General features: G+C 37.9%; 1 protein-coding gene across 2 annotated transcripts; it reads right to left on the bottom strand.

Annotated features, from left to right (window-relative positions):
- Positions 1-6485: 6485 nt before the first annotated feature.
- UHRF2 (ubiquitin like with PHD and ring finger domains 2) lies at positions 6486-107617 on the bottom strand. Of its 2 annotated transcripts, none has more exons than XM_047103333.1 (16): positions 107040-107617; positions 99798-100031; positions 87476-87735; positions 69620-69838; positions 51772-51881; positions 48118-48304; positions 43495-43618; positions 43097-43204; positions 39538-39642; positions 33750-33856; positions 30302-30464; positions 29475-29615; positions 27680-27776; positions 27198-27355; positions 17301-17399; positions 6486-6697 (listed from the first exon to the last, which is right to left on the bottom strand). In XM_047103333.1, exons 1-16 carry the CDS (start codon positions 107190-107192, stop codon positions 6668-6670), a joined length of 2295 nt encoding a protein of 764 aa, XP_046959289.1. In that variant the 5' UTR covers positions 107193-107617; the 3' UTR covers positions 6486-6667. The 2 variants fall into 2 exon arrangements, with proteins under 2 accessions (XP_046959289.1, XP_046959284.1); XM_047103328.1 differs by lacking the exon at positions 6486-6697 and adding an exon at positions 15292-16323 and having other exon boundaries at positions 107040-107613.
- Positions 107618-110335: the final 2718 nt, after the last annotated feature.

The following is a 110335-nucleotide window of genomic DNA, read 5'->3' as shown; positions in this document are numbered from 1 at the left end:
TTTTGTTCAGCCTTCCTTTGTAGGCAGTCTTCATCCTCATGGTCTTAAGAGGGCTGCTGCATATTGACATCACATACCCATTTTGATAGGAAAAGGGGAGAAAAACCAAAAACAAGAGGCAGATTTCACCCAGTAATTTTTGCTTGCTTTTAACTGGCCAGAAATGGTTCATATTGCTACTTCTACCTGCAAAGGAGTGTGGGGAGGTCTTTTCCCTGGGTATGTTAGTGCCCCAAAGAAAATCAGTTTATTAGCTAAATAAAAGGGGGCAAGTGGGTTTCAGATAGGCAACTAGCATGCTTGGCACAAAATAACTTTTCCCTAGAAATAGCAAATGCTTCAGATGTTCTTCCCTATTAGTGAGCACTGTTCAATTCTTGACCACTTGGTTCTTTGCATGGCAGCTTGATCACACAACTATTATTCAAACTATTATGATAGTCATCTGTAGAAAGGTCTTAGTGCTCTTTTGAATGCTCTGTAGGTGGTCCACTTATTCTCACACTTAAAACGTTTATAGAACAATTTATTTTAGCCTAACTAAGCAATAGAGAAGTGATGGGATCCATTGTTTCTTTTTTACATTATAATTAAATGGTTAATACTGAGTTCTTCTCTGGAGTCAGGTACTATTCTAAGTCTTTAAGATGTATTATCTCATTGGAACCTCAAAACAGTCCGCTTTTACACACGGGGAGGTGAGTGGGTGGGTATGGAGAGATTCCCAAAGTCATATAGTTAATGAGAGGGATAAGCCAGAATTTGAACCCAGACTGCACAACTCCAGTGGCAGCTGGTCAAAACAGGCTACCACACCACCATGGTCACTTTATACCTGGAGATTTTGCCCTTCCTGAGTTGGAAACCAGGGTCTCAACACAGACTATCCATCAGGTTACGGAGTAGCCTCTTTAAAGAAAAGACAAGCACATAAAAACAAATCATACAGGTGAACAGCAGCTCTTCATCAGACTGTAAAGTATATCAGAAGCAAATACACGTGATTAAAAGTTGAAATTGCTCTGGGGTGCCTGGGTGGCTCAGTCGGTTAAACACCCAACCCGGGTCATGATCTCACTGCTCTGAGAGCCCTGCATCAGGCTCAGCATGAAGCCAGCTAGGGATCTTGGAGCCTGCTTAGGATTCTCTCCCTCTGGCTCTGCCCCTCGTCTGCCCGTGCTAAGGAAATAAATCAAACTAAAAAAGAAGTTGAAATTGTCCTTCACTATTAAGTCACTCATGTTTACCTGATGCTTGTGCCCATCTTTCCCACCTCTGGGTCTTTGCCCAGGTGGTATCCACCTGGAGCACTCTTCCCTACTAACTTTGCTTTACTGGATTTTGTTTTAGCATCTCCTCAAGAAGGTCTTCCACTCATGTCTGTGAAATGTGCTATTGGTATTTTTTATGAAAAAAAAAATTTTTTTTTGAGGGAGGAAGAGAACGTGAGTGGTGGGTAGGGCAGAAAGGGAGAGGGAAAGAGAATCCCAAGCAGGCTCCATACTGAGCTGGACGCAGGGCTCGAACTCATGAACCAGGAGATTAAGACCTGAGATGCAATCAAGTCTGTTGCTTAACCGACTGAGCCACTCAGGTGCCCCTGTGCTATTTTGTATCTGCACCTAGCTTGTTTTCCTTTAGCCTTAGCACAATTAGTAATTATTCTGTTTACTTGGTTTTCTTCTGCCTCACCAGACTAAGTTCCCTGAGAACAGGGACCATATCTCATTCATCATTGGATTTCCAGTAATGACCCAGGGTCTTCCACATAGTATATGTTCAACAGAAAGAAATATGAACTGATGAAAGGAATGATCCTTTATCTTAAAGAGAGACACTGTCATGGAAACCAGTATTTCCAATGCCTGCTGCTAGGAGATGGTAAAGTACAAAATGCCAGGCCTTAAAGACAAGGCCTTTGGACAGGCTTTGTATATATAGGATGTCTGCCTCTTTTTTTCTATGGTATACATAAAATTTATTCAATTCAGTAGCATTAAGTACGTAGTAAATGTGCAAAATGTGCCTTTTGAGCAGTTTTGAAGACAGGATCTGAGGTAGACATGCACATACTTCATATAAATGGGGTACTCCCTCTGCCTTCTCCCAGCCCTTAGTCTGTGGCCTTGAAGCTGTGTATGATAAAGAGCAAGGGCCCTGGCCCAGTCTGGAAACCCTATGAAATCTTTAGATAAATACAGGGCCAAATTTTTCAATGACCAAACTGGTGCCTATCATCCAAATAAAGGACGTAGGCACCACTTTTGGGTGCAAGAAGCCATCTGAGACAAGTAGTTTGGAAGCTGAGATGTTAGTGCTTTTAGAGGTTTACAAGGCTATGGGACATAATGTTTTGGGTCCTTAACTGGCCAAGGTCAGGGATGTGTGCTAGGGCAGTGGTTTTCAAACTGTGGGTGTATAGATCACTAGGAGGGGTTGTTGGGCCCTGGCCTCAGAGTTTGATACAGGGCCAGAGAATTTGCATTTCTTTAAAAAAATTTTTTTTTCTTAACGTTTATTTATTTTTGAGACAGAGAGAGACAGAGCATGAACGGGGGAGGGTCAGAGAGAGAGAGGGAGACACAGAATCCGAAACAGGCTCCAGGCTCTGAGCTGTCAGCACAGAGCCCGACGCGGGGCTCGAACTCACGGACTGCAAGATCATGACCTGAGCTGAAGTCGGCCGCTTAACCCACTGAGCCACCCAGGCGCCCCGAGAATTTGCATTTCTAATGAGTTTCAGGTATTACTTTTCAGCTTCCTTTGTTCACATTTCAGCCTTTAAAGGATGGGTTTTGGGAGGCTGAAGGTGGGTGAGAGGTTGGACTTAGCTTTGTATTTTTTATGCAAATCTTAGCATTTTGAAAAAAATCCCTCTTTGCCTTGCTTTCACTGAGAATCCTATGGCTGGAGAAGGCTGTCCAGGAGTGGAAGCAATCAGCACTTTGGCCATGGTTTCTGATCTGGTAGGCTTCCTCCTACCAGCAGTGCATGAAGGAAATTTTTTTCTTTAGATCAAAATGTCAGTTTTATTGCTAATAAAGCTGATTGGAAAAAATAGTGTTTTACTTGCGATTAGGAGGGCTTCCTCTCCATTTCTGCCCCTCTCATGCTTCACCAATCTAAGCCTGGGACATCCACTCAAGGAAGAAGTTTGAGTCTGTAGAGCAGATGCACCAGTGCAGAATTGCTGCCTCATGAGGATCACAGGGGAACAAAAGATAAAAAGGGTGGTTTCCCCAGTGGTAGTGCAGTGACATGGATGAATGAATGTCATCCATCACCTTCTCTATGGAGAGTAGTGAGGAGTAGGCCAGGAGGGAGAAGTGTAACATTACCTGAGGTCATTCCATGAAGAAAACAAAGTCCAGGAAGCAGGAGTTAGTGCCCAACACAGAGTACACTACTCTTGTAAATCTGATGAATTTCTTGCTGGCAATTAGAGTACTTGCTCTGGAGTCATATGGCCTGGAGTCATATCCCAGCTCTCCTGTATGACTGTATGACTCTGGAAAAGATAACTGGCATCTCTCAGCTCTAGTCTCCTTACGTAGAAAACATTATCTATCACTCTTGGGTGAGGTTTCAATATATTAAAACATTGCCTGACACCAAGTAAGTACTTGTAAGTGTTAGCTCTTATTTTCAGAGCTTCACTTAGGGTCTTGTGTCCTGTACTGCACATCCCTGCACTCCCTGCTCTAGGAGTGGAGCCCCAACCCCAATTGGACCCATCTTGCATTCGGATCCATATCCTTTCCTTTTCTCTACATTCCTAAGTGCCCCTTTCCTATAAATGGCTCCCAGAGAATATACAAGGAACACGGGCTGTGACTTGATAAGATGTAGGTTAAATTCCTAGATATGCCAACTGTTTTGAGACATTAGGCAAATTCACTTACCCTTTCTGCACTTCAGTTAAGGTTAAATAGCAATAATAAAGTACTTACCTAAACCAGGCCTATTGTAAGGATTAAATGAAATAACACAAAGTGATCACTTAGCATAAGTCAATTTCTTAGCATAAGAAATCAGACTTATTCTGCAAATTTTGACTGAGCTCTTTACAAAAGACACCATTCTAAATGACAACCTCTTTCATGCAGCACCAATGCTAGATGAACAGAAAACACATCAATCAAGACTTCAGTGTTAAATATTATTTAGAAAACAAAAATGGTAGGTTGGGGGGGGAGGGATTTGGGAAACTTTTACATTGGGTGGGCAGGGAGGTATTCTCTGAGGTGACGTTTAGCCTGAAATCTGAACAGAAAGAAGCCAGGCATGACTAGATGTGGGGAAAGGGCAGGAGGAGTGTTCAGGAATAGAGAGAAGCATGCTTGAAGGCCTTAGGATCTCTACCGCAGCATTTCGTTATTTTCATATGTAAAGGGTTTTAAGAATCCCTAGGAAGGGGCCTGGGTGGCTCAGTTGGTTGAATGTCTGACTTTGGCTTAGGTCATGATCTTGTTTTCATGAGTTCGAGTCCCGTGTGGGGCTCTGTGCTACAGCATGGAGACCACTTTGGATCCTGCCCCCCACCCCCACCTCTTTAAAAACTGAATAAACATTAAAAAAAAAAAAAAAAAAGAGTCCCTGGGAAATATGGATGGGAGAAAGAAGATGAGGAATGAAAGTCAGGGTTGGGAAGAGGTGTGGGACTCCTAAGAGTTAAGAATGGTGAGGAGGGGTTTTAGCCTAGAGTCAAGATCACAGAAAATGAAAATAGGGTACAGAGGAGAAGAAGGGGACTCTGTCTCAGGTGAAGGGCTTTGAGAAAAAAGAAAAGGAATGGGGTGGGTGGAGGTCCTTGGGTCAGGAAGAGGGAAGGAAGGATCTGTAATGGGGACTGTAAAGCAGGGAGTAGGATTGCAAGTGGGAGAAAGATGCAGGTTACAGATAGGAAGGAAATGGGGGAGGAGGTAGATAGAGGCTTCCAGTGGAGATGGGGAGAAGGAAAGGATTAAGAAGTGGAAGGAGAAAGAACATTATCAGCTCACTGACCAGACAGATGAAAGTCAGGAAATGGTGGGGTAGGAGACATGGGAGAAGGCTGTCCAGGGTGGGAAGAGAAGGGAGTCAAGAGTTATAAGTAATAAGGCACAGGGTCAGGAGGTGCAAGAAGACTCCCTCAAATTAGGAAGAGGACAAGGAGCAAGAAGAAAATGGAGAAGAGGCATGGTTAAAAAGTACACAGAGTGCAAAAGTCTGGGCAGGGTGTGGGCGAATTTTAGGGTGGCCTCTCAGTAAAGGGGTAGAGGGTTAGAGGGTCCATGGTTAGAAGGGAAAGGTGTGTGAGAAGGGAGGACCCTCAGAAGAGGAAGAACAAGGGAAGTTTTTTTGGAAACCAACTAGGCAGGAAGACTGTTGAGCTAATGGGACCATACAGGAACCTAAACCTGAGGCCTGAGGCAGGGAAGTGAATGCCCTGGTTAGTGTCTGCAAAGTTGAAAACAGCCCAGTGTGCAGCAAAACCCTGGGGATAGGACTGGTGGACACTTCCCAGAATCACTGCAGTAACCCAGATGCTGGAGGACCCACTTGTTCATTACCAACTATAACTATGTACACAGACAAGTCCCCTGATACGCAGGATTCATGTAATGTGTATGATGTTCTCGTACTGCTGCCCTTTTCTTCCTTCCCCTATTAGCAAGTCCTTCTCACTGCTTACTTCACTGAGTACTGGGTCCCACCCACTCCTCCCTTTTGATGCCCCCCACTCCTCCCAGTTCAGGGGTGACTCTCAGTGGTGCTTTAACCACCCAGTTTTGCATACATTGTTACTTTCATCTGGAGCTTTTCCCATGTCTCCCTGCTACCTTTCATACATGCAATTCACTAGGAATAGAGATGAGCCTTTGATATTAAAGAAGATAACAATCTGTACCCTCGGATCACCCACCCCAAAGTTGGGAAAAATGTAGTAAATTTGGAATAGTGCCTGTCTCTGCTGCCTGGAACTGGCAAGGGTTGTTGGATATCTTTTCCATAAAAGCAGTGTTACTAAATTATGGTTTAATAGTCTTTTGTATGCTAACCTGGGAACCTACACCTTTTCTCTGTATCACTGCTCCTATACAAAATGTTTGTACAAATTCATACAAATGACATAATTGCATTTTCAACCTACATGAAGTCAGAAATCATTGTCATCATCTTAAAAATTAACTTCTAAAATTAAGTTAGATAAAATCTGTAATTTCTTCAAAAGTCAAAAAAATTGATGGGGGGTTGAAAAAATCAACTACAAACTATTTTTTAAATTAATCTGTATGATTCTCTGGGTATTTGGACCTCTTACAGAAGCCTAGGGTTTTCAGAACCAATGCAAGAGAAATTTTTGTGTGCTTTTGATCTGTTTGTTGCATTGTACTTTAACCTTACCAGTGTTTGTAGAGTTCAGGATGTGGCATTTTTGATTTTGTACAATAACAATTCTGAAGTTCATTTGAAAAAACAAAACACAAACCTTGGTGAGACTGTGAAGATTTAAGTGTTTTAAGTAACAGCCAAAGTCATAAATTTCCAGAAAACAGGGTGTCATCCAACAGCACCAGGAGTGATGTCAGTCATCCTAAAAATATGCAGACTTTCCCAACAGTGCTGTCACTGGGAATTTGATCTCAAACTGCTACTCACTGCAGTAGGAGCAGCCAAAGACGAATTAGATGCTAACAGATCCTTTCTTTAAAGTCTGGTATAAAGAACAGAAAGAAAAAAATAACTTGCTTATGTTCAAGACATTCTATCCTACATGAACTACAGAGGAATATTAAAGTTCCCCAAAATAGAGCTAAATGGTTTTATTGGTTAAAAGAGGTTGCTTCAAATGCATTCCACAATACAATGAGGAAAATACTTTCCACAGAAGGCGACAGTTGGGTAGGCTGTTAAATAAACTTGCAAATAGCAAAGGAGTGAGTATAGTATGTGATGCCAGCCATGTTGGGAGGGAGTGGATGGACTGTGGAGGATTAGCACTCTATTTCTGTATTTTGTCAAAAAGACAGCCTTTAGCCTGGAACGGTATCTGCCATTCAGAAAATTGTTGTTAATTTGAAGTCTAATGCTCCTAAGCATGAGGAAGTTCTGGGAGGAGAGTCTGAAAGGTGCTACAGTTAAACAGGCTCAGTACATAATTCATTATTTCCCAGAAATTAGTTGCCTTTAATTTTTTTTTTTTAAACCGTATTTATTTTGGAGAGACAGAAAGTATGAGCAGTGAGGGATAGAAAGAGGGAGAAGGAGAATCCCAAGCAGGCTCTACACCATCAGCATGGAGTCCTATGTGGGGCTTAACCCATGAACGATGAGATCAAAACCTGAGCCCAAGTCGGATGCTTCCAACTGAGCCGCCCAGGTGCTCCTAGTTGCCTTTAAGAATGAAATCCATGTTAGGGCACCCGGGTGGCTCAGTCTTTAAGTGTCTGACTTCAGCTCAGGTCATGATCTCACAGTCCGTGAGTTTGAACTCCTCGTCGGGCTCTGTGCTGACAGCTCAGAGCCTGGAGCTGGGTTAGGATTGTGCATCTCCCTCTCTCTCTGCCCCTCCCCTGCTCATCCTCTGTCTCTCTCTGTCTCAAAAGTAAATTAAAAAAAAAAAAAACATTAAAAGAAGAATGATATCCATGTTTTGAAAAAAAAAATTTTTTTAATGTTTATTTTTGTGTATGAGAGAGAGACAGAGACAGTCAGAGTGCAAGTGGGGTAGGGGCAGAGAGAGAAGGAAACACAGAACTCAAAGCAGGCTGTTCCAGGCTCTGAGATGCCAGCACAGAGCCCCACACAGGGCTGGAACCCACAAGCGGTGAGATCATGACCTGAGCCGAAGTCAGACACTTAACTGACTGAACCCCCATGGGGTCCCCATGTTTTATTTTGTTTAATTTAAATTTTAGTTAACATACAGTTCTTATGAAAATGAAAAGCTCTAAAAGAAATATGCACCATGCAACAATAATCATTCAGAATTTTTAGATGAAATTCAGTTAGGCTGCACATTTGTTCTCTTTATAATAGTGTCCAAACTTGGTTTTCAAAGAGCAAAAGGATATAGTATAAATTCAAAGTAAATACTGCAGTAAATAAACAACATAGTGAAGCAGAAAAAGTAGTAGAAAGTAACACAGAGCCTTGAGTTTAAGGCTGCTATCTAACTTATGGTAACTCTCTTGAAATCAGTAACTTATCTATAAAATGTAGATAATACCATTTACCTCACAAAGTGTGTATGAGAAGTGAAATAATAATGTATGAAAAATGCCAACAGCACTTTTCTTTTTGGACACAGACTCAAGAGATGTGGGAACTGTTGCCATCCCTGTTCCAAATGGAAAGGCTGGTAAAATGCTCTTTATCCCCCCCATTAAAAACAAACAGGAAAACAAAAACTGGTTATTAAGGAAGAAAAGGAGACCTCCAGATGGCAGAAATGAAAAGGGAACCCACAGGGCCTGAAACCATGTGGACATGAAGGAGGCTGGACAAGATATGTGTTTTATGATTGGGGCTTCCATGCCTCTACAGCAGACTTGTTATCAGAAACCATAGAGGCCAGAACGAAGTGGCAAGATATTTTCAAGTGCTAGAAGAAAAGCCAACCAGAATTCGATATCCTGTGAAAAGATCTCCCAGAGTAAAAGTGAAATAGACTTTCTTGGATGAAGGAAAACAAAGAGAAGTTGTCACCAGAAGATCTGATCTATAAGAATTGTTATAGTAAATTCTTCATACAGAAAGGAAATAACAGAGAGAAAAGCGGAAAATCAGCCTTGTAAAGAATAATGGAAAGTATCTGAGTAAAAGTAATAAATTATGTTCCTCTAGAGTTGTTTAACCCTAGAAACATGACCCATAAAATAAAAAACTGATAAATCAGATAGACTTCATCAAAATTAAAGCCTTTTTCTCCGAGAAACACTCTCTTAACGAAAATATGAGTCACAGACTGGGATAAAAATATTCTGAAATTCACATATCTGACAAAGGACTAGTGCTCATATTAAGAATTCTAGGGGTGCCTGGGTGGCTCAGTCGGTTAAGCATCCGACTTTGGCTCAGGTCATGATCTCACAGTTCATAGGTTCAAGCCCTGCATCAGGCTCTGTGTTGACAGCTCGGAGCCTGGGGCCTGCTTTGGATTCTGTTTCCCTCTCTCTTTGCCCCTCCCCGCTCATGCTCGATCTTTTTCTCTCAAAAATAAACATTAAAAAAATAAAAATTCTAAACTCAACATTAGAAACAATCCAACTAGAAAACAGACAAAAAATTTAAAGAGACACTTCATGAATATACCGGATGGTAAATAAGCACATGAAAGATTAAATCATCAGCTATTAGGGAAATGCAAAAGAAAGCCATGATGATACTCCTACACATCTATTAGAATTACTAAAAGAAAAAAATATTGACGATAACAAGTACTGGCAAGAACACTGAACAATTGGGTCTCTCAGGAATGCAAAATGGTACAGCCACTCTGGAAACCTGTGTAGCAGTTTCTTATAAAGTAAAACACACACACACAATATAACCCAGAATTGTGCTGTGTATGTATCCTAGAGAAATGAAGACTTGTGTTCACACAATAACCTGTATGATTTTTTTTTTTTTGCCTTATAGGCAAAAACTAGAGACAACCTCAAAGCCCATTATGAAACTATCAATATATGCAATGACTTAGGTGGATCTCAAGGTTATCATGCTATGGGGAAAAAAACACATCAATCTCAAAAAGTTACATACTGTATGTTTCCACTGATATAACTTTCTTGAAATGACAAAATTATGGAGAACTTATTAGCGTTTGTCAGGAGTTAGGGTTAGTGAAAGGGTGTGACTACGAAGTGGATAGCATGAAGCAATTTTTTTGTGATAGAACACTGAAATATCTTTTTTTAATGTTTATTTTTGAGAGAGAGACAGAGTGAGTGGGGGAGGGGCAGAGAGAGAGGGAGACACAGAATCTGAAGCAGGCTCTAGGCTCTGAGCTGTCAGCACCGAGCACGTTGTGGGGCTCAAACCCACCAACTGCAAGATCATGACCTAAGTGGAAGTTGGATGCTCAACCGAGCCACCCAGGTGCCCTGTGATGGAACCTTTAAATATACAGTTACACCCATCTATACATGTATAAAATTTCAGAACTAGATTTGTCTAAAATGACTTCATGTAAAAACTGATGAGATCTGAGTAAGATCTATAAATTTATATTATTGCACCAGTATCAATTTCCTGGTTTTGATTAACTTATTGTGGCTATAGAAGATGTATCTTTAAGGTAAAGGTAAGTGAAGAGTACACAAGAACTCTAGAACTTGTCAGTGTACAATAAATTTAAAATACAAAGTGAAAAAAAGTGAGTCGGGGGTATTCTCTATAAAACTGAAGTATTTTTATAAGTATTATATTTTATAAGTATTTTATAAGGACTTATAGATTTGTTAAGATGTGTTTGTGTGAATTTTTGGTAAATAAATATCTGGGACCAAAATTAAAATGTGTAGTCTATATAGTTTAGTGGTGGTTGCAAACAAGCTCAAAAACTCATGCAACTTTTACTGTGATTTCTTAACAGATAACCAATCAGGCAAATTCTAACTAAAGCATTTGAGCAATATAGTTCATGATCTTCACACAAACAGAATGAAGAACAGATATATGTGAGAAGGGAAGGGCACCTCAAAAATTTTTCCTAGTGTCTAGTAGAGTTCTAGTTAGAAGTTTTTTGGAGACCATTTCCAGGCAAAATGTTCATGGGAATGCTATGCTTTCTACCGGTATCGTTTCTCATCTATGGCAATTCACCAGAGATTTAAAAAACAAAACAGAACAAAACAAAAAAAAAAACCCTGTATTTTCTCAAGGAAAAAAAATGGTATTGAGTTAAATTCTTGGGTATGGTAGGGAAAGAATATTTTCAGAAACAAAGTGTCAGGGTTAGGTCATTAGAGATCTTAATTGAGTCTATGAATAAGGTAATCTTTCCTAAACTTGACCACTTTAAAAGAGGAAAAGTGAATGGTATTCATAATCACTCTGGAACAAACAATAAAACTTGGTTTGTCCTGACGAACTGACACTTAGGGTTACCCTATCTGTATTAGTCATCTTTTGCTGCATAACAAATTACCCCAAAGTTTAGTAATTAAAACAACATTCCTTATCATAGTTTCTGTGGGTCTGGAATCCAGAAGTAGCTTAGCTGGCACCTCTGGCTTCTAACAGGTCATGTTGTCTTGGTCATATTGTGTTAACTCAAAAATCTTAGGGTCTGAAGATTTACTTTTCACTTATGGTTACATGTTCATCATGGCTTGGCTGGGGGTGGGGTGGGCCTCTGTATTATTCTCATTCTGGGACCCAGGTTATGAGAAAAGCTGTCTTGGTGCTACTGATCCCCATGAAAGGGCAAAGAAAACTCTGGAGGGCAATGAAATGCTCTGCCTAGAAGTGACACACAGCATTTGTTACAGTTCAATGATTAACTGGTCACATGACTATAGCCAGCCACAAGGAGGCTAAGATGTACAATCCTAACATGCCTTTGAGAGTCAGAAATACCAGGAGTACAGTACCAATGACTACCGTCATTCTGGTCAGTAAATATTCAACCCACTCTTGTGTCCTACAGAAATTACATGTCCCCTAGAATGATGATAATGAAAGGGCAAAAATAAAGTGTTAGTGAGAATGTGGGGCAACTAGATTCCCATACATGACTGGCAGGAATGTAAAATGGTATAAACCACTTTCGAATATCTCTTAATTTATCTTGAGTAAATACTAATGAAATTGGTGGGTTGCATAGTAAGAACATATTTAATTTATAGGAAACTTTCAACTATTTTCCAAATACTTACACATGAAGCAGCTTTATACAGCAATATCCTGGAAACTCAAATATCCATTAGCAGATGCATTAACAAATTTTGGAATATCCATATATAATGGAATACCCAGTAATATGTTCAGATTTTGTCTATTCTGTTTTGTCTATTTTGTTTTCATTTATTTACAAGAATTTTAATCTCAAACTACTCTTCACACAGCAGCTTGTTGTTATTCTATCAATGCAATGCAATTTTATACTTGAGAATATAGTGTGACATTCTTTCATTCATTCTTTCAATAGTAGTCATTTGGTCTGCCTGTCTGGTCCCTCTAGCTAGTTCTTGGTATCTTGTGTCTAGTGTTTGTTTTTTGTGTGTGTGTGTGTAGCGTCTGATTAATCCAGGTTACTAAATAATTAGTTCCTTCAGGGATTTAAAGGTCTGATATGGGGATCAGCCAGCATACAACAGTTAAGCACAAAACACTCTTCCCAGCGTAAGCTGGTGATGAGTAGACCATCAAGCTCAGTTCCCTCAAATCAGGTAGTCATGAGCTCTATCTTTTCAGGGTGCTCTGGAGAATAGGGAAAGGTTTGATCCCTAATAAGCAAAAATAGAAATGCCACACAGTGGACAAGTCAAAACAGATCTCTATCCAATTTGTATGCAGACTCTACACTAAAATCCAAAGCTTTTAAGTTACAGGCAGGGCCCTTTTCTGTTAGCCAAACTGTCATAACAAGTTTGTGGGAGAGCTTACGGTGTTTTAGATTGCTACCTCCCCAAAGCTTACTTAATATTATTTTGTTTCATTTTGTTTTTCAATGTTTATTTAATTTGAGAGAAAGAGAGCATGTGACTGGGGAAGGGACAGAAAGAATCCCAAGCAGGATCTGTGCTGTTGGCACAGAACCTGAAGTGGGGCTCCAACTTGCAAACCGAGATCGTGACCTGAGCCAAAGTCAAGAGTCGGATGCTTAACTGAGCCACCCAGGTGCCCTTTTTTTTTTTTTTTTAATGTTTGTTTATTTTGAGAGAGGGCTTGCGAAGGGGAAGGGCAGAGAAAGAGAGGGAGAGAGAGAGAGAATCCCATGATGGCTCTGAGTTGTCTGCATAGAGCCCAACATGGCGCTCAATCTCACAAACTGAGATCATGACCTGAGCTGCAATTAAGAGTCTGATCAGCACTTAACTAAGCCACCCAGATGCCCTTACCTAACATTCTTAAACATACCTGGATGCACATATTTGTTGAGTGAGCCATATTATTTAGAAATGAGTCTATAACTAGAAGCCCTTCTTAATCTAAGAAAATTTAAGAAAAAAAAACTACCCATATGAAAGTGGCTGAGTACTTAATAGTAATCACTGTAACCTACTACATGTACCAGAATCCAGTGAAAAGCTCCTCTTTCAAATTTAAGCCTGAGAAACCAGATACTATGTAGTATCTGAAGGGATAACCACATCACCTATGAAGAAATCTTGCCAAAAAAACCCCTCACACCTAAATCTGGTCATGCTTGAATTCTAACTACCAATTTACATAAAAGAGAAACAGGTTAAACCATACCACATGGTTATTGTCAGCAAAATCTTACTCTGTCAGACTCTAGAGTAATTTAAACATACAAATCACAAAAAGTAAAGGAAAATTGATAGAGGGGATATATACAGACTAAAAGATACTTAAGTGATAGCAATTAACAACAATGTAAGGTCCTCATTTGGATCCTGATGCAAACAAACTAACCTAAAATATCTATATATGACATTTGAGACAATGGAATTTTGAATATTTACTAGATATTTGATAACATTTTTTTCTTTACATGTATGACAATGGTATTGTGGTTATTTCCTGTATCTTTTAGAGTAACTGAAATATTTATGTAAAAACAAACGAAGTCTTTTAAAAAAGTTTAAAAGCAAAATAAAATTGCTTAGTTTGGGGCCGTCCTGGACTCCTGAACATGTTAAGCTGGAATCAGCTTTCTTTCCTAGTCTATAATGTTATAGCAAAGTTAAGACAAAACATAGCGTAGGGGTGCCTGGGTGGCTCAGTCAGTTGAGTGTCTGACTTAGGCTCAGGTCATGATCTCGCAGTTCATGAGTCCAAGCCCCACGTTGGGCTCTGTGCTGACAGCTCAGAGCCTGGGGCCTGCTTCAGATTCTGTGTGTCTGTCTCTCTCTCTCTCTGCCCCTTCCCCACTCATGCTCTGTCTCTCAGAAGTGAATAAACGTTAAAAAAAAAATAATAAAAATTAAAAAAAAGACAAAACATAGCCTAACTATGGAAATCACTTATTTTGCTAATAAAAGCAGAACAATCCAGTTCAAGTAGCTGAAACTGGGAGATGTTCCCCACCCTTCATGCAGAGAGATGGCCAATGCCAAAGGGAATACACTAGATGACGCAATTTAATGATTCATTTCAATCTAAAAAGGTTCTATTTAAATTAGATCCTTCAAAATAAAAATGATTCCAATGTCTGTTAAAAACAAGCCCAGAGTGACAACCATTCCAATCACTATGCTGTAAGTGTTCCCCAGAACTTGATTTTGATGTGAGATCCTTTATAGCCCAACAGTAAAGACTGCCAGCACCTGGGCTCACATTGCCTGTTTATAGCACAGCTGTGCCACTTCTCTGAAGTATGAACTTTGGCAAGTTCCTTTTTTTTTTTTTTAAATGTTTATTTATTTTTTAGAGAGAGAGAGAGAAAGAGAGAGAGAGACAGAGAGAGAGAGAGAGTGAACAGGGGAATGGCAGATAGAAAGGGAAACACAGGATCAGAAGTAGGCTTTGGGCTCCGAGCTGTCAGCACAGAGCCCAACGTGGGGCTTGAACCCATCAACTGTGAGATCATGACCTGAGCTGAAGTCAGACGTTTAACTGACTGAGCCACCCAGAAGCCCCTGAACTTTGGCAAGTTTCTTAACCTTTCTGTACCTCTGAGGTTCATCCATAAGATGGGGATAACAGGACTGCCTCTAAGGGTTGTCAGAAGGATTAAATAAACACACATATACTCAATAAATATTGGCATTATATATGGCTCTGAATTCAGGAATAGAAAAACTGATTCAATCATATTAAAACTTTACTCTGATGAAAACAATATACTTTCAGAGACTAGAACAATGTTTTAGCATATTCTCATGTCTGTGAAATAAGAAGTAGCACTGATGCTAAAATTGAACGTAAGACAAGTTATTATAGAAAATTTTTCTAATTTAGTAAAATTAAAAAAGAAAAATCAAACATAAGGTGAAACCTGTCCTTAGTTCATACTAGTTCTTATTACCAAAAACCAAGAATAGAGAATTGTACAAATGTCTATTTTAAAATGCACAATGAAATACTCTGGAAGTGATTACTTCTGGAAGTGATTACTTCTTAAAAATACATACTTATAAGCCAGACAAATGTAGAAAAGCGAAGTAAGATGAGCTATTTTTCTGGTCATAAAATATTTATTAATGTATACTTTAGGGAATATAGTGAATATAAAATTTAGGATCACAATATGAAGCAATTTCAGTCCTCTCAAAAGTCAAGCCCAGCCCTCAATGCTCTGCAGATGTAAAACCACTGGTGAGACTCACTAAAAGCAGTTTGACTAGTACAGAAGAGGCTTTTCATGAACATTTACAACTAGAGCATCTGAATACCTCTTTTAAGTGCAAAACCACACCACATTACACTAATGCAGCAACAATGCATTCATATTGTTCTCATTAGTCATTAGTAGTCAACTTGCATAAAACACCAGAAAAAAAGCACAATGGAGCTCACAAAATGGGCTAAAAAATGAACTTGTCCTTGCAAAACACATTGTAATGGAAGAAGACATTAAAAATGTATTATGCACAATACAGAAGCTGCGTTCCAAAGATCTCGAGTGTCATTTCCTTTTCTGTAAAATCAAATTACATGAACCAGGCACAACTAATATTTGGGAGGCAGTGCGTAGCTAAAACTTCATTTAACTAATTACTCAATGATTTAAAAAATCCCCATACGTCTTTTCTGTCCTGAGGTAGTTGCAAAATAAATCATAACTTGGATATCAACTAGAGCTGAGGCTTTGACTTTTTACTCATTTAAAACTAGTTGTTACTGACAGGAACTACCTTTTGATATTTAAAAGACAGTTGAGAAATGGGCCTCTCACTACACACACAAGATAATGGCTATGTAGGAAAGAGGATTAGCTGCTTCAGAACGTGAGAGATATGGTCCACCATAGCGCTTCCACCCTCCCCGCCCCCTCCCCCCAACCATTTTAGATTCTTTATTGTCCAAAAAGCCACCAAGAGCAACACAGTAGTAGACAAATCATCGTCCTTTGCTGTAGCCAGGGAAGAAAAGGTCAAGTAGAGTCTGCAGAATCTCATTGGGAATCATGAGATAATTCTGGCCAAGATCATGCCGGCAAGCAGGGCAGGAGAAAACTTGAGCCTTAAAGGAGCGCTGTAAGCAATCCTAAGGCAAAATCAAAACAGAAACAAAAACATACCCAATTTCATCAGAGTATAGCATGTAGAAAAGTCAATGGCTTATGCTTTTAAATAGGAACTAGAAACTTAAGATGAACTGTAAAGGCCTGAATCTGCACTCTGAAAACTAGTCTATAGACATGGCTTTAAGTTCCAATTCCAGCATATATTGTGAGACTTCAGGTAAATGACCTTAATTTTGAGTGCTTTAATTTCCTCATCCAATAAAATGAGAGTGTTAGAATTTATGTATGATTTTCACTATCCTCACCTACATTGGATTTTAATCCTGTTCTTTATAACAGAACACCTAAAAGAAATTTAGGATTTCCCTGCTTAGAACTAAGTTATATATCTTATCAAATCACTTAACATAGAATGTGTCTTCCAGAAATATATGGGTCAGGCACAAACACATATGTGGAAGATTTGTTTCCATGTTACAAAAGAAATTAAGATTCAGAAGCTAGGTCAGGACACACAACCACTGAGCAGTAGAGCAGGATTCCAACCTTGGTTTGACTAAAACTCAATCTTCCCCTTTACACCACACTAATAATGCAATATTCAACTCCTCTGGAAATGCTACCAGACAGAATCTGTTTTAGGTTTCATTAAGTGGATGGAATTATTTCAGTCCGCACTATAATATATAAAACATACATAAGCTATAACCAAAATGCAATGACACCTTACTTTCTTCTCCATTTCAAATTCTCCTCAACAATTCCAAACATGATACAATACCTTTGACTATAGAATACATATTTGACTATTACTGTCTATAGTAATAAAATTAAAATAAATTAAAACATGCATTACTGCCAAAATGTAATGAAATGTTTCTTAACTGGCAAGGTTCCACAACTATTCTGCTGAAAAATGTTTCACGTGCTAAAACTATGTTTGGAGGTTAGTTGCCCTCTGTCCTAACAAGGGAAAATGAGAAAGAAACCTACTTACTTTACAGACATTATGGAGGCAATCTGTTGTCACAGGCTGGTAAACTAGCTCCTGGCAGCAGACACACATAAAAGATTGTTCCAATTTTTTCAGAAAATTCTAGAATGGCACCCAGGGGGAAGAAAAAAAAAAAAAGGTTAGCTTTGTAAAAAATTAGTAAGATTATAAGTAATTAGGGAAAAAAATGTCTTTGTCACATTTAAAACATTTTGTATTAAAAAAAAGTAACGGTAACCATAAGCAAATATGAAAATATAAAACCGAAGAAACTTCATTCCATAATATATACACATTAGTTTTAAATCTTATAATTGGTTTGGAAAAGCTGCAAAGTGAAAATATATGGCATTAAAAAGTGAATGTCTCCCCTTAAACCTCACATTCCAGAGATTACTATTTTGGCCTTTAACACAGTCATGGACATGTGTTAACAAACTAGAATTTAAATAAAAACTTAAAAGGGGGAAAAATATCAATCATGGATAGCTTGTCTCAAGGTCATTACATATAGATGTCTCTTTTCAAAAAAGCTGGGTGGGTGGTATTCCAGTAATATGAACACATTATTTATTTAATCTTTTGCTGTTAAGAAACTTCAATATTTATTTTTTAGCTACATAAATAAGTAAATAAATAAATAAATACTAGCACTAGGCAATAATACTCTGTAGTATCTAATACTCCAAAGAATCAACATATTTATTCTCCTAGGATTATCTTCTGTGATATTTTGCCTCAATCCAAAAATCCCGTATTTTCCTAATGCCAATGTTTACTCAAATTGGGACTAAATTATAAACGGTAGAGCCATCTAAAGCAAATATGATCAAATGGGTACTCTTATACTCATCAAAAGCGATTACTGGTTGAGGATTCTGGGAAGATGGCGGCGTAGGAGGACGCTGGGCTCACCGCGCGTCCTGCTGATCACTTAGATTCCACCTACACCTGCCTAAATAACCCAGAAAACCGCCAGAGGATTAGCAGAACAGAGTCACCGGACCCAAGTGCAGACGAGAGGCCCACGGAAGAGGGTAGGAAGGGCGGCGAGGCGGTGCGCGCTCCACGGACTGGCGGGAGGGAGCCGGGGCGGAGGGGCGGCTCGCCGGCCAAGCAGAGCCCCCGAGTCCGGCTTGCAAAAGCGGAGGGGCCTGACGGACTGTGTTCCGACAGCAAGCGCGACTTAGCGTCTGGGAGGTCATAAGTTAACAGCTCTGCTCGGAAAGCGGGAAGGCTGGAGGACAAAGGGAGGGTGAGCTGCGGAGCCCCCGGACGACAGAGCTCAGTTTGGCGGGGAACAAAGGCGCTAGCCAGCGCCATCTCCCCCGCCCATCCCCCAGCCAAAATCCCAATGGGAACCGGCTCCGGCCAGGGAAATTGCTCGTTCCGAGCGAACACCCAACTCTGTGCTTCTGCGGAGCCAAACCTCCGGCAGCGATCTGACTCCCTCCGGCTGCCACAGGGCCCCTCCTGAAGTGGATCACCTAAGGAGAAGCGAGCTAAGCCTGCCCCCCCTGCCGCCGTGCACCTTGCCTTCCCACCCCAGCTAATACGCCAGATCCCCAGCATCACAAGCCTGGCAGTGTGCAAGTAGCCCAGACGGGCCACGCCACCCCACAGTGAATCCCGCCCCTAGGAGAGGGGAAGAGAAGGCACACACCAGTCTGACTGTGGCCCCAGCGGTGGGCTGGGGGCAGACATCAGGTCGGACTGCGGCCCCGCCCACCAACTCCAGTTATACACCACAGCACAGGGGAAGTGCCCTGCAGGCCCTCACCACACCAGGGCCTATCCAAAATGACCAAGCGGAAGAATTCCCCTCAGAAGAATCTCCAGGAAATAACAACAGCTAATGAGCTGATCAAAAAGGATTTAAATAATATAACAGAAAGTGAATTTAGAATAATAGTCATAAAATTAATCGCTGGGCTGGAAAACAGCATACAGGACAGCAGAGAATCTCTTGCTACAGACATCAGGGGACTAAGGAACAGTCACGAGGAGCTGAAAAACGCTTTAAAGGAAATGGAAAACAAAATGCAAACCACCACGGCTCGGATGGAAGAGGCAGAGGAGAGAATAGGTGAACTAGAAGATAAAGTTATGGAAAAAGAGGAAGCTGAGAAAAAGAGAGATAAAAAAATCCAGGAGTATGAGGGGAAAATTAGAGAACTAAGTGATACACTAAAAAGAAATAATATATGCATAATTGGTATCCCAGAGGAGGAAGAGAGAGGGAAAGGTGCTGAAGGGGTACTTGAAGAAATAATAGCTGAGAACTTCCCTGAACTGGGGAAGGAAAAAGGCATTGAAATCCAAGAGGCACAGAGAACTCCCTTCAGACGTAACTTGAATCGATCTTCTGCACGACATATCATAGTGAAACTGGCAAAATACAAGGATAAAGAGAAAATTCTGAAAGCAGCAAGGGGTAAACGTGCCCTCACATATAAAGGGAGACCTATAAGACTCGTGACTGATCTCTCTTTTGAAACTTGGCAGGCCAGAAAGAATTGGCACGAGATTTTCAGGGTGCTAGACAGCAAAAATATGCAGCCGAGAATCCTTTATCCAGCAAGTCTGTCATTTAGAATAGAAGGAGAGATAAAGGTCTTGCCAAACAAACAAAAACTGAAGGAATTTGTCACCACTAAACCAGCCCTACAAGAGATCCTAAGGGGGACCCTGTGAGACAAAGTACCAGAGACATCACTACAAGCATAAAACATACAGACATCACAATGACTCTAAACCCGTATCTTTCTATAATAACACTGAATGTAAATGGATTAAATGCGCCAACCAAAAGACATAGGGTATCAGAATGGATAAAAAAACAAGACCCATCTATTTGCTGTCTACAAGAGACTCATTTTAGACCTGAGGACACCTTTAGATTCAGAGTGAGGGGATGGAGAACTATTTATCATGCTACTGGAAGCCAGAAGAAAGCTGGAGTAGCCATTGTTATATCAGACAAACTAGACTTTAAATTAAAGGCTGTAACAAGAGATGAAGAAGGACATTATATAATAGTTACAGGGTCTATCCATCAGGAAGAGCTAACAATTATAAATGTCTATGCGCCGAATACCGGAGCCCCCAAATATATAAAACAATTACTCATAAACAGAAGCACCCTTATTGATAAGAATGTGGTAATTGCAGGGGACTTTAACACCCCACTTACAGAAATGGATAGATCATCTAGACACACGGTCAATAAAGAAACAAGGGCCCTGAATGAGACACTGGATCAGATGGACTTGACAGATATATTTAGAACTCTGCATCCCAAAGCAACAGAATATACTTTCTTCTAGAGTGCACATGGAACATTCTCCAAGATAGATCACATACTGGGTCACAAAACAGCCCTTCATAAGTTTACAAGAATTGAAATTATACCATGCATTCTTTCAGACCACAATGCTATGAAGCTTGAAATCAACCACAGGAAAAAGTCTGGAAAACCTCCAAAAGCATGGAGGTTAAAGAACACCCTACTAACGAATGAGTGGGTCAACCAGGCAATTAGAGAAGAAATTTAAAAATATATGGAAACAAACGAAAATGAAAATACAACAATCCAAACGCTTTGGGATGCAGCGAAGGCAGTCCTGAGAGGAAAATACATTGCAATCCAGGCCTATCTCAAGAAACAAGAAAAATCCCAAATACAAAATCTAACAGCACACCTAAAGGAAATAGAAGCAGAACAGCAAAGTCAGCCTAAACCCAGCAGAAGAAGAGAAATAATAAAGATCAGAGCAGAAATAAACAATATAGAATCTAAAAAAACTGTAGAGCAGATCAACGAAACCAAGAGTTGGTTTTTTGAAAAAATAAACAAAATTGACAAACCTCTAGCCAGGCTTCTCAAAAAGAAAAGGGAGATGACCCAAATAGATAAAATCATGAATGAAAATGGAATTATTACAACCAATCCCTCAGAGATACAAACAATTATCAGGGAATACTATGAAAAATTATATGCCAACAAATTGGACAACCTGGAAGAAATGGACAAATTCCTGAACACCCACACTCTTCCAAAACTCAATCAGGAGGAAATAGAAAGCTTGAACAGACCCATAACCAGCGAAGAAATTGAATCGGTTATCAAAAATCTCCCAACAAATAAGAGTCCAGGACCAGATGGCTTCCCAGGGGAGTTCTACCAGACGTTTAAAGCAGAGATAATACCTATCCTTCTCAAGCTATTCCAAGAAATAGAAAGGGAAGGAAAACTTCCAGACTCATTCTATGAAGCCAGTATTACTTTGATTCCTAAACCAGACAGAGACCCAGTAAAAAAAGAGAACTACAGGCCAATATCCCTGATGAATATGGATGCAAAAATTCTCAATAAGATACTAGCAAATCGAATTCAACAGCATATAAAAAGAATTATTCACCATGATCAAGTGGGATTCATTCCTGGGATGCAGGGCTGGTTCAACATTCGCAAATCAATCAACGTGATCCATCATATTAACAAAAAAAAAGAGAAGAACCATATGATCCTGTCAATCGATGCAGAAAAGGCCTTTGACAAAATCCAGCACCCTTTCTTAATAAAAACCCTTGAGAAAGTCGGGATAGAAGGAACATACTTAAAGATCATAAAAGCCATTTATGAAAAGCCCACAGCTAACATCATCCTCAACGGGGAAAAACTGAGAGCTTTTTTCCTGAGATCAGGAACATGACAGGGATGCCCACTCTCACCGTTGTTGTTTAACATAGTGCTGGAAGTTGTAGCATCAGCAATCAGACAGCACAAGAAAATCAAAGGCATCAAAATTGGCAAAGATGAAGTCAAGCTTTTGCTTTTTGCAGATGACATGATATTATACATGGAAAATCCGATAGACTCCACCAAAAGTCTGCTAGAACTGATACATGAATTCAGCAAAGTTGCAGGATACAAAATCAATGTACAGAAATCAGTTGCATTCTTATACACTAACAATGAAGCAACAGAAAGACAAATAAAGAAACTGATCCCATTCACAATTGCACCAAGAAGCATAAAATACCTAGGAATAAATCTAACCAAAGATGTAAAGGATCTGTATGCTGAAAACTATAGAAAGTTTATGAAGGCAATTGAAGAAGATTTAAAGAAATGGAAAGACATTCCCTGCTCATGGATTGGAAAAATAAATATTGTCAAAATGTCAATACTACCCAAAGCTATCTACACATTCAATGCAATCCCAATCAAAATTGCACCAGCATTCTTCTCGAAACTAGAACAAGCAATCCTAAAATTCATATGGAACCACAAAAGGCCCCGAATAGCCAAAGGAATTTTGAAGAAGAAGACCAAAGCAGGAGGCATCACAATCCCAGACTTCAGCCTCTACTACAAAGCTGTCATCATCAAGACAGCATGGTATTGGCACAAAAACAGACACACAGACTAATGGAATAGAATAGAAACCCCAGAACTAGACCCACAAACATATGGCCAACTCATCTTTGACAAAGCAGGAAAGAACATCCAATGGAAAAAAGACAGCCTCTTTAACAAATGGTGCTGGGAGAACTGGACAGCAACATGCAGAAGGTTGAAACTAGACCACTTTCTCACACCATTTACAAAAATAAACTCAAAATGGATAAAGGACCTAAATGTGAGACAGGAAACCATCAGAACCTTAGAGGAGAAAGCAGGAAAAGACCTCTCTGACCTCAGCCGTAGCAATCTCTTACTCGACACATCCCCAAAGGCAAGGGAATTAAAAGCAAAAGTGAATTACTGGGACCTTATGAAGATAAAAAGCTTCTGCACAGCAAAGGAAACAACCAACAAAACTAAAAGGCAACCAACGGAATGGGAAAAGATATTTGCAAATGACATATCGGACAAAGGGCTAGTATCTAAAATCTATAAAGAGCTCACCAAACTCCACACACGAAAAACAAATAACCCAGTGAAGAAATGGGCAGAAGACATGAATAGACACTTCTCTAAAGAAGACATCCAGATGGCCAACAGGCACATGAAAAGATGTTCAGCGTCGCTCCTTATCAGGGAAATACAAATCAAAACCACACTCAGGTATCACCTCACGCCAGTCAGAGTGGCCAAAATGAACAAATCAGGAGACTATAGATGCTGGAGAGGATGTGGAGAAACGGGAACCCTCTTGCACTGTTGGTGGGAATGCAAATTGGTGCAGCCGCTTTGGAAAACAGTGTGGAGGTTCCTCAGAAAATTAAAAATAGACCTACCCTATGACCCAGCAATAGCACTGCTAGGAATCTACCCAAGGGATACAGGAGTACTGATGCATAGGGGCACTTGTACCCCAATGTTCATAGCAGCACTCTCAACAATAGCCAAATTATGGAAAGAGCCTAAATGTCCATCAACTGATGAATGGATAAAGAAATTGTGGTTTATATACACAATGGAATACTACGTGGCAATGAGAAAAAATGAAATATGGCCTTTTGTAGCAACGTGGATGGAACTGGAGAGTGTGATGCTAAGTGAAATAAGCCATACAGAGAAAGACAGATACCATATGGTTTCACTCTTATGTGGATCCTGAGAAACTTAACAGGAACCCATGGGGGAGGGGAAGGAAAAAAAAAAAAAAAAAAGGACGTTAGAGTGGGAGAGAGCCAAAGCATAAGAGACTGTTAAAAACTGAGAACAAACTGAGGGTTGATGGGGGGTGGGAGGGAGGGGCGGGTGGGTGATGGGTATTGAGGAGGGCACCTTTTGGGATGAGCACTGGGTGTTGTATGGAAACCAATTTGTCAATAAACTTCATATAAAAAAAAAAAAAAAAAAGCGATTACTGGTTCCATTTTACCCAACTATTTCTTTTAAACTAGAAAGGTAAGTAGAGTTTTGAATAGTCACAGGCTAATCTTCTGTTATTTCTGGTAATATGGGAAAATATTTTATGTTTTTTTCTGTCAATAAAAAAGTAGAATTTACAGGAGTTTCAAGTTAAAATTAAACCAAAGATCCCATTTCAAAGTTATATCTTGAAACTAACTTATTTATTGACATTATAAAAGTCAAGTGAATTAGTAACAAAATATTATACAATATACTGGAAGAATAAAATGGGAGGAGATACGGAAAAAACTCAAACTTTAATACCAAGTACACCCCCCAACACACAACAAACTACTTTGTTAATGACTGCTAATTTCCCTGGCATCTCCATGATGCTTGTAATATGTACTAAGATATTTCAAATTCCTACAATGGGCTAGGTACTCATCTGCATCGTGGTGACAAAAATGCAAAGTCTCTCCTTTCATGGAACTTTATAAAATCAATTTCAGATAGTAATAACTGAGCAAACAAAGCAAACTAAAGCAAGAGAGTAAAAGAGTGGCTGGTTTTAGAAAGCGTAGCCAGGGAAGACCTTTGTGAAGACCTGTACTTTGCAGAGACTTACAGGAAAGAAGGAGTGAGCGACATGAAGGTGTAAAGAATTTTCTAGTCAGAGAGATAGTATGGGTCTAAGGGCCTAGGATAAGGGACAGGCTGAGCATGTTTAAATAGCACAGAGCGTGTTTAAATATGGCTGAAGCGTTTGGGCCTGAGAGGGCCCATGCCAGATCATGGAGGGCCTTGGGAAGGTATTGGGATAAAAATATACTCACATATACATAACATATGCACTTATGTTAAAGCCACCAATGGCCAACACTTGGTTTTTCTGGCTTAATAAATGTGTTCCTGGCTTATCTGAAGAGAATGGGCATAAAAGCTGTTCACAACAATAGTACATACACATCCAGAGTAATCAATAGCAGCAAGCTCATAATCATCTCACCCAGGCATGCAAGATCCTGCCAACAGAGGATAACCTACTGGATACAATTTTGTCTTTTTTTTTTAAGTTTATTTTGAGAGAGAGAGAGAGAGAGAGAGAGAGAAAGAGCGAGAGAGAGAGGAGGGGCAGAGAGAGGAGACAGAATACCAAGCAGGCTCCATACTGTCAGTGTGAAGCCTTATGAGGGGCTGGAACCCACAAAAATGCAAGATCTTGACCTGAGTGAAACCAAGAGTCAGATGCTTAACCAACTGAGCCACCCAGGTGCTCCCACCTTTTTTAAAATTGTGGCTTGAGAACTGTCAATTATTGACTTTATTTCATATTAAAGTTACATTGAAAGAACTCACAAGTATTCTTGGTTTGCATACAATTGCCAAGTCTCACAGGACTCAATCACTTCAATAATTTTTTTTAATTGATAAACAGTATACACATATTAGCAGTCTTACACTGAAGCCCAATACACACATCCAAACCAGTCAATAGATATGCAAGAGAACTTCCATGTACACTCAGGTAGCTTTTTCCTCCACCTGTATCTGCTACTTTGTCTCCTGCCCACCCACAGCTGGAACTCACCCACGTTATCCACCTAACCACCAGCTGTACCCCTCCAACTAGAGAATATTTAGACTATGATCAATAACTGTTTGCTGCACCTTACTTTCTCTAAGTGAAAATGACCTACCAGGGTCAGACTCTCACTATGTCTGGGTCTCTTGGCTAAAAAGCAAGTAACACTTCACACAGAGCTCAATCACTTTCCTTCTGTCCTCCAAACACGTAAGCTTCATTTTACCAAGAATAACCCATTATCACATACATAAGCAAAGGAAATGATGACTCCTAAAGGGTATTTGATAAATTTCACCCATTTCTAAAACTTTAAAAATTAGGGGCATCTGGCTGCCTCAGTCTGTAGAGCATGAGCGTCTTGATCTTGGTGTCATGAGTTTGAGCCCCATTTTTGGGTATTACTCAAAAATAAGTTAAAAAATAAGTAAGGCGTCTGGCTGGCTCAATCGGTAGAGCCAGGGTAGATCTCAGGGTTCTGAGTTCAATCCTCGTGCTGGGTACAGAGATTACTTAAAAATGAAATCTGAAAAAAAATATGTATACACACACACACACACAAATAGAAATAAATATTTAAAAATTGTATCAGGGAACATTCTTCCTTAATATTGATGACTATTTCTCAAACAAAAAGCAACACAAAAATTCAGAGTTCTAAATTTAGATAGAAAGATAGATCTTAACTAACCCGATTTCAGACATATGAGAAATTCTGGCTAACACACTGACAGAAATAAAAGGAGCATTGGAAAGAAGAAAATTAGTAGAAGATGACAGGATAAAACTTCAAGAGAAGATACTAAGGTTCACTCACAATAGCTGCACAGAGGAAAAAATGCAGAGAAGTAATTATGTTACACCTGACAAGGGGTTAATATCTAATAAACAGAATATTCTAATTTTAAGCAAAATAAATTAAGACATAAATAAAAGCAAGCGAACAAAGAATAGCCAATTCACATTTGAAAACTCCAGCTTTTAGGATTTGATAAGGAAGCCTCGTTTGCAAAACACAGCTTAACACAAAATCCACACACATCAGTTGTAATTTCTTTTCACTTTAAAATTTCATGATTACCAAAAATGGGGAAAAAAATCCAAAACATATAAAGTATTTAAATAAATCAATACTGGTTTATTTTACAAACAGGTTAAACATGTGCTGCATTGCTTAAGACTTATGCCATCATCAGATAACTTTGAACTATAGCAAAAAATTTCCTGATGAGTTTTAAATTAAGTGTGTTTACACAACTGAAAATTCTTCCCATGAATAGTGCCTTCAACATAAATGATTAAGTTCAGGCACAAAGAGGTCAAAACCAACAACTAAGAGGCCTAAAATCCACCTAAGAGCATTTAAGTATTACCTTAGATTATTTCTGAAAGTGACACTGGATGAGATGATTACATAAAAACGTCAAGTTTTGACTGACTTGCAAAGGAAAATTATTTTTCATCATGTCAATAATAAAACATTATTATTTAAAAAATCTTTACATACTGGACCTTCCACAAGAGATGCAAGCACTTCATCCCATAGCTTCTGGTTTTGGTGATCTTCTCTGATTAGATGTTGTTGTTGAGGGGTTAGTTGGAAAGCCTCAACTGCTTCTGCTGAATCTGATGTTTTTAACACTTTGGAGGCACTTGGACAATCATCTAGATTTATTTAAAAATACATAAGCAGGTTTACTAGCGGTTCTAAGCACAACTATGAGACCTAAGAGTTAACTGGTACCAGTTAATGTTTAGCATGAAGATAACCTACACACAGCAGCATCTAACTTCCGATGGAGTTTAGAATACTACGTTTGCTGCTATTTTGGCTCTGACACTATTAAAATACACAGAAAGCCCCCCACCACCCCCAAAAAATCCTTCACTTTGCTTTTAATTTCTTATGAGTTTCTCAAATTTTTCTCTTAATATTTTTCTTTATTAGAAACTATGATTTTAGGACTTATGTTTGCAATCATTACCTACCATCTGTAGTTGGCCTTTTTGAGGCTCCACTAGCCTGCTTCTTTGACTGTCCTTTAGTCTTCTTCCCTTCCTTATCTGAAGGGTAACCTACTGGATACTGTTGGGGGAAAAAGTACAATATAGATTTAAGTTTCACAGAGAAAAGGGGTTCTAGATGCTGCTGAGAAATTAAAAAAGGGGAGGTGGGGTAAGAGTCTGTATTTTCCCTAAACTGAAAGACTTTATATAAAGGAAACAAACATTTAAAGGACAGAAGACTATTAAAATCCCCAATTCAGTGTAAAACCATGCAGTTTTGACTGTTAAACATTCCATTTTATAAAATAATAATCTTAGTTTCAGATCTAAAAGAGGAAAGACAAGTTTTCAGGAGGTTTGACTAGGTGGCTTGAAAAGTGTGAGGAAGAAATTAAAGAATCTAGATATGAAGGTAAGTGAGATCAACCACACAGCACAATATGGTACTCATAGAGATGGTAGTACACTCAATTGTGGAGCCAATCTTTAAAAAACAAAACAAAACAAACCCACCCACAACATTAAGGGTCAAATTTCTTATCTCCCAAAATAAGGTGGGGCACAGGGGCTTTTAGAGGACCTAAAGACACTAAATTACTGAATTCTTTATCAGCTAAAGGTTAGACTTTAAGGAATAAAATTCTACCTATTTGTGTTTTACCGGCTACCCTTATGGGGAGAACATGCTTTGTTGATAACACTGATATTTAAAGCTCAACATGTTTCAGGCCCCATCAATGATGTTTTTAACTTAATCATAGTAGATGAGCTTACATGCTTCTGCTTAGTTTCAAATCTAACCTATCTAGAGCATTGCTCTGCTGAACAATGAATCTGAAAAATTCTTTTGAAAATGGATTTAACAAGTTATTTTTTTATATTGTTATAAAAAGAATATTGGCAGTTATTTTCTCAGCTGATGGGTCTCATTTAAACAATCAATTCTACAAGTTTAAAAAGAAAACAAAAACAGACACAGACTTGCACTAGAAAACACACACTCACCTGCCTGGGTGGTCAGACACTTGCCCATAGTTCAGCCCCTACACATGCAGTGTGGGCAGAGCCAGGGGAAATGAAAAGCTGGTAGTCTTTACAGGAAGCACAACAATGGGGAATGATGGAAGATGAACTCAAACCATGCTCTGAAGTCAGTGTCAGGGACAAAGTCTAGGGTGCATAGGCAGTGGACGGGGGAATGTAGCCATACCATCCATTATGCATACAAAACCAACAAAGTCTTATATGGGTTAACAGCTGAACATGGGCAAAGGGGAAAAAAAAAGGCAAAGCACTAAAGGTGGTGACAGGACAGGGAAGCAGCTTTGAGGGGGAAGAGAAAAAAGGGGTGAGGAAAAGTGAGAAGGGTAGGAGAAGCAGACCACTCTATAAGCCACCTCCCCCTTCCCCTACCAGAGACACACCCCCTGTGCCCTCTATGATAAACTTCCCTTCTTAAGGTCTTCTCTATATTAATTTTATGTATCCCTCTCCTTCATTGTTCAAGTCATTTCCAAATTGAATTACAACTATTTTACTTTTCATTGAAGGCTTGGTTTTTCCCAAGCACAATTCTTGGTCTTAGAGCAGTTTGACACCTAGAATGCTACTACCTTTTTATTTGTTTTCCTTCTGTATACTTGAATGATTTCATTCCTCACCCCTTACAGTCCACTGATCAATTGCTGTGAGCTGTATCCAGTGTTAAGGCACAAAGATACTACAGAGGTGTGTGTTTTTATGAGCATACAGGTAGCCTAGACAAATGTAATCGAACCTGTAAACGTAGACATAGTCTCCTTGACCGTTCTATTCCTTCTGAGGTCCAAGGAGCAGGTTCAACATCATCTCTTCTTAAAAGGTAGCGCCAAACCAAGAATCCATGGCTTGATGAAATCTCTGGCCAGTATTTCACCACCTAAATCATAATTATTTCGGTACTAGTTTGAGATTTAATATTTAGACTTATTCATAATGCCACATTACTAGTTTAACTAAGTACACTTGACTTAACTGAATGCAACTTCAAAAGATACTTGCTTTAAGAATAGTAAATAAAAAATCACTAGAATACTGTTTTTACCTTGATTTTTAATTAAGGTAGTTCCTACATAAGTACCCATTGCTATAAGTTTGAAATATTAACAAGATTATGCTCAATAATAGAATCTCGCATAATAGGATATAAAAATGGTGGCAGTAAATGCCTCCATTTTTTAAAACAATACAACCTATCTGAACAATTATAATGTGCTTGGCTCTGAAAATCTATTATAATTAAAATAATTCTGAAAGATATAACAATGAGTATCTATGATGCCCATGTTATTTAAATAGTTTTATCACAGAGAATATATACTTATAAAAAACTTAACCTAAAATAGAACTCTGCCCTTATGGACTTCAAATAAGCATTAAGAGAAAAAATATCAAGGTTAGGAGCTCACTTTGTATATCTGTTACATTTCCAGAAAAAGTAGAGATACCAACTAAGGTGGTCTACTACTTCCTTTAGCCCACCCACTGTAGGGTAGTTCCCTGTGGCAACCCTGTCTTGAAAGCCCAGGAAAAATGACTAACAAGATGTCATGCCAGATAGAGCACCTTATAAATGCCATCATATCTGTTGCCTTCTTCAGGAGCATATTTGCTGATCTTCCTCCCTTTAAAACTGCGTATCACTCTGACTGGCTTACCAGCTCTCCAATTCCGAGACTCTGCTCCAATTTTATCATCCAATGGAGCATCACAGTTTAGGGCCAATGCCCTAAAAAATAAAACAAAGTCTTTATACCAAGTAATCTTTAAGTATATAATCGCATTATTAGCTCAATTAAAAGGTGAATTATGCCTTACCTGATAGTTAAGATTCTATGATTCTTTCCATATTATTCCAGATAATAGGATTATGCTTTCCCCCACCAGCAGAGAAGACAAATCAGTTTTCTGATGTCACCCCCAAGCCAGGGGATTGGTTCTCAGATAGCCTGTAGGGTTCTTCTGAAAGTAATAACATCTGTGCCACGTATAATAGAAAACAACTAGAAATACATGGAATTTTTTTTTAAATAACGAGGGAAGGGAGAAAGTTGGACACTAAAGCAAGTGATTGTTGTAGTAGTTATTTTTGATAAGGGAGGGAGTGAAGTATAATGCTGGAATAATGTAGAAAGAAATCCAGAAAAATAAATTTGTCAGCAAGGTACAAATGACCTTTCTAGGTCTACTTTCCACATTCCAGATGATAGAGATTCCTTACCGTTTAAAAGTTATTAAAGAACAATTTTAATATGAAATTATCGTTTAAAGATTTCTAGTAAAAAGGTAAGTTTAAATAAAACTGAAGCAATCAAATGCCTGCACTAAATCATGATAATAAAGATTTTTGGCTCCTCCAGATCACTATTTTTATGATGACACATGAACAAGGAGGAACAGTGAGTGAGAAGCAGCACCTGATTTACTTGAAGCTTCCTTAGTATGTGTACTCACTTAGTAGTAATTAATCAGTAAGGTTATGTTAGAAGACCTTTCTTGGGAGAACTTAGTCCTGCCAAAAAAACAAAAACAACAAAAAAAACCAAACCAAACAAAAAAACCCCAAAGTTCCCACCAAATCAGAAACTATTTAAAATTAGTATTCTTCCTCTGAGATACCTACTTCCTAACTTAAGTGACAAGACACCACTGAGAACATGTAAGGTTAAAAACACACACACCCAATTTGGTAAATTCAGATATGATACAAAATACTTTTTCAGGGCATAATTCTTTTTATGCAGCTTCAAATGAAATTCACCTAAGATGAAATGTCTAATCTACCCAAATCTCTTCATCACAGTTATATTGTTTAAGTAAATACAGTGTTTTGTTAAAAAAAAAAAAAAAAAAAAAACTTTCATAAATGTGGTCAAATAGTTGGAGTTTACCAAGTTATTTTTTTCTAATCTCAAAGGGAGATGCATTAAATCTCTGGGAGGTAGAAGAAAATGTATCCAATCTTCTAGTGTTAGTATTATATCTTATTTATGGAATGCCTATTGAGATATACATACTTCATCTTCTTAAAGAGCAAGGAAAAGAATAAGTACTATTTTCACATTAATGAACAGAATAGTTTGGTACTTACAAGGACCTTTAGTCAGAACTGCCACCACTAACTGGCATTAATAACTCACTTCTATTTTCACATTAAGTATGTAGGTTGTTCAAGTATGTGAAGAGATTCCAAGAAGATCAAACTATGCAAAACAAGGCTTTACCATTAGTCTGCAGCTCAATTGGTTGTTTCTAACTGCCCTGATAAAGGAAGGCCAGGATACCTCGCTGCCCACTTCAGTTTCATAAAGTGAAAGAGCTGAGAAGAAATAGGAACAACCTTCTCAAAGCAAGAAGCAAGGGTCAAACTCCCTCTTAGTGGAGAAGGAAAAATAAACTGGACCATACACTAGTCAGGAAAAAGTGTAATATGGGTCAGAGCTAAGGGTCTTTGACCTTGGTTTTCATGTTTATGAAACATATATGTATCTTTGCTCAAGAGGTCTTTATAATCACAATGTGTACTCAAAACTTAATGTATAAATTAACTGAATGGATGTCAGAGTCCCTATGGTAAGTCAATCCTAAATTGTTTTCAGTCAGAATTTTATTTTCACTACCTTCTCTTAAATACAAACATTTTTACAACTTGTCAATTATTTTCTGAGATTGTAACATAATGGTAAACAGGGTTATACTTAGATTCTTTACAAGCTTGAAAAATATTTACCATTTACATTACAAGTGCAGGTAGTTAGGAAACAAATCTCATTCAAGCAAAATAACTCATTATTATTAAAGGGTAAATATAATCTTCAGATGAGACAACTTAAAAAAGCACTTTTAAAAATTCAAGATATACTTTCACTGACAAAAACACATCAAAATATTTCTAACTCCTTTTAAGATCATTCCTCCTAAAGAGCTGCTTTCTCGCTAGAAAAAGACTAACTAGGGACTGGACTCCTACTTCAGGAATGTTTTCACCAGCAAATCTGACCTGTCTCCTCTGCTGGTTCAGTTAAATAATCCTACTGTCAGAAATAATAGAGAAGGAAGACATAAAAACAGACTATGTAATTTGGTATGCAACAAATTCTTGAAATCATACTGGTATATTCTTTACTTCACACGGTAATCAGAAATTAAGGGCACACTACTTAAAACCGAGTGATTCAGATTCAAAGAAAAATACTCATTTTTACTCAATAATCCATAAAACACTCGTAACAATAGGATACAAAAATTTTGACTTTATGAAATTGATCTAAAAATTATGACAAGTTATAATGTGGTTGTTGCTATCTGATGATCTGGGTCACTTTATTATTATTGCTATTAGCATGCATTTATGAACTAAAACATTTTGAAGTCGTCAAGTTTTCTGCTCCCATGGAAGCTGGCATATCATTAATACCTCTATAGAACAAAGGTCAGCACAAGGTGGCTCTTTTGTAATGCTTTATAAGCATTTAGTTAGAAAAGGTCACTCTTATAACTAAACATTCTAACACTTAAAAGACATTATAAATCCTAAAAGCACCTTGAGTATAGCTTTAAGTTTATCTGATATTTCACTTATGCCCACAAATGTGGGCTCCCAATCTTAAACCTACTTCATATTGGTGAGTTTCCTCTAAAAAGAAGTTTGTTACTTTAAAAGACAAATCTGTGTTGGGTAAAACATAACTTTGATCCATGAGGTAGTAGATAAGCCACCTTGTTCTCAATATCACTTATATTAGATTCCCTTCCTTCAAAGGTTTCAACATGTTTTAAAATGTAAAGCACATGTATTAAGACTGGGAATTATGTTATTTACAAAATATAAAGAAATAAGTTACAACACTTATAAACAATTATATAATCAGATAATGGGATTTTAAATTTAGATTTTTAACTCTCAATTTAAGATTCTGCCCTACAGAATAACTTACAAATTATATTAATATAATCAAACTTTTATACAAAGCCCAAATAAATAGACTTTACAAACTCTAACAGTAAAGAATACCTGTTCATGTTTGTTAATGTTTGATCAGCTGATGGTGCACCAATTCTTTTATTACCAGCAAGATTTTTACCACCACTCCCAGTGTATGTGAATTCATCACCTCGGTCCTACAGGAGAAAAATTTCAACATTAAGATACCTACGCCCAATATAATTTCACTAATTCTTGTTTTACAGTCAGAGCACTTGGTTAGGATGTTATGAATTTACACGTTCTCTCAAGGTATATACCAAAATCAGACAAAATTTAAATGCGGTGTATGTAGTATACCTTCAAGTTATATCAAGTTATCGAGTTGATCATTTTAAAGTTATAGCTTCCAATACTTCTAAATGTGGCTATTCTCATGCTATACATATAAGCCAATAATCTACAGAATGTTAGAAAACAGGGGCTCCTGGGTGGCTCAGTCGGGTAAGCGGCCAGCTTTGGCTCAGGTTGTGATCCTGCGGTTCGTGAGTTTGAGCCCCAGGTCAGGCTCTGTGCTGACAACTCAGAGCCTGGAGCCTGCTTCGGATTCTGTGTCTCCCTCTCTCTCTGCCCCTTCCCTGCTTTTGTTCTGTCTGTCTGTCTCTCTCAAAAACAAATAAACATTATAAACAAACAAACATTTAAAAAAATTAAAAAAAAGAATGCTAGAAAATAAGGTCTTATGGACTGGGAATATTATTTCATTTAATTCAACGGTATTAAAATAAACATCAATATTAGCTTGTAGGTTTTTACAGAGTATCATTTCAGTAAATACTCTGTATCTGATTTCCCATCAGCAATCGATGTCATACCCAAGTTTGCTGTTAAATTTCAAAATTAAAATCCTTACAGAATACTAAGTTCCCCACATTTCACGCTGTACAGGTTCACTCAAATCACACTGAGATAAAAAAAAATCACCTAGCATTAAAAAGAACATTGGAAAAGAATTTGAAAACTAAATTCTGTATAAAGTATCTAGTAAATGTGAAAAAAACATGCCAAAGTAAGTAGGTATTACATAAACTAGCTCCACAAATATCTCTGTAATAGCTATAAATTTATATTGATATTACTAAGTTTCTATCTGAATCAGTACTCAAAATCAATTGAGAAGAGTATCAGTATACAAATTAATTCTATTAGCACTATCAAAATAGTGGTTCTTTTTTTTTTTTATTATTGTTATAGTTGACACACAATGTAACATTAGTCTCAGGCATCCAACATAGTGATTCAACAAAATTACACATTACTCTATGCTAACCACAAATGTAGCTACCATCTATCACCATACAATGCTAATATAACCATTGACTATATTATTTATGCTGTCTTTTATATTCCCATGACTTAGTAATTCCATAACTAGAAGACTCTATCTCTTACTACTCTTCACTCATCTTGCCCATTCCCCCACCCATTAGTGTTACTTCTTTATTGCAAGATTTTAATTAGTTTAGACTGAACTCAAGATAATGAAGTGTTCTCTATTAAATCCTTGTCTGTAATAAAAGTCAATTATTTTGCATCTTGTTTTTCCTTTGGATAAAGTCAAAACTAAAATTTCATGTTTAAAAAAAATTTTTTTTAAATGTTTATTCACTTTTGAGAGATGGAGAGAGACAGAGTGTGAGCTGGGGAGGGGCAGAGAGAGAGGGAGACACAGAATTTGAAACAGGCTCCAGGCTCTGAGCTGTCAGCACAGAGCCCTGCACGGGCTCTAACTCATGACCCGGGGCTCTAACTCATGAACCGTGAGATCATGACCTGAGCTAAAGTCGGATGCTTAACTGACTGAGCCACCCAGGTGCCCCCAAAATCTCATGGTCTAGTAAGTGTTCTTATCTGTCTAAAAACCTTGACTTCAGTTTTTGTTGATCCAATACTGAGGACTATATCTTAAAGACTAAGGCTCATGACCTGAACCAAAATCAGGAGTTGGACACTGAACTGACTGAGCCACCCAGGCACCCCAACTCTGTCAACTTTTGAAGTTAGAATTGTGGCAGTGCTATAAAGGAAAAGGGAGTGGGGAATAGGAGAGAATAGGGACAATCTAAGCTCAGTACTGTTTAAAACAAAAGAACAAAAACATTTCTGATTATTTTTCAAGCAGCAAATAAGTAAAAATAGTTATTCTACCTCATATTGTATTCTATGTCATTAACTCATCCTTACTTTAATCGTCACACCAATAGAAACTTTAACTGTCACTGGGGAAAAAAGAATTGTCAGACTGTCAGAGCTCAGTCGGTATTAGTTCAGACTAATTTTCCTAAGGAAAAATGATCAGCCCAAATTTATTACATCTTTAAGTCCATGTACCCCTGTGAGCCAGTAGCCTAAAGACTGCTGTCTGAGAACCCCTCACATAAGAAGTCATCATTTATAGAGGGGACATACCACTGCCCCACAGTGACTCAATTTCCCAGTCTCTACTCTTTTTTCAAGTTGTAAAGCAGCTGTCTAACACAATAAGCTGGATGTTCCCATTCCTGCCATCACCTTTATCAAGCAAAAGGAGTTCATCTCAAATCTTCTCAACACCCCCCGCCAAAGACTATCAGATAAATATCCTAAAGCATAGTTAACATCATTAAACTTTTCTCAGACACCTTTGATGATTCCTTAATTCAAGGCTATTTAGATAGAATACAGTTGCAATTTCTGTGAGTTTCTCGCTTCTAATACTCCTTACATGTTTGCAAAACTGGATACTACCACTACTGCTGGTAACACTTCCACTTACTGTGTGTGTGTGTGTGTGTGTGTGTGTGTGTGTGTGTGTGGTTAGGCTAAGATTTTACATGGATTCTTTTTACCCTCACATCAACCCTGTGATGTAAAGTATCATAAAGCCTTATTTTATAGATGAGGAAGAGGTTCATTTCCACTTACTGTGTGTGTGTGTGTGTGTGTGTGTGTGTGTGGTTAGGCTAAGATTTTACATGGATTCTTTTTACCCTCACATCAACCCTGTGATGTAAAGTATCATAAAGCCTTATTTTATAGATGAGGAAGAGGTTCATTTCCACTTACTGTGTGTGTGTGTGTGTGTGGTTAGGCTAAGATTTTACATGGATTCTTTTTACCCTCACATCAACCCTGTGATGTAAAGTATCATAAAGCCTTGTTTTATAGATGAGGAAGAGGTTCATTAACTTCCCTAAAGTCACTTAGCTAGTAAGAGATGGCACCAGGACACAAACCCTAACTGTTTAGTTCCAGAATCTGTTCCTGTCACTAAGCAAACTACTTCTCAAGACAACTAAAAGGCAGACCAGCTTTGTGGATCCTCATTCCTTAAGTGAGGTCACAAAGGGCACTAAAACTAGCATTTGATTGTCAAGTTACTGGACTAAAATATTAACCAGTTTATCAACAGGTATTCAGTAGTTTCATGTCCATTCATCTGGACAGAACAAAGATCACTGGTTCCATGGATGTTATACTAAATTAAAGGTTTCAAAACAAATCATTTTCTAACCAAAAAAAAAAAAAAAAAGAGCTTATTCAGGTTTCCTCCACCTATTTCTGTACATATGATCTGCCTATGATAAAAGAGGAAAAGACTGAAAATGCTTATAAAATATATTAACATCTCCAGATACATCTTAGTTGGTGAACTAAGCCTATGTGTTTTAGCCTTAAAATATTCTTACATTATTTAACATTCTTTAACTGCTTAATACACATCATTGAGAGCTCATCAGTACTGCAAATGTTTAATGTTTGATTAGTAACTATATTCAAAAGATGGGGAAAAAGGGAAGTAATAATACCCACCTGAATTCAATTAGCACTCATTTTCAACTTTACATGTTTGTTTCATATATTTAAGATAATCTGCTATAGACAATACAATTATTTGAATTCTTGTTATGTTCCAAGATTACATAAATTACCTCATTTAACATCAATTATTTTGATATAAAATGGTGATACTATTTTCTCTATTTTACACATGGGGAAACTGAGGTTCACTGGGGTAAAATAATTAGGCAAGTCTCACACACAAATGTGAGACTCCAGATCAAACACAACTGGGTCGATGCTAAAAACATGTTAAAGAGTTTCTACTCTTGGCTTGTTTTCTTACAGAGCCTTAAAAAAAAATAATGCCTACTGTAATAAACTATACAACACCCTTTGTATTTCTGAAAAATACAACTTCAAAATATACATGTTAAAGAGTACTCAAAGACTTAACTTGAATATTTCCATTTTCAGTTTCCTTTGCCATGCTAATGCAAATGTACTGCCAAATCTGCCAGTCAGAAAAATGGCAAACTTTTCTACCTTTGTCTGAAAGCATACTACATCTTGGCTTCTCCATAGCTACTCTAATTCATCATTATAATATACCATGAAAACAAACCAATGAAACAGAATGGGAGAAAATACATGTAAAGTACACATTTAATGAACAGCAAACCAAACGTGACCCAATTAGAAAAATGGGCAAACGACCTGAAGATATACCACCAAGGAAGCTATACACACAGCAAAAAAGCAAATAAATCATGCCTAACATCATCAGCCATTTGGGAACTGTCAACTAAAATCACAATGAGATCTCACTACATACGTATCAGAATGGCTAAAGTAAAATAAAGCAACAACACTGAATGCTGGTAAGAATGCAGAGAAACTGAATCACTTACACACTGATAATAGGAATGTAAAGTAGTATAATCCCTCTGGAAAACAATTTGGCAGCTTCCTAAAAAACTAAATGTTCAACTACCATATAACCCAACAGTACATTTCTGGGCATTCATCACAGAGAAATGAAGAGTTACGTTTATAAAAAACAAAAAACAACAAAAGCCTGTACTCAAACATTTATCACAGTCATCTGTAAAGTCAAACACTATAACAACCTGAATGTTCTTCAATGAGTGAATGGTTAAACAAACTGTGTTATACCTATATCATGGAATACTACTCAGCAATAAAAAAGGAATAAAATATTAATACATGCCACAATTTGAGAATTATGCTGGGCAAAAAGTACCATTCCCAAAGGTCACATACTGTATGATTCCACTCATAAAAATTATTTATTTATTTATTTTTTTGAGAGAGAGTGAGAGTATGTAAATGGGGGAGGGGCAGAGGGAGAGTGAGAGAGAATCTTAAGCAGGCTCCATTATCAGTGTGGAGCCCAGCCTCACAACTGTGAGATCATAACCTGAGCCAAAATCAAGAGTCAAACACATAATGGGCTGAGACGCCCAGATGACCCCAATTATAAAAATCTTTGAAGCAACAAAATTATAGGAATGGAGAACAGATCAGTGGTTGTCAGGGGTTAGGGATGGGTTGAGGGAGAGCAGATACAGTATGTGTGGTTATCAAAGGGCACAAGGAGGGATACTTGTGGTTAAGGGAAATGTTCAGTGACCTGAATGTATCAATATGTCAATATCCTGGTTGTGATACTGTACTACAGTTTTGCAAGATGTTACCATTGGGAGGAAAATGCGTAAAGAGCACAGAGATCTCTGTAGTATTTCTAATGCTACATGTCAATCTGCAATATCCCAAAATAAAAAGTTTAATAAAAAAAATGAGCTCTGTAAAGTATGTTTTCATTGCAATAATCAGCAACCACATGTATACATAAATCAACACTTGTAAAGATTGAAGACTGTCAATTGACTTTTCTTATAACTTATATAGAAGTGACCACTTCAACATAAAAACTATGCTAATAAAAGATGGGGTTTTATACACCCTACACAAAACTTCTGTATTTTACTGAATGATTAAGAATGGTTCTAAAGAACAAGGTTGTATTATGACTTACTACTTCATCCGCAAATCCACCAGCAAGGACAAGAGAATAAGCCCCATCATTACTTCGACCATGAATTCCACCAACATGGGGCCTATGGACACCCGCTTCGCTCACCTATGAAATAAAGAGAGTCTCAAAATACCTTTGAATAGTTATGTTTACAAAATGCTTTCGTATGTATTATTGGATCCTAAAACCCTCCAACTAAGAACTGAATGTCACCCAGAGTTCTATCTTTCCTCCCCGACTTTACTTCTTTCTAACTACATATCCCTTAGGTACTAAGCTGATGACTCTTAAAACTGCTCAGATCTAGAATTCCAAGTTTCAAAATAATTATTAAATAATCATCATTTTATGTCTACCGGTCATTCCAGCTCAACTTGGGTCAAACAGAATTTGCTATCAGTGGCCCAGATCCCTCCCCACCTTATTTCTTGTCTTTAATTATGGCACTGCTCCCTAGCCACATGAGAAAGGCAAGAGTCATTTTTGCATCATTCTTCTCTCTTCTTAAAACACATTTGGTCACAAATACTGCTGACTCAATCTCCTAAATCTCTCAAGTCTTTACTTTTCTACTTCTGCTATAATCTTAGTTTGAGTCATGAATGTCATTAACCCCCCTTTTTCACTGCCTCCAGTTTTTTCCCTTCAAACCCCATTCTACCGATCACAAACAGAAAATACTTTTAAGAACAATTCTTTTAATATTCAACTGCTTAAAATATATTAAATGGTCTTATTGTATACCAAGCCCAAATTAAGTATTACACATTACTCTCTCTCAATCTGGCTCCTATCTGCTTTCCCAGCCTTAACTTTTTTTTTTTTTAAAGTAATTTATCGCAACGTTAGCTAACACTGTATACAGTGTAGTCTTGGCTTCAGGATTAGATTCCCGTGATTGATCACTTACATACAACACCCAGTGCTCATCCCAACAAGTGCCCTCCTCAATGCCCATCTCCCATTTTTCCTGCCCCCTCAACCCCCCACCCCATCAACCCTCAGTTTGTTCTCTGTATTGAAGAGTCTTTTATGGTTTGCCTCTATCTCTGTAACTTATTTTTCTTCCCTTCCTCTATGTTCTTCTGTTTCTCAAATTCCACATATGAGTGAAAATCATATGATATCTATTTCTGACTGACTTATTTCACTTAGCATAATACCCTCCAGTTCCATCCATATTGTTGCAAATGGCAAGATTTCATTCTTTTAAATTGCTGAGTAGTATTCTATTGTGTGTGTGTGTGTGTGTGTGTGTGTATGTGTATGTGTGTGTGTGTGCGTGTTTGTGTGTGTATATATATATACACACACACATACATACACCACATCTTCTTAATCCATTCATCAGTTGATTTGGGCTCTTTCCTAATTTGGCTATTGTTGATAGCACTGTTATAAACACTGGGGTACATGTGCCCTTATGAATCAGCACTCTTGTACCCTCAGGATAAATTGTTAGTAGAGCTACTGCTGAGTCGCAGGGTACTTCTATTTTTAATTTTTTGAGGAACCTCCACACTGTTTTCCAGAGTGACTGCACCAGTTTGCATTCCGACCAACAGAGCAAGAAAGTTCCCCTTTCTCTATATCCTTGCCAACATCTGTTGCTGTCTGAGTTGTTAAATTTAGCCACTCTAACTGGTATGAGATGGTATCTCAATGTGGTTTTGGTTTGTATTTCCCTCATGATGAGTGATGTTGAGCATCTTTCATGTGTCTGTTGGCCACCTGGATGTCTTCTTTGGAAAAGGGTCTATTCATGTCTTCTGCCCATTTCTTCACTGGACTATTTCTTTTTTGGGTGCTGAGTTTGGTAAGTTCTTTATAGATTTTGGATACTAACCCTTTAACTGATGTGTCATTTAAAAATATCTTCTCCCATTCTGTTGCTTGCCTTTTACTTTTGTTGACTGTGTCCCTTGCTGTGTAGAAGCTTTTTATCTTGATGAGGTCTCAACAGTCCATTTTTTGCTTTTATTTCCCTTGCCTCCGGAGAAATGTCAAGTAAGAAGTTGCTATGGCTGAGGTCAAAGAGGTTGCTGCCTGTTTTCTCTTCTAGGATTTTGATGGTTTCCTGTCTCACATTTAGATCTTTCATCCATTTTTAATTTATGTTTGTGTGTGGTGTAAGAAAGTGGTCCAGTTTCATTCTTCTGCATGTTCCCAGCCTTAACTCTTATCTTCTCCAGCTTCTCCTTCATAGAGCAAATGTTTGAACCAAAACTACTCAATGTTACCCAAACATGCTACCCAATTCGTTAGTTTAATCATGCTATTCTACTACTTCAATGGCCTACTGCTTCTCCCCATAGATCTTCAATTTTGGCTCACTAAAACAGCGTTACTTTGGGTTCCTCAAATTCCCTGGACGGTGCACAGTGGGGCAGGGAAAGACACACATTAGAAGCCAGTGAGAAGCTAATAAAAGCCTCAGAACCTGAGTGTAAGCCTTGAAAACACCAGGTACTTCAGAAGATGGGACCACCTGATTCTCAACCTCATCAATCCTGATGACAATAAATCTCTTCTGATTCTTCCCCACTTCCTAAATGGCAAATCCATTCTTCTAACTGCTCAGGCTAATAACTGCAAACACATCTGAGACAGTATTAACGGGGGCTTTTAAAGTTTGGGAATGAATTAGTGATAGGTATATAAAAAAAGAATGAACCAAACAAAAACCCAAGGCAATTAAAAATATGCTAAGTGTACTTTTTATTGTATTTATATTATATTGTATTTATTTGTAGTATTTTTTACTGTATTTAAAGATTTGAGTCATACTATACAACATGCATATGTATTTAGCCAAAATTGTAATATAACCATTGCAAACATGGGAAGACACACAGTGTGTTAAACTTAATGCTCATCAACCATAGAAAGAAGTTAATAAAACTAAAATACAAAGACAAAAGCAGTATAAACATGCTACTTAGAAATAAGGAGGTAAATCTAGAAGAAACAGCTAAAACTTCAAAGTGGTGGTGCCTGAGAAACAGAAAATGAGGACAAAAAACTTTTAAAATCTCTATAATGATAAAATTACCTTTATAATAAAGAAATTAGAAATGAATAAAACAGGAAAAGATGTGACAAGTGATTTTATCATTGGATCACCCGGCACTTCCTTTGACCAACAACTTAACATTCATTCCGGAGGATAAGCTACAAACAAAACACCCGGAATGAGCTTTCTTGGACTTCAATAACATTAAATGAGAACTTACCACAAATTTTAAAGAAAGAAACCCCTAATATTTCAAATATTAAATTCTCAGCAAGAAAAATTCTCTAGAAAGTTTAATAATGTTAACTATCATATCTAGAAAACAGTAAAAATGATTAAAAAAAGCACAGCTGATGCCTAATTCCATGATGTATGGACCTGTTAAACTATGTGGAAGAGTCTACCCATCCTATAGAGAATCTTTCACTGTAACAACTGAATGCCATGCGATACAACCTAGATTAGCCCACTTATAATCAATAGATACTGACACTGCTACAATTTTTTACAACTTTACCCTTTCAACAAAATCAATTTAAAACATACCTGAACTCTAAATCTCCATGTTGACCCAACAGGAATCCCAGGAATAGGTCCATAATGATTAGAAGGAACAATAGTACATTCTCTAGTGCGACCAACACAGGCCATCCCCTACAAGTTATAGAACAAGTTGTTTGACAAATTGGTTATGTCAACCCTTAAAGCCAAATCTTAAAGTCAAATAAAATGAGAACAAAACAGAAACCTAACTGCATAATTAATACATAATTTATATGATTTAATTAACACATAATTAAGTTATAGCAAATAAACAATAAAATTATTTAATATTTCTGATACGGCAAATGTAATTTATGTCACTACTACTGTTGGTATCAGTTATAACTTGCATTACAGTTAAAACATTATAGCTAAGAAGGAAAGATGACTTTCTTCCTTACCCTGCCCCAGTCTCTCCGGCTTTCAGTACTAGCTGATGGCATCTTTGCTTTCTTTTTACTCATCTTGAGTCTTTCACCAGCCTTTACAACTTCACTGGAATCAGTTTTACAGGAAGGACAATACCTTTAAAAGAGAAAGGAATTTTAATATAGCATATTAAAGCCAGTAACAGAATGGCCTTTCTAGGTCAGAAAATGTTTTAAGATGTAATACTTGGTGTATAATATAGATGTTCAGCTGGCATTTTAGTATTAAACTTTTCAAAATATTTATATGGTTAAGGTAGCAGAAAAAAAAAAACCCTTATCATTCCTTTAAAGAATGTGAAAGATTGGGGCGCCTGGGTGGCGCAGTCGGTTAAGCGTCCGACTTCAGCCAGGTCACGATCTCGCGGCCCGTGAGTTCGAGCCCCGCGTCAGGCTCTGGGCTGATGGCTCAGAGCCTGGAGCCTGTTTCGGATTCTGTGTCTCCCTCTCTCTCTGCCCCTCCCCCGTTCATGCTCTGTCTCTCTCTGTCCCAAAAAATAAATAAACGTTGGAAAAAAAAAAAAATTATAAAAAAAAAAAAAAAAAGAATGTGAAAGATTATAATATCATAGAATCTCAAATTCAGTTCAAAAGCCAGAGCTGTCCAATTCAAATGGCAGCATGCGCTCTGATCTTATCACTAACCTGGAGAATGGAATTTACTCATTTGAAGTTCCTATTATTAAAACAAAAGTAGCAAGAATAGATGATCCTAGACTGTTCAACTATACAACTGATACATCTTCCCATCTAAATTAGTTATTAGAACTCTCCAAGTCAAAACGTATAGTCTATCACAGCAAATATAGAGGATTCAAGGATGCTTGTTTATGTTAATTAGCCTTATCCCTAGCTCTTTTTAATTCCCTATACTTGTTTTTTCTTTAGCCTATTTGTAGTTGGTTACCCTACTATAACTTATATATCATTATAAGCTACCTTAAATCATTTCTAAAGAGCAAAGTATAAATAAATATGTCTATAGAATCAGATGGGGCTATTCCTATGTCAGCAAGAAATGGAAACTTGAGGAATACCCTAACAAAGATCAACTGGCCTCTCCCTGCATTAATTAATCTTAAATGTGCCTATACTTTCCATTTCATAATTATCCATATGGTCTATAGGGAAAAAAAGACACCGATGCCCACCAGTTAATTCTAATTGCCTAATTATGAGATATCTTGTTTAGTACTACAGGAAAGAAAAATGTAAGTCAGTCACTGATTCTGAGAAAATCAGTTAAGTTGTGATATACAGATGCAAAATCAAGGCAAAAATTAAAATGTAGAAGTCAACAGATAATACCAAGTAGAATCCCTTCTAACTGAGAAATCAGGAGGTTTCCCAAAATTAATTTTACCTGATGTGCTAACTTTTACAACTAATTTTATCAGAGATCTTAGGGGCAAAGCAGGTACTATTTCTGATGAGAAAATGAGTTCAGAGGTGAAATGATTTGGAGACATAGAAAAGATGGTCAAACCTTCATTCCTTCATCAGGTTTGCTCAGAACCTCCTATGTCAGGCACTATTTTGATACTGGGGATAAATGTGATCAAAATGTTTGTACAGAGTAGTTAAGGAAAACTAGTACATATAATGAAACAATTTCAGGAAGTGACAAGTTCTATAAAGGAAATACATCAGGGTTATGTGGATGTTAAGACTGATTAAACATGGCACGTATCTTTAGATAGAGTAGTTTCTGAAGTGATATTCCAGCTGAGACCAAAGGAGTCAGTTGGTCTCCTTTGAGAAGAAGCCAGGGAAGGCATTCCGGGCAAAAAGACATTAAGTATAAAAGTCCCGAGGCATAAGAAGGAGTGGTATGCCTTGAAAAACATGAAGGTTGGGAAGCTGAAGTTTAGGTCAACTCTGAACTGCACAGAGATAAGCAATGAGGTTATAGAACAGGCAGGGGTCAGGTCATTGATGGCATTGGGCTTAGTTTTATTCTAAGTGCAAAAGGAAGACACTAGGGGGCTTTGAACAGATTCAGACTTAGTAAGATCATTCTGCTGCTATGGGAGAAAGGACACCTGGTAAGCATTGTGAAAGCAAGGACACAAGTTGGGTGTTTATTATACAGTTCAGGGAAGAGATGTTGGTTTGGACTGAAGGGTGAGAGTGGAGAAAGATTATGCAGGACTGACAAGATCTGCTCATGTATAATTGGATGTGGACTATGTAAGGAGGGCAAAGAGAGAATCAAAGATGAAGTTTAGCTTTTAAGCCTGAGCAAGTAGACAGGATGACTGTAGTATTTACTGAGGACTGAGGGAGGAGGAAGGTTTTAGGGGGTATGTTTATGGAAATCAAGATCTCCAGCTGGACTACTTTTGTGATACTTGTCAAGTAAGCAATTGAATGAATACAGGAATACAGAGCCCAGGGAAGATTAGCTATGAAGATATCAAAAATTTAGAACCATTAGCTTCATATTTAAAGTCTCATGATAGGATGAGGTCATCTAGGGAGCAAGCATGAAGAACAAAAAGCAAGTGAATAGTGCTCTGGAAAACTCCAAAATCTGGTAGATATGAGAAAACCAACAAGAGATTAAGAAGGAAAGGCCAGTGGAGTAGGATGAAAATTAGGTCATATGGTATCATAAAATCTATAAAGACAGAGAGCTGATAAGTATAAGTAAGAGAGGGCTTAGACAGGACCAATGGATTTGGCAACAGGGAATGTGTCTGTGAGCCTAACTTAAACAAATATAGTGGAGTTGTGAGAAGGAAAGTCCAGTTGGAGAGCTGAAGTATGAACAGGAGGAGAGGAAATGGAAATTACCAATGCAGACAGTTCTTGAGAAGCTTTGCCATAAAAGAAGCAAAGAAATGGGATCAAGGGAAGGGTGTGTGTGTGACTGAATAGATTATAGGATACTGAGAATAACCCAGCAATGGCAATCTGGGAGAGGAATTCACCGTAGGAATGAAGTTCCTGAAAAGGCAAAGGGATACGGAACTGTGAAAGCAGACAGAAGGGTTCGCATTTTAGAGAAGCAGGAACATACTGTCCACAGAAACAAAAGGGAAGAAAAATATATGAGATTTTAGAGGAAATATGTTTACAGATGATAAAATTCAGGCTGTGACCACGCAAGGCAGAGGAAGGGGGTGAAAGGAAGAAGTTACATCCCTTCCCTCCACCCACCTTTACAGCCTCTGTGGTAATACAGTAACAACCCTCCCAACAGATGGGGATAGGCCAAAGGGAAGAAAACAATCTATTCTTTACAGTAACACCAGCTACCCAATTGTAATGTTATTACAAGCACACTTCATTTTATTGCACTTTGCAGATACTGTGTGGTTTTTTGTTTATTTTTTACAAACTGAAGCTTTGTGGCAACACCGCATCGAGCAAGTCTATTGGTGTGATTTTTCCAATAGCATTTGCTCACTTTCTGTCTCTGTGTCACATTTGGGTAATTCTCACAATATTTCAAACTTTTTCAATATTATTATGTTGTCAGGGTGATCTGTGATCAGTGATTAAGACCTGCTGAAAACTCAGATGATGGCTAGCATTTTTAGCAATAAAGTATTTTGCACACTTAATAGGCTACAGCATCATGTGTAAACATAAATTTTATATGCACTGAGAAACAAAAAAGCTCATCTGACTTGCCTTATTGTGATATTTACTTTACCAGACTGTTCTGGAACCTGTACTATCTCTGAGGAATGCCCGTACTTCTGAGTATGTCATTCCTTAACTTAACCCTCCACACCAGCAATAGTCCAAAGCTTAAGAAGAAAAAACTTATTATGACATGAAAAAGTTCATTATTACTTTGAGCATGTTCTTCCCAGTCTCTTTTCTAATGATTTTGTTTTGTAGCTAAGACTACTTAGCAGAGATTTTGGCTGGTATATTTAACCTTAGTGCCTGGTTCCACTTATTAACCTCATAGGATTAAATACAATAATCCATGTAAAACACTTTGTTAGCATCTAGCATATATTAAGCACTTAAATAACTATTAAGTACTATAACAGGCACATCTAAAATAGCTGAGGGATAGAGAGGCCACCCAAAAAGGCTTCACAGATGGAATCACAGTTAAGTGAAAACCTGAAGGATAAATATCCTAAAGTTAAGCAAAGACGAATAGGTTTCAAAGAGAAAATGTGTCAAGTATAAAAACCCAGAGGAGAGAAAGAACTGGACTTACTTAAGGAGCTGAAAGATATTTAATCTGGCTAGACTGTAGAGTATTTGGGAAAATGAAGAGGAAAATGGTAAGAAATGCACCTGGAGAAATCAACTAAAAAAATATTGTGCAAGGCCTTGCACGGCAACATAAAACCTGAGAAGCAAAGGAATTAACACAATCAGATTTGCATTTTTGAAAGAACACAGACTCCATATTAGAGGAAGGACTGCAAGGATTAAAAACAGCTAGAGACTGGTTCACAAGCTGTGATAATAATCAAAGTTATCAATGCCAATAAACCACTGGCTATAAAATTTTAAGTGCTTTAATACACATTACATATCTTAAGAAATCTTTTTGTGGTTTAAATACATATTTCACATTCAATTCTTAACACAGTAATAACAAAAAAACCCTGATAATCATACCAGTATTCCTCTTCAGGGACCTTATCCAAAGGTGGATTCAGGCAGTAAATATGATAGGCCATGTTACATTCATCACATAGAAGCTGCATGTTGGGTTCCTGTTTCCCACCACATATATGACAGGAGCAAGAACGGCACTTCTTACTTGGATCTCCACCACAAATATCACACTCAGGATCATTTTTCCCTAGTAAGAACAAAATTATAACAAGCTCAGTCTTAAAATAATTTTTATTATCTATGAATCTTATAAAGAAAAACGCATGAAAATAGATAGCATACAGCTTTTCTTAATAAACAGAAAAAAATCACAAAGAATAATCAAGTGTGGGACTTTAAGAATAAATGCCTGAGCTTCATTCTATACTTACCAAAATTACAGGGATAAAGCACTGGCACAGCAGGCATCACTACCTGCAACCATGGGGATAATGTATACTTTTGCCTTAAAAATTTGTATTGGCTAGCTGGAAGTTCCCCAAATGTCCAGGGGCAATACAGTGAACTCACCAGGGCATCATAAGGTATCTTTAACTTTCAAGGAAAAGACCATGAGGGAAGGGGAGGGGAAAAAATAGTTACAAACAGAGAGGGAGGGAGGCAAACCACAAGAGACTCTTAAATACAGAGAACAAACTGAGGGTGGATGGGGTGGGGGAGTAGGGGAGAGGGGAAAATGGGTGATGGGCATGGAGAAGGGCACTTGTTGGGATGTGCACTGGGTGTTGTATGTAAGCCAATTTGACAATGATATTCATAATAAAAAAATAAATTTCAAGGGAATACTACATTCTGTTAAAGTCGTTTGGATCTAACTACTTAATAAGTGGAACTATTAAATACCATGTACTCTGCAGACCCAAACCTTTCCTTGAATATGCTAAAGTAGGAAGGGGAGGGCTGTTAAGAGTTAGCAAGCCCATTCTGGTTCTCATTCAAGTTATGCCCCCAACATACTTTTTAACATAATAGAAATAGCATTTCTTTATTTGTCTTTAAAATTTATTTGAGAAAGAGAGCACATGCACGCATGAGCCAGGGAAGGGCAGAGGGAGAGGGAGAGAGAATCCCAAGCAGGCTCCATAGTCAGCGTAGAGCTGATGTTACAAATGTTGAGATCATGACCTGAGTCAAAATCAAGAGTTGGACGTTTAACCGACTAAAACACCCAGGCACCCCTAGAAATAGCATTTCTAACCCAGTTGATTTTTTATCTTATTTGTCAATTGGTTCAGAACTCTGGCAACCTACTAAAATCCAAACACCTTCTACCCAACTGTTCCCATGAAATTTTAAAATATACAGTATATATACTAAAAAATCTTTATGTTTACAATACCAAAAGTTAAAATGTCAAGAGAAATGGTTGGGAAGATTTTATGAAAACTAAGGTAAATTTATATAAAATTCAATAAGGACTACAGAATTTTTTTTTAATGTTTATTAATCTTTGAGAGAGAGAGAAAGAGAGAGAGAGAGAGAGAGAGAACACAAGTGAGGGCAGAAGAGAGAGGACAGAGGATCTGAAAGCAAGCTCCATGCTGAGAGCAGCCAGCTTGATGCAGGGCTTAAATTCACGAACCTGTGAGATCACGACCTGAGCCACCCAGGCACCCACTGCAGAATTTTGCAGATGAATTATGTAGATAGAGGAAGAGGTCTAGGATGATATACATAGTTTGACTGATTACTTCTTGGGAGTTCTATTTTTAAATTAATATTGTTTTATATTTTGAATTTCTGACAAATGTACACAACATATTTGTGAGGAAATTTACCATATCAGAACTGATCTAGCAATATAAGGGAAATGGGAAGCCATATCTGAAAAATAAGAGAGGGGGAAGAGAAAAGGCACTGATTTCAGCACTATCTTTCTAACTGGTGACTGCCTTATTTTATTTTATTTTATTTTATTTTATTTTATTTTATTTTATTTTTGAGAGAGAGAGAGAGAGTACAAGTGAAGGAAGTGGAGGAAGGGAGGGAGGAAGGGAGGGAGGGAGGGAGGGGGAGAGAGAGAGAGGGAAAGAGAAAGAGGGAGGGAGGGAGAGAGAATGAATCTTAAACAGGCTTCACAATATGGGGCTCAATCTCACGACCCTGAGAATCATGATCTGAGCTGAAATCAAGAGTCAATTTCGACTCTATTGTTGCTAATGAATGGCAGATTACAATTTTGTTTTACTTTCACTAAGGGAGCTATGACAACATACAAGTAATGGATGCATGACAGACCTAAAAACATGCCTTTGGCAAGCTTAGATTTTTGGTATGAAGAGTGATATGATCAGTGGCAGTCTGGCTGTGGCTCTGAAATGATTTCTTCACATACAAGTTGTAGCTATAATGTGAGTAGCATTAGGCAGAGAAGAGATATATGGAGAATGAGAGGGAACAGAATACATGCAGAGGTACTGAGAATAGAAAGATGACAAAAACCTTACCTATCTTGGTTTTGCACTGTTTTACTGAGAATGACTAAGTTATATTAAAGAGGTTTACTCAAATTACTCAAGTTACCTGTAATCCTAGGATATAACCACACAAGTACTCCTACAGAGTACACCTAAAGGTTCTTTAAAAAAAAAAAAAAAATTATGTGTATTTATTTTTGAGAGACAGACAGACAGACCAAGAGCAAGGGAGGGGCCAGAGAGGGAGAGACAGAATCTGAAGCAGCTCCAGCTGTCAGCACAGAGCCTGACAGAGTACTCCTAAAGGTTCTTAATTCAAATCTAGATACATCAACATTGCAGTCTCAAAAAATGAGAATGGCTTAGACTGGTAACATGAAAGTCTATTTACTGATCTGTTAAAGGTCTTGTCTTGCTGTAATCTTGCACAATTGTGGTAAGAAGAGGTTAGGCAGAACGTTTTGGTCTGCCTAAAAACTTTATTTTTCTAAAATATACTAGAAATTGGGGGCACCTGGCTCAGTAGATACAGCATTCAACTCTTGATCTCAGGGTTGTAAGTTTGAGCCCCACGTTAGGTGTAGAGATTACTTAAATCTTAAAAAACAAACAAAAAATACTAGACATTGACATGTGGCATAAAGCCAATAAATTGCTTCCCACAAAAAATTCAGAATTAAGAAAGTATGAAACAGTAATCTATTTGGAAAGATAGCAATTCAATCATGAATTAAAAGACCTAAAATCTTGCCCTACCTTTGTTACCAACCAGCTGTATGATATTAAGCAAATACAATATGCACAGTGAAAAGGTAGGGCTACGTCCTAATATTCTCATGATTATTTAAACCTCATTTATTACCTCCCAGAAATTCAAAGTTTAACCATCATTACTGTCAGGCTCTACTCATATGAAAATAAGTCTCATTATTAAAAATCAATCTAGGTAGCCACAAAATTACTGAAATGTTATTTGGACAGATTTATAATAAACGAAACAAGAAAATGGCAATAAAATGCCAAGGTGAGAAAAAAAATTTGTTTTTTTAAAAACAAATCTTATCATTTGAGAAAAATTCACTAAACCAGAAAGGATCTTAGATCAAAACTATGGTCACGAAAATAAATTTGTATGATCTGCAGCAGCTTTATACTTTCTCGAAAGTTATTCCCTGGGTGGTTAAAATACCAATCAAGTACAATATATGTAATCTAAATCCGTAAGAAAAATTCATACTTAAAAACTTTCCATCTGCCAGTGAGAGGGGATGTGCTCCAGGTTTCTCGATCTTAAAGATTTCATTTACGAATCTTATCTGGCAGTCATTTAATTTTCCTTCAGAACCCCTGTTTAAAAAAAGAAGAAAAGTTAACTTCTGCCAGCAAAATCTAAATCATATACAAATAATTAAGAGTCATTTAGGAAACCCACTGAACTTTGTCTATTTACAAATTGGGACTATAGCTATTCCAATCACTTTGAGCTTTCCAATGGCAGGAAAAGTCAAATAGTGACTAGTTACTATTCAAAATTAAGTGTAACTTTAGTGTAATATTAGGAAAAAAATTTATAGACTTCACCTAGATTATCTAGGAACAAGATAGTTTTCTTATAAATTAAATACTAGATAAAATGATACTCTATCAATCAAAATAAAAGATTTAAATATATTTCCAGTAAATACAGTAAGTTTCTGGGTAAAAAGTTGACCTCTTATTAAAAAGAAAAGTCCTTCAGATACCAAGCCATACTCCTCATAGACACAGTTTATACCTGTTTGCATAAGCTTCTTCAAACTTTCTGGCTGTGACTATGGATTTATATGTGGATTTCTCCTTTTAACGTGTCAACTTTGGTTTATATTTTTGAAGTTTTGTTATTGGGTACACAGAGATTTAGGATTCTTAAACTGTCATAAAATGGCTCTGTATCTCTGTAACGCATTTTATATCAAAAGTGTACTTTTTTTGGTTAGAATTTGCTTGGTAACTTTTTCTCTTCTTTCACCTTTTAAAACTTTTAATGTCAAATATTCACAAATGCAGAAAACTGCATAGACAAATGTGTAGTATAGCCAATTATAAGGTATACATTCTTGCAGTCATCAATCATGACAGGAAATAGAACTGTTTACCTCAGAAGCACTTGACATGCTCCCTCCCAATCTCATTATTCCCTTTCAAGAGTTTTATTTACCTTAATTTTCTTAGTCTTATCACCTATCTGCCTAAGCATATGATATATATAGTTCTACCTGTGCTTTAAAGATTCTAACCTATCAATTTCCATGCAATCTTTTTCTTGCTTACAATTTGTTGGAGAACTGCTATCATTTGTCCTATAGAGTTTCCCCGTAGACTTGATTTTGATATGTGCATTCCCAAAGTGTAGTTTAAATAGGTTTTTTCCCCATCATTTGTATTTCTAGTAAGTTAATAGTTGGATCCAGAGTAGAGGTAAAAAAACCCTAGTCTGCTGCCTATTTTTATAAATAAAGTTCTACTGGAAAAACTACTCATTTATGCATTCTCTATAGTTCATTTCGTACTATAGTGGCAGAATAGTTGTGACGGTGGAGACCACTTGGTCGCCAAAGGTTAAAGCTACCATCTGGCCCTTTGCACAAAACAATGGCCAACCCTTGCATTTAGAAATGCTTAATCAAATCCAGTTCATTTTTTGGTAAAACTGTTAATAGTTCTTGAAGTGGTATACCAGGAAGCAGGAATCACTGCAGGTTATTTTGAAAGATGAACACCATAACTGTTATTCTCAAAACAGCTTGAACTAGTTTTATTATTTCAGTGAGCTTGGGTTCATCACATATGCTATAGTTACCCTCTCCTACCTCTTGTATGGCTGCTGATACCACACAGGTCTCATAGCTATCAGTTATTTATCCCACCAGCTATTTTGGTGTTTGTAGGGGATACCACAATTCCCTGAATGGTTATAAATGTTGCCCACGACTTTAGGGTTAGATATTTTAGTTGTTCTATGTTTGTATAAGAATATCTAGGGAGATTAAAAATCTATGCTGTTGTCATCTTTCTAGAATTTCATCTATCCTTGTAATTTCAACTTGTGTGACTTCATATTTAAGGAGTCTTTCTTATAAGCAGCATATGGGTTTTGTTTTTATCTCCTCTGTTGATCTTTAATATTTAGCTCACATATAGTTAATATAATGGCTGACATATCTGGGTTTGTTTCTACCATTTTACTATATGTTTTCTATTTTCTCTACCTTTTTGTTTCTTTTACTCTTCTTGATTGCTTTCTTTTGAATTATTCTAATAATTATTCCATTTTACCCTATTTGTTAATATTTTAATATTTAATTATGTATTAAAATATTTCTTTAATGTGGTGGCTCTTAGAGAATATACCAGGTAAAAATCAATCTACTTTTAAGTTCTCACTACTTCTCTGATCATATAAGAATTTCATAGCTTCATTTACCAACTTCCATCTTTTGTGGTTGTCATGCATTTTATTTTACACATATTTTAAACTTCACTATTATTGTGTGTTGTGAATAGTTTATTTGAACTTACTCATACAGTTACCCTTCCTATGTTTTTTCTTTCCTGTATTTCATGTCTCTTTAGTATTTCTTTTAGTGTAGTATGTTGGTATTGGATTCTTAGGTTTGTTTTTTTTTTAATTTTTTTTTTCAACGTTTTATTTATTTTTGGGACAGAGAGAGACAGAGCATGAACGGGGGAGGGGCAGACAGAGAGGGAGACACAGAATTGGAAACAGGCTCCAGGCTCTGAGCCATCAGCCCAGAGCCTGACGCGGGGCTCGAACTCACGGACCGCGAGATCGTGACCTGGCTGAAGTCAGACGCTTAACCGACTGCGCCACTCAGGCGCCCCGGTTTTTTTTTTTTTTTTTTTTAATGTCTTTTTCTTTTCCTAGGATTTTTTTTTAAATTTATTTTAAAATTTACATTCAAGTTAGTTAGCATATAGTGCAATAATGATTTCAGAGTAGAATCCAGTGATTCATCCACTATATATAACACCCAGTACTCATCCCAACAAGTGTCTCCTTAATGTCCCTTGTCATTTAGCCCATCCCCCCACCCACAAACCCTCCAGCAACCCTCAGTTTGTTCTCTGTATTTAAGAATCTTTTATGTTTTGTCCCCCTCCCTGTTTTTATATTATTTTTGCTTCCCTTCTCCTATGTTCATCTGTTTTGTATCTTGAAGTCCTCATATGTGTAAAGTCATATGATATTTGTCTTTCTCTGACTAATTTCACTTAGGATAATATACTCTAGTTCCATCCATGTTGTTGCAAATGGCAAGATTTCATTCTTTTTGATTGCTGAGTAATATGTACCACATCTTCTTTATCCATTCATCTGTCAATGGACATTTGTACTCTTTTCATATTTTGGCTATTGTCGACAGTGCTGCTATAAACCTTGGGGTGGCATGTGCTCCTCTGAAACAGCACACCTGTATCCTTTGGATAAATACATAGTAGTGCGATTGCTGGGTTGTAGAGTAGTTCTATTTTTAATTTTTTGAAGAACCTCCATCTGTTTTCCAGAATGGCTGCACCATTTTGCATTCCCACCAGCAGTGCAAAAGGGTTTGGATTCTTAGGTTTGGTTTGATAACATCTTTATCTTGCTTCATTTTTGTAATCTATTTTCATTAGAAATGTATTTCTAACATTTTTTATCAGTGTTCTCATATGTTGTTCCATTGTGTTCTAGCTTACATCGGTTTCTGATGAAAACTCAGCTCATATTCGTTTTTATCTTTAGTTTTCAGCAGCATTATTGCAATATGCCACAGTGTGTTCTTTGTATTTATCCTGGTTAGGGTTCACAGGGCTTCAATTTGGACTATCTTCTCCCATTTCTGGAAATTCTAGTTATTAGTTTTTCAAATATTGTTTTCACCCTTCTCTTCTTTGGGAACAACAAATAGATGTAATGCATACCTTTTGCCAGGTCCCATGTGTCCGACAGTCTTTTCTGTGTTGTTTCTCATAATTTTTTTCTATGTTTCAGTTTTGATATTTTTCACTGACTTGCCTATCACTACTCCTATCTTCTGCTATTAAGCCAATCTAATGAAGTCTTAGTTTCAGATACTGTATTTTTCAGTTCTAGAGTAATTATCTTATAGATTCCCACTGATTTTTTTATAGATTCCAATTCTCAGTTGAAATTCTCCATCTTCATTTATTTTCTTGAGCATATTAATCATAATTATTCTAAAATCCTGTTTGATAACCTGAATTATCAGTATCACCTATGGGTCCATTTTTTTTTTTTTTTTTTTTATGAAGTTTATTGACAAATTGGTTTCCATACAACACTCAGTGCTCATCCCAAAAGGTGCCCTCCTCAATACCCATCACCCACCCGCCCCTCCCTCCCACCCCCCATCAACCCTCAGTTTGTTCTCAGTTTTTAACAGTCTCTTATGCTTTGGCTCTCTCCCACTCTAACGTCTTTTTTTTTTCTCCCTTCCCCTCCCCCATGGGTTCCTGTTGAGTTTCTCAGGATCCACATAAGAGTGAAACCATATGGTATCTGTCTTTCTCTGTATGGCTTATTTCACTTAGCATCACACTCTCCAGTTCCATCCACGTTGCTACAAAAGGCCATATTTCATTTTTTCTCATTGCCACGTAGTATTCCATTGTGTATATAAACCACAATTTCTTTATCCATTCATCAGTTGATGGACATTTAGGCTCTTTCCATAATTTGGCTATTGTTGAGAGTGCTGCTATGAACATTGGGGTACAAGTGCCCCTATGCATCAGTACTCCTGTATCCCTTGGGTAGATTCCTAGCAGTGCTATTGCTGGGTCATAGGGTAGGTCTATTTTTAATTTTCTGAGGAACCTCCACACTGTTTTCCAGAGCGGCTGCACCAATTTGCATTCCCACCAACAGTGCAAGAGGGTTCCCGTTTCTCCACATCCTCTCCAGCATCTATAGTCTCCTGATTTGTTCATTTTGGCCACTCTGACTGGCGTGAGGTGATACCTGAGTGTGGTTTTGATTTGTATTTCCCTGATAAGGAGCGACGCTGAACATCTTTTCATGTGCCTGTTGGCCATCTGGATGTCTTCTTTAGAAAAGTGTCTATTCATGTTTTCTGCCCATTTCTTCACTGGGTTATTTGTTTTTCGGGTGTGGAGTTTGGTGAGCTCTTTATAGATTTTAGATACTAGCCCTTTGTCCGATATGTCATTTGCAAATATCTTTTCCCATTCCGTTGGTTGTCTTTTAGTTTTGTTGGTTGTTTCCTTTGCTGTGCAGAAGCTTTTTATCTTCATAAGGTCCCAGTAATTCACTTTTGCTTTTAATTCCCTTGCCTTTGGGGATGTGTCGAGTAAGAGATTGCTACGGCTGAGGTCAGAGAGGTCTTTTCCTGCTTTCTCCTCTAAGGTTCTGATGGTTTCCTGTCTCACATTTAGGTCCTTTATCCATTTTGAGTTTATTTTTGTAAATGGTGTGAGAAAGTGGTCTAGTTTCAACCTTCTGCATGTTGCTGTCCAGTTCTCCCAGCACCATTTGTTAAAGAGGCTGTCTTTTTTCCATTGGATGTTCTTTCCTGCTTTGTCAAAGATGAGTTGGCCATATGTTTGTGGGTCTAGTTCTGGGGTTTCTATTCTATTCCATTGGTCTGTGTGTCTGTTTTTGTGCCAATACCATGCTGTCTTGATGATGACAGCTTTGTAGTAGAGGCTGAAGTCTGGGATTGTGATGCCTCCTGCTTTGGTCTTCTTCTTCAAAATTCCTTTGGCTATTCGGGGCCTTTTGTGGTTCCATATGAATTTTAGGATTGCTTGTTCTAGTTTCGAGAAGAATGCTGGTGCAATTTTGATTGGGATTGCATTGAATGTGTAGATAGCTTTGGGTAGTATTGACATTTTGACAATATTTATTTTTCCAATCCATGAGCAGGGAATGTCTTTCCATTTCTTTAAATCTTCTTCAATTACCTTCATAAGCTTTCTATAGTTTTCAGCATACAGATCCTTTACATCTTTGGTTAGATTTATTCCTAGGTATTTTATGCTTTTTGGTGCAATTGTGAATGGGATCAGTTTCTTTATTTGTCTTTCTGTTGCTTCATTGTTAGTGTATAAGAATGCAACTGATTTCTGTACATTGATTTTGTATCCTGCAACTTTGCTGAATTCATGTATCAGTTCTAGCAGACTTTTGGTGGAGTCTATCGGATTTTCCATGTATAATATCATGTCATCTGCAAAAAGCGAAAGCTTGACTTCATCTTTGCCAATTTTGATGCCTTTGATTTCCTTTTGTTGTCTGATTGCTGATGCTAGAACTTCCAGCACTATGTTAAATAACAACGGTGAGAGTGGGCATCCCTGTCGTGTTCCTGATCTCAGGGAAAAAGCTCTCAGTTTTTCCCCGTTGAGGATGATGTTAGCTGTGGGCTTTTCATAAATGGCTTTTATGATCTTTAAGTATGTTCCTTCTATCCCGACTTTCTCAAGGGTTTTTATTAAGAAAGGGTGCTGGATTTTGTCAAAGGCCTTTTCTGCATCGATTGACAGGATCATATGGTTCTTCTCTTTTTTTTTGTTAATGTGATGTATCACGTTGATTGATTTGCGAATGTTGAACCAGCCCTGCATCCCAGGAATGAATCCCACTTGATCATGGTGAATAATTCTTTTTATATGCTGTTGAATTCGATTTGCTAGTATCTTATTGAGAATTTTGGCATCCATATTCATCAGGGATATTGGCCTGTAGTTCTCTTTTTTTACTGGGTCTCTGTCTGGTTTAGGAATCAAAGTAATACTGGCTTCATAGAATGAGTCTGGAAGTTTTCCTTCCCTTTCTATTTCTTGGAATAGCTTGAGAAGGATAGGTATTATCTCTGCTTTAAACGTCTGGTAGAACTCCCCTGGGAAGCCATCTGGTCCTGGACTCTTATTTGTTGGGAGATTTTTGATAACCGATTCAATTTCTTCGCTGGTTATGGGTCTGTTCAAGCTTTCTCTTTCCTCCTGATTGAGTTTTGGAAGAGTGTGGGTGTTCAGGAATTTGTCCATTTCTTCCAGGTTGTCCAATTTGTTGGCATATAATTTTTCATAGTATTCCCTGATAATTGTTTGTATCTCTGAGGGATTGGTTGTAATAATTCCATTTTCATTCATGATTTTATCTATTTGGGTCATCTCCCTTTTCTTTTTGAGAAGCCTGGCTAGAGGTTTGTCAATTTTGTTTATTTTTTCAAAAAACCAACTCTTGGTTTCGTTGATCTGCTCTACAGTTTTTTTAGATTCTATATTGTTTATTTCTGCTCTGATCTTTATTATTTCTCTTCTTCTGCTGGGTTTAGGCTGCCTTTGCTGTTCTGCTTCTATTTCCTTTAGGTGTGCTGTTAGATTTTGTATTTGGGATTTTTCTTGTTTCTTGAGATAGGCCTGGATTGCGATGTATTTTCCTCTCAGGACTGCCTTCGCTGCGTCCCAAAGCGTTTGGATTGTTGTATTTTCATTTTCGTTTGTTTCCATATATTTTTTGATTTCTTCTCTAATTGCCTGGTTGACCCACTCATTCGTGAGTAGGGTGTTCTTTAACCTCCATGCTTTTGGAGGTTTTCCAGACTTTTTCCTGTGGTTGACTTCAAGCTTCATAGCATTGTGGTCTGAAAGTATGCATGGTATAATTTCAATTCTTGTAAACTTATGAAGGGCTGATTTGTGACCCAGTATATGATCTATCTTGGAGAATGTTCCATGTGCACTCGAGAAGAAAGTATATTCTGTTGCTTTGGGATGCAGAGTTCTAAATATATCTGTCAAGTCCATCTGATCCAGTGTCTCATTCAGGGCCCTTGTTTCTTTATTGACCGTGTGTCTAGATGATCTATCCATTTCTGTAAGTGGGGTGTTAAAGTCCCCAGCAATTACCACATTCTTATCAATAAGGTTGCTTCTGTTTATGAGTAATTGTTTTATATATTTGGGGGCTCCGGTATTCGGCGCATAGACATTTATAATTGTTAGCTCTTCCTGATGGATAGACCCTGTAACTATTATATAATGTCCTTCTTCATCTCTTGTTACAGCCTTTAATTTAAAGTCTAGTTTGTCTGATATAAGTATGGCTACTCCAGCTTTCTTCTGGCTTCCAGTAGCATGATAAATAGTTCTCCATCCCCTCACTCTCAATCTAAAGGTGTCCTCAGGTCTAAAATGAGTCTCTTGTAGACAGCAAATAGATGGGTCTTGTTTTTTTATCCATTCTGATACCCTATGTCTTTTGGTTGGCGCATTTAATCCATTTACATTCAGTGTTATTATAGAAAGATACGGGTTTAGAGTCATTGTGATGTCTGTATGTTTTATGCTTGTAGTGATGTCTCTGGTACTTTGTCTCACAGGGTCCCCCTTAGGATCTCTTGTAGGGCTGGTTTAGTGGTGACAAATTCCTTCAGTTTTTGTTTGTTTGGGAAGACCTTTATCTCTCCTTCTATTCTAAATGACAGACTTGCTGGATAAAGGATTCTTGGCTGCATATTTTTGCTGTCTAGCACCCTGAAAATCTCGTGCCAATTCTTTCTGGCCTGCCAAGTTTCAAAAGAGAGATCAGTCACGAGTCTTATAGGTCTCCCTTTATATGTGAGGGCACGTTTACCCCTTGCTGCTTTCAGAATTTTCTCTTTATCCTTGTATTTTGCCAGTTTCACTATGATATGTCGTGCAGAAGATCGATTCAAGTTACGTCTGAAGGGAGTTCTCTGTGCCTCTTGGATTTCAATGCCTTTTTCCTTCCCCAGTTCAGGGAAGTTCTCAGCTATGATTTCTTCAAGTACCCCTTCAGCACCTTTCCCTCTCTCTTCCTCCTCTGGGATACCAATTATGCGTAAATTATTTCTTTTTAGTGTATCACTTAGTTCTCTAATTTTCCCCTCATACTCCTGGATTTTTTTATCTCTCTTTTTCTCAGCTTCCTCTTTTTCCATAACTTTATCTTCTAGTTCACCTATTCTCTCCTCTGCCTCTTCCATCCGAGCTGTGGCGGTTTGCATTTTGTTTTCCATTTCCTTTAAAGCGTTTTTCAGCTCCTCGTGCCTGTTCATTAGTCCCCTGATGTCTGTAGCAAGAGATTCTCTGCTGTCCTGTATGCTGTTTTCCAGCCCAGCGATTAATTTTATGACTATTATTTTAAATTCACTTTCTGTTATATTATTTAAATCCTTTTTGATCAGCTCATTAGCTGTTGTTATTTCCTGGAGAGTCTTCTGGGGGGAATTCTTCCGCTTGGTCATTTTGGATAGTCCCTGGTGTGGTGAGGGCCTGCAGGGCACTTCCCCTGTGCTGTGGTGTATGACTGGAGTTGGTGGGCGGGGCCGCAGTCAGTCCTGATGTCTGCCCCCAGCCCACCGCTGGGGCCACAGTCAGACTGGTGTGTGCCTTCTCTTCCCCTCTCCTAGGGGCGGGATTCACTGTGGGGTGGCGTGGCCCGTCTGGGCTACTTGCACACTGCCAGGCTTGTGATGCTGGGGATCTGGCGTATTAGCTGGGGTGGGAAGGCAAGGTGCACGGCGGCAGGGGGGGCAGGCTTAGCTCGCTTCTCCTTAGGTGATCCACTTCAGGAGGGGCCCTGTGCAGCCGGAGGGAGTCAGATCGCTGCCGGAGGTTTGGCTCCGCAGAAGCACAGAGTTGGGTGTTCGCGCGGAGCGAGCAATTTCCCTGGCCGGAGCCGGTTCCCTTTGGGATTTTGGCTGGGGGATGGGCGGGGGAGATGGCGCTGGAGAGCGCCTTTGTTCCCCGCCAAACTGAGCTCTGTCGTCCGGGGGCTCCGCAGCTCACCCTCCCTTTGTCCTCCAGCCTTCCCGCTTTCTGAGCAGAGCTGTTAACTTATGACCTCCCAGACGCTAAGTCGCGCTTGCTGTCGGAACACAGTCCGTCAGGCCCCTCCGCTTTTGCAAGCCGGACTCGGGGGCTCTGCTTGGCCGGCGACCGCCCCTCCGCCCCGGCTCCCTCCCGCCAGTCCGTGGAGCGCGCACCGCCTCGCCGCCCTTCCTACCCTCTTCCGTGGGCCTCTCGTCTGCACTTGGGTCCGGTGACTCTGTTCTGCTAATCCTCTGGCGGTTTTCTGGGTTATTTAGGCAGGTGTAGGTGGAATCTAAGTGATCAGCAGGACGCGCGGTGAGCCCAGCGTCCTCCTACGCCGCCATCTTCCTAGTATCCTATGGGTCCATTTTTATTATTGATTTTTCTTCTGGTTTTTTTTTTTTTTTAAATTTTTTTTTTTTTCAACGTTTATTTATTTTTGGGACAGAGAGAGACAGAGCATGAACGGGGGAGGGGCAGAGAGAGAGGGAGACACAGAGTCGGAAACAGGCTCCAGGCTCTGAGCCATCAGCCCAGAGCCCGACGCGGGGCTCGAACTCACGGACCGCGAGATCGTGACCTGGCTGAAGTCGGACGCTTAACCGACTGCGCCACCCAGGCGCCCCTCTTCTGGTTTTTGATTATGTGGCCCTATCTTTTGGTAGCATACTTTTGGTTCCATGGCAAGATAAATATAAAGAAAATACAATCGCATATTGCAGTAACGCTGCTGAAAACTAAAGATAAAAACAAAAGGAATATGAGCCAAGTTTCATCAGAAACAATGTAAGCTAGAACATAATGGAACAGCATCTGAAAACACAGACAAAAAATTTCTCAACTTAGAAATACAGTTCTAATGAAAACATATTATAAAAAATGAAGCCGAGATAAAGATGTAATCAAACCAAACAAAAATATTCAACAATATAAGTATAAAACATTAGAGGAGGCTTCAGACCAATCTTCCTCGTGCTGGGAAGATACTGTGGTGATTTAACATTTTATTCAGCAACTATGCTGAGGCAAGGCCTGTTTACAAAATGTAGTCTACATATTTGTCTTAGCCATCCAGTTTTCAACTAAGAGCCTTTTGTATACTCTGTGGGACCATTTCACCCAGTGATCACAAAATCTGTTTGCCTTCGAAGACTACTGAAAACTCCACTGTGCTTTTTACTTACATTTTTAGCCTCCTGCCCAGCAAAACCCCAGTATTTAGCAAAAGTCATGTGAGGAAAACAGGCCATATACGTGAAACATCCCCAACATCTGCCAAAAGCTCAGTCTCTACCCTGCCCCCAGCTGCTTTCAACTAGATCTGCTCTACATCCATAATTATTAGCAAGGGTTCCCAGGGCAAAAAGCAACTACAAAAACCAACTGCTTTCTAAGGTTCTTCCCATTCCAGAGTCATAGGCTCTGGTAGTTCTCCTTACCTCTCTGCTGTCATTAACATAACAGATGATAATGTTATTTGAGCTGGCTCTTCTAGTTTTAGGTAAAAATGCTAATCTACTGCCAGCTATTCCATCCTACCTGGAAACAGAAACCTTCCATGTACTTCATTAGGTGGTACAATAAATATCACAAAAACAGATTCAAAACTAGAATCACCTTTTCATTTATCTATCATTTCAGTTGAAGGCTTACCATACCAATTTCCTCTGAACAAAACTGATGAAGCCAAAACTGAATCTAATAAACCACCAATTATAAAATACATTATTTTATGTACTACCAAAAAAGAACTGGCCTGCAATGGGGTAGTCTAAGAAGAACTCCCAAAGTTAGGACTCTAAATGGAAGACAACTATAAGGCACACTATTTTATGACATCATAAAAAAGAAAAAAATTTGAGATGAGACGTCTGAGAAACACCCTCAAATAAAGCTAGGACACCAAACGGCTCTTCTCACAGTTTAAGATAAATGGTAAATAAACCACCTAGCAGGTAGAGATAAAAAATAAACATGACTATTTCAATGTTATCAGTGGGTATAAGGAGAAAAAGTATCCCAGGAACTGAACCACAAGGTAGGATTCATGCAGGTTTGTAGATGCAAACTCAAACTCAATCTCTTAAAGAACCCAACTTTGGTCCAATAGCAAGATATTTTAATTTGAGATGGTAAAATAAAGAAAACCGTTAATCTCCAATTCTATGAAATACTCTATTTACTTAATATTCATTATAACTAATGCCTAGAACAGAGCCTGGCACACAGTAGCCAACAAAAGTCAAGGCACTAACATTTCAGTGGTATGACAGGCAGAATAATGGGTGCTAAAGATATCTATGCCCTAAGTACGGGAACACGTGAATATTATACTACATGGCAAAAGAGAATTTTGTAGACACGATGAAGTTAATTACCTTGAAATAGGATTAACCAGGTAGGCCCAAGGTAATTACAGGGGAACTTAAAAGTAGAAGAGGGAAGTGAGTCAGAGATATGCAACGTTAAAATGGGAGAAGTAGGCCATGGGCCAAGGCATTGGGAGGCCTGTAAAATCTGGAAAAGGCAAGGAAACAGATTCTCCCTTAGATTCTCCAAAAAGTGACACATCTCTGCTGACACTTTTAGTCCAGTGAAATCCATATAAGACTTCTGACTTACAGAACTATAAAATGGTAAGTTTTACTATTTAAGCCATTAAATTTATGAATTTGTTGCAGCAACAACAGGAAACTACTACAAGTAGGGCAAGAGAGAGAAATCTCAGGTGATAATCAATACCACAAAGAAAGCATAAGGAAACAATTCAATGCCCTGCATGTACATATGTAATGTTATACAACATTAAAGGCTTCTTTTGAAGTGATGTCTGAACAAACAACCAAGACAAGACACAGAACAAGCCAAATAAGGATATGCGTGGAGCAGACCAGGCAGAGGAACAGCAAATGGCAAGGGCTCTGAAGCAGAAGCATGTTTATATGATTAAGCACCACAAAGAGGCCAATATGGTTAAAATACAGTAAACTTTGATTTATAACTTGATATGGACACCAAAATTGTAGTGTGTAAGAATGGTACAATAATAAGAATATCACTAAAGAGATGTGATGATAAACGAGTTGGATAAAATTTAGTAAGTAAAAAGCCCTAGAAAAAGGACACTGAAAATAAAGTACATCCATAGCTTACTTTAGCTTTAGATAAAGGATTTTCTTCCTATAGGATTCAAATTCTACTTTTTTGTCTTTAAAGGCTAAGTTTTTGTTAAAAAAATTTGAGAGAGAGCGCACATGCGCACATGAGTGGAGGAGGGGCAGGGGAGGGGTATAGGGGTAGGGAGAGAGAGAGAATCCCAAGCAGGCTCGGTGCTGTCAGGGCACAAGCCTATCTCTGGGCTCAATCTTACAAACTCTGAGATCAGGACCTGAGCCAAAACCAAGTGTTGGACACTTAACGGTCTGAGCCACCCAGGTGCCCCTCAAATTCTACTTATAAATATCTAAACTAATATAACTTCATGTGGTATTAAATGAATATGCATCAAAATAGAAACTGAACAAAGTATTTTGAAAAATGGACTTATAACTCCTAAACTTTTGTTCTGAATTTTTTTCAAAGCTAAAATATAAACAGAAAATGATAAGCTAAAAATAGAATTTGATCGCTAGACAGTTTAAGCATATTCACTTTTTAGTAGTCACAGATTAAAAATAGAAACAAGCATGAACTTTAACTCCTAGTTCCCTTATCAAATATCCAAGGCAGATTAAAAATCATGTCCTATATTTACTACTTCCTTTGCACCTTCAATACAATAGAGAGTATCAAAGCTGAAGTTTAAATAAAATTTAGATAAAATCAAGTTCCTTAAAAAAAAAAAAATTCTATTTCAAGAAGTAGAAAATCTGGATTGCCCTATGATCATTATAGAAATTAACCAATTATAAAAATCCTTCCCACAAAGAAGGCTTTAGTGAGAAGTTATACCATTCAAGAAAAGGAAACAAAACTCCACCATAAGATAAAGAATATTCTCATTATTTTATAAAATCTGAATAATTTGTGAAGGACAGTTAAATAGGAAAACTAACATGCAAATTTTAGTCATTAACACAATGCAAAAATCCCACACAAAGTATCCACAAAATACTTATGTCAAACACTATAGATATTGGTGAGATTTTGAAAGTTTTTTTTATAGAGATAAAGGAGAAAAAAGATGCCTGCTATCATCACTTCCTTTCAACAACATACTAAATGCAGTTGGTGAATAAAAGAAATCAAAACACAAAAATGTCATAATTCACACATGATGATTATAATAATAAAGATTCCCCAAAAAATCGACATGTAAATTAAAACTAATAAATCTAGTAAGGCTACTAGATCCAAGATCAAAGGTTACTTGTATACCACTAATAAAGGAAAATGAAATAAAAATACCATTTACAGGAATAACAAGTAGTACCTGAAGTTAAATAAGGATAACAGACACCCATATAAGATCAGATCTCTGGACGGCATTAAATCAGGATCTACCATATAATTGCCAACATTCAATTATTTTGAACCTACAAAGACATTTTATGTGGTTCAACCTAATAAAAACATGAGAAAAACACATTAAAGACCTAAATAAATGGAGAACAGGCACATTCATGGATTAGAGTCAACACAATACGTATTAAATTCCCAATGGTTTTTATGTTTAAATTACCAAGATGACTTGGAAAATTCAAATAAAAGCACACAGACCTAAGAAAATAGAGAACTACTGAAGAGCAAGGTAGGAAGCCCTGTTGTATCATATCATTAAAGTGTGGAACTGCTATCAGGACACACAACATAGACCCATGGTATAGAACAGACATCAGATGGATGCATCAAATATAGTCACTTGATAAGAGGGGATACTGAAAATCAGTGAGGGAAAAGTGGGTTTTATTTTAGCCTCTCTCCCTCAAAAATGGGCTTTTTATTTTTTTTTAATTGTCAAAAAAAATTTTTTTTCATTACTGATAGAACAAGCAGAGGAGGGGCAGAGAGAGAGGGAGACACAGGATCTGAAGCAGGCTCTGGGCTGTCAGCAGAGCTCAAACTCACAAACGTGAGATCATGACCTAAGCTGAAGTCAGATGCCCAACTGACTGAGCCACCCAGACACCCCTTCATTTTTTTTTTAATGTTTATTCATTTTTTGAGAGACAGAGACAGAATGCAAGTGGGGGAGGGGCAGAGAGAGGGAGACAGAATCCAAAGCAGGTTACAGGCTCTGAGCTGTCAGCACAGAACCCCATGCAGGGCTCGAACCCACGAACTGTAAGATCATGTCCTGAGCTGAAGTCAGACACCCAACCAACTGAGCCGCCCAGGTCCCCCCCAAAATGGGTTTTTTAATAAATGATGCAAGGAAAAATGATTATCCATATATATCAAGGTAAGTCAAACCCTCACACTGTACACAAAAACCTACTTCAAATGGATTAAAGGCCTACTAAAGAAAGATAAAACCACAAAGCTGCTTAAAATAATAATGCATTCTGGGCAGAAAAAGTTTTTCCCCTGCCAATGCCATGTTTTATTGAGATGTAATTGACATATACTGTGTAACTATACACCATAATGATTTGATAGATACATATACTGACAAATGATTACCACAAAAAGTTAACTTCCATCACCTCAGATAGTTTTAAGGTTAAGAATATTATTCATAACATGAAAAAAGCTATAAAAGATATTTTCTCTACACATAACTGAAATGGCCAAGCCCCCCAATTAGAACTCCTAAAAAATTAGTAATATAAAAAAAATCAGTAATACAGACTACCTAATAACAGACTGCCTAGTAACAACAAAACATTTATGTTTGGAACAGAGTCCTCACAAAAGATATCTAAATTGACAATAAACATAAGGTTATCAATCTCCTTAGTAGTCAAGGAAATACAAATCAAAACCATAATGATATACTATTTTATTCTACACCCACCTGATTAGCAAAAATTCAAGTCTAACAAATTGTGTGGATGAGAATGCAGAGCAATGAGACCTCTAATACTGCTGTAGAAATGTAATGTGATACAGCCCCTTAAATATTTGGTCCTACCTATTAAAGATGTACAGGTTTTACAATCCAGCAATTCTACTTCTAGACAAGATGCGTCCCACAGAAATTAATGCACATAAGCACCAGAACACGGGGATAATGTCACAACAGCAAAGTTTGGAACAGGCTCCAAACTATCAACGTCAGAATACATTTATACCTTCATTCTGATTTTTTATCCACTCTTTCTAGTAATGAGAAAAGACTTTTAAACATGGGGAAAAAAAAATTCTATCCACAAGCCACATACCACACTGGCTCCTTTTTGGCTCTCATGTTCCTAACACATCTAGTAAATACTTAAATGACAGGGGCGCCTGGGTGGCTCAGTCAGTTAAGTGTCTGACTTTGGCTCAGGTCATGATCTCATGGTTCGTGGGTTTGAGCCCTGCGTCGGGTTCTGTGCTGAATGCTTCCTCAGAGCTTGGAGCCTACTTCAGATTCTGTGTCTCCCACTCTCTCTGCCCCTCCCCTGCTCATGCTCTCACTGTCTCTCAAAAATAAGTAAATGTAATAAAATAAATTTTAAATAAAAATTTTTTAAAAAAAACCTTAAATGACAGAACATAACGTGTTACAGGACAGCATGTTGCACTACTGGGAGAGGCATCACATAATTGTTCTAATTGTTTGCCTATCTATAATTTCCACTCAATTGTAGTTCTAGTCCCTAAAGCCAGGGTGCTCCACTCTAACTGTACTTCAGAATCACTAAGGGAAAACTTTTTAAATAGTGAGCTGGTTTTTTTTTTTTTTTTTTTTTACTCTATACTATGAGTACTGTTACCTCTTCCTATTACGTATACATGCTGTTTTTGTACTTCCTGTACTCAAGTACATTATAAGGCTCCCTATATAACCAATTTATATAGATGCCTTTTCTTTTTCTTCATGATTTATATCCTTATCAGAATTTCAAGCTGCTTGGAAGTCTGAGAGTTACATCTTTACCTGGAAGTGTGATTCTGTTTGTAGAAAGTTCAGAAACCATTTTCTAAAGTGTAAGTTATTATCAGCACCTCACATTATTTTTCTTTATTGTAAGAGTCAGCAAACTTTTTCATCAAGAGTCAGAAAGTAAGTACTTTAGATTTTGCAGGCCAGGGAGTCTTATATTTTCAGTACACATTACTGTAATGGTATGCATTGCAATCATTGAACAATGTTTTTCAATACAAAAACAGCCATAGATTATGTGCAAATGGATAGGCATTCCAAGAACTATTTTCCTAAAATCAGGTAGCCAGTAGGCTATAGTTTATAGACTCCTACTTTGTATTACTAATCATAAGCAGATGCTTAACCTCAGATTTGTTACAAGATAGAACACAGCCATTATATTTAACATATAAATTACTATCTATCCAATATATATTATATATAATAATTCTGTTAATCAGAATTTGACAAGCATTAGTGTGGCTGCTTCATATATAAATACATACATATTTATACACACACACACACACACACACACACACGCACAACTGCCAGGGTCATTCTAGAATCCCCACTGCTCAACAGAAATGTTCTTCTAAGAATTCATTCTACAAAAAAAGCAGAGCACAAAATACATAATCCAAGATTGTTTACTTAAACATTATAAGAACTAGAAACAGTTTAAGAGACTTTTCAAAAAGTAAATTAGTGAATTAATGATGGAAATAGCGGTTAAGTAATTTGGCATTTTGGGTGACGTTTTACATTTTGAATTCTCTTCGTTAAGCTTGTTAAATTCTGTAAACTTAAGAAAATTACTATGAAGGAAAATTTCAGCTAGTCTTACAAGTACTGCAGATAGCTGATTAGGCTGATGGTCACTGCTACTACATCAACATACATCCTCTGTGAGGTAAGCAAGGATTTCTCTAATACTCAGTTATTTCCAAGATGCTTTCAAATAGTATCTCCAGTCTTAAAGCAGTGATAGACATTTAAGGGCCATTCTTATAAAAAAAAAAAAAAAAAAAAAAAAGGAAAGAAAAAAATCTCAAGAATTTGTATAAAATAGTTCTCTTTTAGTATGTTTAAATTTTTATCTTTCATAGATTACATCTTTTTTACTGAGGAACATGTGAGTAATACCTAAGAATTACATTCCTTGATTACTTCAGTAATTATAGGGTATCAGTGTAGAGCATCTTACCCTAAGATAATATTCACACGAAGTTCTTTTTTGGTTCTTGAGATGGTCTTCAGTGCAGTAATTTCTGCATCAAACCAAAATCCTCTGTTACTAGGATTTTCTACAGAGTAATTAACCATTACCACATCACCAATATTTAGTTCATTCCATTTCAAATTCGTTCTAGCTCGTGGTCGAAGATCCTTGACATTTATTTCTACAGTACCACTTTCTGGATATCTGAGGAGAGAAAAAGAGAAGAATCACATAAGCATGTTGCTTATGGGGGGGCCTGGGTGGTTCGTCAGTTAAGCGTCAGACTTGGGCTCAGGTCATGATCTCACAGTTCGTGGGTTCAAGCTCCACGTCAGGCTCTGTGCTGAGAGCTCAGAGCCTGGAGCCTGCTACAGATTCTGTCTCCCTCTCTCTGCCCCTCCCCACTCACACTCTGTCTCTCCCTTGCTCTCAAAAATAAATAAAAAAAACATTAAAAACATTAAACAAAAAAAAAAAAAGAATGCTGCTTATGATTACTACCAAAGACGAAAACTATATGCAACATATAAAGAATCAAATCATTCTTAGTTTAACTTAAATGACATCTTTTCATGATTTTAATTGCCAGAATAAAGTTCTTGCTAAAATTTTAGTAAGACATTCTTTGCTAGCTTGAGGGGTGCGGGTAGGGGTAGGTAAAAAACACAAGTTCTTCTTATTCCATTTTTTTAACCTAAACTTAAGAATTACTTTAACAGTGGGTGCCTGGGTGGCTCAGTCAGTTAAGTGTCTGACTTTGGCTCAGGTCATGATCTCACGGTTTGTGAGTTTGAGTCCTGCCTTAGGCTCTGTGCTGAGAACTCAGAGCCTGGAGCCTGTTTCAGATTCTGTCTCTGTCTCTCTCTCTCTGTCCCTCCTCCACTCATGCTCTGTGTGTCTCTCTCTCTCAAAAATAAATAAATGTTAAAAAAAAATTACTTTAACGGGACTAGATGTGGACCTCTTCCTGAACTTGAAATCAGTTTGAGATCTGCTGTTTGCTTTACACAACTTAGCACATTTTAATAGCCTCCATTTTTCCAGGAAGAGAGAGGTAAAATTCTAGTTCTTACATGTAGCCATGTAGTCTAGTAATGGCAAAAAAAAAAAAGAAAAAGAAACTTGTATATATCAGAGAGTGGAACTGTGCGAAATAATTCTAGCAGAATCTTGATTTTGTGCTTCTAATGGTAAGCTTAACATAAAAAACAAAACTGATCTGAACCTAAAGCTTTAGAAGTTTTCTAAATTTTCAGTCCTAACTTCTGGTATCAACAAGGCCAAAGACAGCAATGTAACAGTCTGTAGTGGTTTCTATAAAATTAAGACCGGTTGCCCCTATGTATTGCTGGGGAGTAGGGGGCAAAGAAATGAGTAATGTCTGGTTCCTACTCCTGTAAAGCTCAGTCTTTTGGGTAGGCCAAACTACTGTAATATAATGGTGTTTCTCAAAGTATGATCAACAGAATCAACATCATCTGGGAATATGCTACAAATGCAAATTCTTGGGCTCTACTTTGGATCTAATGAGTCAGATAATCTAGGAATAAGGCCTAGCAATTGATTTCACAAATCCTCTTAGTAACTGAAAAGCATGCTCGAGTCTGATAACCTAGTGTGCTCTAAGAATACAAGAATAAGTAGCATGGCCTACTGTGACAATATTAAGAAGGCAGAAACTAAGAGTAAAGACCATTAACCCTTAACCAACTGAGTGGCCTGCTCAAAATGTAAGTGGGTCTGAAATTGGAAGCATCTCTAGCAGAAAGCCTTGGTTTTTCTGAAGAAACCAAGTATTATGAAAGCCTATGACTCTCACAGTATATTTAACTCATTTAGAGTAAATGGGTATTAATTCTAGGTGGGATCTTTAGTTAATCATCCAAAAATCTCAGGATTAGCAAAGGGCCTCAAAGTGGATCTCGTCTATTTACCTTCTTATTGCCTTAATTCCCTTCTACCACAAGCCTTCCAAAAAATCACGTAACCTCTGCTTGGACTGTGATGAGAGGGCAGGTTTTTTTTGTTGTTGTTTTTTCAAATTTATTTGAGAGAGTGCAAGCAGGGGAGGCACAGAAAGAGAATCCCAAGCAGGCCCTGCACCTTCAGTGTGAAGCCTGATGCAGGGCTCTAACCTGTGAATAGTGAGGTCACGGCCTGAGCTGAAACCAAGAGACCACTGCTTCACTGACCAAGCCACCCAGGTGCCCCAAGGGGGTAAATTTTAACCCTAAGAAAAGCCATTCTATCTTCACATAGCTCTGACATAAAAAGGAGAACATACTTGATACTGGATCGAACATAAGCTTTGGAACTCATTCTATGCCCAAATTCCATGAAGGAATCCATATACTCTATCCACAGAAGACTTAATATTTGATGGTCTCAATGTCCCCACCACCCTCAATCTTCTAAGTAAAAATATCTTCAACTTACAGAAAAAGGTTTTGAGTCCTTTATCATCCCGGTGTCTTCACTGGCTGAGTTTAAATTCCCATTTTAGCTTCCTGCTATTGGGACTCCCTGGGAAAATTCTGTACCCTTACTAATACTCTGTCATGTGTAAAATGTAGCTTAATGATAACTAACTGTACGTCATGTGGTTGTTTTGAGAACTAAAATGAGAAGACTTGTAAAGTGCTTAAAATAGTACATAATAGGCTAAGTAAATGTTAGTTAAGATATTGTTATTATCCCACAGAAATAATCATAAAGAAAGAAACTGACAATTACAACGTCAGGTTTATGGTTCTGCTCTTCTATTTCAATCCCATTTTTTAATGGTCAAATCTTGGGGCATCTGAGTGGCTCAGTCAGTTAAGCGTCAGACTCTGGCTCAGGTCATGATCTCATGGTTCATGAGTTCAAGCCCCGTGTTGGGCTCCATGCAAACAGCCCAGAGCCTGGAGCCTGCTTTGGATTCTGTGTGTCTCTCTCTCTGCCCTCCCCTGCTTGTGCTCTGTCTCTCTCTCTCAAAAATAAACATTTAAAAAAGTTTTAATGGTCAAATGTAAATTTAGAAGTCTCTAACACTTGGGGCTTATACACTCATGTTGTTTCACAATGGTTTGGTCACAAAAATAACCAACATTTCTCCTAACCTGTAAAATGAAGTTAAACTAGATTTTTTTAAGGACTTCTCTAATTTTGAAGTTTGTGAACTTGTTTACTGCTTCAATATTCTTAAGACCATATAAGAATAGAAAATATTCTTTTAGATGAGATTCCTTTTTCAGCTGTAATGTGAAAATTATACTTTGACATCATGACATTATCATGTATCTCTGTATGTTTAATACAGGAAGAAAGCATATTTCAATGGCAAAACAATTCTCCATTTGCCTAAGTTTGTCAAAAGTAGATACTAAGGAAATATTTTAAAGTAGAAAACTTGACCAAAGTTTCAAATTTGTATATAAAATCATGTTTATCAGAGACAAGGCAAAATAAATCATCCCATACACCACAGCAAGGGAATATAAGCTATATTTGCCAGGGAATAAATTTGTACAATTTCGTAATAGAATTATACATACATATACTCTATATGTATATACTACTAGTCTATAGAAGGTAAGTCATGAAAATTAAGTATACTTCTTCTAATTCCAGCCACAAAAAGATTCTAAGTCAATGCTGTATATAAACACAAACATGGAAGGGGCACATAAAACTACCCTTACCAAAATCAAGAGCATGCCAAACACTCAAATATTATTACTATTTACCTGAGCATCTTCATCTACAGACATCTTAGCGTAAACAGAATGGGAACACATAAACTCTACTATAATCCCAATTTTCTTCAGACTCACATATCCAACTACATTTCTAACAGATATCTCAGAAGCACTTCAAATTCAAGGCAACCAAGATGGAATTTCCCATCCTATAATCTGATGTTTGGTATTCTCTGAGCAAACTATTCATATTCCCAGAAACTCAGGAATTACCCCTGATTCCTCTTATAATGCCTTCATCCAGTTAATAAGTCCTCCTTATGCTATACCTTTGACACTACTTTAATGTAATTGTACCTCCTTAGTGAAGACCTGCATTTCTCTAAGACTATTGTCAAAGCCCAACATAGCTCCCTGTCTTTATGATCATACCTCAAAATATTTTGTGAAGTTTGATAATGGTCTGTTCACAAGTTGAGGGAAAACAAGTATCCTCAAACATTGCTGATGGGAATACAAAGTAGTATTGTCCCCTTGTAAAAAGAAATTTAGCAATAACCAGCAAAATTGCCTATGTTTACCTTTTGATCCAGAATTCTACTTCTAGGAATCCATCCCAAACATAGATAACAAAAATCCTTGTGAAACGACACATTGGTGGACGCCCTGGTGGCTCAGTCAGTTGAGCATCTGACTTTGGCTCAGGTCATGATCTCATGGTTTGTGAGTCTGAGCCCTACATCAGGCTCTCTGCAGTCAGTGCAGAGCCTGCTTTGGATCCTCTGTCCCCTCTATCTCTGCCCCTCCACCATTCCCACTCTTTCAGAAATAAACATTAAAAAGAAAAAAGGACACATACACAAGCCTATTTATATATGTACTATCTATAATAGCAAGACTAGAAACAATCAAATGTCCATAGTAGAAAACCACTTGAAATAACATGATACAATTACATAACGGAATATTATGTTCCTATAAAAAGGAACAGAATTGTCTACAGTGAAATAATATATATGGAGAGCTCTATAGTAACTTAAAAAAAAAAAAGCAAGATGCAAACAAGTTTATAGTGTACTACTTTATACCTAATAAGTGTGTGGAAATACAAACATAAAAATACACTTGTATACATATAAAAATAGATGTGAGTGTATGTATGTGTATATATATGTATATATGTTTATTTTGAAACAGAAGGATAAACCAAAACTAATAAACAGTTACTATAAAAAGAGGTAAGAAATAGAAGAAACCGGGATGGACACTTCTATTCATATATCTTGTTTTGGAGATTTACCTATAGATCATGTAATGTTTTATAAAAGCAAAATATAAAAAAAATGTAAGAAATTCCTTAAAATCAAAAGCATGGTGGCTTAAATACATAGACAGGAATCACTTTAAAAACACTAAATTAACAGTACACATCCCATACAGGGTTGTTTCCCAAGGACATAAAGTAAAAAACAAAAGCACCAACTTTCCAATAATCATATTGTTTGCAATATTACTACTGCCTATTCTGAAACTACAATGAATAGGATAAAGCAAATCAATGGTGTTATTAGGAACCATGCTTTTCAAGAGAAAAAATAATAAATGGAAGATTAAAGTGATTAAAGTATAACCCTTTAAATTTAACTAGAAATAATATCAATATAAAACTATGGTATATTTAGTATTTCCCAGCTGTGTCCAGTCAGAAAACCTAAAAATATGATTAAACAAGTATGGAGCAGCCCAGACTATGTACTCTAAATACCATCTCTAAAAAGAACTAGAACTCCACGAAGAAATGGCTGAATCCAGGCCTGTGAAGGAAATAGAAGAGCTGGGGACTCCTGCTGTACCTATTTGCAAAAAGCCCTCAAGAACTGTTGTGTGAAAATCAACCCAAAGGAGCCTCCCCAGGCCAGAGAGGGGACAATTTGGGCACCAAGAGCTTTAAATCAGGTGTTAAAATCTATTCATAATGACACTTAAGATTTTTAATCTTGTTGACCAACCTTTGGAGGATGATAAAGAACTTACTCTTAACACTCAAAAAGTTCAGGAATCAATAGTTTATCCTTTTATATATGAACCAATTGCTTGTTAAAGTTCTTTATGAAAGAATTATAGCTAGTAAATGAGGGAAAGATAGAATGAGGTATCATCCTTTTTGCAAGACAACAAAATAGTGGATACAGGTAAAGATAAATAGCTGTAGAACCATTAAAAGCTAATAGTAGGGTGCCTGGGTGGCTCAGTCGGTTAAGCATCTGACTTCGGCTCAGGTCATGATCTCACAGTTCGTGAGTTCGAGCCCCACATGGGGCTCTGTGCTGACAGCTCAGAGCCTGGAGCCTGATTCAAATTCTGCGTCTCCCTCTCTCTCTCCGCTTCCCCCGCTCATGCTGTCTCACTCTCCTCCAAAAATAAACGAAAACATTTAAAAAATTTAAAAAAAAAAGCTAATAGCAAATTTCACAATAAATGGATCAGGATGACAACACAGAAATCTTAAGATAAAAAAAGAGAAAGAAGCAGGTATTATGTGGCTCCCCGTATCTTACAAAAGGTAAGTAAACATCATCTCTCAACTAGTCTTATCAAATAAGGAATTTTAATAAGCTTTCAGGAAACTAACATTAACAGAAAAAAAAAGTTAAATACCACTACAGGGTTGTAATCAGGAAAGCCCAGACTTTGAAAACTGAATAAACTGTCACTTGCCTTGTGCAAATAAATTAGCAAGGGAGAAAAATGGGTGAAATCTGTAGGTTGAAACTTAACCTATCAATTAAATGCAATGGGTAGATTTATTTTGCTTTTGATCCCTATTTGGACAACCTAAATATATTTTTTGAAAAGACCAGCCTATTGACTGGTCATTTGATATTCATGAATCATTACAAATTTCATGTGGGATTTGTTGGCTTGCTAGGGTCCCCAAGATTCAGTGATTTACTACGGAAACTCACAGGACTCTTTTTCACAAGGTTGTTTCCATGGCTATGATTTACTGCAGTGAAAGGATACAAAGCAAAATCAGCAAAGGAAAAAAGGCACACGCGGTGAAAGCAGAAGAAATCGGGTACAAGCTCAGAATCCTCTCCCAGTGGAATCACACAAAATATGCTTAATTCCTCCAGCAACAAATTATGACAACACGTGTGAAGTATTATGTACCAGGGATGTGTAGTAAAGAATACTCAAGATTTTTATTAGGGGCTGGTCACATAAGCACTCAATTCCTAGCACGTACCAAAATTCCAGACTCCCAGAAGCAGGTGTTCAGTATAAACCATACTGTCTGCAGTTTAGACACAGTGGGTTTGTTTTTTTAAGTCAGGGAATGGTAAGAATCCTCCTGAAAGTGAATTTCTCAAACACCAGCCAAAGGTCCACCGTACAAACAGACCTTTTAAAGAATATCAGCCTGAGATCTGATATGTTAGTTCTTCTCTTATACACTTTAAAAAGAATCCTGTCAGCTATTTTGCCAGCTGAATGCCCCGAGATGTTAAGATGAAGGTGAACCTTTAAAAGCTATGGAGAAAGAGTTGGACTAGATAGCAAAAGCCCTTAGACCATGTTGATCCATCACTTTGAAAGAAGAAAGGAGAGTTGGGCAAGAAAAGCATCAGAATGTGGTACAACTCTGACAAAGCTGACCAGTCCAACAGTGAGCCCTGTACAGAAACTGACTACATGGTCCCATAGTGAGCAGAAACTGCCAGGTCACACACACTAACTCATTGGAGGATGCCTGGAGAGCGTGATCTTGGCTCAAACACTGCGGCAGCTATCTAAGTGCTGTTGCTAAAAGTTATCAGCTAACTGCATTCATTCCTTGCAGCTAGTCATCTTTTTGTTTTTGTTTTTTTTCTGAAGGGAGCAGTGCACCCACCATAGCTACTAAGGCCATCTATAAGACCATTTACTGGTTGAGATGAGGTAAGGTTTGAGACTTGCTTCAAAATAATCCAGTGGTGCCTGAGGATGCTGGTTTAGATTAAACAACACTGGCTAGGAGTTCATAATGGTTGAAGCTAGGGCATGGGTTTGTTATACTTTTCTCTCAATCTCTGAATAAATTTAAAGATTTCTATAATAAATAATACAATGCTTTGTGGTTCAGGTTAAAATCCAAACAAAAGGCTTATCCTGCTTTTTCAGTTTTCCCATATATGTACAAAATCCAAAAAGTTAACACTCATGGCTTACTGTGAGGATAAACAGCCTGCCCTAGCCCACCATATTCCTGGCTCATATTCCCCAGATGCAACCATTTTCAATTCTTAGCTATTTCTTTTATTTACATCTGTATTTTTTAATAACATGCTTGAACTTTGATTTTTTACTTTAAACTATTATTCTACCCAGTCCCCATGTATAGTTCATTTGTCTCCATTCTCCTCTTCTTTATAATTGCTAACACATAGTGCTGCTGTAAGTGTGCACATATATTTACAATCCTTGGAACAGAGGTATGCTATTCTAAGCCCCATTTTACAGATGAGGCACAGAGGTTTTCTGGACAGGAGCAGGAAGCAGAGACATGATTCCAACTCTAATGATCTAAATCCCATTCTCCTTCAACAAACTTTTTCTTGGTTTTTTTTTTTTTTTTAATGTTTGTTTGTTTTTGAGAGACAGAGAGAGAGAATGAGAGAGCAGGGGAGAGGCAGAGAGAAAGAAAGATGGGAGAATCCAAAGCAGGCTTGGAGCTGTAAGTGCAGAGCCTCACGTGGGGCTTGAACTTCCCAAATGTGAGATCATGACCTGAGCTGAAATCGAGTCAGATGCTTCACCAACTGAGCCACCCAGGGACCCCAAACTTTTTGTTGCTCTTAAGAATATTATACAAACTGGGGCGCCTGGGTGGCGCAGTCGGTTAAGCGTCCGACTTCAGCCAGGTCACGATCTCGCGGTCCGTGAGTTCGAGCCCCGGTCCGTGAGTTCGAGCCCCGCGTCGGGCTCTGGGCTGATGGCTCAGAGCCTGGAGCCTGTTTCCGACTCTGTGACTCCCTCTCTCTCTGCCCCTCCCCCGTTCATGCTCTGTCTCTCTCTGTCCCAAAAATAAATAAACGTTGGAAAAAAAAAAAATTAAAAAAAAAAAAAAAAGAATATTATACAAACTTTGTAAAACTATGTTTTTTATGATTTTTAAAACATGTTGATTAAATAGTAATCACAAGAAAATAAAGTATGCTTTAATACCTGTCCTTTCTTCCACAGCTTTGTTTTCTGTTGAATGCTTAACTGTTCTGTATTTATCATTACTTTACCTCCATTCTGCCCCTGTTGTTAAAACTCCTGTACATTCAGACATTTCAGGCATTCAACCAATCTTTCAGGCTTTAAAACATCTTTTTTAGAGACCTCACCCTAGTCTAACCTGGACTAGTGTGCTCTGTAAGCCTATACCTGTTCCACAGCTTCATGCTGGGATCTCCTTTCATTACTTCTTATTTTCCTAACACAGTCTCCCTCTTCCTTGGTTTAAACTCTGAGCAGGGTGGGAGTAGTTAAAATGCTCTTTCATATAAATTAACCAATCCTCTTGTTCTCAGTTTTGTTCCATATGCCTACCTCCAAAGTAGCTCGTAAATCCAAGGCCTGAGCCTTCCAAAGGTTCTTCAATGCCAATTTAGTTGCTTGTTGTTGGCTTCTCATCCTTTAGGTTCCAGTTTTCTCCAGCCTGCTAAGTTAGGTATCATTTACCTATTAGCTTTGTACCTTCCAAAAGTTAGCTGCTTTCTTTTCTGTGTACTTTATTCCTATTTCATTTGTTATCCTTGGGGTTTTTGCATCTATTCTTTTACTGTCTTCTAGGAGGGTTTAAGAAGTGGAGACAAACAGCCATCTTAATCTGCCATGTTTAAATGAAAAGTCTTTACTCACCTTTAGTTTTACTGCTTACTACTCACCATATACCTCCTACACGCCAGCTATAGTAATCTACCCTCAGGTAACCCTGTTATGTTTCCTACTTATCCTTGGTACCCTGCTATTCTCCTTCAGGAATACAAAAGTTATCTCCTCTACCTTGTACTCTTAGAGCCCTAGGTACTCTAAAAGCTAGGGGTGCATATTTCTATCACAGTACTTACGACTTTTCATTGAGGAGCAGGTACCATGTTCAAACTTAAGTGTGTTTGGGATATACCAGGTCTACAAATGTTTGGAAAGATGTAACGCATTAAATAACAAAGTCTACTTTTATATAACTAAGGCTCTTAATCAACTGTAATAAACTATGACCATTATATTTCGAAAAGATCCTTCTGAGTCTCCTTCCTTGAGCTAGATAGTTAAGCAGGACCACGGAATTCTATGAAGAGCTAATACCGGCTTTTTAAAGACTGTTTTTGATGTTCTTAAAAACAAAAACCCGGGGGCGCCTGGGTGGCTTGGTCGGTTAAGCGTCCGACTTCGGCTCAGGTCATGATCTCACGGTCCGTGAGTTCAAGCCCCGCGTCGGGCTCTGTGCTGACAGCTCAGAGCCTGGAGCCTGTTTCAGATTCTGTGTCTCCCTCTCTCTCTGCCCCTCCCCTGTTCATGCTCTGTCTCTCTCTGTCTCAAAAATAAATAAACGTTAAAAAAAAAAAAAAAAACCCTGAAATATTTTGTAAAATATTTCAGTCGCCTATAGTTTTCCCCTGTGCAAATGCTGAAAAAAGTCCGCAGCTTGGGCCGATTTGCAGAGGTTGTCTTCAACCATACACTGGACCTCAAGGGATGGGGAGAATGGTGTTTTGGGGACTGCCTATAGCTGTCTTGAGTACTGGCGTAATTAACAGTTGAACTGACTACAGGTTTTTTGTTTTTTGTTTTTAATTTTTTTTTTAACGTTTGTTTATTTTTGAGACAGAAAGAGACAGAGCATGAATGGGGGGAGGGTCAGAGAGAGGGAGACACAGAATCCAAAGGAGGCTCCAGGCTGGGGTGCCTGGGTGGCCTGGGTGGCTCAGTCGGTTAAGTGTCCGACTTGGGCTCAGGTCATGATCTCGTGGTTCACGAGTTTGAGCCCCGCGTCGGGCTCTGTACTGACAGCTCGGAGCCTGGAGCCTCCTTTGGATTCTGTGTCTCCCTCTCTCTGACCCTCCCCCCATTCATGCTCTGTCTCTTTCTGTCTCAAAAATAAACAAACGTTAAAAAAAAAATTAAAAACAAAAAACAAAAAACCTGTAGTCAGTTCAACTGTTAATTACGCCAGTACTCAAGACAGCTATAGGCAGTCCCCAAAACACCATTCTCCCCATCCCTTGAGGTCCAGTGTATGGTTGAAGACAACCTCTGCAAATCGGCCCAAGCTGCGGACTTTTTTCAGCATTTGCACAGGGGAAAACTATAGGTGACTGAAATATTTTACAAAATGTTGGATGCCTGAACAACTTCTAAAACAGGGCTCAAGACATCCTCAAAGACTGAAACACAGAGAGATAGGAATCTATCAAGGTCAACTTTACCTACATGGTGCTGAGGGCCAACTCTATAACGTACCAAAGTATGAAACTAGGGTCCTTCTTTCTCTTATATTACATGACTTCCTGTTCTCAGAACCTGAAGTCAAGGTTTTACTCTAATGTAAGATAAATCGTTCTAGTTAGCTACTCATTCTTTAGAGTTTAGACTACTTAGATAAGCTTAAAAATCTGTAAGCTTAGGGGTGCCTGGGTGGCTCAGTCGGTTAAGAGCCCAACTTCAGCTCAGGTCATGATCTCACGGTTTGTGAGTTCAAGCCCTTCATTAGGTTCTGGGTTGTCAGCACAGATCCTTCGGATCCTCAGTCTCCTTCTCTCTCTCTCTGCCCTACCCCCTTCTCTCTCAAAAATAAATATTGAGAAAAAAAATTATAAAAAAAATCCCTGTTTATTGTTGAATCACTATGTTGTACACCTGAAACTAATATAACATTGTATGTTAACTATACTTAAATTAAAATTTTTAAAAATCCCTAAGCTTAAGTTTCTTCAGTAACATTCGCACTGCTCCAAATATTTGGATATCTTTTAGAGCTATCCTTCAGAGTACATGCTTTTGATTATTCTAAACTCTGTTTAGCAAAGCCAAGTCTGTTTTCAACTCACAAAACAACCACTGAGTAAAGACAGGGGAGTTAAATTTAAGGGAAATTGAGTATTATTCTTCAAAAATAGGTTTATTACTACATTTCCTTATGTGGCTTGTAGGCTAATGCTAATTTTAGACTCAAACTGTATTAACAAAGTGGTATCACTGAAACTTTCCTTCAAAACGTGGCTTCCTGGAGACAGCGTGCTTAAATAAGAACATCATTCACCTGGAGGCATGTTCTAGTTTAGCACGTCTTTAATGTCATACCGCACGCAAAAAGCATTTCTTATTCTAATTGATAACATTACTAAAATGTTACACCTTAATGTAACAGCTTAATAAAATGTCACACCTTAAATGCAAAGCATACTCAGACAATTAAGAATAACTTATAATTGCTTATAGTAGGGCTTTACATATTACATGGTAATAATATCATTTGTATAAGACATTAACAATGGTAGATAACTACCGTTATATTTTAATAATATAAACAACATAATTATGCTAAATACCTATGTTAAAGATAAAACTCTATTATTTAAGAGTATCTACCAACCTGGCTTTAATAAATGAAATGTAGAAAGTTTGATTCTATTATTACTGGGTACTTTTCAACGTTATTAGGGAAAAAAGCATAGGTCAAGTAGATATTTACTTGAAGATAAAGAAATTAAAGCTGCAAGAGTTCAAACAAAACAAAAACTTACCAATAAACCAAAGACCTAGAATTCAAACCAAATTCTGATTCTAATGCCTGAACTATGAAAGAACTACCACTCTGAAAACTTAACACGTCTCTGGGGTACCTATTTGAAAAGCAGATTCCTGGGTCCTACCCCAGGTGCACCCTATACAGGAGTGGGGGTGAATTTAGTGTCTCTCTGGAATCTACATTTTAAACAACTTTCCTCCATGAATCTGAAGTGCTGCTGACCAGCCTTTTGAGAAACACTAATGTAAAGGGACAATGTATAAGTATAAACTTAAAAAGGTGAGGGTGCCTCGGTGGCTCAGTTGGTTGAGCCTCTTGATTTTGGCTCAGGTCATGATCCCAGGGTTGTGGGATCAAGCCCTGCATCAGGCTCTGTGCTGAGCACGGAGCCTGCTTAAGATTCTCTGTCTCCCTCTGCTCCTCCCCTGTTACCACACACACTCTAAAAAAACAACAACAACAACAACAAAAAAAACAAAAGGAAAAGGTGAAATCAATATGTAAAGTCATTCTTCTAAGCAGTAAGCAGAAGAGCAATGATAAAGTTACAGCCCTAACTTCTTCTGCCTCCTTCTGATTATAATCCATTCAGAAAATGGCATGTCAGAGAAAGTTGGAAGGAAATAGTCTAAGTCTTTGGTAAATACACATAACAATAGGACAGTTTGGACCTCTCATTGCTGCTCCCTATACTCAATACCAACAGGACACTGACTTGATTAAAAATCTCCTACTCTCTCTCATCAAAACCCAGAAACCATTACATCTTGAAACTGCTTAAAATATTTTTGGGACTCCTTCAGAAATAGATCACTATATCAATACAGTTAAGAAAATCAGTGCTGCTCCCTTATAGAAAAACTACTTTTATCTAAAATACCACTTGATTTTATTTAGAACTGGCTCAGTGATTCTGTGCAATAATGGAGGCTACGCAAAGGTACTCAAAGGCATGCACCACAGGGTAGGAATAGCTTGAAAAATCTTAAAGAATGCTGAAAGCAATGACTTTATCCTAGGACACTTCCCAGATGAGCTTTTAATTACAGCCTAGCATAAGTAACCCTGCAAGTCCCAAGTGATGCTGTGGAATTTCCATCTGATTTCAATCCCACGGTAGAGCCTTGACACTGTTAAAAGCAGTTTAACCTATTTAAATGTCGTGTAACACTAATGAGCTATGGATTATCCCCAGAGAAAAAGGGCACAAAGGCATTCATGGACAGGTAAAGAACTTTGGTTCAAGGTATCTGTTCTGCAAAAAGCAATCATAATTGGAGAGATTGACAGAAAACATTTTCATTAACAACCCTATATGCAATATATAGATATTTTATAAGAATGCTTCTCTCAAAATTACAGTATGGTAGAGTGGTTGCCAAGTATGTGCTTTCCTGAATTGGGATCTACCACTTACTAACAGTCCAACATTAGGCAAGTTACTCTTAAATCTCAGTTATTTCCACTTAACACATAAAAATGTATCTACATCACTGAGTTTTTATAAGGATTATATAAAACAATCCAGGTAGAGTACTTGTTAGAATAATACTGTGTCAGGCACTGTACAAGATAATTATGGGGCGCCTGGGTGGCTCAGTCGGTTGAGCGGCCGACTTCGGCTCAGGTCATGATCTCGCGGTCTGTGAGTTCAAACCCCACATCGGGCTCTGTGCTGACAGCTCAGAGCCTGGAGCCTGTTTTGGATTCTGTGTCTCCCTCTCTCTGACCCTCCCCTGTTCATGCTCTGTCTCTCCCTGTCTCAAAAATAAATAAAAGGTTAAAAAAAAAATTAAAAAAAAAGATAATTATTAAATTAAGCTAGTATACTTTAAAAAGAATACTTCAAAATAATTTACTAAAAAATCAAAACAAAAAGAACCTTGGTTTCTGAGGTAAACTGACATTGCTATTTTAAGTGGGAGAGGAAGAGAGAGAGGGAGAGCGAGAGTGAGTGAGGGTACACTGTAAGAGCATGGAAGACCACACAGTTTTCATGTGATTATGAAAACTCTTAACAATGTTTAAGGATTTGAACTTTGCTGAATAATTACTCTTTCTTAACATATGGTATAGAAGGGGCTCCTGGCTCGCTCAGTCAGTGGAGCATGCAACCCTTGATCTCAGGGTTGCGAGTTCGAGCCCCATATTGGGTGTAGAAATTACTTAAAAATAAAATCTTTAAAAAAATAACTTCCATAAACATTTTCCATGTTTACATATATACTCCCTTATTCAAACTACTAGGTGTTTTCTAGATTTCTCTTCATAGAAATCAGGTAAAATTTAGAAATCAAGATCTCTAAAAGGGGAACGCTCTTGCACTATTGGTGGGAATGCAAACTGGAGCAGCCACTCTGGAAAAGAGTATGGAATTTCCTCAAAAAACTAAAAACAGAGCTACCCTACAACGCAGCAATTGCGCTATTAGGTATTTACCCAAAGGATACAAAATGCTGATTTGAAGGGGCACGTGCACCCAATGTTTATATCAGCACTACCAATAGCCAAATTATGGAAAGAGCCCAAAAGTCTAAAAACTGACAATGGATAAAGATGTGGTGTGTATATACATACATATGTGTATACACACACACACACACACACACACACACACACACAAACAGAATATTACTCAGTGATCAAAAAGAATGAAATCCTGCTATTTACAACAATGTGGATGGAACTAGAATGTATTATACGAAGCGAAATAAGTCAGTCAGAGAAAGACAAATACATATGATTCCACTCATGTGGAATTTAAGAAACAAAACAGATGAACATAGGGGAAGGGAAGGAAAAATAAGATAAAAACAGAGAGAAGCAAACCATAAGAGATTTTATGAGCTGTATGAATTTTTAAAAAAATTTTTTTAATGTTTATTTATTTTTAAGAGACAGAGTGTGAGTAGGGGAAGGGCTGTTAGCACAGAGCCAGACAGGGGGCTCCAACTCAGGGACTGCGAGATCATGTCCTGAGCCCAACTCGGACACTTAACTGACTGAGCCACCCTGGCGCCCTGGTCCTGTTGGTATTCTTAAAGCATGAGAGATGGAAAATAATATTCCAAGGAGGGAATAACCAGTCCAGCACAACAGTAACATTACTGGGCTTATTCTAGATATTTTCTAGGTATCTAAGGATGATAAAACATCCTTTCAGTGCATTTTTAAATTAAGTTTATTTATTTTGAGAGAGACAGTGGGAGTGAGGGAAGACAGGGAGAGAGAACCCCAAGCAGGCTCCACACTGACAGCCGATACAGGGCTCGAACTCACGAAACTGTAAATCACAAACTGAGCAGAAACCAAGGGTTGAACGCTTAACTGACTGAGCCACCCAGGTGCCCCCAGTTTAAGTATCTAATAGCCATATTCTACTGATTCACTTGGAACTTACTACTCAATAGAATTCTATTACTGCTGCTAAACCATACACTCCAAAAGCACTACACAACGTATCCTCCATCCAAGGAATCAAGAACTTTTTTATTAGCTTAGTGAGACCATTATGTACTTTACTATAGTTTTTAACTTACTTTTCCAGTAACCATGGGAAACAGGACTTTAACAAGATTTGCTATCCATCTTTATTGGGTCATGTCTATACCAACCTTCTGTTATTTGAGATTCTTATCAAGAAGCTCATCTATTTTATACTTTGTTTTATATAGTCTTTTTCTCTTTTTAAAGATGTAAATGACATTTACCTACCACTAAGCTTCTGTCATCTTTTATCTCTTAAAGATAGTTCAACTATTGTATCTTTTAAGTTGCCAACAGTGACACATTTAATTATAACACATAAAAGTATTTAGGACAAATTAATTTTAGTAAAAGAGAGTCTAAACCCAATAAGCATGAGAAGACTAACATTTATTCTAATGAAGACAAATACCTCCTTCTTTAAAAAAACAAAAAACAAAACAAAACAACAACAAAAAAACCCCAGCCAAATCAATGCTGAGGTACAGTGATTTGTGCCCTAATTACACCAAACTCAGGCCTATCCCTGGAAAAGTCCTACTCCAATAGCAAGAGCCCCTAAAACTGTTGAAAATTTAATAAGCCTTGGTTTGCTTAGTGTTTAAAGCTTAATACCCTATTTCTTTGCCATGCCATTCTGTACAATATATTTTGCCAATACTAGATGCTTTACTGGATTATTTCTTCTATTCTCTAAGAAATAAAACTCAAAGCAAATCAGGAACTCTAATTATTGATAGCAAATATACAGAGAGCTTAAGTTCCCTATACAGTATCTTGACTCTTTGTTACATCATTCATAAACTCATAAACTGATTACAACCAACACACCAACTCCAAACCCTTTCTATCTCAGCCTTGATTTACCAATAATGCCAGTTCTGGCCAATTCTAGATCTTAATATTCATTCTAGTTGTTGGTTATATGATGTCCTATTTGTTGTAGGAAGTCTCATTTGAAATAAGCAACATTGGCAAGTTAGCCAAAACCATAAGAAATATCAGAAAAGTAGATTAAAGTGATCTACTTTTGACCCCTTTCCAGATATCCTGGAACTCTGGGTTAACAGCAAAGTATTTTATACCATTTTATGGCAAGAAAAATCACAACTAGTTTTGGATACTGAACTCTTATACTAGATAAAAGATTTGGCAGTCTAATATTTCCACACATTAAGGTTATCATGATGACTCAAGTTCATTTAGTGTGTTGAATAAATACTAAATCTGCCCCAATGGTAACTTTTACAGGATTCTGAAAATAGGTAATTAAAAAAAAAAATTCAGTTTTAGAATCTTGACCCTCAAGGCAAGTTCTTAACAGTTTTCAAATGAACATTTAAAAACATTTCATTGGGAGAGGGGGAGAAGGGAGTGACTGCTGGGTATGGGGGTTTTTGTGGGGAAGGAATAAAAATCTTCAAAAATTAGTTTGTGGTCATGAACAATCCTGTGAATACACTAAAAACACTGAACTGTACCCTTTAAATGGGTAAACTGTGTATGTGAATTTTCTCAGTAAGCTACTCAACATTCTTAACCTCATCCTAAAAGCTACTACTCTACATGTTATTACATGCTTTCTAAAACATTACTGAATACATATAAAAAAAAAAAAACCACTAATATCACAGAGGAAGAGACAAAGAGAAACAATTACGTGCTAAATTAAGCCAGGTATTAAGATACCAAAAACAACAAACCACTTAGGAGCCAGAGATGACTAAGCATTAAGAAGCCCTTATTACAACCATTAAACAAAGGATAACAGACTGAACATGACCCCTAAAAGATTTCTTCAGAGAGACTATTATTTGAAAACAATCTTGGATGGAAGGCTTTGCTTCTATAAACAAAAATATGAACGAAGTCCTCAATAGCATGAGCACTTACTCATCATACTCGATATGATAAATAACGTCTTCATCAGCAGCAACAGAGTCTGAATTAGACGTAGAGGGTACACTGTCCAATTTATTTGTGTTCTCTTTGGAATTATGATTTACATTTCCATTAGTCCTTTTACAAGAACTGCCATTCTTCAGTGGAGTTTTGCCACGTGAATGTCCATCAGAAGCTCTAGTAACACTACGTATACGGGCTTCAAACCAAGCACCAAGGCCGACATCTCTGGCATCCACCAATTCATTTACCTAAAAAAAGTTTAAAATTAGTTAATGAAGCTTAATTTCATCTATTGCTTCAAAAACCATACTATAACTCAAGTTACTGTGAGAATTATCAAGGTTAATAACATTTGCAGCTATTCATGTTTAATTTCAAAGATTAGATCAGAACTATTCTTTTTGGACTATACTGTGAAATCTGTTATTTACTAATATGAAAATTAACTTTCCTTCCAATTTCGTTCAATGAAATAGATGTTTTCTTTTACTCCTTGCCTGGGTCTACATTAGACTTTTAAAAATATCATTCTTGTGTTCCCAAGAGTTGTTCTAGCAAGTCATTAAATAAGTATGTCACTTAGTGAAAAGCAGGGACTTCATAGTATTGTGCCTGTTATTGATTTGCTCCATTAATTTCTTCAGAATCCTAGTGATAACTTATATAGTCAGTTCAACAGAAAACAGTTAACTATTAAACAGAAAAAACTTGAAAATGGGGGAAATTATACACATGAATAAAGAGAAGAATCTAGTGAACCTATATATATAAAATGGGGTAAGTTCCACTACCTGTTAATAATTCACTAACAAATGCATTATTTAGTATTTCAAAGAACAAAGAAAATAAAGAGAACAGATGTATAAGATGCAAAATAGATGTAACTCAAGTCTAGTGGATGATTCAGAACTAAACCATGCAATCTGACAAAAGGAAAACTGTACATTAGAAAATATGACTATCAGGGGTGCCTGGGTGGCTCAGTCAGTTAAGCGTCCGACTTTGGCTCAGGTCACAATCTCACGAGTCGTTGAGTTCCAGCCCGTATCAGGCTCCACGCTGACAGCATGAAGCCTACTGGGGATTCTCTCCCTCTCTCTCTGTACCTCCCTGGCTCATGGTCGCTCTCTCTCTCAAAATAAATAAGTAAATAATAAATAAATAAATAAAATATACATGTATATGTACATATAAATAAAATACATACGTATATATACAAAGGTTTCAAACTACCAAGCTAACATACAAGGTAGACTATAGACAAAACAAAAAAATATTAACAAGCACTGCCATTAGAGGTATAATATCTGACCAAAAGTACTGTAAATAATGAATACAACAGCAAATGAAAAGTTTCAAAGACATAATAACATCTGACATAATATGAGAACAAAGAGTTTAGGAGGACAGAAAAAGATGTAAGGGTAAACCAGTCTAGACATAAGAAAGAATCAGAGCTGAAACACGATATATTTTACATAAATTAATTCATTTGGACACAAATGCTTTTCTTCCTCAATAGTCACTGACAAATTTAAAGACATTTACTTTCTTACAGGCAACATTAGGTAAAACAAAAACTAAAGTTAAGGTCTATCATACTTGGGAGAATAAACTGAGACTATTCTTTCACAGCAAATCAAAATATAAGATTGTATGTAGCACTACATAATTATAGAAGAAAATGTGGCATGCAATGGATACTGAAATAGTAACAGGAAACATAAGGAAATCTAAAAATACTCCCATTGCTTATACATCACACATAAGAGAACTTACTATCTCAAAGAGGTAGGACATCCTTTGAGTACAGCAACCTGAGACTTATAATTGTAAACAAGATCTACAAATTTTCATTAAGCATATGACAATGTATATAACCTGGGTGGGGAAAAAATGCCTTTTAATTAAAAAGTAAGGTTTTTGCACATTATGTGGACATACTAAACTAGGTCAAATTTGAACGTGTCAAAATGCATGCAAGAAGTTAAAGGTAAAGCCTAGGTTTTGAATATAGTATATAAGACAGTACTTAATATGATTAACATGAAAATAGGATACTGCCATGGTAATTTCTTGGATTTCATGGTAATCCAGTTCAAATTCAGAACTGACTGATAAAAAGTTAGGATATGTTATGATAAAAAAACCCTTTGTAAAGTAGGTCTAGATGAAACATATCTCAGTAATAATGGCCTTATGTGAAAAACCCACAGCTAACACACTCAATGGTGAAAAACAGAGTTGTTCCCGAGGTCAACAACGAGACAAGGATGTTCACTCTCAACACTTTTATTCAAATTAGCACTGGAAGCCCTAGCTACAGCAATTAGACAAATAAATAAAAGGCATCCAAATGGGGGCGCCTGGGTGGCTCAGTCGGTTAAGCAGCCGACTTCGGCTCAGGTCAAGATCTCACAGTCCGTGGGTTCGAGCCCCGTGTCGGGCTCTGTGCTGACAGCTCAGAGCCTGGAGCCTGTTTCAGATTCTGTCTCTCCCTCTCTCTGACCCTCCCCCGTTCATGCTCTGTCTCTCTCTGTCTCAAAAATAAATAAATGTTTAAAAAAAAATTAAAAAAAAAAAAGGCATCCAAATGGCAAGGAAGAAGTCAAACTCTCATTATTTGCAGATGACATACTATACACAGAAAACTTGAAAGACTACACCAAATAACTGTTAGTGATAAATGAATTCAGTAAAGTCATAGGATACAAAATCAATGCACAGAACTCTGTTGCATTTCTTTTTGTTGTTATTGCATTTCTATACACTAATAAGGAAATAGCAGAAAAGAAAATAATCTCATTTACAGTTGCACCAAAAACAATAAAATTATCCAGGAATAAACTTAACCAAAGAGGTGAAAGACCTGTACTCTGAAAACTATAAAACACTGATGAAAAAAATTCAAGACACAAAGACAGAAAGACATTCCATGCTCATGAATTAGAAGAACAAATACTGTTAAAACGTCTAGACTATCGAAAGCAATCTACAGATTCAACACAATCCCTATCAAAATACCAACAGCATTTTTCATAGAACTAGAAAAAAAAATCTTAAAATGTCTATGGAACCAAAAAAAGACCTCGAGTAGCCAAAGCAATGTTGAAAAAAGAAAAACAAAGCTGGAAGTATCACAATTCCAGATTTCAAGTTATACTACAAAAAGCGATAATAATTAAAGCAGTATGATACTGGGGCACCTGGGTGGCTCAGTGAGTTGCACGTTCAACTCTTACTTTCAGTTTAGGTCATGATCCCAGGGTCGTGGGATCAAGCCCTGCATCAGGCTCTGTGCTGAGCATGGAGCCTGCTTAAGATCTGCTGTCTCTCCCTCTACTCCTTTCTCCTGCTTGCACTCTCTCTCAAATCAAAAAATAAAAACAAAAAACCCAAAAACACCTAGTATGGTGCTGACACAAAAACAGACATATGGGTCAATGGAACAGAACAGAAAACCCAGAAATAAACCCATAATTATATGGTCATTTAATCGTTGACAAAGGAAGAAAAGATCCAATGGGAAAAAGTCTCTTCAACAAATGGTATTGGAAGAACTGGACAGCCACATACAAAAGAATGACACTGGACAACTTTCTTACACCAACCACAAAAATAAATTCTAATGTGAGACCTAAAATCATCAAAATCCTAGAAGGGAGCACAGGCAGTAATGTCTCCGACACTGGCCATAGTATCTCCTCAGTATGGCCATATGATTTGTCATAAATCACTATACTCAGGGAAGGGAAACAAAAGGAAAAATAAACAACTGCGACTACATTAAAATAAAAAAACTTCTGCATAGTGAAGGAAACAATCAACAAAACTCAAAGGCAACCTAATGAATGGGAAAAGATATTGGCAAATGACATATCCAATAAAGGGTTAGTGTCCAAAATATATAAAGAACTGATAAAACTTAATACTCAAAAAACAAGCAATCCAATTAAAAGATGGGCAGATGACATGAATAGACATGTCTCCAAAGAAGACATACAGATGGCCAACAAACATGTGAAAAGATGCTCAACATCACTCATCATCAGGGAAATGCAAATCAAAACTACAAGGAGATATTACCTTACACCTGTCAAAATGGCTAAAATCAAAAACACAAAAAGCACCCAATGTGGGTGAGGATGTGGAGAAAGGGGAACCCTCCTGCACTGTTGGTGGGAGTACAAACTGATGCAGCCATTGTAGATAACAGTATAGAGGTTCCTCAAAAAGTTAAAAATAAAACTACCTTATTATTCAGTAAAGCACACTACTGGGTGTTTATAAAGGATACCAAAACACTAATTTGAAAGGCTATACTCACCCATGTTCCACCATTATTTACAATAGCGAAATTATAGAAGTAGCCCAAGTATCCATAAATGAATAAAGACATGGTGTATACACACACAGACACACACATGTAGTATTATTCAGCCATTAAAAAGGAATGAAATCTTTGCATTCCTTTATTTATTAGTACTTATTTGCAATAACATGGATGGAGCTAGAGAGTACAATGCTAAATGCCAGTCAGAGAAAGGCAAATTCCATGATTTCACTCATGTGGAATTTAAGAAAACAAATGAACAAAAGAATAAAAAAAAAAGAGAGACAAACCATGAAACAGACTGAACTACAGAGAACAGCCGGGTGGTTATCAAACCGGAAGTGAGCGGGGGATGGATGAAATAGGTGATGGGTTGGGGTGCCTGGGTTAAGCATCAGACTCTTGATTTCAACTCAGGTCATGACCTCATTTGTGGGTTCATGAGATCAAGCATGGTGCCTTCTCTCATCCCACCCTCTGCATGCACTCTCAAAATAAATAAATAAACTTTAAAAAAAAAAAAAAAAGGGAAACAGGTGATGGGGATTAAAGAGTACACTCATCATGATGAGCATTAATATACAGAATGTTGAATCACTATACTGCACATGTGAAGCTGATATAACTGTGTTAACTATACTGCAATAAAATAAAAAGAAATACAAAATCTAAACACCTCTACCCTGAATAAATAAACAGAATTCTTATATAAAAATCTTCCTATCACCATGGTGTGGGTGGGAGGGGAAGGTGGGCTCACTGACAAGTTGTTTATGGTCTATCTAGAAAGAGGTAATCTATCCTCAGCCAGCAAGTACCTCCCCCAAAGAGGTCAAAACATCAAAACATGTAAAGATACAGGAAAACAAATTAATGAGGGAGAGGTGTTTGAGCTAAAGTCATGAGATAAAGTTAAAAACAAAACAAACCCAATTATATAAATTATGTAAATATAAAAACCATAGCCACATTCAGAGAAGAATCTACCACATCCAAGTAGGTGATATAAAAAAAGAAAAAAGGAAGTATGGGAGGCAAGGAGAAATCATTAAAAAATGAAATATCAACAAATACTAGAAAATTTACTATATGCCAGGTGTACTCCTAAGCACTTTATATGTTCTGTTTAAAACACACCAGCTCTGCAGATAAACCTAGGTTTAAGTTTGTCTCTAACATCTACTAGATATAACCTAGAACAAATTACTTAACCTCCCTCACTTCAGCATCTTTATATACTTTGCTGTGTATTAAGAGATTGGGTGACAAAATCCACACGATGTGCCAACCTAGCAAGCATAGACACAAATGAAACAACTTTGCCTCCTTCTGCTAAGTATCAGTATGTCCAATTATAAGACTCATTAAACCTCAGTATAGTCTTAATACCATGGTCTTCTTAGTAAAGATATTAGCAGTTTATAATTATGCTCATTAACTCCTTTAATAACTATAATACAAAGTCATTCTTATTTTCCAACGAGGTACAGAAGTAAATACACTAGTCCTCAGAAGATACACAGCTAGAAGTGGGAACTGTGATAAAGCTGATACAGGTTTCTCTGACTCTGGGACTCTCTCATTATATCATGTTGTTTTCTAAAATTTACAAATCAGAGTACAATGTGGTTCCATTTACATAGAGTTCAGAAAGAAAATAAGGGATGCAAATATAGGTTAAAGGTTATTAAGAGGTTATTAAAGGGTAACAATAGGATAAAGTTAATAAAAAGTGAAGAAATAATTACCATAGAAATTTGGGTTATTAGTGGGGCGCCTGGGTGGCTCAGTCAGTTAAGTGTCCAACTTCAGCTCAGGTCAGGATCTTGTGGTTTGTGAGTTCGACCCCCACGTCAGGCTCTGTGCTGACAGCTCAGAGCCTGGAGCCTGCTTCAGATTCTGTGTCTCCCCCCTTTCTCTGTCTCTCCCATGTTCATGCTCTGTCTCTCTCTGTCCCTCAATAATAAATAAACATTTAAAAAAAATTTTTTAGAAGTTTGGGTATTAGTTACAACTAGGGAGGAGGGAGTAAGAATCAAGAGGGGGCCCCTGGGAAGTTCCTGGGGGACTGCTTTATATTTCCTAATTTGGTGGTATTTACAGACATTGACTTCATAATATTTCACTAAGCTCTACTTTTTTGTATTGTCTATTACGCTTCATAATCAAAAAGGTTAAAAATCAAGAAGAGCTGCACTATATGTAAAAGAAAATACTAAAGTATCCAGGAATTTTACTAATTATTGTGAAGTTTCCTCTTTCTTTTATTTCCTATAATGAGCATTAGAATATATGTAAAATTTAACAGTGCCACACACTTAACTAAACTCTAAAGGGCTTATTATCATCATCATTCCAGAGTTATTTAGGCCAAGATGACAGTCATTTCAACAGTAGGATCTACTGTGAGTCATTCAAAGCTTCTGCATCCAAAAACCAGAATTAAACTCTATTTAGGTATCAAAAGCCCACTTTGTTTGAGAAAATCACCTCTCAGAAACAATGGGAACGGATGGACCCAGCCTCTGCACAATCTTCCACAGGCTGAGTGTGATAATGATATCTAGTTTCATTATGAAAAAATGTCTGAAACTGACCAAATGTTGCTCAGTTACCAAATAGGGCGAAACAAGAATGACGGTGGGTAAGAATTTCAGATTAAAATTCTATCTTCATGTATTAAGTTTAAATGTTTACCTATGCCACTTTTGAGATACTAACTTGAAAATGCATTTTTTTGTATCCACTTGAGGTCCAAAGAAAAGTTTAGGCAAAAAGGAAAGCCCCAAATCTGTTTGCTCATCCATAAAGCAATTTTAATTACAGACAGTCCTATGTCTATGAAAGGAAAATCTTTGCAAAGCAAAAGTGACATAAGCAGTAATTCAAGATAAAGGCAAAAAAAAAAACCCTCCCAATTTTACTGAGCTAGGAACAATTTAATTTTGATGAGACTTGCTTAAAGGAAAATATTCAAAACAAACCAATTTAAAGGTAGCAGCTTCTAAGAGTTTTCAGGTTAGCCAAAGATAAGTTTTAATAGCTAACAACATTCCATGAAAACAGGGGGCAATATCATTTGTTTATCCTTGCATCTCTAATATCTAGTACAAATATATACTAGATAACCATTTATTCGATGAATGAATTACCCAGAAATAAGCACTTCTACGTCAAAAAAAAAATCAGTGAAAATTTCAAATACCTATGACAATTACTAAGCTTAATGAAAAAAGCAAATAAATCTGTTACTCTCTTCAACTAGTAAGTTAAATGCAGCTTTGACTAAACATTACAAATAACAGCCTTTTGAGAGTTTAAGTTCCAGCTTGCATGTGTGTTTCATGTGTTTCCTAAATGAGGAAAGGGAGACCATGTAAAACTTGCCACATTTGTACCACTGGGAAGCAGCTGAACTGGAATTTGGAAGCAAGTCTGATGACAAAACTGAATACCTTAACCTCTACGCTATATATTAACATGAAATATAAGAGTTGTTTAAAAAGTTAGGTACATGAGGGGTGATTGACCAGCTCAAGTCAGTAGAGCATATGACTCTTGATCTCAGGGCCATTACTCAAGCCCCACACTGGATGTAAAGCTTTAAAAAAAAAAAAAAAAAAAAAAAAAAAAAGACAAAAAATACTCCTGTGTCCTACACATAAAATCCTCTTTAAAAAGAAAAAAAAAGAAGAAAAAGAAAAAAAAATGTATTAAAAAAAGTTAGGTGCTAGAAATAGTGGCCAAAGTAGTAGTACTGAAAATGAAATGCATAGATCTGCTGAGAAAAGCAGTTTCTCATAATGGTCTTCTGAATTTGGTTGGAGACATGGAAGGGTACTGAGAAATATGCTAAACAGAAAGAATTTAAGTTGACTAGACAGCTTAACCTGGACAATACATAAGCTGGCCCTCCTATGAAAATAAATTCTATACCTTCACTGCCCAAAATCTATCAAGTCAAATGTAGCAGCTTCTCAACTGTTACCCTTAGCCAAAAAGTCAAAATATAAACTTAACATAGATACAGATGGCTACATACATATTTATGGATATATGGATATACAGGAATTATACATACATACACAAACCTCCTTAGTCTGGCATCTAAGGGTAATAAGAGCAATGATACTCCAGTAGCAAGAAGCATACCTAGTCCCCAGATCTTGGTTTCTAATACCATTCCCCAATTAAAGAATCAAGGCTCCTTAAGGAAATGGTTGATTCCAGGGCTGGGGCAGAAATAACTAAGATGAGCCTGGAGCAACTTCTAGGGCCAGAAAGAAGGTGCTTTAACAAAAACAAAAAACCCCACAAAAATGGAGGTATACTGAAGGGATATGTGGAAAAAAATATCCCTAATGATGTGAATAAATGACTAACAAAAAATAAATGGAGGAAAAGAGATCAGTCTCTCATGTAGAATTCCCAATACATTTTGTAGGTAATCTACCCTTCATGAAGTAGAGTTCATAACTCCCTCCTTAAATTTGGGCTACAGGTAGGGACTTCATCTCAAAGACTACAGCATGGAAAAAGGGGTAGGGGAAGAATTAACTTCACAGTGAAGAAACTTGACAAATGTTACCTCAGCCAGGTAATTAAGGTTCATAGCAACAGGGATAACTTAACTACTGATGTAAAAACCCAAGCTATAGCAAATGGAATGCTGATAGCTTGTGCCCTACATAGGATGTGATGAAAATAGCACTATACTTCTGTGGTCTTCCTCCAAAAATATGTAAATCCAGTCTAATGATGAGGAAAACAAGATGAATACTAATAGAAGGGTATTTTACAAAGTATCTGACCAGTACTCCTCAAAACTGTCAAGGTCATCAAAAAGAAAAGTCTGAAAAACTGTCACAGCCAAGAGGAACCTAAGGAAATTCAACAACCATTTTCTATCGCACTAATGTAAATATGCTACCCTAGATGGGATTCTGGAATAGAAAAAGGACATTAGATAAAAGCTAAGGAGGGGCGCCTGGGTGGCGCAGTCGGTTAAGCGTCCGACTTCAGCCAGGTCACGATCTCGCGGTCCGTGAGTTCGAGCCTCGCGTCAGGCTCTGGGCTGATGGCTCAGAGCCTGGAGCCTGTTTCCGATTCTGTGTCTCCCTCTCTCTCTGCCCCTCCCCCGTTCATGCTCTGTCTCTCTCTGTCCCAAAAATAAACGTTGAAAAAAAAAAAAAATTTAAAAAAAAAAAAGAAAAAAAAAAAAAAGCTAAGGAGACAGGGTTCATTAATTATAACTAATGTACCATAGTATCATTAATGTAAAATGCTAAAGTTAACAGGGCAAACCAGGTGTGTAATATATGGAAAATTCTAGTATCTTCCCAATTATGCTATAAATCTAAAATTGTCCTAAAATAACAAATTTATTTAGAAAAAAACATAGAAAATACTGGTTACTCAGAGGGATGAAATCTCCAAAAGGGGACTTTCAATATTAATAATTCTGTCTAAATTTTGAGTACTACATAAAACAGTTTTTTTTAATTTATTTATTTTAATGTTTTATTTATTTTTAGAAAGAGAGAGACAGAGCATAAGCAGGTGAGGGGCTGAACGAGAGGGACACAGAATCCGAAGCAGGCTCCAGGCTCTGAGCTGTCAGCACAGAGCCTGACGCGGGGCTTGAACTCACAAGCTGTGAGATCATGACCTGAGCTGAAGTTGGATGCTTAACCGACTGAGCCACCCAGGCACCCCCATAAAAGTTTTAATTGATATGTCTTGCTCATATCATGTTAATATTCCCAGACTTTACATTTTCTTATTGTAAGTTTTTTTTCTTTTACTAAATGATGGTAACAAGGAAAGCTATTGGTATTTAAAGAGCCACCTTACTGACTGTTCACATCATTCTAATAGGTTTATCTTAGTCTTTCCATATATTCATAAATAACTTTGCCTTCTCCAATATTTACACTTTGTTGTTCTCCTGCCTATCTGCATCATCTAGAAAGACGTTAAGTAACAGCATTAACTGACTTCTGTGGCTCCTGTCTTTAATGGGAAGGCTTTTGGCTTTTCCCCACTATTATATGAAGTATGGTTTAAAATATTCATCCACTCTCCTTGTTTCACTTACCAAGGATTTTTTAAAATTTAGAAATGGACCCCCCCTTTTAAGATTAGATCACTTATTTATTAATATGATGAGTTATATTACTATATTGCAGGTTGGGTGAAATGGGTGAAGGGAGTCAACCGTGTGGTAACAGAAGGTAACTAGACTCGTGGTGATCACCTTGTAGTGTTATCAAATTATAAAGCTGTACACCTGAATTTTAGGTGGCAAACTATAAAGCTATATACTTGAAACTTCTATTAAAAAAAAAAAATCCAAATAACGAACTATCCCACTTCTTGACAAACCATACTTGGTCAAGGTATTATGTTCTTTTAACATATAATCATAATTTTATTTGCTAAATATAACTTAGGTTTTACATCAATATGTAGTGATACTGGTGTCCTTTTTGTCATGTTTTAGAATTAGTATTATATTAAATTTAAAAAGCAACTGGAAGCTTTCCTTTTTTTTAAGATGTGGGTCAATTTAGATAATACAATAGAGGTTTAAGGTAATTTATCAGTGTAGCCATCTAGACCAGGTACTTTGGAGATATAGGTCTTGGTGGGTTTTCTTGATTCTATATACATATGGACTTTCTGCATTTCTCCTTAGATCAAAAATTATCTCTATTTGCATTTTCTTAAATAATTTATTTCAGCTACCAATTTTTTAAATTTTCGCCTTAAAAATGCTCTAAAAAATTGAGTCTAGGTCCCAATTTGTCCCAACCAGTATGAATGAAGAAAAATAGTTTTAAGGACAGAAGCAAAACTGTCAATTATTTCTACAAAATTTATTAGAATTTGAAAAAGTTGGTAGATACAAGAGTCAATAAATATTATCAATTGCACTTCCATATGTATGCAAACAAATCACAATTTTAAAAGATAACCATTTATAATAGCATTTAAAAATGCAGCTACTAGAATAAGATATATAGAGAAAACTGATAATGAGGTAAAGATCGAAGTTGATGGAGACATTATGTTCAAGAATGAAGGTCAATTCTCCAAGTTACTCTATAGATTCAGTTCCCATCAAAATCCCATATTATTTATCTGCAGAGTTTTGGCAAACTAATTTTAAAATTCTTACATGCAAGTGTTAAGCAAGACACCCTTGAATAGGAATAGATCTGGGAGATGGGGGGTAGGGAGGTAACAGTCTACTAGGCTACTAGTACTTAGAATAGTATAAGCACAGAAATACACAAGCAGACCAATGGAACACAGTAGACAGCAGTTGTGCAGCATCCTGTGAGTGAACGAGCACTATTTCTAGACAAAAATTCCTAATGAAATTCTAGAACATGTGCACCTAGATACACAAAAGTTCAAAATAGCTGAAACTGGGAAAAGCCCAAATGTATCTATTAATCATGGATTAAATATACTGTACATGTTAATAGAATAATGTAATAATGAAAAGTAAAATACAACTATATGCATGAGAATCAAAGCTGTGAAAAAGTAGAATTCCATTAGATAGACTTCAAATATAGGCAAAGCAAATCATTTTTTTAGAGATAACATAAGTAGTAACACTAAAGAAAAACAAAACAAAATGATCATGATAGTTTACCTCTTCAGATAAGAGGGAGATATGTTCTGGGAGAGGCACACAGAAGGCTTTAAAAAGGAACTGGCATTATTCTACTTAACCTCACTGCAATTACACAGGTTTTTGTTTTATATTCTTTAAACTGTACTTATACATTTTATATACATTTATCTATATACTTCACAATTTTTAAAGACTACTTTTAAAAGTTAAAGTATCAACAGCTCAGTCTTTACTTGCAAATAAGTGAAGATTGATTGCCATTTGAAACATTCTAAAGAGAACAGACATCTGTATTCTCACAACTATGAAGTCTAAAGAAGACAACATACCTTATATAGCCCAATGCCAGGATCAATAAGAAAATCACAAGTTGATGTAGACGGCTGACCAGAAAGTCCCACCCTTGGGGTTTTCTTTACTTTAGGTGGGCTATTAGAACAGGGTTTGGCCTGTACATCAGTCTGTTTAGATGTGCTAGGAAGATCAGGGTCTGGGCGAACTAGTAGCTGAATTATGTCATTCAGTCCAACATCATAGTCAAATAAAGTATATCCATTTTCCAACTAGAAAAAAAGAATAAAAAAGATTAAAATGCTTCTCTCAAAATTTGATCTTTCTACATCTTTAGTTACTCAAATGTCCTAGCCAAATTATTAAAACAAAATTCATAGCAATGCAATTTAGTGAACTTAAAACCATTCCTACTACTTTATGGCCTCTGATGTCAGCATCTTCTCAGGACCTCAATAAATTCTTAAGAATCATTCTGTATTACCTATCAGGAAGACAGATAGCCACTGAAACCAAGAATGTACCATTGCTTCTGTGACTTCAACACCCAGGCAGAAAAACTCTAGATTTCTCACCAGGTCTTATTTATTTTAATTAACAGTATCTGAATCCACTGTAAGAAAGGAAGGTGAATTTTGAAAGTAAGAGGTTTTATGATCTTGTGTTCATAAAGACATTAAGTTAAAAATTTTATGTTTCTGAAGCACTGTAATTTTTTTTTAAATCAAAAAAAATTGAAGAATAATTACAATTATTGTTCATGGTATTCCACTTGCCTAAAGTTCTCTAATTCTATTTGTAAAGGTTGTCAAGTTGTATCATAAAAAGTCTTCCAGGATGAATAGTGAATAAATTATCTTGCAACTTACCCATATTTTGGTAGAGACCTTGCCCACCTCCCCAATTTGCGGAAGTCCTAATCCCAAATATCTCAGTATGTGACTTTATTTGGAAACAGGATCTTTACAGAAGTAATCAATTAAAATTAGGTCATATGAGTGGGCCCTAAACCACTGTAATTGACATCCTCATAAAAAGTTTAAATTTGCGGGGCGCCTGGGTGGCGCAGTCGGTTGAGCGTCCGACTTCAGCCAGGTCACGATCTCGCGGTCCGTGAGTTCGAGCCCCGCATCGGGCTCTGGGCTGATGGCTCAGAGCCTGGAGCCTGTTTCCGATTCTGTGTCTCCCTCTCTCTCTGCCCCTCCCCCGTTCATGCTCTGTCTCTCTCTGTCCCAAAAATAAATAAACGTTGAAAAAAAAAAAATTAAAAAAAAAAAAAAGTTTAAATTTGGAACACAGTAACAAACACAGAAGGAAGATATGGAGGCAGCCACCTGAATGGAGCAATGCACCTACAAGCCAAGGAACTTAACAATGGATTGCTGGCAAACACTAGAAGCTGAAGGAAACAAGGATTCTCTATTAGAACCAGGGAACATGACCCTGAAGATATTTTGATTTCAGACTCATAGCCTCTGGAAATAGAAGACAATAAATTTCTATCGTTTTAAGCCACGTAAGTTTTAGTACTTTGTTACAGAAACCCTCGAAAACTAAAAGTCTCCATTTTGTTTCTTTATAAAATCAGTTGGCTATTTCACCATGATACAGTAATAAAACCAAACTCCATAAATATCAAAACTATCATTTCCCCAGAAACATTACTAATTTAATCACTATTCATTTCCCCCTCTTTGTATATCATTCCTGTCACCAATCCTCAACTCCCTAACACAATAAGGCCATATTTCCAAAATCCACCAAAGAATGAAAGTTTGTCCATAAATATTGATAGACTTACTAAATGTACTAGATGAGTAATTTTAATTCAAGTGGTCCCAAAACACATCTAGCACAATCCTGCACATTACAGATGTTCAGTTTTAACTACAATATGGGATCAAAAAATTCACAAATTTCCCAGCGGGGAATTAGACACCATCTCACAGGTTAGTTAACATGCTTATTCCAAATAATCTTAAGGAGTCTCTCAGGTCAATAAGCAGATAAGTCCTTATAGGGATTAGAGATTGTTTTGTTTTTAAATAAGGTAAGCAAAGGAGTACTGATGCATAGGGGCACTTGTACCCCAATGTTTATAGCAGCACTCTCAACAATAGCCAAATTATGGAAAGAGCCTAAATGTCCATCAACTGATGAATGGATAAAGAAATTGTGGTTTATATACACAATGGAGTACTATGTGGCAATGAGAAAGAATGAAATATGGCCCTTTGTAGCAACGTGGATGGAACTGAAGAGTGTTATGCTAAGTGAAATAAGCCATACAGAGAAAGACAGATACCATATGTTTTCACTCTTATGTGGACCCTGAGAAACTTAACAGAAACCCATGGGGGAGGGGAAGGGAAAAAAAAAAAAGAGGTTAGAGTGGGAGAGAGCCAAAGCATAAGAGACTCTTAAAAACTGAGAACTGAGGGTTGATGGGGGGTGGGAGGGAGGGAGGGGAGGGTGGGTGATGGGTATTGAGGAGGGCACCTTTTGGGATGAGCACTGGGTGTTGTATGGAAACCAATTTGACAATAAATTTCATATATTGAAAAAATTAAAAAATAAAAAATAAATAAATAAGGTAAGCAATATTAGCAAACAACAACTTCCTCTAATCCTGAATTCCTGGAGAAAACAAACTCAAGGAGCAAAAGAACTATACATTCACACCTTCATTTGACATTCTCCAATACTCCTTTCCCCCAAAAAAGGTGAGAACATACTAGTTCTGGAATAGTTAAATAAGTACAATGTGATCAAACATACAACTGTTGCACATTATGACAGTGTTCAAAGCAGAAAATAAAAACTCTGTTAACATTTATAGGGCATGCAAACCAAACCAAAACAGTACAGTACATGCAAATTAACTGGAAGGACATTTCCTAAAATGAAGAGAGCTGTGAAGGCAGTAAAATAACTGGAAATCCAAAGTGCTTCCATAAACATTTTTCCATTGAAATCTGAGGCACAAGAGTCAGAGCGATAGTGGGGACATTCTCATATTCAATACCTCTGACTAGTTTCTACCAAGTGATTGGTCCAAATAACATAAGCTGCTTCAAATGGGATTTCGTTTGAAAGGAAAAGCAATGTGTGTAGTAAAACACGAAGCATATCAAGGAATGAGGCCCTATAATAGAAGTTAGGTTTACATTAACATGTAACTTTTCCTTCAATTATTCATGCTTGCTAGGAGAGTCACTTTTACCCACATTATCTACTCCTTCCCTAATTCATAGGTATTCAGTTTTCAAAAAAAAGTGATTATCAGCCATTGCATAGTAACTTCCACACAGCTAGGCTATTGTGAATAATGTTGGAATGAATGTTACTTGAAAAGTAGTGAAGTGCCCCCAAATTAATGAAAGTGCAGACTGGAATCACTGTCAATTATACTGTAAGAAAGAGATTGAGTCACTTAGAAATTATAAACACCTATGCGTTTCAGGCATGTAACTATAGTCCATCAATGTCTCATAGCTGAAAATGTTTCCAACTGCCATCCTAGAAGACAGGGGCACAGTCTTAGAATACTAGAAAGGCAGGAATGGCCCTAGAATTTTTTTATTATTGTTTTTTGGTTTTTTTTGCCAGACTGCAGTCTTCAATTTGTATTGGGTTGAAGTCAGAAATTCCAGGTAACAGTAAGAACTAGAAAAGTGATGCAAGGGAAAACTAGGAAGCAAACACCAACTGACAATTGCTGAGAAGTCAGGGGAGGAGAATTCATTCCAAAGGGGTTACTGATAAAGAATGCAGGTAGAGGGCATGAGGTTGACAACTTTTATGTATCTTTCCCATCACATATATAATATAAATATGACATACACATTCTCTTTCCCCTTTAAATAGGCAAAAACTTTTACTTTGTAATCCATGTGAAAACAGAATCTAGGGGCAAAAGGAACTACTCCGTTTTTCTTCAGCTTTGGTTCATGTCCCATCTACAGTGATACAAATGAAAAAAAGAGGAGGGAACAAATTCCTTTAAAAGTAGGAAAGCTCCAGGGGCGCCTGGGTGGCGCAGTCGGTTAAGCGTCCGACTTCAGCCAGGTCACGATCTCGCGGTCCGTGAGTTCGAGCCCCGCGTCGGGCTCTGGGCTGATGGCTCAGAGCCTGGAGCCTGTTTCCGATTCTGTGTCTCCCTCTCTCTCTGCCCCTCCCCCGTTCATGCTCTGTCTCTCTCTGTCCCCAAAATAAATAAACGTTGAAAAAAAAAATTAAAAAAAAAAAAAAAAGTAGGAAAGCTCCAGATTTTCAAAATATTTAGAGATCCATCAACCTAACTCTTCCCTAAAGACCCAATCCCCAGGATGCACACTCAAACTCCCAGAATAATGTCCAAGTGAGGTTACCCTACTCTAACCAGAACTCACAGCCCAGAATTGCTATTTTGACCCACAAAAGTGGAATCAATTACTCTGCTTCTCAAATTTAATTTGCATAGAGATCACCTGGGACCTTATTAAAAATATGGATTCTACTTCGATAGGTGTAGCGTGAGGCTCCCAGGTGAAGCTAAGGCTGCAGGTCCTGCTGATTCAGGGACCATACTTTGAAGAGTAAGAAATTAGGAGACCGACTATTTTTCAACTCTGGTGGTCATGAGAATCTCCCATGCGGTCTTGTTATATTCAACCACTTGCAATTCTGGGGTGAGCTGAGCATCTATAATAAATATCCACAAGTGATATATACCAAAGACTATAAGTAACAATCCTAACAAAAAGGGGTGGGGAATAAGGGAGAAAGGGTACCACTTACATCACAGACACCATAAATTTATCTATGACTTTTTTTCTCACTATGTAGTAAGGGGTGCCTTTTTCTGATAAGCACAAAGGCAGTTTACAAGTGAGAGAAAGCCCTGTGATGCCAATCCAGTAGTTGTCTGCTATAGACATACTACTCTCTCCATGCACTGTGAACTCCAAAGAGATAATAATCACTGCCATGGCTACTTAGCTCACAGAGAAGTAAACAAAACAGAGCAGTGTCATCCTTCTGTCTTCAACTCAATGGGGCACCGAAGGTCCATTCCTCATCCCTACTGCTTTATCACTGAGCTGAAGAAATCAAAGTAGTGAGTTAAGAGTCCTGGGGGAAGAAGTACAAAAGGATAATTACCCTGAACAGTTTTTCCCTAAACCTGGAACTGACTTCCTGGTTTACTGGAAGTCTACTTTGTTGACCTAAATGTAACTCTATTTCTACTTTTTCCTCAAGGCAGCCATGTGCAGGTTCTCTTTTTTGCATATTTGATAATTAGACTTTAGGTGTGTTGCCCAGGAATATATTCTCATGCTTCATTTCTCTCTTGTGCTGAAGTCACCTAAGTATCCCAGAATTCATGTACTATTATCCCTACCTAGAAAATAAAACTCAGAAGACTTGATAACCTAATTTTCATCTTTGACCAAAAGATAAAAAAGGGATCACTGGAGGTACAGCAATATAAAGCTACATGGGGTTTAACATACACGATTTCAAAAGCAAGATTTACAACTAAAAATTGAACATGTGTTTTACAAGTCAAACAGTAAATGATCGATGTAAAAGAGCTGCAAACACATATGAAAGATGCTACCACTTATTTGGAAACAAAATAGGGGCGCCTGGGTGGCACAGGTCACCATCTCGTGGTTTGTGAGTTCGAGCCCTCATCTGGCTGTGTGCTGACAACTCAGGGCCTGGAGCCTGCTTCAGATTCTGTGCTTCCCCCTCTCTGCCCCTCCCCTGCTCATGCTCTTTCAATAATAAGTAGACATTAAAAAAAATTAAAATAAATTAAAAATAAAAACAAATTAAAATAACCTTGGCACTTTCTCTGAGCATAATCTTGTTACTCTGAAATTTCTGGGTAGTTTTTGAAGCTAAACCTATGAAGAGAAGAAAAATATTCCTTTCAAATCCTTTGTGGCTATAGGAAAACGTTGGGGTGCCTGGGTGGCTCAGTAGGTTGGGTGGCCGACTTCAGCTCAGGTCCTGATCTCACAGCTCCAGAGTTCCAGCCCCGTGTCAGGGTCTGTGATGACAGCTCAGAATCTGGAGCCTGCTTCGGAGTCTGTGCCTCCCTCTCTCTCTGCCCCAACCCACTCGCATTCTGTCTCTGTCTCTCTCAAAAATAAAAAAAAAAATAAAAAAATAAAAAAACAAAACAAAAAAAAACGTTACTTCCACCAAATCAACAAGCTACATTTATTCCAAACCACAGAACTGGAGCCAAACTGTGGTCTACCCAACTGGAGAATGCCACCTTTTTTAGTGAATTAAAAAATAATAATAAGGCAAAGACAAAATAGAGACCTGCCTCTAGGTATAGACCATGAGAGACCTCTGGTATAGGTAAAATATTCAATAGGTCAGGGCAGGGCCATACCATGCATGTAACTACTAGAGACACCCACAAACACCCTCACTCACTGCCAATACCACTTTCAGCCTTGTACGTACCGCTGGTTATGCTCCAGTTGCAGTGTTAAAAGCTTGGGTGAGGGGGACATTAGAAGGTGAGAACAGGAAGAATAAAACAGCCTTTCGTACTCTTTTCCACTCTGAAAATAATCCCCCTTGCCTATACCTGGCAGCTTAAACCCGATGCCGAATTACATCAAGAGCTCGCTCCTTCAGCCCAAGTCTCCAATCTTCAAGACAGATTTCAATTTTAGAAGAGAAGGTGAAGGAAGGGAGCCAGAAGTTTTGGAAAACCTTCGAATCTTCAGTGTGTTCAAAACCCTTCACAGCGAGGAGGCAGAACTAGGGATCTTGTGCCAAAGAGGAAGCGATTTTTAAGTTTCCCCTCTCCTATCTGCGAGCCGCGGAAGCACTGCGAGCCGTTAGCCGGGTCAGCCCTCCCCACCCGCACCGTGGCATGGCCGCCAGAGCCAGCTGCCCTCCCCGCCTCCAGGGGCGCCGGACCCCACTGAGCGCGGGAAGCGAGGGAACCCAGACGCTCTAGCGGGCTCTGCTGCGAGCTGCTCTTGCCCAGCTGAGAAAGAGGGGTAAGGTCTCTGCGCTCTGGGCGTCCCCTCCTCTCACCCCTCCGGCCGCACTTCCACAACGAGCTGGTAGGGACCCGCTGCACCCCCTCGGCGGGCCCTGGGCATGCGCTATGAGCCTCGCGAGCTGCCCAACCCAGGAGGAGCCAGGTGCTCTCTACACGCGCTGCGAACCAAGCCCTCCGGCCCGCCGAGCCCACGCGTTTTGGAGACGCCCTGCAGCCCTCACCCCGGGCTTCCCGAGAGGGTGCGGTGGGCACGCCTCACCTGCTTGCCCCGGTAGAACAGGCGCTGGCACTCGGGCCGCACGTCGAAGAGCGCCCACACCCGTTCGCGCAGCTCCTCAATTGTGGCTTTGCGAGACACGTCCTCAATGGTGCGCGTCTGGGAGCCGTCGATGGTGCGAACCTGGATCCACATCTTGGCTCCGGGAAAGGGGGCTGGCCCGGCTTTGTCTCCCCCTGCTCTTCGGACGCCGCGCCCCGCCCGGCCCGTGCGGCTTCCCCAGAGGCTCCGGCTCTCTGCGGGTGGCGGGCGAGCGCGCGCACAAACGAAGGAAACCGACCAGACGCTGGGCCCCACTGGCGGCGGTGACTGCTAGACCTCACGCCCGCCCAGCGGAGCCGAGAAGGAAAGGAAACCGGAACCAGTCGCAGGGTACGCCACTACCGCAACCGCCGCCTCACAAATAGGAAGAAGCCTTGTCTGCGCCGCGCGGAGTGTTTACTTATAGAGAGCTCTAGCTCCCACATGGAGGTCACGGCGCCAACCCGGATCTCGCGAGATCGACGCCCGGTTCCGCCTTAAAGAGGAAGCAGCGAGGGAAGAAGCTACAGACCAGAGAGAACTAAGATGGGCGCGTGCGGGGAGGGCGGGCTGAGGGGCGGGGCTACCGAGAGCAGTTACTTGTCTCTAAGCCTGCACCTGGGCCCTGAACACGCCCTCTAGCCTTTGGTTTTCGGGCCGTTACAAAGCCTACCACAGGGGTTCCCGGCTTAGTACCGGTTTTGGGACTGAGCAACTCCTCAGGTCTAGTGGATACGGCTTCTGTGATCTCAAAAACATGTCCAAAATAAACTCTGGCGTCCACTTGTATGATCATGAAAATGGGGGTGCGGGCGGGCACGGCCTAGATTTCTGAGAAAGCACACAAGGAAGTGAGCCTGTCCCACCGCGCTCGGCGGGACACTGCCCCCAATGGGGCCTGGCGGGGCCCGCTGCCCAGGAAAGGACCCAGGATCCTGCTTTGCTAACTTCCCGCCGGGCCCGAATGCTGCCTTCGCGTGGAAACCTACTTCCTGCGGTTTTCCACAGCTGGGCAGAGGTGGCGGCTTCAGTTCCGCAGGCCGCTGGTCCAGCTGCTATCTCCGATCCAATGAGCTCACACCTGGACCTCTGGCCACAGACGTGTTGGTGTCGCCGCCCGGTGGGCCGCTCTCCAGGACGTTGTTTGTGAACCTTCCTTATTAGTGCGCTTTTGACCTAAGGGATGGAGGGGTCATGGAAAACACTTAACAAAGGATGAGGAACTACACCCCTCAGAGGAAAAAACTCCCAAGATCCTACCAGGAGTAAATTCTCAGGAATAGGCCTATCGCAGCATTGCTTAACAGTGGGTTTATTTAAAACGAAAATGCTTTCATAAGAAGGAAAAGAGCATATGAAAGCAGAAATACTTTAGAGATATAGGTATAAAATAATATATATATATGTGTATATATATATATATATATATATATATATATATTAAAACAAGATTTGGACTTTATATTTGCCAAAATCCGTAACTTGAATATTCAGTCTGATGCTAATTATTACCATAAAGGCAGAGCAGCATTTTTGTAATAACCAATTCAAATAATTACAAGTACAGAGAAGTCCAGAAGTAACATTAAAAAAGGATGACCCAACATGGAAGAGACACAAAAAATGGAATACATACACATATTTTGGGTGTCTGCTCTTGCTGAAAATTTTACATTCACTTATATCCTCTAAATATAATTCATCTTGTCTGCTCCTGATTTAAGTAAAGCAAATATTGAATATTCATTATATGTGTAAATGAGATGATGGAGATATGTAAAGCACACTTCTAACCTGCCTCAATAAGGGATAGCTATTTGCTATGAAAAGAATACGCTAGGGGCACCTGCATGGCTCAAGTCATGATCCCATGGTTTGTAGGATTTGGGCAGGTGTCAGGCTCTGTGCTGACAGCTTAGAGCCTGGAGCCTGCTTCAGATTCTGTGTCCCACTCCCTCTCTGCCCTTCCCCTGCTCACACTCTGACTCTCAAAAATAAACATTAAGTTTTTTGTTTTTTTTTAAAGAATATGCTATACTCTTGTGGAGGCATGTTAAGAGTTTCTTTAATTCTCTGTGTACAGAGAATTTACAACCTAGTTTAGGTAAGATTTAGAAAAATGAAAATACTAAAGAATCATTTAGCATAAAATAGTTTGCTGTCAGTTTAAGCAGTAAATAGCAATGAGAGAAGGAGGACTACACTTACACTAGAGTGTAAGGATGGGGTACAGCTTGACCTGAGTTAGATGTTATATTGTAATGGGGACAGAATTTAAATGTTCAACTCATGGGTTGAGATAGATCTGAATTATAATCCTAGTGTTGACATTTACTTCAAATATGATCTTGGACAAATTATTTAATTTCCTCAGTGTAAAATAGTGCTTACAACATTTAATAAATATATAGTGTTTAACGTAGTACCCATTCATTGGTAGTACACAATAAATTATTTTCATGCTATTATTATGGAGAGGATTTAGATAAGCAGAGAATGCCCAAAGAGGGGAGAGTGCATAAGCACAGACTGAGGGTATGAATTTTTACAGGTCAGAAGAGATCGCATATCAGAGAAAGGTTGACTAAATAGAGAAGGGCAGAGTGTGAAGATTAGCATTCAAAGCAGTAGGTTTTGTGGGCCCCATGGAGAAACTAAAATTTTAGGGAGCCCACCAATGTGATTAAATATGCATCTAGAAAGACAGTAGAAGGTTTGTTGTAGGATGTCTTAGGGAAAAACTAAGGGACAGGGAAAGGAAAGGGAAATGAAGTCAGAAAGTTTAGTGAAGAAGCAATTGTGTCATTTTCAGTGAAATTTTGTGGCAGTGGCTAAGAGAAGAAAGGGTAGATTCCAGAATATTCTAGAAAATGAACCCTTGTTCATTCACACTTGTAAAATGTGTGAATATGAGGGTTGTGGAAATGTGAAATGCTGAGACTAATTCCCGAGTTTCTAGTTTAGGAGAAAAATGAGTTGGCTTGGGTAAATGGTGATGCTCTTAAACTGAACTAGATGGAGATATGTAACTGACCATTGGAAAAATAAGTCCAAAGTTTTTAAGGGAAGTAGAAAAGTTCTGACAGAGGAACTAGTCAAGACCTCTGTACTCACCCCCATGAGGGGATTTATCCTTGTTAATGTAGTGGAGAACTCTTGGGAGGAAAAGACAATTGTCAAGAGTGGTATCTACTTGGAATGTATGGGATTTATGTTAATTTAGTCAATATAGATCCTAAAGGATTGGTAGGACAGAC

The sequence above is a fragment of the Lynx rufus genome, unplaced genomic scaffold (genome assembly GCF_022079265.1).
Source record: "Lynx rufus isolate CCGP_SWC_20201006 ecotype Redwood Valley unplaced genomic scaffold, mLynRuf1.p SCAF_10, whole genome shotgun sequence".
In the NCBI taxonomy this organism is placed as follows: Eukaryota; Metazoa; Chordata; class Mammalia; order Carnivora; family Felidae; genus Lynx; species Lynx rufus.
The sequence above is the reverse complement of the archived record's forward strand: the minus strand, read 5'-3'. Positions and strand labels throughout refer to the sequence as shown.

Excerpts from the sequence above, each read along its gene's own strand:
- UHRF2 (XM_047103328.1), bottom strand. The coding sequence starts at position 107,192 with ATGTGGATCCAGGTTCGCACCATCGACGGCTCCCAGACGCGCACCATT. Across the intron at positions 100,032-107,039 it reads TGTTCTACCGGGGCAAGCAG|TTGGAAAATGGATATACTTT; the intron begins GTGAGGCGTGCC and ends CTTTTTTTCTAG. Across the intron at positions 69,839-87,475 it reads TATCATATCGAGTATGATGA|ATATCCAGAAAGTGGTACTG; the intron begins GTAAGTGCTCAT and ends TTCTCTCCTCAG.